At 25.8% G+C, this 144179-nt stretch overlaps 9 protein-coding genes across 16 annotated transcripts in view; 3 read left to right on the forward strand and 6 right to left on the reverse strand.

Annotated features, from left to right (window-relative positions):
• Positions 1–629: 629 nt before the first annotated feature.
• Positions 630–13290, forward strand: LOC132929619 (multiple inositol polyphosphate phosphatase 1-like). The gene is made up of 7 exons (XM_060995100.1): positions 630–993; positions 3502–3794; positions 5454–5573; positions 6939–7083; positions 10809–10909; positions 11753–11862; positions 12659–13290. Exons 1-7 carry the CDS (start codon positions 732–734, stop codon positions 13089–13091), a joined length of 1464 nt encoding a protein of 487 aa, XP_060851083.1. The 5' UTR covers positions 630–731; the 3' UTR covers positions 13092–13290.
• Positions 13059–25069, reverse strand: LOC132929618 (non-lysosomal glucosylceramidase). The gene is made up of 16 exons (XM_060995099.1): positions 24676–25069; positions 21373–21461; positions 21106–21286; positions 20865–21027; positions 20661–20781; positions 20155–20273; positions 19968–20088; positions 19742–19877; positions 18588–18713; positions 16185–16552; positions 15954–16099; positions 15753–15865; positions 14644–14786; positions 13685–13791; positions 13420–13611; positions 13059–13339 (listed from the first exon to the last, which is right to left on the reverse strand). Exons 1-16 carry the CDS (start codon positions 24825–24827, stop codon positions 13154–13156), a joined length of 2463 nt encoding a protein of 820 aa, XP_060851082.1. The 5' UTR covers positions 24828–25069; the 3' UTR covers positions 13059–13153.
• A 1563-nt stretch (positions 25070–26632) lies between these two features.
• LOC132929617 (insulin-like receptor) lies at positions 26633–62972 on the reverse strand. Of its 6 annotated transcripts, XR_009662125.1 has the most exons (24): positions 42030–43830; positions 36954–37333; positions 36464–36885; positions 35840–35954; positions 35601–35767; positions 35345–35540; positions 35159–35272; positions 34730–34877; positions 34429–34655; positions 34174–34354; positions 33798–33970; positions 33566–33736; positions 33281–33470; positions 31695–31822; positions 31397–31594; positions 30606–30760; positions 30374–30535; positions 30143–30311; positions 29863–30064; positions 29589–29754; positions 29350–29524; positions 29154–29290; positions 27083–29091; positions 26633–26978 (listed from the first exon to the last, which is right to left on the reverse strand). XR_009662125.1 is itself a non-coding variant. In XM_060995097.1 (23 exons), the coding sequence occupies exons 2-23, from the start codon at positions 37303–37305 to the stop codon at positions 28570–28572; spliced, it is 4470 nt and encodes a 1489-aa protein (XP_060851080.1). In that variant the 5' UTR covers positions 37306–37333; positions 62909–62972; the 3' UTR covers positions 26633–28569. The 6 variants fall into 6 exon arrangements, 5 of the variants coding, with proteins under 5 accessions (XP_060851080.1, XP_060851081.1, XP_060851076.1 ...); XM_060995097.1 differs by lacking the exon at positions 42030–43830 and adding an exon at positions 62909–62972 and having other exon boundaries at positions 26633–29091; XM_060995098.1 differs by having other exon boundaries at positions 26633–29091; positions 30609–30760.
• A 13034-nt stretch (positions 62973–76006) lies between these two features.
• Positions 76007–80565, reverse strand: LOC132928477 (GPI ethanolamine phosphate transferase 3). The gene is made up of 6 exons (XM_060993170.1): positions 79430–80565; positions 79265–79341; positions 77565–79193; positions 77158–77375; positions 76704–76883; positions 76007–76615 (listed from the first exon to the last, which is right to left on the reverse strand). Exons 1-6 carry the CDS (start codon positions 80161–80163, stop codon positions 76415–76417), a joined length of 3039 nt encoding a protein of 1012 aa, XP_060849153.1. The 5' UTR covers positions 80164–80565; the 3' UTR covers positions 76007–76414.
• Positions 80566–82524: 1959 nt separating this feature from the next.
• On the forward strand, positions 82525–83309 carry LOC132928479 (dual specificity protein phosphatase 3). Its single transcript, XM_060993174.1, has 3 exons — positions 82525–82688; positions 82747–82970; positions 83053–83309. The coding sequence occupies exons 1-3, from the start codon at positions 82525–82527 to the stop codon at positions 83250–83252; spliced, it is 588 nt and encodes a 195-aa protein (XP_060849157.1). The 3' UTR covers positions 83253–83309.
• On the reverse strand, positions 83218–85006 carry LOC132928478 (putative phosphatidate phosphatase). Of its 2 annotated transcripts, none has more exons than XM_060993172.1 (6): positions 84875–85006; positions 84611–84759; positions 83849–84093; positions 83702–83759; positions 83456–83620; positions 83218–83360 (listed from the first exon to the last, which is right to left on the reverse strand). In XM_060993172.1, the coding sequence occupies exons 1-6, from the start codon at positions 84921–84923 to the stop codon at positions 83310–83312; spliced, it is 717 nt and encodes a 238-aa protein (XP_060849155.1). In that variant the 5' UTR covers positions 84924–85006; the 3' UTR covers positions 83218–83309. The 2 variants fall into 2 exon arrangements, with proteins under 2 accessions (XP_060849155.1, XP_060849156.1); XM_060993173.1 differs by having other exon boundaries at positions 84946–85001.
• A 5597-nt stretch (positions 85007–90603) lies between these two features.
• On the reverse strand, positions 90604–105719 carry LOC132929992 (putative phosphatidate phosphatase). Its single transcript, XM_060995650.1, has 5 exons — positions 105381–105719; positions 97982–98133; positions 95468–95821; positions 95213–95389; positions 90604–92004 (listed from the first exon to the last, which is right to left on the reverse strand). Exons 1-5 carry the CDS (start codon positions 105442–105444, stop codon positions 91891–91893), a joined length of 861 nt encoding a protein of 286 aa, XP_060851633.1. The 5' UTR covers positions 105445–105719; the 3' UTR covers positions 90604–91890.
• A 1084-nt stretch (positions 105720–106803) lies between these two features.
• LOC132928505 (serine/threonine-protein phosphatase 1 regulatory subunit 10-like) lies at positions 106804–138269 on the forward strand. Its single transcript, XM_060993220.1, has 11 exons — positions 106804–107815; positions 108870–108970; positions 118788–118874; positions 120839–121026; positions 121179–122144; positions 135526–135917; positions 135982–136063; positions 136134–136295; positions 136691–136774; positions 136857–137037; positions 137104–138269. Exons 1-11 carry the CDS (start codon positions 107813–107815, stop codon positions 137918–137920), a joined length of 3063 nt encoding a protein of 1020 aa, XP_060849203.1. The 5' UTR covers positions 106804–107812; the 3' UTR covers positions 137921–138269.
• A 426-nt stretch (positions 138270–138695) lies between these two features.
• Positions 138696–144179, reverse strand: part of LOC132928508 (serine/threonine-protein kinase pelle-like) — a 14476-nt gene continuing 8992 nt past the window's right edge. For both annotated transcript variants that reach the window (XM_060993223.1, XM_060993222.1), the window contains exons 12-13: positions 139829–140119; positions 138696–139052 (exon numbers count right to left, since the gene is read on the reverse strand). In XM_060993223.1, coding sequence (XP_060849206.1) covers positions 138963–139052; positions 139829–140119 — 381 coding nt within the window. In that variant the 3' untranslated portion in view covers positions 138696–138962. The remainder of the gene's footprint in view (positions 139053–139828; positions 140120–144179) is intronic.

Genomic DNA, 144179 nt, shown 5'->3' on the forward strand with positions numbered 1-144179 from the left:
TATTTTAATTTTAAATAAGCACTTTTCAACACGGTAAAAACGGCTGAAATGAACTAAATGTCTAAATCCGCCAATTTATACGTCTTATGGATTTGATGTGTGAAAAACAATTAAACGTTGAACTTATCGACAAGACGACAACATACTATAATATTATCGCTGTCATATATCGATAAAATGATTGTCACCTGTCGGCGAATCGGGAAAATTGAAACTATATCAATAAAACCGGTATAATTTGTCGACGACACGAGGCGTCGGAAAACTAGACTGTCGGCGAAATGAGAATGTTTTTAAAATATTTCTAAACTGGGATATTTTTTTCGGCGAACTGAGACATGGTTTATACTGTTTATTATAGAGTTTAATCTATAAATAGTATAAAACTTGGAACTGGGACAGTTTTCGGCGAATTGGGATTCGGCAAAGTAGGTTGGACCAAATCGACAATCGGTACCTAAATTCTGATAACAGTTTGAAGCACTGTAATTCTATAATCTATTGTAAATAGGTATATGCACTTTTTCGCTATTCTTTTTACTCGAAATCATTCATTTAATGTGAGCCATTTCTTTACATAGGAAATACATTAAACAGTACAAAAAAAAAGATTTACCCATCTGACTCGCTCCCTCTCGTCGCCTTCTCCCGCACCACCAATCATCACCATACAACGACCAGTGCAACAGTGGCGGTGTCGGCGGCAGCGGTTTCGACGATCACGAATCGCGATGTCTACGCGACAGCGTTCGCCGTTCAGTATCGCAACGATGTCGGTCACGGGATGTCTGTACACGATACCGCTGCTGTTAGGGGCGATGGTCGCGTCCACGGCCGGACTTGCCGATTGGCAAAACGTCCCGTCGTCGTCGTTCAGGCAACAGACGGACTACGGCCGCGTGTGCTACCGGACCGTCCAAAACCCGTACGTGTACTTCGGCACGAAGACTACTTACGGTGCGGTGGCCGGCAACGACTTACAGACTCCGCCAGGTGTGTGCGTATATATTATACGAAGGGTTTGACTCATTAAGTATTTACCGTTAAATTTAATATCAAAGACTGCTCAAAGACGATCACTTAACGTTATTCAGCTGATAGGCAAGTGGAGGAGAATGTTATTGTTTTAGACAATTTTCCACGGAAAGGAGAGATGGTTTTTAAATTTTTATTTTTTCAAAAGTTTCTTCTTTTCATTAATTGTATATATTTTAAAATTATTACAATCAAAATCGTTATGGTTGTAGTAATAAAATGTTAGTATTATAATACTTATATTACATTAAGTTATACGTTATCTTACCGTGAATGTAATGCATAAACTATTAAATTTATATTAATTACATGAATATCTACTCTTATGTTAATAACGCAATAAGAAAATTAGACGGTACAAATTTTCTCGTAGTCCAATTTCAAATTTATTAATTTATATTCAATTTTTCTTTTTTGTTAATTTAAATTAAAACTATATAATTTTTTTTCGAGAAAAGGGAGGCGTAACGTTTATCCAGATATCTTTATTATCTCTACCACTCTATACTAGAAATAACAGTGACAGTAGGTAGCAGTAATTATTTTTGAGGTCGAATGTTCCAGGGACTAAATCATTATTAATCATTATTTAGATATTTTACTTATAATATGGGAGTATAACATAATATGAGGAATATGATGTTTGAATTGAAAAACTTTATAGTTTATAAAATAAAATAATAAAAAAGTAATTAGACATATTTTTAGTATTTATATAACCGCTTATTATGCTAAATTAATATGTCAAAACAACGTTTGCCGGTCAGCTATTATTAATATTATAATGTAAAAAAAATTTCGGTTTTCATCTAATGTGACTTTTGCCCGGGCAACGCCAGGTGGAACAGCTAGTAGTTTATAAAAGTAACATACTATTTCTGTCACGAAAATCCTAAGTACTTACTACTTACTATAGTTATTATACATAGACACATCACATATATTATGAAAATGAAAGTATTATCATTAATAAAGAGCGAAACGAGGAATGTTTATTGGTTTAATAATAATGTATGTTTTTCTCACATCTTTGTTATCGAGTAATAAAATGCTTCAACTTTAAATGTTGTTTGCGATAGTAATAAATCATATAATAAATAGTATTGTGTTAGATAAACATTATATTATTATTTACCAGCTATAGAGAATTAAAATAAATAAAGATCAATTTAACATTTTTTGAATAAAAGTAATTATTGTTTTTTCTAAAATGAAAAAATACAAAAATCTCGTCAAATTGGAATTGATGATGCCTCACATCATTTGATTTGGAATTTTATCAATGAAATCTTGAAAATAATATTTTATTATTATTTTATAAGATCTCAAAATATGAATTATCTAGCTATTAAAAAAAATAACTAAAATTAATACATGTATACTGTATTTAATTCTAAAATTGTTACTTCTTCTGAATTTAAATCACAATATGTACTTTAATATTTTATCAAATTAAAGTTTTCATAATAATTATCTGTTAAAGTAGGATATTATTTATAATAATAATATGACTAATATTTTTCGTCTAATGTATTCATGTTCCATTACTTTCTACTATTTAGGTACCTACCCATGTTTTTCTAAGAAATTGACTAGAACAATTAGTTATTGTTGGCAAAAAAATATATGTACTCGTATATATGTTGACTCTATACTCTATAGGTACACTGCACCTTTATGAAAGACTGATAATTAGTTAGGTATTGGAAATATAATGAAAAGCATGTCTCCCAATTTGTATTCAAACCAAACATTAGGCATTAACAGCATAAATTCATCACTCATAAATTATTACTATTTTCTACTTATCTGTCTTCCTGATAAACAATGACTAAGCACATAAATCCATAAATAATGTGTTTCGATTGTGTATTTTACTGTTTTTATACAGCAAACAGTATGATTTTATGAAACTTTACTGGCGTCACTTATATTTGCATACATTTCTGGCCAAAGAGTCTTCGACCCTCGTATAAATATCATGATTTATGATCACCACCTGTTACACGTGTACAGTAATTCAGTATACAGTATCTTCCTAGTCTCTGCTTATTTTATATTACAATATAGCTTAAGGTTGGATTTATTTCGAAGTTAGTATATCAAAATTTAGGTTTTATCTTCAATAATCTATTATAGTTTGTGTTTCATAATTTAGTTTTTCGAAAACACTTAAGAAATTATTTTATTGCGTTCGGTGATTTGTTTTGCTATCATATTTAACAAACCTTTGATTTTTGAACTGAATGATTACTATCAACATTTCACAAGATAGTATTCAATATAATTGTCATCATCCACTTAAAGTTGGCAGTTCTACTCGATAAAGCTAATGTCTTTATAAAATTAAAAGATTAATCATTTAAAAAAATTACATCTAATTTGATTAGATATTCATCAGAATAGACACCCGAAAGTATTGTCAATAGGTATATTATTTTATGGCTGTCATAAATATGATTACAGACTGCCGACCGTTACAAGTATGGCTGGTATCCAGGCACGGTACGCGTTATCCGTCAAAAAAAAAGATTGAGGAACTTAAGAAGTTAAATGAACTTAAGACAATGATAACAGCCGAATCGACAATGTGTCCAGAGGATATCGTGGCCATCAAGAACTGGAATACCAATCTGACCAAGGACGACCATTACATGCTACAGAGACAGGGTGTAGAGGAACTCAAGTCACTGGCCGTGCGGCTCAAAAGACAATTCCCACAGATATTCAACAACCCGTTCACCGAAGCCAACTTCAAAGTAAGTACTACAATCCATATAAATAATATATTTAATTTAACGTATATAATATGCATTCACTCTCCATAGATTAAGAAACCTTCTAACGTCAAAAATCTAAATTGTAAATAAGTTTTAAAATCCTAATTTATTTATTAATAAATAATAAGATGAGACGTCCATTATGTATAGCATTCAACTCTAAGGTACGAACAAAAAGTCAAATATAATTATATAAATATACGTAGGCACTTTAATCTTGCCAATCAATAAATATATCTAAGCAAAGTGACCTACTAAATTAATTCTAGAAAAAAAATTATACCTAAATGAGTGTTGGTTTTGAGGTCACTGGACACTCGTTATAATAAGCATTCGTGTCTCCCTTTTATTCTAACAAAAGCTTTTATTACTTATTGCAATATTAAAACACTGTATGTATATAAATTAAAATAATATTCTCTTAGAGTAAAAAAAAGTTAGTTTATATATGATATTTAAGTATCTATGTACAATATTCCAATATAGTTTAGTTTCCTCTTAATAGTGCAGTTACTCTAACTTTCATAATTAATTATAAATATGTATGTGAGATAACATGGTGTTGACTCTTTTATCAGGCATAGTTATCAAAACTATATTAATTTCTTTTTAAATTAATAGAATTTTAATCACAACTCAGCCCATTTAATAGTTAATTATTTTATAAAATATCTAAAGTTAACTGTTTTTTTTTTTTAAGTAAGTATTTGTAAATAATTTAACAAGTATAGTGCGAAATAAATACGTTAAATATTAAAATAGGTTGTAAATCTATAATCATAAGTATTAAAACATATACCTTATAAAAATTAAAAATTAATAATAATAGGGGTACCTAAATACTTAAATAGAATAAGTACCTACAGATTTACAATAAAAAAAAATCATGGTAGGTTTTATTACACTGTTATTATATATTCCGTATATTATTGTTTTTGAATATGGGCCACGGTGTTCAGAATTTACTTATTATTTACAGTATTTAAAATTAAATAATATTCTTTGGGTAAAACATTTTCACTGATCATTAATAACCATAACTAATCATACGTTGAAGACAGGCGCGTATCCAGGGGGGGGGGGTGTTACAGGTGTAAAAACACCCCCGCCCCCTCAGCTGTGGTATACTCATAGATTTACTTTTTTTTTATTGATGATAATAATAATATTTAAATTTTTTCTCATAAACCATTATCTGTTCACTTGTAATGCATTTGTACAATACGTATCTAAATTTATTAATTTTATGTGAATAATTTAAAATTTTGTCAATTAATTTTGAATAACACCCCAACTTGAAGTAATTAAGTATTTTCGACTATTTGATAAATTGTGGTAACGAGTTAACCACGCAGTTTACGCAGAATGCAGTAACAATTCAATATAGGACAGGTACCCTCACTCTATATGTTTATACTTATATAATGTATTATAATTACATATAGTGTATAAATCAACACGAACCCTATATGTATAGTGATTCAATTAAAGTGTTTCATTCTGATATGTACCTAATATGTAAACAATTATAGATGTCAGTATATCACATTTTCACAATGAGAGAGCTTTACAGTTTTACGTTAAACTAATTATTATATAATAACATATAAAAATAGTTCGATTGGTTTTTTTTTACAGTTTCTGACTTCACATAAACAACGCGCCAAAGACAGCGCTACCGTCTTTTATCAAACAGTTTTCAACCAAAACCCTGAAAATGAATTACCGATCGTCCAAACATCTGATGAGAGATTCTACGTAAGTATTGAAGACGCCCGATAATAATTATAAAACTTTACTGTTAGTACTACCGCATTCACTAGTAATACAGTATAACATATATAAGCAGTGGTTTCCATCATAACACATCATTGTTAGTTATCGTAAGTCGCACATTTTAGATAAATATTGTTTATCTATTTGCTAAAACAATCACTTAAAAACTTAATCAAAAAAAATATGTTTATACATTACAACGCACCCTTTGGGAAACACTGGTATAGAGAAAATGGATTAATATACCTAATACAGAATAATCCGTAGTGTACGCGTAACTAAAACAGTTTTTTGGGCCTGTATTTACCTCAACCAAAATAGGTGGTTGGTTATGGAGTGGTCGGAAGCATACGAATGTAAGACTGTAGATTAGTTAGTTAGAGATAATTTAACTAATATCGAAATTTTTTTATGTTTGAATTTTATGCAATTTTTGCAATCTGAATGAGAGCCCTTGAGTGCAAAAGCCGCAACGGAATATTAAAACAAGCAATAGAAAATAATATATTTGTAACATAATAAATATGTTATTGTAAATGGTACAGAGTACAGTTATATTATAGTATTATTAATATAGAGTTTAATGGCGTAATATGATATATGAATATCATTACATATTTTGTAAGCGCGTAAGTTCACCAATATTTTCAAGTATTTACAAACCAGTGTTTTTAGCCTATCTTTTTAGTAAGAGGGCATCTTCACTCAGATCTGAGCCCTCCCCCTCTTAAAGCTGTTTGAATATCTCTAAAGCCTTAATATTTTTCGAATAATTTGCAAATCATTTTAAAGGAGCTTTTAGAATTTTGAAATTCTTATCGAAGTTTATAAACAAAAAAGTCCTTCAATCATTATCGACTTTATGGCTGACACGACCACGCATTATCATAATTTATACTTCTGTATAATTTCCAAATCATTATACCTACCTAGTTATTATACCCCACGCCTTTAACCTCTTAACTCAGTGACTCTTCACACTCAAAAGGTACACCACTGCTGTCGTTATTCTTATAGACTTATAATAAACGTTCATGTCATGTAATGGTTGTAGATAAGTGATGGTCAGTGTATATCCACTCGTGTTTTATTATAATATGTATGGAATATAGATACAAATATTTGTTATTTCATTAACTTGAACTTGACTTCGACGGTATGTAGCCGTGTAGCGTATGTCGAATATAATTCTAAATTATTAATGGTTAACAATTTAAAAACGTTGACGTGGAAATGGCTATTATATCATTTATATCTGATTATAATATTTAGTTTCGGCACGCAACAGTGCCGCTAATAACGATGACTTATAGATAGGTATATTAAATAATAATATTGTGTTAATAGCTGTACAAGTGCAAGCAGGGTGAAGACGATGATGACGACACAAAGGGACAAGGGGAAGTGAAAAAGTTCGAGGACGGCCCACTCGTGCGGTCCGTTGTGTCCAGGGTATCTATGGCGATGGGCCTTAAACAAAACCTCAGTTATGGTGAGTTTGTCCACGAGAAGTCAATATTTCACACGTGTGTAAAAATAATAATAAGGCATTACGCTTTTTTTAATATTTTTTTACGATTATTATTACTACACTCAGCTGAAAACCCATCCAACCGTATAAATATATTTTATAAAATGTATCTATGCTCTATGCATAAGTATATAACATTTTAAGTACCTATAATAGTACCCGATATCCATTAAACCTATTATTTATAGCTTTTGCGTTGTCTTTTATTCATTGTTAATGACGACAAAAAATAATAATAATAATTACTATTATAAATAACTAATTATTGGATTAATAATATTATGCGGTAGGTACGTATTGTATTTTAAAAATTGTATACTAATACATATACACAACTGATGATATTTATACCTATGAAAGGGCTACTGACCCTAATGCAGCGTTTTCGTAAATCGTTCAACAGTGTATTGTATTTATAATGTGTACATGAAATTCGATTTCCATCTCTAACAGCACATTATTGAAAATATGTATATAATATAATAATATGATATCACATGTTTCCAATTTTTAGTTATAGGTACCTAACCTGCCAACTGTTACTGTACTCGCCACCCACTAGCCATCGAATAATCACCGTAATTATCTATATTTCCGCAACCCGAGGTCATTGGATTAATTAAACGAATATAATTAAACAGATTCGTTCCATTAATTATTTGATTAACAATAACAGTTTTAATATATTAACCTCCTTCCCCGGACATGCAGATCCATACAAGCACAGTATTGTTTTTAATAACCGTTTATTAAGAGTACCTATATTCTACTCTATTTGTCAGATGTCATCATTTATATACGCATAATGTATAATAAGAAACAATGCACACTAGTTCAAAGAAACGTTTTTCAATTAGTATAATCTAACTCGATCGTTCATTATATTAATAGCGACTCGCTGACTTGTCAAAATTGTGTAGTTGTAAAACACATAAAACACATTAATCATATGATTATATGAACAGTTGATTCAAAGGAAAGGGCTCATAGTCCGTAAACATTACAAAAGTCCCGATAAAATAATTACTTATAGATTTAAAGAAATATTTACGTTTCTAATAAATACATTGAATTAAATTACCTTAATTGTATTACATTTTATGAAAATTAATTAAGAATTAATTGAATATCTACTTGCTTACAAGATTTTCAACCAAAATTGTAACTAAGTTTTAATTTAAATGATATATTCATACTGAAAGAGAACTTTTATAGAACAATATTCAAAGATAAATAAAAAAATATATAAATATTATTCGATTCTAAGCTTGTAAAGCTTCTCTCTACTTTTTGTTCTTGCGTGCTATACATTATCTGTGATTTATATTATTTACAAACATAAACAATATTAAAAATAAATACATACATACAAATATTATATTCAATATTCAAGTAGATACGTGTTAGATGAGTAATTGTAATTATTAACTATTACTTTTAGTTAGGTATTACTATATTATTAACAAGGAAAATGCATCATGCACACATAACACATCATCTAAAATTATTAGATCGAATTATTTTCCTTACCGTTTTTAATAGTTATAAAAACAATTAAATTAGAGGATATATATACATTTAAGATATTGAATTTATTTCTCAAGTGTGTAAATAAAAAATATAGGTAAGAAGATACAATAAAAAAAAAAATAATCTGTCCGAAAACCAACTGTAGTTTATAGCAGTCATTGTCCATCGAGATCGTCTCTCCAAAACGCTAAAACCTCTTGAAAACTAAAATCTATTTTTTTTTTTTACATTTTTAAACAATACAGATTTATTATAGTAGTTTGGCCAGCACAATATTAGGTATATCAACAAATACCTGTCTATAATGGGTCAACTGCTGACAACGCGTATTAAAGACAAAATTACTATTGTTTGTGTATTTTGTAGGGCGTTGAACCTTTCAATAGCTATAGAAAGGGACAAGTGTTAACTGTTAGGAACTAAAATATATAGCACTCTATGATTTGTATACAGACTAATATGATGATTGATGCGATTTATTAGGATGCACTACTGCATTAGTATGCAAAAAAGTAGAACAGCTTTAACATATACCATATTGTTCTTACAACTAATTAATACTTTCATTGTTAAGGATTAAAATACAAACAATATTAAATACCAGTAATCATATTTTACTTTGTTACCCAATTCTATAAATGATTACAATAATACGATTCCAATAATGATACAACGTTGCCATAAGCGCAATTTAGGGTGACACGACATGAGTTATAAATAAAACCATTGTTTATTGGCATAATAAATATTAATAATTATTTAAAACATGGTGTCACAGAATGTATGACATATTTTAGGATTTAGCCCATCTAGACCTAAACGATTAAGAAAAGAGCCCTATTATTTAAATATTTATTTTTTAACTACTATACCACTAGTGCAGAGACTAAACAAATTTCAACTTTTGATAATGGCATTACAAATTTAAAAATATTTGGAAGGTTAAATAAATATCTAGGATGCTATAATAATAAATAAGAAAAAATGATTTTCTTCTGAAAGTTTACAAATGGCAAAAGCTATTGACAGTTTCACAAAACTGAACTTTGATGAAGGTTCGTTTTTCGTAGACAATTACAGGGTAACAATTAAAATATTTAAAAAATATAATAATATAGTATATTATAAAAAAAATATTATTTTATTTTTCCATTTTGTAAAAACTCTGTAATGTTGATATTGTAACGCTGAAATCGAAAATTTTAGTAGCAAAGAACTGTATTATTCGCGAGTTGGAAGATTTGAAGAAACTATTATTAGATAAATCTGCCTATTCCAGTGTATACTCACTTTTACAAGTGGCGTTATATATTCTTGTCAGTTCGGCTACACGCGAAAGGTCATTCTCGGGAATGAGGAGAATAAAACATGGCTTAGAACTTCTATGCACAAAGAAAGATTTACAATTATATCTTTAATACACGTAGACAGAGACACAGAGACATTGCAAATTTATACAGAGAATATTCTAAAAAAGACCGTAAATTCTCTTTTTAATAATAAAATTCAATATTAATATTCAAATGTTTTAATTTTTGTTTTAACTATTGTTTAAAACATTTGATAGTGTATTTTGTGTTTTTGGATGGGCGTATGGAGTGAGAATTCCTGTACCTTTCATTCGGAAAAGTTTAAGTAAATAAATTACTAATAATCGTAGTGTCAATGAAACATCCAGTAAGATTTAGAAGAAAAATAATGGTACAAGAAACATATACAAAACATTATTGATGTTTCCCAATTTCCCAATTTTATCCTAATGAAATTGTAAAACCAATAGGCTGTTTTAGGAGCTACTAGTAATTTTACTCCTCATCCATCTATCTAGAATAATGTATATAGCTACAAACAGAAAGTTATATTTTTAAGCATCTATTAGGTATTTAGGTCCTTGGCTAAATGGGCCCTATAATATTTGCTTGCACACCCACCAATATATTATACCAAGTTGCGGCACTGGTATTCGAATTTATAATAAATATTTATTGGAGCTTACTCTTGAATCTATAATTTTGAGCGGAGAAAATGTTCTGTGTCGACTTAAATTAATGGAAATTTGGTTTTCTGAAAAATGAATAGATTTATTCTATTAGAAAAAATTATTTCAATTCGTCAAGCGTATATACAAGTATATATTTTATTTTGCTATTTTTTAGAAAATGTTTCACTTATGTTGGAATCTTGCAAATATGAAAAAGCTTGGTATATACAATCGCGACCAGCATGGTGTGCCGTATTCACGCAGTACGATTTAGAAGTACGTATAATGTAAAATTTATGTGGTATAACTGTGTAAGTGTAATCTGTTTAGTTACTAGTGTATGCACAATGCATTGGGTAGTGGTCTACACGATCTATTCTATTATTTACTATTTAGCATATGACCTATTTGTATTATTTAATTTAAATTCGTTGTGTCACTGATAGGCACTATTAGGTACTTATTCATATTTTTTAACACAATGCACCCTTCATATCTGCATAGAATTAGAAAAATATGGTTTTTTTGTTTGATTAATTGCGTGTATTGGTCTCCACTATTCTATGTTTTTCGTAAAATAATTGAGAGGTTCGGTTGTTTTTATATTTACCTATTATTATTTAAAATTATATTTACATGTTTTTGCATATTTATATTAGTCAGTCAAAAAAATAGCTAAGTTTTTATGACTATTATTTATATTACAAACGAATGATCACCAACCATACATATATTATAACATTTATAACTAAAATACATATAAATTTAGGACGGCGCTTTATATAGGCAATCTAGGGCCATCACATTGTATTATACAATAATCGCTCACTAATCAGTTATCAGTTTATAACTCATTAGTCATTTACTCTTCACAAATTGTATTATTGTAATTTGTAAATGCTCTAGAAACTTGGGTTAAAATTGTTAATTCTCATTTATTTAATTAATAATTTATACTGAATTTTAATGAATTTCTGCTAATTGTCCTTACAAGCAGTACTTCATTCATTCCAGTACTCTACAATATTACATTATAGAATAACATCAATATTATAATACCACCTGTCACCATTACCAATGATATTAATATTTTTTACAATAATGTTTGTTGTTTTTTAGATCCTTGAATACATAGAAGATCTCAAATATTACTATGACAATGGGTACGGAAATCCCATTGGAGAGAGCATGGGGTGCCCTATTGTGAAGGACTTGATAGATAATTTCAAGTATGAACACAACTCAGATCAAAATTTGATAATAACAGATTAGGTTAGGATATGTTCCTATTTATCTCAATGCCAAAACATTATTAAAATTAAAAACTGTTAAGAAAAAATGTATGTAATATATAACAAAATATATAATTAAGTCTATACTCGATACTCTGTTCTAAAAGAGAATATACCAGTTCTGCACACTTTTTTCCTCTTCTACCAGTCACTCTACATATACTGTTATGTGGGATATAAACGCCGCCGGACAGAAACTGGTTGCCACCTGGTGTATTCTCTTTTAGAACGTAGTATAGTCAATATAACTAATTGTAAATTTATAAATTATAGTAGACTAAAAATAATTATGTAGCAATATCAAAAATCAGTAAGCTTTGATATATAAAAGATAAGAGTGGATCAAAGTAAGTATACAATAAAGTATAATAATAAAATATAACACTTAATAGTTAATTACTATTTTATTTAAGTAACTTCATAAAGCTATCACCAATGAAGAACTCTCTTTTTGTCTACTCCTATTAGTTATAAATTGCTTAATCTAGTTTTCTATATTGATACATAATTATTTATAGTCTACTGTATGTTATTGACTACTATTTATTTATTTTGTTACATATTACATAATAATTTTCTTAACCTAGTTTTTTATTTTAATAATGTTTATGTATTGAAACAAGTAGCTTCATACTTATACCCTAACTTGTATAAATTATTGTATGCTAAATACAATACAACATTCACATTAGAAACAATAATATAATTACAGTATAGTTTGTTAATTTTATAGGAATCTTGCCCGAGGGAAACATGGACCATTAGGAATATTTTACTTTGGACACTCACCTAATGTTTTGAGCGTGGTGGCCAGGTTGGGTATCGGAAAAGATAGTACTCCATTACTGAGTACAAACTTTGAACAGATGAAAACTAGAAAATGGAGAACATCATTCATAGACCCGTTTGCATCAAACGTAATAGCAGTGTTCTACAAATGTAGGGATGGAAATAAAGCCATGATTTTCCTCAATGAACACGGTATACCAATGGGTAAAGATGACTGCCGATCATGTCCATGGGAACCAATCGAAGCACAATTCAATGCAATAACCACTAATAACCAAACATGTAATTTAAATATGTGTAGAAACTCTGCAGCATTATCCTCAATAAATTTAGTTATAGTCATATTTACATATGTGATACACGTGCTATGTATTTAAAAATATTTTTACATTTAGCGCATCATATAAAATTGAACATAAATGTAATACTATCTTAATAATTAGTCTTTGTTTAAATTATCCAATGCAATTTGAATAGACCATATACTCAGAGGTCTCATGTAACCAACAGAACGATATGCATTTTTAGAATAAATAGCTTCTGGTGTCTGGTATGCCATTCCTATATTATTATAAATAGTATTATAAATACCCTTTGCTGTGTTAAAACCTTCTTCACGCAAGCCCTAAGAACAAATATTGATCATTAACATAATAATATACTTCATTATATTTATAATACTAAAATTCACAATAGAAAACTTACATGAGAGATCATTAAAGATGACAAAGCGTAAGTAACTCCTGTCCAAACTTCTTCACTTTGAATAGTATACATGTCTACATTTCCATCAGGCATCATACCATTCACAGCTCCCATTTTTCCACCATTGAAGCCAAGCACATTCATCTTGTAAATTGTCTGAAGAGCTTTTTTGACTCTGTCAACTGGGAGCACCTAAAATAAAATCATTTAATTATTCATTTCAAAAATCACATATTTAACTGATACAGTTTGTATGATCCGGTACCTCTTCGTTTACACCACAACATTTTAAATACCATTCCCCACATAATTGATCAGCCATAATTGATTTTGAATGATACTGACCAGACGAATCAAAATCAAAATATTCACCTGAAAATATATAAGTAGTAACATTCTAATTTTGTTCAATATTCTTAGGAAAAATGCTAAGTATATTTATAAGTATTTTAGTTTTAAAATATTTCATTTATATATTTGTGACAAACAAATAATATTCAGATTATTGAAGTATTGTACTAATAATTGTGACAAATAAATATTAACCATTTTTTAATTTAATATTATATTGAAGATACAACATTTATTTTTAATTTTTTATATAGAAAGTAGAAAATACATAGAAACATGTTTATTTATTGTTATAATAAAATATTACAATTCAAAATAATATACTATAGTAATTGTTTTAACACTTATTTAATAAACACATCAATTTTTTAAATATTCATTTACTCTAATATTATATTTAAATTAAATCATAAACTAATCTTTTTTTTTCTTTCTATTTTTAAATGAAGACAAAAAAGACTCTATTTAATTTTTACATAATATATTATACACTTATCACCATTGTTTATTTAATAAATCATAGGCTATCTTTCTTGTTTGAAAATGAAAATAACAAAGGATCATGAATATGTATTTTTAATTGCATGAAAATTATTATATTATATTATTAATGTATTCATCATAACGATTTTTTTCAAACCAGAGACTAATATATAGAACTCATCATGATTAGGTATACCGTATGGCAGTATATAATATATACATACAGTTTATCTTTTAGGTCTCACATTGTATACATTAGAGTACATTTATTTGTGTATATGCCTTGTACTTTACACATTAATTAATATTAATCATAAATTGCAAAATTATTTGACCACTATAAAATCCAATGCTTTAGCAATTAATAAAATAACAATTAAAACCAAATACCATTCCATAAAGCAGCATTAAATGATTCCTTGGCTTTATTTAATATAGATGAATATTTTTCACTGATATCTTCTTGTTTAAGAATTTTTGATATTTGAATAGTGCAATAAAGAGCAGCTAACCATAAACCTCCACAATACGCACTAAAAACATAAATATTACAAAATATCTATAACTTAAAAATCAGAACATTTTGTATCAAAAATAAATAATCATAAATACTTGAAATTTTATAATACTCTATACTTCTGTAGTATTTTCTATAAAATATACAATTTATTTTGACACTTTTTGTGCTGTTATTTATTGGTGTTTTAATTAGTATTTTTGTTATTTTTTTCCTTGATTGATATAGATAACTTTTTTTTCTTAGTCAAATGTAAACAATGGAATTTTTAAATTATTTAGTTTTATTTTAAGCTATTCATATTATTCTAAGATATGTCAATATATTAACTTTTACTTAATAACAATAGTTTATATTTTAATATTATAAATTATAATAATTGTTATATAATATTAAATATAATGTTATTTGCAAAAATTAGTTCAACATACACGCATAGTATTACTAATAGTAAAATAAATTATAAAGTATCCTTAAATAATAAATGCTGATACACAATTTTCACTCAGAACTATTTTAATTTTTAAGTATGCAATGTTTTGTCATTATTGAATTCAACTTTCATATATCCATAATAGTGACCTAAACAATAACGAAGCATACTTGACATCTACTATATACTAAAGCTACTTCACCAAATCTTTATATTTAATAGTAATAAATTTTAAAAATTTAAAACTGCTTTAGTAAACCTATTTTAAGAAATTATTATTTTAGCTTTTAAAATTTTTATGAATTCCCATTTATATTATTAATTTGTTACTTAAATTTAATTTAGTTTAAAACAAAAAATTTTCTCCTTAAAAATGTCCAATCACACTTCTAGATAAGTGGGTACATATGAATCTTTAACCCAAATCGCTAACATTAAAAATGCTCTCACTAAGACAATAGTTTAATTTAGTTTCGAACTTGTTTTAAGATAATGTTTTTTTTTCAAATTACTTTTAATCAACCAAAATCACTATAAAATAATTACTACCTTATGCCAGTCATTATCCACGTATCAAAAGTTTGATCGGCTGTTCCAGAATTCTCAATCATTCCATCACCATTAGTATCCCAAGTCAATGATTTTTCCATCACATTTTTTATCTAAATATAAGTATATTATTATTTGAAAACATTTTTTCCTCTTATCAATAAAAATAAACGGTTAAAATAAATATTTAAAATTAGTTACTTGAGGGTACATATCAGCTAAATACTTTATATCACCAAACAATATGTAATCTCTGTAGCATTGTAAGACAAACTTTAAATTAAGGTCGCGCCACTCTGATACATCGTGAACTAAATAAGCATTCACTAAGTTAAAAGGATCTTCCTCTAATAAAAAAAAAAAAAACAAAATAATAATTAGTGTACTTAATTACCTTTTAATAAAAAATTATTAATTAATTAAAACACAAACCTGGATCACCAAGATCATGCGGTACACTATGTTTATATTTTCGTAAACCTTTAGTACCACAGGATAAGTGTTTTCTTGTAATATTCAATGAATTATCAATTGTATCTCTAAACATGTATTGTATACTTGCCTGGAGTTTAGGCCACAGTTTTGCTAATGTGAAAGATGCATAAAAATGTACATCATATGTATTGTACATTCGATATTCATGGCCTTCCAAGTACCCAAAATATCCATATTGATATCTTGGATCTGTAACATCTAACCGTTCAGAATCTTCCTTGAGAGGTAACAACCAAACAGTTCCGCCATCAGCTACAAAATAAACTTCATTGAATATAGCACTTTTATACCAGTCAGGTAACAATCTAAAATCAAAATTACAATGAACAAAATTGTTAATAAATAATTAAATACTCAATATAGATTACAGTACATTCTCAATAATCTGGTCAAATAATAGTCCAACACACCCATCAAATTTAGTCTTTATTTATGAGCAATTAATTAAGCTTGAAATGTAACTTTAATAATGAACTCAAATTATTATACTGATTGTTATTTAAATGTGTATAATTTTATTAATTTTATATGTTGTATTTGGTCTGTTGCAACTGTCAGATACAAATGATAGATTATCTCAGAAGTTAAATAAAATTATATATCATTTTATAACAACTATTATTTCCCATCTCTTCCTACCAAATGCAACACTAGAAAATCAAATCCAAATTAAAATAATGAGCAATAAATTATTGCATTGGCATTACTTGTCTGTAATATATTTAATCTATAGTATCATAAACCATAGGTGAATAATATTTTTTCTCAGTTTAATATACTTTATCATAACACAAATTAAGTAAACATATAGGTAGTCCTGCAAGGATTTACCCATTTCAATATCCCCTGAAATAGTGGATATATCATAATTATGTTTTTTTAAATATATTATTATACTACTAAATTATACATTTTTTACACGGGTACAAGCTTGCGGGCCACGTGTTTGATAACAAGTGTATTACTACACTAATATGGTATTAAATAATTCACAATTTTTCTTGAAACTAGAAAAATATTAAAAATCATGAGATTAATGAAAATAAAATGTTGAAATGCTAAAATTTCAGAAAAATAAACTCTACAAAATGGCTATCTTCGATTTTATTGAAAATAATTAAATAAAAAATTATTTTCTTAACTTTTTATCCAAAACATTAAATTAAATTAAAATATGCATACTTGTAGTCTTTGTTCCTGTGAGTCTCATAAAAAAATAAAATTATGATATCTCCATTATTTCAAGAGATATCGCAATGAGTAAATTCTCACAGAGCACCCTGTATAATGTACTACTCCTTAATAGGCTTAATACCATCAGTGCTCGAATTGGGGGGGGGAACGCAGGCGGACGGAGTCCGCTTTCATTTTTTCATAGATTTCAGCGTCCCCCTTCATTTAATTAAGCGAGGATAAATACTACCTTACTATATGTACAGGGGGTGTGGGGGACAAAGTCTACAACGGGTTATTTTACAATTTATTTGTTATGGAACGGTGTTTTCTGAACTAAAACCAGCGTCCGTCCTCAATTTTTTTTCCAATTCGAGCACTGAATACCATTAACATTAATATTTTAAGTAATGAGTTTATTATTTAATATTATAACTTATAAATAACAATATTGTGTACTTTTGTTATTAAGTACTTATATCAATAATAAAAATAATCAAAATTTTAATTTTAAATCAACTGTGAGTAAATTTTATTGTCATAACATTATATTAACTGCATAATAGTCATAACATAACTATTAATGTGCATAGATTGTACTTTTAATAAATTAATGTAATATTTAAGTATAAATAATTTACTTAAGGGGATTGGAAGCGTTAATTTCCTGTCTTTATCTAACACACGCAATATAGGATTATAGACGTGTTCTATTTCCAACGTACCGATTGATATAATAAAGTGATAAGAATTCTGAATACAGATTTGAATTTGTCATAAAGTCTACTTGAAATCGACTGTCTCACATTTTTGAATTTATCCTCCCAAATTTCGAAAAAACGTTTTATTAAAAAAGAGTAATTAAAAAAAAATTTTCATATTTCAATTTTTGGAGTAGGTAGTAAAAATCAAAAAATCAAAAATGTGGGAAAGTCAATCTCAAGAAGACTTGATGTCGAATTTACATCTATATTCAAAATTCATATCGCTCCTTTATATCAATCAGTACGTTGGAAATAGAACACGTCTATAATCCTATGTTGCGTGTGTGTTAGACAAAAACAGAAAATTTTTTCCAATCCTCTTAATTGATAAAAAACATATAATATGTATGTTAACTTAATAAACAAATTATAAAATAATAAAGTTTTTATATTATGTACTTACGGATTATTTAAAATAGGATTTTGCCAATTTTCAATTTCTTGTTCCCAGTTTTTAAAGTTTTGCATTGAGTAATGCATTATTTTAGGACCAGCTGTTCCATTATTGTCAAAATACTTTGTATAATACCTTAAAAAAATATGTTATGTTTTAAATATTCTAAAATTTACAAGGTTCTCTAACACTCATTCTTTCAAAATCTATTAATATTTTTGAAAATATTTTTTTTTACATAATTTCCAATTGAAATAAAACAACATTTTTTTTTTTTTTATATTTTATCATTATAATTTTTCAAGTTTACATTTTCTGATGCAGAATATCATTTTTTATTCAATAAAATATATAGATTAATTGTTATGCACCAGTTAGTACTGCATCAAAAAGTGCACCTTCAGTAAATTGAAAATTGTTTACGTTCAACGATGGGAGCAGATAGCTTAAAAAAGTGAATGATGTTAAATTGTTATAAAGATTCAACTGATACAATTTACATTCATCTTTTGATGAAACATTGGGCTCTTCTTATAGAAAGACAATTAATATTATAAAAATTGTAATTTATTTTTAAAATAAATATGGTTTTTAGAAGCACAGTGATCTAAAGATTCCGCTAACTTGCATTAATTTATTTAGTAACTTTTTTTTAATTATTATTTTAATTTTAATAGCTTCCAAAATATGTAAAATAAGTTATTTAACCTCATGAACAAGTTAGATGCAGTTATTAATAATATGACAAGAAGTAAGTAAATTGCGTAAGTAATTGAATATGTTACAATATTTTTGGGAATCTCTTAATTATTAGTCTTAAAATTATAATGATTAAACCCCTCTTCCTAAAAAAATTATTGTGCCGAGCATGGGGTTACCTTACAAAATGTTGGTTTACTAATCCGCTCACCTAAAATTTAAAAACTTATAAACTTATAACTTATAATTATAACTCATAATCCCCTCATAAATAACTTGTTTGAATTTCGATTTTTATGTATTGAAGTACTCTAAAACATATTCTACTTCAGAATATGAAATTAAAAATATATATTGTCATACAAAAAAATACAAACATTTAAAATTTTTAATAGATTTTGAAATAATAAGTGTTGTTTGGTAAAGAATCACCTAGTATATTATAATAATATTATCTCATTTACCTGAAATATTCTGTATTTGATTTAGGAAACTTAATTTTAGGCATATCTATAAATAATCCAAATTCATAAGTCATTGATCTGTTAGGGAGTAAACATTGTTTTAAACAAACTGCACTAGCAACTTCTTCATCTTTCACTAAAATAATATATATAATTTTAGTATTTATTTATTTATTCATATAATGTCTATTCATGACATTGTGATAATTATATATGTATTGCTCACTGTATATATTACTATGTCCTAATTGCATATCTCTCAATTCTCCAAATAAATTTAAACTTTTCGATATAGTCATACCATTACTTTTTGGATCAAAATTTAATTGACTAAAAGTTGCACCTTCCTTTCTCAAAAATATTTATTAATTTCAAAATTAAATATTAAATACTAAAAAATGTAATTTTATTACTTTTATTAATCCTCCAATAACATAAGTACACTTCATTTCTTTAAAAAAATTGTGTATCAATGAACCAGCAACCTCAATACCATCTTTGTTTAAGTTAAATGGTTCACAGCTAGCTTGGTCTAAAGTATTAAAACAAAAAATAAGTGATTTTAAAATGAGCATTAATAATTTTTTAACCAATAACTATGACTTATATAATTATACTACAGTAAAACAAAATAATCATAGGAAAAAACTATTTTGTATGATTTTCCAAGTAATAGTTATATGATCTCCAAATAATTTTCACTATTTACAATTCAGGAATATCTAAATACATGGGTGAAATAAAAGTATTATATACTCCAGAAACAATTTTAAATAAAAGCATTTTTATAATTTATAAAAGCTGTGAATTAAAAAAAAATAACAAAACATTTTTTTTTGTATTTATTACAAACCAATTTGTAAGACTTTGATGTTAGATATTTGATATTTATTTTCAAATTATAAAATATTGTATTCACCTGTATTATATGCTGAAATGCCGTTCCCACTTGCAAATGTAAACGTTAGGCTAACTGAATATTGTTTATTGCTATTATTTTCTACTGTCCATATAAAAACACCACCTGGGATACAACTATCCTATAATATTAGATTATACCAACAATTAAAATACAAAGTAAATATCTTTACATATCTAAATAAAATATAATGGTATTTCATACTTTATAGTTATGTGGAATAATGGGTGAAATTTGCTTGCAAATTAGTTTGATATTTAATTCTGGAATCAAATACTCGGTCCATGATCTTGGATAAAGGCCGGTGTACTTGCATTGATTTGATGGAAAATCCCATTTCCAATTGTACAATGTTTTATTGTTACACCTAAAATGGAAAAGATTAAATGGTTAAAACATTATATACATAAATCTATACATTTAAATTGTACAGATTTTTTCTTACTTCAAACATGACAAAACATTATTGTATACAGTAATATTTTCACTATTTTGAATATTAACTATAAACTGATTTGCTTGAACAGTTTCATATTCATACATGCCAGGTACAACTTGATAGCGACAAAACTCTCCTTTAAAGCCACGGCCTATGGTTCCACCTCCAATACCACCCAAAGGTACACCTAAAAATAAAAAATAAATTGTTATATTATTATCATATAAGTTTAAACCAAACTGTATATTTAACAATAAAAACTAAAATTCTTACCATACATGTGCTTAGACTTAATTGGAAATAAAAAATCCATTATCGGTTTCTGGCCTTTTAAATAACATAACAGCATGTAAAATAAAAACCTAGAAAAAATATTAATAATAAAAAGAATAAATATGACTTAAACAATTAATAATATTACAGTCTTTAAAATTGAATCTTTGGTTACTTAAAATTTGTTTATGCAATAAAAAAGTATTGTCTACAACAACAAACTGGCAAAATACAATATAATTTTGATTTGTTTTGACATAAATTATTTCAGTTTCCACTTCTCAATATTGATCACTAATTAGTAATTATATTATTATTGATAACTTAGGTAATGATATCAAGATTCATGTAATTCATATAGCTGTATTGATAGTTTATTTAAAACAATATGATATAAATCCCAAAATTCTAGTTATTTTAGATTCTGATCGCTACGACAAATGATTTAATTTTACAATGTTTTTTTTCGTGTCATCACAATACCATAAATAATTAATTGTCAACTTTGAAGAGGAGAGAGTTTTTGAAGAAAAATTTGATCTTGTTGGCTTTTTAGATTATTGGTCTCAACCTTTTTTTAAAGATAGTTCAAATCTGAGATACACTTTGGCATGGTAGGCCAATATTTTTTTTAAATTTTTTAGTGAAAAACTTCTTCTTTTTTGCGGGTTTATTGGACCTATGGACCAGTGTTTCCCAACTTCTATTACTCGCCGAACCTTTGCAGAAGCTTAAACATTTTGTGAAACCCCCATATAATTTTTGGAGCTATTCTGTGTTAGAATCATAATTCAAATCAAAAATATTATTAATTAATTTATATTTTCCCAAACTTCTCACGGAACTCTTGGCACAGGCTGACGGAATCCTTAGGTTCCGCGGAACACCAGTTGGGAAACACTGCTATAGACCATTTCATCTCACAAACAAATCTCTATCCTTCTCTGTCCAACACTAGATTTCTCCAATTGGAACCACTTCCTATCTGTTCCACATCTAAAGGTCTTTTCCCTACAGAATTCTGTTTTATCACTGTACATAGCAATGGATTTTAGTTCCTCCAAGCATGGCCACCTAACCTTATTATTGTTTGTAAAAAGAAAATTAATTTCAAAAATTAAATCTTATAATATCATAGTAACTGTTTACTTTTTTAAAATAAATTTTCTTATTACAAATAATAACAATTTTAGTTATTTTGTAGTAATTCAAAAAAATTCGCGGGAATTTGACACTTTTACAAATATTATTTAATTTATAAACACAATTAAGTAATATATTCAAATTAATTTTAATTTATTGCCTATTTATACCATGATCCATGCTTTATTCATGCTGTTAAACAGTAACAAATAAGTAAAACCTATTTACACATTTTTATAAAATCAATAAATTCATCTCTCCACTCAAAATCTATAATTTAAATATTAGTAACTAAATAATAGAGTTAAACCAGTAAACACCTATCCATACTTGATTAATTTATTTTATTTTATAAATAAGCATTATTAATTATTTCAATAACATTTTAGAAAATTTACCTACAATTTATATAATAATTCATTAATTATATTATGAAAGTCAATTAGATAATCAATTAACCAATATACTTGTAACCATCTTGTATCTAAAATATAAATAATTAAGTACTCTTGTACCAAGTAGGTATCTATTCTGGCATAATTAACTAAAAAGTAAAAACTAATAGGCATAACTTCAAACTAAAACTATATTAACTAATTAGTAAAATTCCTACTAATTTAATTATTTAACGTTTCAAATAAACAGCAATAAACCTAATACATATAAAAAATAAAAAATATGTATAAATAAATAAAGTAAGAAAAAATCTTGCCAAAAAATAAAATAAATACCAAAACTATTACATAAATAATGTAACTACTTTACGCACTAATATATATATATATATATATATTGTGTATTTATTTAAAAACAATTAATAATCAGTAATCACTAATGAGTAATAGTTGTATAAATATTGGTAAATCTACTGTTAGAGATTCATCTAAATTGTTATATAAATACTTCATATTATACATTACTATTTTTTATAAATGCTATAAGAAACACTATTTTATAAGGTGATATAAATATCAATAATAATCATTTTTTTGTAATTGAAAAAGAGATAAAGTATCTAATATTCAAATACATTACATTTTTTTTATTATCTTTGAATATAAAAATAAAATGAATAAAATGCCGATATAAAAAAAATTAATTGATTAATAAGAATATTACTTTTTTTGTTAATTGATTCTTATTATAATTCTTAACTAATAATAATATTACACTGTTAATAAACAAAAAAATAAATCATACTGCTATAATAACTTTATTAGTCTTATTTTTTATCCCCAGATTTATTTTAAGTTCAACTTACTTAATAATTTGAAATATTTCTTAATAAATATTATAGTCTATTAATTTTAACATAGCTACAAATAATGAAAAATTTAGATATTTCATGTTCGTCTATAAAAACAACAGATAAAAAATAATCTTTGAATTTTCATTGCATGACTTGATTTTTTCTGAGAGATCTGAGGAATGCTTGGATTGGGCCGCTCAAAATATGGGCTGGTTATATTTGATTGCAATTTTATTTTTTTTTGATAATGATAAATTAGTAAAAACATTGGTAAAAAATATTATTGAATCGAATTATTAAACCGTACAGCTGCAATCATTAGAAATCCTAAAACTTAATCGACCTACCCAGAGCTGATCTGGGAACAGATGTAAGATTAATTTGATTAAGTCTAGATTAAAATATATAAAGGCTTGAGTTAAGAGTAAAAAAAATAAATAACTTTAAAATATAATAATAATCTATGTTTTTATGAAAAATATCAACATACTTAATTATTGATTCTTAAAAAAAAAGATTAAGTATAAAATAAAATATTAAATAATTTTTAAATACTTAATTATCAAACATATACTTATACAAAAAGTTCATGAAATTTTTATTTCGCTTTAGTTGATATATAATTGATTTTAAATGCTAATATTGTTTCATTTTCAATATTAAATAATCACTTTTTATCCGTTCAGATATTATTCTTGACTTATAGGTACTGTAATGAATACATTTTTTGTCAGTTTTAGGAGTGTAAATAATTATTCACCACTGCAACTAGTTAGTGAATAAGACACACCCATTAATCTATATTCAAAAATTGTTTTAAAGACAATAAAAAATAACATCACAAAGCCTAAGAGTTATTCTATGCATAGATTTTCCGATCTGACTTATGAAACACTCAAATGCTATTTTACCTAACGATCAGTGGTAGCAACTGCAAGATCTGCTTGACTCTCGGCATGTAAGACGGCGTTCTAGGGTCGGGGAACTGGTGATCAAAATCCACCTTCCAACCGTACTTGGGCACGTCACTTCTATCGTCGTCGAAATCACCGTCAACCGACATGTTGTTGGTTCAGTGTAAGTGTGCAATGTATTACCGTGGACGAAGTATATGAACCGATATTGTAGACTGTATTTTAGCCAATGGCCATGGTATAATTGATTTATTCAGCTTATTGTATAATTATTTTTTTATCGGTGTTCTCTGTAAACGTTACAATTTACGATATATATTTTTATAGGTTTTTTTTATAGAGCCTGACGTCTGCCTGAGACCGACTCGATAATCGATATCAATTTTCAATAAGAATTATTGATAAGACTGAAGACTCCCGTCTCCCACCATTATACTATTATAGACCACGACGTAACACAGACAATAATATAATTAGAACTTAAGAAGTGAATAAATGATTAATGAAGTATTATTTTTTACACAGTTGTCGTTACAACGTTATTGCACATTGGTCTTCCACCAGTACTTATTCAAGTCTCAAATATTAATGTATTATACTATTATTATTATATTCGTCTCTTGTAAGTTGAAAGTCGTAACACAACACGCAGGTCATTAGACATCACCACCCTTCATAAACATAAAACATATAATGTATGTCTATGGTCGTCATGAACGACATGAACTATTAAATATTTTAGAAGCAACCAAATCGCGTGCATTGAAACATAGAGGGGATACCCTTATAGGTCATAGATTAAGAATATTCAAGGTATCTCATATGCATATATCTAAATACTTATATTTTACTTGTTAATTATTTAAAATGATCGAAATACACTAGCGGTGAAATAGGAATAATAGGATAAAAAAAACTTTGGGGAGGAGAGATAATACATCTTTATTCTATATATATATCTATATAATTATTTATTTTTACACAAACTTAAAAACTCATTAGGTTTGTTCGTTTTAAAAACTTATGTTAACACTTTATAGAATGATGGAAGTGTTGGGTGTGGACGGTATCATTTTATGGCTTAGAAACAAATTGTAGGTAGAACGGTAGGTATCTGCCATCTGGTAATATTAAGCAAAGGTGGGTAAGTTAATGAAAAAAAATTATAGTTAAGACAGTTAAGTTAATATTAATGTTTAAGTTTAGCTATAAGTTAATTGTTAAAGTTCAAAATATTTTTAACAATAAAAGTGTAGCTTCAATTTTTAAAAATATCCAATTAAATATTTTGTTAAAAATGTATTTCTATACTATTAATTTATGTTTATAACATACTAACTACAATGCTATAGGAAATTAAAAATAATAATTAATCTGTTTTAACTATAGATAGATGTAAATACCAATATATAAACATGAAAAATATTTTTATCTTATAAATACCTATTTATTGATAAATGTATTGCATTCATTCTTAATTTTAAAAGTTGTATAGATTTGTAGTACTGTCAAAATACCTGAAGGGGTAAAATGATACATTTACCTATAACAATAAATTACAACACAAAGGGAAGGGATGTTATAATATAACCTTCCTTGCACTAGGGTTAAAATGTAAAAAAAAATATTTTTTAGTGATTAACAACTGCTATTACCAGAACAGCAAAACGAGATAAAATTAACTAAATAGTTTCATAATATGTATTATAAAAGTACAAAACAGTAACATCACAGGTATCTATAGTGGTTTTGGAGACAGATCCTTAAATTTGTGATAAATATATATATACATATATATACATATAATATGAATTATGACTATTGCATATTAATCGCACAAAAATATAAGGAATAATTTTTTAATTTTTATCAAATACTACAAAATACAAATCATTTGTTACTAGGAATGAAAAATATTTGAAAGGATATAGACAATAAAAAGTACATACTAATATACTAGGTACAAAAACATGATATAATACACCAAAAAATATAGATTAGAATAATAAAATTATACTATGAATAGGTTATCAACATCAAAATTAATTGTGACAAGATTTTGTTTTGTGTTAAAATTTTAGCAACGGTTTTTTGATCAACAAAAATTAAAACCAAAACATGATTTCATACAATGAAAAAGTTTATCGCATTTAATAAAATATATCACAAATTCAAGAATCAGGTGTTCCATTCCAGATACGTTAGGTAAATGACACCAGACTCCAGATAAATAACACACGTTAAAAAACACATATCCATTAAAAATAATTTCTTAAACTGAATAGTGGTTTCATAAAAATCTGAAAAATAATATTGAACAAAACAAAATTATACCTATTTACATAGATAAGGTATTTTCAGAATTGTTTTTAATATACATTTTTTTCTTTAAATTAATACTTACAAGAACATTACAATTATCTTGAATCATGTATTTGTTTAGAATCTACAAATTGTAATTAGGAACAATTATAATTATACATTTATTACTGAACTTATGACAAAACATTTAGTCAAGACTCATGATTGCTACTTGTCACATATATATAATATACATATTATATAACACATATAAGTATAAATATATAGTTACAAAAAAAATGTTAGTTTACACAATTTATCAAATTAAAACATATTATTTACACCACTTTTATGAAATAATAAAATAAAAGTATAAAAACACTTTTAACTAAAATTAATGAATACATATAACCATTATCTATGTGTTTGTTTTCTCCTTTTTCTTTCTTTTGCATATTGGAACTGAACCAGAATCATGTCTTATAATGATATATATATATATATATATATATCATTTATATATACATATATTATGTTATATATGTTTAAACTTAAATCTAAGCTTCAGGTAACAAAGGTTCAACTTTAAATATTTGTGTACTATGGAAACTACATAAGTAGTTTTATTTATAAAAGACAGTCTTATAGGAATATGATTTATAAAATAATAATAATAATAAAAATAATAATAATAAAAAACTATAGACTATTTAATTGCACACCTGTGGAAAGAAAAGAAAAAAAGGAACTAAACCTATATTGAAAAAATACACTGGCTTTGGCATTGAGCAAGTTCAATCTGATTTTACCCATGTGACGGGTAATTCACAGGAAGTTAAAAAAAAATGTTCAATTAATATTGCAAAGATGGGTAAAATATTATATATATTTTTTATATATTAAAAATAATAATAACTATTTTATATCTAAAATATAAAAAATTGTGTACATAAACACAAGCAAATTATTGATTTTTTTTAAGATTTTTAACAAAAGTATGAAAACGATTATTTATAGTTAAATATTTTTGGGAAATGTACTATAAAATAAAAGTGTTAATATTATACTTGAACAACTTGTCATGGTTTAATTCAAAAATAAAAAATAAAACTATTGTTTTTTTTAATCAATTTTTTGTCTAATAATATAACTAGTAAATTTAATTTGTTTGAAGTTTTTTTTCACACAATTAAAAAATTAAAAATGTATTCATTATTTATAACTACCATAAAGGTCAATAATTATTTAAGTTAATACTAAAACAAAATATGGTTTAAAAAATAAAAATAATGAACTGTTTAGTGTATACTTAAAGAAAATCACACACATTTTAATATTATTGGTAAAACATATTTAAATGTGTATATGTATGTATATATTATATACAAAATATTAATTATGTGATTTATCTATAAAATAAATTTCTATACACATAACATAGACCCATCTCTGCATATTTGACACAACAATTAGGAACTATATAAATATAAAAACAAAATATACCATATAAAAGAGAAAAAAAGTTTGATCTAAAAAATTACTTCTATTAAAAAAAAAAATATATATATAATAATAATAATAAAATTACGGTCAGCATATAGTGGTATTTATACCATTACCATTATGTATGGACATATATCCATTGGGTGGCCTTTTACATACAAAGTTTTCGATATGTAACCGTTGCAACTCATTATCTGAATCTTCTTCATCATCATCATCTTCTTCCAGATCTGCTTTTGGTGCTAACCGTTCACCAGGCAATGACCCGCCCCAATAATGTGCTTGATTTTCTAATGCTGTTGTAATCTGGTCTCGTTCAATTTGCTTGCGCTCTCTTTCCAAAGACTCTGTTTCTGTGATACCATTTTCAGATAGATCAAGTCGTTGTGTTTCAGACTGTAATTCATTATGAAAAAAGGATGTTTGTGCAAAATCTGAACGAGCACATGGCAAAAACATTTTCACTATTTCTGCAAATGTAGGGCGTTCTGAAGCTTTAAAACGCCAACAAAGTTTCATACAATCATATATAATATCAGGACAGTTGTCTGGTTTTTCCATAATACCACCACTACTAACATAAGTTATGACATTCTTGTCCATCTCACCCTAAAACATTATCAAACCATTAATAATTGTAAAATAAGAAAATTATACTTTAGTATATTTACTCTATATGGTTGAGCTGCTAATGTCACCATTTCCCATAACACTATGCCATAACTCCAGACATCAGAAAAACAAGTGAAAAGACCAGACTGGAGACTTTCTGGAGCCATCCAACGAATTGGCATCATACCTTCAGAATCTGAAATTCAATTAACATTAAAATATATAGAAAATTAACCAATTAGAATAAAAATTTACCTTTTCTGTAATAATCTGTCTGATAAATATCTCTTGTAAGACCAAAGTCCCCAATTTTAACTATGTTGTTATCACTAACCATACAATTTCGAGCTGCTAAATCTCTATGGACATATTTTTTAAATGATAGGTAAGACATTCCATCAGCAATTTCAATAGCCATACGTAAATTATCCTATGAAAAAAAATATATACATTATTTATAGACAATTTACAATACATTTTAAAAGATTATATACCCTTAATGTTGGAGGTTTAAGAGAAGGATCTGTTGCCATATCTGGACGATGTTTAAGCAAATATGACTTGAGATCACCTTGAGGCATAAGTTCCATTAGAACAAATGCTGGTTGACCTTGTGATACAACACCATATAGGCGTACAACGTGAGCTGAACAAAATTCTCTGTAAACAAATATATTGCAATAATAATAGATTAAAAAATATAATGTATAATATTACTTTATCTTGCACAAATAATTTTAAAATATTTTAGTTTATGTTCAAACTTACTTCATAACATTAGCTTCTGAAAGAAAATCATGTCGAACCATCATATTGTTATTTTCAGTAACAGTCTTGATTGCACATGGTACAATTTCATTTTCTTTTTTTTTCCAATTACCACGGTACACCATTCCAAAAGAACCTCGACCTAATGGCTCTAAAACTTCCACATCATCACGGGGAATTTCCCATTCATCAGTTTGATATTCTACAAAACAAATATCAGTAATTAAAATTATAGTAAGCATGTAATATTAAATAATTCATTATTAATAATTAAACTCACCACAACTAACGTAATCCGGATTACATGTGACAAATAATCTTGTTGAAGCTAATTTATTTTTATAATAACGATGTAAAACAAAGAATATCAACATAATCACAGCACCAATCATTCCAGTAACCATGAATATAATAAACATCAATTGAGGAGTAGTAATTGAAAGCGCCTCCTTAAAAATTAAAAGAAATTATATATAACCATAGATTATAAAGAATTCAAATAAACACTTACGGGAATTAAAAAATAGCTATATTGTGTAAATTCCCCATAATCAGCTAATGACCTTGCACGTAATCGAAAGCTATAATTTCCAGGTGCTACATTTGATAAAGTATGCGAGAAGTCAGATTGCTGATACTGCTGTCTGGTTATACAAACAACAGGTGAATTAAGCTATTTAAATACCAAAAATAAATTAATACATTTATACTTTGATTTAAAGTTAATAAATTTTAATTATTACTACATGATCTCCGACTTTTTTGTATTCTAACTGATAGCTAACAATAGGTCCATTTGAAACATCAGGTTCTTTCCAGAATATCTTTATTGAACCAGGGCTGGTAGTATTTGTATTAACAGCTTTAACAGTTGAGGGATCAATTCTATCAGCAGACTCTAAAATTTAAAAAAAACAATTTAAATTAGTTTTGTAATGAGAAAATTAAGTAAAACATGTATATCGTGATTATACGTATACGTGTGTATACGTTTTTATATTTTTATAGGTACATTATTACTTTACCGGATAGTAACGTTTTGATAATTTTTTATATGCTAATAATGATAGAGGAGTTAGAATTATTTTCAAAGTTATGGCCAATTGAAGTGTTGCTGTTTTTGTGTTACTGCTTAAAATTAAGTAATCTCACTTGTAAAAAGTTCAAACATTGCATAGTTCAATAAAAACTTGATTTATTTTGTAGTTTGATTTATCAAATTAATTTTTTAAGTTAAAGTTGGTTGCTCTGAAAGTTTAAATTCTAAAACATCTATCAGTTTGCTATGCAAAACTGCATTAGATAGGTCACGGATAAAAAACCAGTTTTTATGAATTTGAAACAGTTTCTATTTCTATAGATATTTTATAAAATTTAAATAAGTCCTAAAACATAATTTAGTTTCTAGCCCTGACTAATTTAAATAATTTGAATTGCCCGACAAAGATTTTTAAGAATCAATACAACAAAAAATAACAGTTAATAAGTTTCAATACAAAGATATGAAATAAAATCTAAAACATAATTAGTTTACCTTTTTTGCTTGTTTGAGCTGTGGTCATTGCTTTTTGAATGCTACAATTACTAATGTTTTGATTTGACTCTTTGTTTTCATTTTTGAGCCATTCTCTACACACATATAATTCAATATTATAACTAGTAAAATGAGTTAAATTTTCATGCAATGTATAAGTCAACTGATTACTAGGAACTACTATTTTCTTATTTTCATCTAAAAAAAAAAAAAATTGAATATTAATTGACATAAAATAAATTAAAATATTAATGCACCTCAATAATCAATAAATCCTAATAAAATATAAATTACATACTTTCCAAATTTTTATCTGCTTCAGATATATACATTCTTGAAATGGTACTATTTGGAAATTCTATTGGTTCAAAATTGGATAAATCACGTTTTTTCTTCGGTAAAGTATCACTTTTAGGAGGATTATTACTTGAAAAAATAAATAATTAAAGCATTAAATTACATTCAAATGAAAATTAGGGAGGAAAATAGGTAACCACTCCACTTTGCAGTAGAATTTGAGTTTACCTCGTGTCATTAAGTAAATCAATTTAATGGAGATTTTAAACTTGAATTCAATAATAATTAATAACATACAAAAAAAAAATACTGATTAGCCTATATTACTAAATATAAATTATCATACATTTCTATTGATATTAATTATTACAAAAGTATATTTTTTAATAGTAATACACGGGTTGGTTGAGTTAATTTTATTTTAGTTTTTTTATGAGCAATAAATACAAAATAATTTAAAACTAACCTAAATATTTTGAAAATTGCATTACAAGATAACGTCATATTACAATATAATAATGTGCATAAACATTTGAAGTTCCACAAAATAAAACAAAATAACTAAAATTGTAAATCTTTGTTTAAATATTAATTTCATAAAAATTTGAAATTTAAATATTTAAAGAAAAAATTGTGTTTTATATATTTATTAGATGTTTGGTTTTTATTAAAAGCTTCGTAATAGGAACATTTTATTAAATTTTCAAGCTTTATCAATAATAATTGAATATTTAATGCAATGCACTAACCACAAAATAATTTTTAAAAAATTTTAACTTTAACATTTTAACACTCAACGCCGCTCATGATTTTGTAAGTTATACCGCGACGCGATGATTGGATAACGCGAATCTAAAAATAACAAAAACTCAAACCAATTATAGATTTAAATTTAGAGTTTATTGTCTACAGCCGGTGTACATTTCAGAGTTTATTAAAATAAAATCAATAACATTATGGCGGATACAAACGTACATGTTACTGACGCATAAACGCGTCACTGACCCAATGGAATAAACTCCGTTGAAGCGTATGCGCATCATCGGCGTTGAAAGTGTTAATAAGAAATTATAGTTTTATACTAACTTTTTTTTTAATTCCAATTATTATTATTTTTAAGGAACCTTAAATTAAATTTTCAAGCTTTTAACCTAGTGACAGTTTTTAATAACATTTGTAGAAAAAAAATTTCAAATTTCAAATGCCTTTAAATAGCTCATAAAAAAAAACATTGTATAGAAAATGCTAATATAAACATTTGATGAACATTTCAAGTATCAAAGGTTATTTTATTTAAATAATAACAAAATAGAAAATTTAATTTTGTTGAAATCTAGTTTTACATAAAAATTCACATTTTTCTCGTATTAATTTCCATAGTGAAAACTACTTGAAATTTTATACCTTTCAAAAATAATAATATCAACTAGATTTTTTTTTCTGCCAGTAAAAGTATTTAACTTAAAAATTTAAGTACTTTTACTGTCTAAAAGATAATAATAGACAAAAAATAAAATAAAACGGTTTAAAAAAATTCATCTAAAGTGGCGTAAGCTAATTTGCTAATATAAAGTTAGTTTTACATACGTCTTAACATATAAAATGTTCTGCAAGTTATTTTCAAATTCTATCATTATTTGGATTTGTTGTTCATCTTTAAGTTTAGATTGTTTTTTTTCTGGTTGATCAGTACAATTACAATTTTCTTTTTGATCATTATTAACCATTTCAGGTCTAGCACCAGGATAACTATCAGCAAATTCATTCACATTTGGGCCTAATTATCAAGTTATAAAAATATAAACGTTATTAATAAAACATAATTTTAAATTCAGAAAATTTAAATATTTATATATTTATTTAAATACATACTATTTTGACAATAATCCCTTTTCAGTAACGAATCCCCAGATATGTTAATTGATGTATATTTAATAATGTAATGTTTAAGTAAACCATTTGGTTCAGCAGGAGGCATCCATTCAATGCTTATACTATCAGCAGTTACAGATTTAACACGAAGATTTTGTGGAGGACTTGGAGCTGTAAAATGTAAATTTTATTGATTAATTTTTATCAAAATAAATTATATAAAAAAACCTACTTCCTGGCATTGTGCGAAAGTAATTTATATCACTTTGTGCACCATTGGATTCTGAAGCCATTGTATATGTCTTTACATAATATGCATATTGTGTATAAGGTTTCAGTCCTGTTATAAGAGCAACTAAATCATCAGTAGTTATTTCTGTTGATTCCACATCATCAGTTTTCCACCTAAATATTAAATTAATTGAGGATTTAAATTTTATATTTATTTCAAATATGAAAATTTAAAATTTGTACAAAATATACAATGCATGCAAAAAGTAAATTTAATGAAAGAAAGAATTAGGAGGCGTTAGTCACTCTGTGGCGATATCCAAGTATTTTAAACAATTTAGCTTCTATTTATATTCTATTTAATGTTTCATATTTACCCATCTCCACCACAAGCATCTCGACCATCATACAAAGAAACATTTTTATATGGTGCTTCTAAATAATAAACTACATATCCTAACAACGTACGAGTATCATAATGTTCAAAAGGTCGCCATTTCAATAGAACTGAATTTGAAAGTACAACTTCTGTTGATACATTCAGTTTTTTAACTGTACCTGGAAATAAAAATTTAATTTTAAAGAGAAGTATTTATAATAAATTTTAAAAATGTATAAAATTTAATTTTTACAAGCCATTTTATCTCCATTTGAATTTGGTGCTACTTCCAAATCATCTACATTTTTAAATCTGTCACCTAAATTAGCTTGTAATTGCTTTATTCTATATATACAAAGCTTTGGATTAAAGTGGAAAAATATTTGTCCACGTTCAATTCGTAATTCACCATCAGGTTTTCGAGTACTCCAATCCCACAATTCAACTAAATTTTGATTGTCCAAAACAACTAATGCATACCTTAGATTTGAAAAAAAATATACAGGTTTGATTTAAAACTTAAAAATATATAGTCAATTTTATTAAATATTTACTTTGAACTTTCCAATATTTCTCCTCTAATGACATGTAATTTTCTTAAAAAAGTTAATGATACTAATGGAAATGATCTAACCACTTTTAAGTAACCAGTAATTTCTTCAATCATACTTAAGCTTTCTTCTAATTCTTTTACAATGTTCACTAAAATATTCATACATATAATTAAATAATTAATAATTACTTAAGGAATATAGTTTACATTAACTTATTTAAATGTTTTAGATAATCAGTATAGTAAATTAAAATATTATTTATTTATTTGTATGATTATTATGATTTATAATTAAATTTCACATTTTGAAAAGGAATTTGTTTCAAAATTAAAATTTAGAAAAATAATAGTAAGTATTTCTATACATAACACTTGAAATTTTAAGAAGTTAAGTTAAGGAGTTTATCTAATATCATTAATTTATACTTACTACCACCACGTATTTGTATTTCTAATGATCCGTTTATAATAACACATCCTTTTAGTTTTTGGGCAGACTGGATACTTTCTACATTAGCTGCAATGCAAACTTTACGACATGGTCCTATAATAATACCAATCATTAAGTATTAGTCAATTAATCAATGATTTAAATTCATAATGAATCAAACTTTACCAGAACATTTTTGACATTTAAATACTTTTCCATAAATGTTTTCAGTAGGAACTTCCTCAAATCCAGGAGGACATTCCATTACACAAGATTTATTATTAAAAGGTTTCCATGATTGTAAATGTAACCCATTTTGTAAATCTCTTGAACGTGGCATACGATAACAATCACGTTCCACAATACAACGCCGATTTTGATACTATAAAATAAAAAATATGAATTAAAAATGATTTTTTTGGTTAGAATTAACATTACTTACTGTTAATGTGTCAACTGGACATTCCTTCACACAATCCCGTTCATCTGCTAAATATTTACATGCAAAACAATCATCATGTTTAGGACCAGTACAACCTCCTAGACATTGTTCATGGCAACACGTGCCATCTTCAGTACAACTAAGATTACCACATTCCGGTGGACAAACTAAAAAAACAATTATAATTATTATCTACAAAAATAATAAAAAATTATACTTTTATTATAATAAAACTTTACTTTTTTGACAATGCTCAGTATTCCAACATAAAGGTTCATTAGTATAATTAGAAACAGAACAACTTATGTCATTTGTCCATGGACATACAGGACATGCATTAACAGGACGATTATCCTAGAAATATTTAAAATGTTTAGTATTGCATTTTTATAAGGTGTTTAATCAGTGGCGCTGAACTACTTTATTTTTAAGTATGGCTAAAAACAATCATTTATACTCATCAACCCTATTAAACCTAAGTCATGGAAACCAAAGCTAGCATTTCCCACCAGTTTCTTTAACTAAAAACTATTATTTTTACAAATTATATTATTTATTGCATAATATTTACATTTTAGTATTATTTAATATTGTAATACATACCAAATTAATACATAAATAGATACTATACGTTTTAATTAGCATAGAAATAATTTAAATAATTATCTAAAAACCAAATTTTATATATTATACTGCTTTTTCTTACATTTATATAATTTAAAAATATTTTATACTTATAAATTATACTTTATTTAAATTATTACAAGTTTTAGGATTATCTAGCATAGGCTGGGGGAATACTTATATTTAAGATATAGGTTCAGCGCCACTCAGTTAGGTATTTTTATAATTTATAAACTTACATATATATCATGTGATTCTTTTCCAGACGGTGCAATTCTTATCCAGTCAATAGTTTGTGTAAAACAAAGCATTGGGTTTTTAGTAATGTAAACAGCTCCTCTAACAACATCCCTTAAGTTGTACAAACCCAACTCTTGCAAATGAACCATTTCATAAATTGCAATAGCATACGACATAAATAAGTCTTGTCCTCGGATTACAGATAGATTAGGGAAGAGTTTAGCAAGTGATTTTAAACCATTTACGCGATATAATAATAAATAACCAGTAATTTCTCGTAACTCGGGGAATGATAAAGATTCATAACTTGTTTCATTTGCATTATCGATTAAAACTATTTGAAGGAACCCTTCAATAACTCTACAACCACGGAGAGCATTCAGATTTTCAGCTTTATTTCTAATATCTTTACTTGGACATACTAAAAAAATATATATATATATATATTAATAAATATTTATAATTTAAAGTAATAATTACAAAACTTACTTCTTCCAGCTGAGAAGTGTACTCCACTATTATTTGTAGGTTGAGTAGCTATTGGAGGTAAACTTGTAATTTGTGTCTGGTGTTCAGCAGATGTTTGACTAACACTAAGTATAGCAACGCACCATAGGGCTATACATAGAAAGTCAGACTTCCATACAGATTTTGATGCTATCAACCATGGTTTTCGATAATGATTTGGATTAATTTTGGAAAATTTGGTTGGTGTTGAAGGTCTTAAAATATTGTAATGTTCATAGTAAATATTGCAAGAAAAATTCCCACATAATCGACATCCGCCCAAGCCAGGGCAGCTGTCACGTAAACAGCGTATTTTGTCACACTCTTCACACATTATAACAAAATGTTTTTACATAGTTAATCTGAAAAATATTGCATAAAAAAAATTAAAAATAAACTATATACATGATAGGTAGGTAACATAATTTTTGTTTTTGACTAAATGGAACAAGCTTGATAGGTAGGTACTATGTAAAAAAAAAAAATAATAATATGTTAATGGTTAAAATATTCTCAGTGGAATGTGATAAGATAAAAAAACAAGTTTCTGTAATAAATAAACAGGATATTTTATATTTTATCATTTTTATTGGTAATGAACTCAGAATAATAATAAATACCATTATTAATGTTGCTACTTGCTTTTAGTATTCTATGATAATTTTTTTTGTTACCTACTCATTTAATTAAACACACTAAATACAGATATAAATATATATATATATATTTAAGGTAATTGTTTTTTAAATAGTAATATGTACTAGGTTTGAATAGTGATAACTGATATTTATTCATGTTTGAATGATTTTATTTTTCAGATTATTTAATTTATAAGTATAATCTCAATAATAATAAAGAACATAGAAACATTTAATTTCTAATATTTGATGATATTAGATAGATACCTACTATTATTTTCATTATTGGCTTATTGCTTTTTTTAAATATTCCATATAAATTATAATGTAATCTGCTTAACATCTAATCTAAATTTTAAATTCTATTATTAATTTAATTTCAACTAATAATTTAATGATTTACTTATTTACTTTTTATAAAACAAATATTTTGGTACTAAATTTGAAACTAAAAAATATATAACATGTAATAAATATGTGATGAACTAATGAATCATTACTTAGAACATAAGTCAAAACGATATTTAGTAGGTACCTCTGGCTATTAGTCATAAATATATAAATAAAAAAAAAGATGAGTGTCAGTTTCTTCAAGTTGGTGTTTTTAAGATAGGTACTAGACAAAAGTAATTATACACTTATCAAAAATGCAATGATAATATTCCAAAGTCAACTAGTGACAATAATTATAAATAAATAATCAACAAATTATATTAATGTACCTATTGTGTCTATTATAATCACATATATTTTAACTTAATATAATTAAATTAAATACAATGATTCATCTGTCAATATAAAATTAGAACTATTTACATGGCCTGCCATGACATACTAATAAATTTAAACAGTAGCAACGAATCTTTGCCACACATACACTTACGTGTTTAAATAAACCTATCCAACATAAAAACCTACAGTACTCTACCCCACAATTCCACAGGCTAATGACCTGAGTTGTCAAAGCCTTAACCCCCCCCCCCCCCCAAAAAAAAAAAAAAAAAATTTTAGTCATAAATTATGTATTCTAGTATTTTAGGCTTAAATATTTTAAAATGGAAATTATTTAACTTTAATAAAAGTAATTATAAATTGTGCAATTAAAAATTTAATTAAACATATTTGCTGAAAAAGTGTGTCTATTTACTTTGGATTTATGCTGGTTATTACCAATTATAGTAGTAGTTCTCATACTGCAAGACGTACGTTTTAAAGGAGGTGTGAGGCAAATATTGATATTGTATACAACATAATTAAATAGTAAACATTAATAAAAATGCTGTTTCATTTATGCAAGAGTGACGTCATGATAAAATTTTTTTGTTTTTGGAGGATACGTGTTTTTGGAAACCGCTGAATTATAGGCTATAGGTAAATGTTTAAGATAAAACCTATGTAATTAATATTGATAAATACATATTTTAGACAAATATAAAGTATCTATCAAGATACTAACCCCGATGAACACTAAGAGTTACTGTTTAAAATTTAAAAAAAATAATAAAGGTAGAAATAAAATATTATATAGACACTCACATCATAAAGGTTCAGAAATAATTACTATTATATTGTATGAACAAGATATAAGCTGATATTTCTATTTTATTTTTTAGAGCTGACATATCATAATTGTATACCTAAAAAAACCTTTAAAAAGATTATATACTTAGGTAATATAGACTTCCACATTACTAAGTGCTATTATAGTATAAAAACCTCATAGTTTGATTTCAATCCCTTACTCAGAATTTGTTAAAATAATTGATGGCTTAATTATAGGATTCTATCTCAATTTGTCACTTAATACAGAACTATTTCCCAAACCAATCCAACTATTACTATTGTTTAATAACCTTAATCTCCCAATAAAATACATAACTTCCTTCCCTTATGTCTGATTTAACTATGCCTTTCTTCTCACTAATACCTGTGAAATTGCATTGAATGACTATCCCTTTACACACTCTGTAAATTCATCATAAATTGTCAAATTCCACCATCTTCTCTCCAACTACCATACATTGTCGCAACAAAGTGTCACCTATTATCTCTTTTTAAATCTTCAAACACCTTTTTCAAAATTAGGTAATGAAAATTAGAAGGGAAGAATAGTGAACAAAACTTTTCTTTGGAATAGAATATCTATGTTCTAAACATAAAAATAATATTTCTCAAAATAATCTGAATGTTAATTATTTATTATTTATTGAGTTTTAATTTTTACATATTCGTAATATATGGAATATGTCAGAAAATATGTAGTTAAAAAAATTGTTGTATGATTGTATCAATCATCAGTGGTATATTTATGGGGAGGATTAAAAAGATATATTTCCTCCCTTGGCATCCCTTTTTTATTTGCTTATATTTATTAAGTTATAGTCATGTTTTTTATCAGTAGGCAATAAAATGCTGGGACATTTGGCATCGACAAATTTAGTCATATTTCCCCCTCAAATATATCCTATACACATTACTGGTTAATAATTAATAAAAAATTCTTGAATTGTGAACCTCCTAAATTAATACCTACGATATTACTAGGTAACATACATATTAATCGATAAAACATTTTGCTGCATTATTAAAATTAAATTTCTTATGTTGAAATGCATGTAAGTTAAGTTATTTAACAGTTAAATTATATTTTAGAGGTGTGTACTTTATTAAACCTGAGATTAAACTCTTTTAAACAATCCATAAACAAATACTTTAGTCTTACCTACATGTCAAAATAGTAAGATTACTGAATGAAAAAGTAAAATTAACCTAGCTGCACATAAAATTGAACAAATATAGGTAAATAAATAGTTTCCAATTATAAAGTACTTAGTTTACATTTTTTAATAACTGATAACATAGTATTTTTTGATAAACATTTTTATAAAAATATAGCCAATATAAATATTATATCTTATGTGTATTCTTATTAATTTAATCTAAAAACAAGAAGTGAATATTGTAATATACCTATTAAATGTTTTATTTTTTTTATCAAATTAATATCTATGCATTACAGACAATCATGAAATAATATATTTTTTATATACCTACCTATTTTTGTCAATGTTAAAAACACATAACAATCTTAAGACATTATAGCAGACTACACAAATAAGGAAAAATTGTTATTCACAAAATTAATATCTACTTATTTTATTTAATGTTTTAAATAGAATTAAAACCAAGCAAACATTGCAAACACTATAAAACTAATATTGAATACACAGGAAAATATGAAATGACTAATGAGAGATAACTCTAGAGATAATCAATTCAATAATAAACTGTACTTATTAATATGGCTTAATAGTGATAAACAAATTAAAATGTTCTTAAAATATGAATCTAGTTTTTCTATATATTGACTTACTGTCGGTAACTAAAAATATACAATAGGTGTTATGTATAAATACAAAAATGTTGATGATGAAATATATGATGTAGGTACACACCTATCTGAGCTGATTAAAAATTAGACAATTTATAACACCTATACCTAATTAATTAACAGAAAAGCACTGCAGTCCTCAGCAGGATCATATCGGCTATCGTCCAAATATTAACAATCACTTACGTGTACATTGGCCAAAAGGTATGTTCGGTGATATAGGTACTGCACGCTTATGCAAATTGAGTAAGTACCTACTTATACAAACAACGAAAACGATGTTGGATAATTAATAATTTGTAAATAAAAACAATCTGTATGTAAAAAACGATCGAAAAATAGTTTTCACACCCGATTCATAATTATTAAAACACTTGCGAGAGCAATGGTTAATAGTAATAGTAGTTGGTTGTGAGTAGTAGTAGTAACTAGTAGTAAATATATAATAAATTTCTTATCAGTGCTGATAATTTTGCACTGACTTCTTATCACGACGAACCACCGTTCACGGAGAAAAAAAATATTTCCGATAGAACCTATTTCATTTTTTCGACCCAACAACGCCACAATTTGTTTTGTTTAAATGCAATTTTCTTCCTATTATACTCCTAAATAGAATTATAATATTAGTTAATCTCAACAACCGTAACACCTACATTTTTGTTTTCCCGCGTTAAACAGACGTACAACGCCTAACATACCTAACAACTAGACATCGATGTGACAAATGCACAAAACAACAATTATTTCGAGCATCTAACCAATATTGTCGGTCATTCATTCATAACAGCAATAGGTTGTTCTTAATGTTACATTGTTTTTTTTTATTATAGATTTCGACAACAGACTATTCACACAACAGTCGATACCTACGTGTGACCTATACGCCCGTCTTACATAATATTATTATTTACTAAACTAATAATTAGGTATTGTTGAATCTATTGCCATATATAACTGCTAAAAATTGTGTACACGTACTAGGTAGATGGTTTATGATAGTATATAATGTGCGTGTGTAGTACCTACCTCCTAAATCCGTGTTGGTGTGACGCATTATCCGTAATTCGAATCTTGGGAATACGGCGGCGGCGGGGTGCGAGTACACACTTGTTTTTTTCGTTTCGATCAGAAAAACACTCGACTCGGCGAAGAACAACGACAACGAATTACAATAACATTATAAAATATTATATTATTATTATTGAAATCACGATAAGTAAAATATTTATTACACTGTTGCGCACACAAATCGTAATTTTATGTTGTTGTAATATATATTTTTTAACCACTCGTAGTCGTTACACTGCAGATACTGTAATAAACGCACGATAATAATATTATTATTTATTACTATAAAGTATATCGAATGTACAACACAACTGCAATACGGTCGACCGCGTACGTATATCTTCCGGCGACGCGATCGTTGCGTATATTATAATAATATTATTAACACAGAGCGAACGATACTGCGTTGTTAAAACGATCGCGAAAACTGAGCAACGTTAAACTATTGCCCTCAGCGGAGGACGTTTTTAACAGAAAAATGCGCACAGCAAGCGCGTCGCTCCGCCATTGTCAACACAACACGCACCGCGGAGAAAAGGTCAATGACACCGGAGCCCGATGCGATCAAAACAACGCGAAATAATATCATAACGGAAAAACCCGGATTCGTCAACACGGTCGCACGCGAACGCGATTTTATAATATATTATTAAATGTTATTTAATTTATTACGAACGGATAATTAATATGACAAAATAATAATTAATAATAATACAATACTTTATAATACACTGCGTACGATATATTATTATTGTGATGTCGGTGGTTTTTCGTAATTACCTATTAAACTATCAATGGCGTTCACGTTGTTTGGTCGTATACGATGAGTAATAAAAAAATAATAAAATATTATTATTGTATATTATGGTATACGGGTAAAACGCGACTACGGAGTAGTGAGTACGACGGACTTATAGTACGGCAACGACGGCGGCGGCAGCAGTGGCGACGATGACGACGGCGGCGACGTGACACGACCGACCGTCCACGAAATCGATGTTTATTTTATTATTATTATTATTATTATTATTATATGCACTCGGCTGTTTTAATGAATGAGAATATTATATCAGATATTATACGTCGCGATGTAGGTGATTTTCTCGCAACGATTATATACCATTACCATACACCATGCGTATGTCACGTTTTTTTCTCCTCTTTATTATTATTACTGCCCTTATATATTTGCACACACAATTTCAATAATATTTTTTTATAATAACGTATTGGTATTAATCTGCGGATTACAGTACTAAAGTCTGTGCCGTCTGCTACAGTTATACATATAATTTGTATAGCATACAAAATATATGATAATACGTATTATTATTTTATATGAACAACTGTTATTATAAAAATATCTATCAGATGTAACGTAAAATGTATATTATAATATAATGTCGACTGTCGATGACATCGTACGCGAAATCGCACACTTTCGCAATACGACAAAATAACAGCAATAACGAAATACGGACGTGCGGACGGATTTTGCGGTACACTCTCGGACGCGGTTTCGGAGAATGTAAATAATTATTATTAATTTCAACGACTACAATTTTGTACAGTACAGTTATATTTTAATAACAATGTTTTATGTATCGTACGATGTGTTGTTACAACGCATTTACGACAACGACAATAACAATATTTGATCGTACAACTATTACAGCAATACAATATAGCACGCCGCACGGTGTATAGATACGTCGCAGACAAGTGCGATGTGCTTCGCGCGCGTACACGTACAACTATAAAATAGTAAAATACAACGCAGTCGACTCCTCAGCAAATGCGCAATAAACACTCGCTCACGCAAACGCGCGCACACGCACACGCACACTACGACGACCTATGGTCGGCGGTGGTGGTGGCGGCGGCGTCGGCGTCGACACGGACGTCAGACCAGACAAAACAACGCACACCGGCCTGCCCCTCACTCCCCGACCATCGTCATTCGCCGCAGTCCCCACCATCGTTGCCGGGGCAGTGTTGTTGTTATTTACATCCTCGGCGGCGGCGTCGGAAATCGGACACGGAATGGGGTTATGGGGAAAATATGTGAAACCGTGATCTAGATTACGGGGCGACGGGCGTGCTGCAAGTAGTAGTCGTAGCAGCGGCCCACGCTGCCGCCGCGCTCGGTATATAATACGAGTATACGACCCATACGCGTTTTTACAGCAGCTGCCCGCGGATCCGCGTACTGGCCCAGACAGGCTCGATTATATAATAATAATGCATAATATTAAATATGAGAGGAGTTAGGCGAATACTGTTTTTTTTTTTTAACGGATCGGTCGAGACTAAAAGTAATAAACAGTACTCAAAGTCGCTACAGAGTATTTGAAAATGTTTAAATTGCAGGTTCTTTTATTAACAGCTTAGTTTATTAGGTATTAAACAGCTGTGGGGAAAAAATTGAACATTGACAAAATATTGGATTTCAAGATATTAGTTGTTGATTTATTTTTTCAACAGTCAAGTATAACAGTCCATATAAGTCTAGTAAATTTGAGTATTTATTTTGATTCATGCGTCATATAATCAATTTAATTCGAACAAACCGAATATTTACGAATATAAATTAAATAGGTATGTAATAAAGTCGAGTACTTGACTCGAGATTTTTTTTCAAAATTTAAGTAGTAAACAAAAAATGAAAAACACTAAGTTTATGTCACGGACAAATGCCAATTTACAATTCTATAAAATATTATTAGATGATGGTTTGAAAATGCGATTATAAATTTATTAAATAATAATATGATACAAATTACATATCATTTTAAAGATTATTATGTAGAGGGTTTCCATAGTATAAAATATATTATTATAGCTTTATTTACATCACCCATAGTTAGTGGTGGATCCAAAATTGTTTCACGGGGAAGCGGGGCATATGTAATTTGCGCCACTTTTTTAATGTTGTAGTTTACGCCACATTAAACTAAATAAAAGGGCATTATATGTAATCTGCGCCGTATTGTGCCTTCAAAAATTGTAATTTTTGCCACTTTTAAATAATTACCTAAACAATTTTTTTCTTCAGATTAACTTATTGTATTTTTAATCATCGATCAATCAAGTTTATTTTAATAGTTATACATTTCTAGAAAATTATTTAAAAATACAATAGATAAGTATAATTCCAAAGTATAATTTGTATATAATTTTTTTTTTTGTAAAAAACAAAGTCAGTCATATTATAATTATAAATAAATGTATGTATGTATACTTAAATTCCAACAGTTTAAGTTAAAAGTATGGCGCAGATTACGTATTCCATTTCGTTTTTTGTCGTGGCACAAATTACCAAAATTAATTTTTAGATATAGCACAAAATACATGTTATATTCCTATATTTTGGCGCAAATTACATACTTAAATTTACCTATTGGTGGATTGGTGGTGCAAATTACAGGTATAATAAAATTAGCGCAAAATACCATCTCCCGGTAGCGGAGTGCAAAATTATATTTTTGCACACAATTAAGTTGCCTAAGTCGTAACGTAATACTTAAAAGCACTAAAAGCCTGTGGCGTAGCTAAAGGAGCTATAGCCTCCTCCATTGGCCGTATATTTTAAATTGTTTTGAAATATTTAAATTTAAATATGGAAATTGTCTTACAAATTTTAATTATTTGAAATAGTAAATACGTTAACGACAAATCAACGTCAATAATTGAAGTTAAAAGTATTTAGCCCCCCGCCCCCCCACCCCCTATAAAAAAACCTGGATACGCCTTTGGTAAAAGCAACAAAAGTATAAAGGCTTCCAGGAATATAAAAAAAATTCGATCAAATAAACATTCTAAAATATTATTTTTAATTACTTGAAAATAAAATTGAGATCATATGACTCATATGAGTATTTAAAAAAAAATAAGCAACAATATTTTACAAAACAAAAGATCATTTCATAAATTGAATACTTAATTGGTAATACAAATAAAAAGTAGCTACACTTTTATAATACAAAATCGAGTTTTCTTTGTTTTTCTTTAGAAAATCTGTTAATATATTTTGAAAATTATTTTCACTGTATATAAACATCTTTATAAAAATATTACATAAGATCTAACCCAGTTAATCTTCGCTCATCTCAGCCCTTACCCAGTTTTAAGTAGCAGTTAAGAAGAAAAACTTTTTCTACTGTTTCGATAGAAATCGGCGATGTAACTAATATTTTAATAAATGATGTAAATATTTTATAGTCTTAAGTCATTATAATCGAAATCGGAAATGATTTAATATTTCATATAAGCAAAATGGCCAGAATGTATATTTTTAAACTCAAGATTTAATAATAAAGAACTTCATATAAGTCTAAGCTCTTCTAACTCCTTCTAACTTTATGATACAAGAAGAACTATTTAATAAGCTGCTGTATTGGTTTGTAATTATCTTAATTCTTAATTGTATTATGAATAATATTTATATTTTTTTCCTGTTTTTGTCTATTTTTAGCGAATTCATATGGTTTTTTTCCGCAGGAAATAATAATTTAAATAACTTTTAATCAAAAATAAAAAATTTAACAATATCATAAAACCTATGTTTAGGGATTTTTGGGGAGCCCCCCGTCTGACTAAAGTGCTCAATTAAGATTGTATATAATATACTATTTAGTATATTAGATAAACTAAACAACACTACCTATATTATTTATTTTGAATTATGATACCGAAGCCGTTTTCTGTACAAAAAATGATAATAGTTAAGTTAGAATTTGTACAATGTTAGAACTTAAAAGACTATTCATGATGAACTAAGTGAACATGATGAGTATATATGTATAACTATTTGCTTATATACAAGATAGTATTATATAAAACTAATAATAATGAAGACATGATGAAGTTAAAACAATTCAAAATTTTTTATATTGAACTATCAAAACCTTTTACAAACAAACGGTGATATACATTATACCTAATGATACGATTAATTTAACAAAATAATAAAAAAATATATAATAAATACATTTAATGACTAAGTTTGAAAAATTAATTCTAAATATGGTAAAAAATTATTAGTTTTATTATTAGATGATAAAATATAAATCAATTTTACCAGATAAATAAAGTAAATTATAGATTAAAATAAATTGTATGTTTATAGCTTATAAATTATAATATTATGTCATTAACTTAACGCACGCGCAATCAGTGGGGTGGGACTTGAAGAGATAAGCCCTACCACTACTCATGTGATTTTAGCCTCAGTAAATATTTAAGCTGTTATTTTTTTAAACTCGAAGTAAGCGTTATACAGACTATAGGACCAGTACACTAGCACATCCCTTATAATTTTTGTATTTGTGTCTTTATGTAAGCTATTCTTTGTTTATTTCTACACATTTTTTTACTGGGATTTTCTATGTACATAAACCGGATATTATAAATATATTTTTTTTTTTAATGACAAGTGGTGTTAACTGTTAAGAAAGAGAAGTATTGTAAATCTACCTATATCTCGTATTCAACTTTGATTTCACGGGGTGTTGCCAATTTCCGTCAAAATTGAACTTTCCGTTCCCCGCCTGCAGTTATAAACTATAGAATTTTAAAGTTTAAGAACCCTTGCGTAAAAATTTAATAATATTATAATTTTTAGTAACTATAATATCTGTATAGGTACACACTACACAGCTACACAGTTAAATAATTACTGTACACTTACAACTATTTAAATCATTACGCACAATTTTTTTCAAATAGGCATCATCCCAGTAAATTCAAAATGTATTGCTACAGCTACACCAAGCTTTAATATTAAATACATATTTAATATTTTAAATATTAAAACAAAATGTCTTACTATTATATAATGAAAAAGAAAATATAATTATTTTTTCATGTTACACTAATTTAAAATGTTTAATACTTCTATAGATATTGTATATTGATGGAACATTTAATTAGAGTATTACTCGAAATTTTCCTTTTGTTTTGTTTCAATATTTAAAACATTTAAAGCCTGGTGTACTTCAGCAACAGATTTTAGAAGTGATTTAGAGGGGAACTCTCCAGCGCTTATTTTGAATTTTGTTTTCTTCTACATAGCCTCTGCTATAACTTCTAACTACTAAGTACCTACTAAGTTAAAATTATGCTCTTATGTATATACTTACATAGACTTTCATCCAGGCAAGTCAAACGAGTTTTCAAACGGTATATATTCGATTGGTTCCTTAATTTTAAAATCCATTTCAATTTTTTTTTTATCATTTTTTACAGATTATAATTATATTAATATCTATTATAATATTATAATAGTATAATACGTCATAGTATTATGTAGTAAGAACTATCTACATTTAGTAAGTAGGTATAGGTTTAAATAGTATAATACATTTTTATAATTTCTATTAATTACACATCATCAAATAACCTGAATTATAAAGTTGCGTGATTTGCTTCTTTTACAAAAGTTGAATTAATAAATGTTAAAAATTGTAATTTATTACATTTATAAATTTGGAAACAATTTAGATTTATGACGTATAAAATATTAATAACCATTTCGAATGTCACTTAGGTATGGGAATCAGTTTAGTCGGATGCATAATAATAAATTCATCCAGGGTATTTGAGTATTTCAAAGCCTCCCTTGATCAAAATCATATTCACTTTATTAAGTTTGATTGGTAATTCAATCCGTTTTTGATTTAGGTTTAGTTACCATAAGTCCGCAAAAAAAAATATTTCTTAACAATACAAATGTTCTATATCAACTAATTATATTATATAAATTTAATATAATCTATTTAATTTTTTCAATAAATAATGTACTGAACTCAATTAAATTGGATTAAAGACCCTTTGAAACAACACTAAAACAACCATGACTTTAGTTAGCATGCAAATCGAGGATAAGTACTTTTCCCACTTTATAACTATTGTATTTAATATTCTGAATTTTATTTATAGTTTATTTCTTTATGATTAAAGTCATATTTTGGAGTTATCATAAGAACAGATTTTGTAGAAAAATACATATCAAGTTTTAATTTGATATCAAAACATCGTGTTTTTTACTTCTTTCACACGACAGCAGTATTATCAATTGTCAAAAACCGATAAATTAAATTTTTTAGATAAAGTATAAGATAAATGAAAATTACGTCATACAAAATATATTCCTGTATAACTAAAAAGTATAAAAATAGGTAAGCGCACTGCTGTACAGTAGGTTAGGTGGTCGAGGTGTCGATTGACCTCATCGTTGAGAAGTAAGTCATTGTAATGTATATGTATTAAATTTGAATTCAGTGATAAATTATTGCAGACGAAAAACCATTCTGATCGAAGATGGTCTATCAAACTATAAATTACCTATACTAAAAGTATATTTTATGATGTAATTATATTTTATATTGCTATTAAAGTAATTTGAGGTTCTGTTACTGAATATATTAATCATATTAATATTCGTGTCAATTTATATATCATATTTATATTGCTTATTAAACAATTTTAATAAAAATAAAAATGTAATTTATTCTCCGATTAAGTTGAATTAATTTTTTCAGAAAAACATTGCATTTGAAAATGTCATTGTATGTATAAAGTATACATGACAAATGACAATGTATTTTCAATATTTTTTAATTGGTGTGTGAACAACATTATAATACATTATTTAATACCATTACATTTTCAAGCTTTTTAACTGAACCTGCAAACAGTTTCTATCGCATTTATAGAAAAAATAAAAACTAATCAAAATTTGTCTATAAATTGCTCAAAAAGAGATTAACTACCTATTTTAAAACATCATCATATAATACATAGAAAATGTTAATGTTTTTTTTATTTTCTTGTTTAAATTTAACACCCCAAAAGAATTATGAGTATACGAGTACAAATGTCATGCAAACTTAAATCTAATAAATAATAATATGAAAATAAGAAAATTCATAGTAAGAAATATAATAGATAATTCTAGTACTAACAACTAGAGGAATAGTTATGAGGAACTTATGTCTTATTGTATTCAATGTTCAAGCTTTTTGACCAAACGAAACAGTTTTAATAAAAAACAACTAAATTTTCGTAAAAATGCCCATATTTTCTAGATTTTTTTGTATGTTTTTTACTATTATTTTGAAAAATAAAGGGAATTTTCCATTTTTACCTATTCAAGATAGGTAGGATAGGTTAGGATACTTAGGGCACAATCTATATAGATCTAATTCACTATCAAAAACTATTCTTAAATTGAAGAGTAATGTATTTTTTTTTTACTTTATCACGTGTGTTACGCATCATAAACAAAAAATAAACACTGTAAATGTCCTCCATTCAGAATCTAAAAAATATCACAATTTTCTACTGGACAACGGTAAAATAATTATTTACGTGTACCTATAGCCTATAGGTGAAAAAGTGTTTAATTTGTGTCATTTGTGACACTGTCAAGTTCTTTCTAAAAATATGATTTGTTCAAGTAGGTATTAGATATATGATTAATTAGTTCTGATATTTACGTATTAATATGTTATAATTATAAATTATAATAATAGGTAACGTCGTATTGAGAGAAAACGATTGTTATGGCATTATGGCAACGTTGCTTTTAAAATCATCACTCACGAATCATGAGTAATCAGTTATAGATTTATAAGGAATTTTCGGAATCGTGTTTGTATACAAATGGTTAAAATTTACAATCTAATGATTCTAATGTGCGGATAATAAAGACTCTAACCAGTTGAAGGTTTATTGACTTTATTGTCAAATCTTGATGCCAGTTCAACATTTCAGATAATAATAGTAAAAATGACAAGTCCCCCTCTCACGTCTCACATACACATTCAACCAAATATCCATCACCATTGGCGAAACTAGGGGGGCTTAGGGGGCTTAGCCCCCTAAAAATATATTTTAGCCCTTCACTTTTTTTTTTGATTATTTAAGATTTAATAATAATTTAAGCATAAGATAGTGAGAATGCGAGATACATCCTATGCAATATGACGTAGTAGAGAATTATTGTTACAGAATTATTCAAAAGTAAATTGTTAAAATATTAAATATTAAAGTTTATTTTGCAATATATATTTTAATAACATTATTTTTATCTAAAAAATATTATGCGGACATGTGTCAACGGCCAGCGACATTACGAAGGTCACCGTCCAATGTTTTTGTTTTATTTTGGTGATTAAAAATGGAAAAAAAAATGATTATTGAGTAAGATGTTTACAAATGATATGATCACTGTAAAAATATATTATAATATAATATTTTTATCACTATATAAAATGCTATTCTGAGAACTTCAATTTTTAAAACTAAACCTTTAGTTATAACGCCTTATAAGCATCTAGCTGAAATATAGCAAGTAGAAGTGACCAAAGTTATTGCTAAGATTAAAAAAGACCAAAATCATTTTGGTTATAACAGAGTAATATTAATTTTTATTTTTAATTTTTTTTATTGTATTAATGAAATAATACAACATTGTTTATTTTCAATTTACCCCCCACCCCCATGAAACGGAACTAATGTCCAAGATTTGGTCTAAAAACATTATGGTAACCCTATCTATGTAACACTTTTTTAAGATATTTATAAGTATAGCTGCAATCTGCGTTCAACATTGTCAATAATTTTCATTTGTCATTTGTATTATATAATTAAAAAAATGTTACTTAAATAAATTATTTAAATTATATACAAATGACAATAAATTTATATTTTTTAATTATTTTAAATGTTTGCCCTTAAATTGAAAATTTCAAGTATCTACAATTAGTCGTTTTTAAATTACATTAAAAAATAATCAATTTTCAAAAACAGAATTTGCGTAAAAATTTCTGTTTTTCTTAAATGTTGTATTTGTTTTTCTGATTATTTTGATAAATACTCATTTTTAAATATCTACAGTCTAATTTTCTATCTGAAATCACCCTCAAATAAGTTAATATTTGAAGCATTTTTTTTCAACTTCTTAACGTGTATACAGACAAAAAAGACTGATCATTATAGAATAAATACATTATTCATTACTTCGCTCTGAATCTAAATATTTTAAATAAACCTAAAAAGTTAAAGAGACTTTAAATACTTATACAAGATTACAAATTACAATATATTGTTACAAACAAATATAAAACCAAACATGCTAATATTTTAATATTCCGCCTAAATACGCCTCCGCGGGTCTCTCTAGTTCGTGGATTCATGTATATAATACTGATATAATGTGACTTTATTTAAGTACCTACGTTCAACAGTTCAACACATTGTTATGCATAAATTATAGATTTATTTTAAAGTATTATTTGGCTTTTACAATCGTTTATTCGTATATATAATAATATATAATATCATATTATACAAACAACTGAAACAACTTCAACATGGCGTACACAAAAATTGTGATTTATTCAAAAAATATGTTTTACACAAATATTTTCATGTATTTATATATAGAAACAAAATCCAATGGAAGGTAAACACCCAAACGTGTGTACATTATTACAAACATACCATACAAATTACAAATAATAATATGTGCAACAAAAATAAATTGTAAATAATGATCGTATAATGGAGTCCTACAGTACTAGGAATTTGTGATTATAATGTACATTATACATATTATTTTATATATTATGACTAATCGTGCGTCATACCTTGACACACTGCCTTCGGAAATTCCTCAGGAAACGGTAGACGTAGATCGAAACTAGGAAGTGATGAGATTCACAAACAAGCGTATAGAATTCTATAGAATAATCTAGATTTCGCCCTCGGTTCATCAAAATATCGGGCAGTCTGTATTTGGGCGAATTGCCTTTTTACCCGCATAATAAAAGTAATGTGTTAGGCAGTGGCGCATTTAAGGGGGGGCGAAAGGGGCAAACTTCCCAAGCAGTAAATTTTTGGGAGCGGCAAAATATTTTAACTTTTATTATTGACATTGCTCTAAAAATGCTCTTATGATGTACACCTTTAAGTAATTGTTCAACGGAAAGATAATTTTCTACATTAGGGTCAAGACTTTTTTAAGATGAACAATGGGAGAAAATCGTCTTAATTCATTAGCAATCCTCAACATTGAAGTTGATTTAACAAAAACTATTAATTTTAATGATATTATTGACTTGCTTCTCAAAAGTCAAGAAAAAAATTATAAGCTATCGATTATTTTATTATATATAATTAATAATAAATATTATCTATTTAATCTAATATATGCCATGTTAATCATTGTGCATATAATAAGTGTTGATTCCGTTTTCTATATTTTATATATAATAAAGAAAGGAATATTCACTTTGAATAAAAAAGATTAGGTTAACGTTAGGATATGTATTACTATAAAATTATCTAATACAATATCGCAAAACAACTGATTTATGATTTGTTTCAAAAGTTATTTTTTTTATTGTTTAACTTTAAATTTATTTTTATATATTTTTTTTTTTGGGGGGAATGGCGAAAAAATTATTTTGCCCCGGGGCGCATATATATAAATGCGCCACTGGTGTTAAGGCAAGTTTCTTATTTACAATGTGTTTGAAAATTGTTGCATGAGACAAACTGAACTTGTATATTATCGTGTTGGATGAGCTTAATATGTTAAATATGGATCTTTATTTTCATAATAATATTATATACAATCTGTACAATTGGTGCACAATAAGCATAGCCGCATAGGTTTATGATAAGGGCTATAAATAACATGAGTACTTGATAAGAAGCCACCCACTAGTGGCACTTGACGGTCTCGGAATCCCCGGGAAAAAAATCGCTACACTTCAATTTTTTAAAAGCTAATTACAATATTATTTCTAATTAAATAACTCAAAACTTTAGATCGTGAATCGTGATCGCAATCAGTATGAGACATAAGTTTGGTGACAGTAGAGCATAACCTATATACTCTGAAATACACTATAAACTAAAACCAAACTACTAAACTAAATCCAAAAATGATTAAATATGGTTATGATTATACCATTACCATTTTGAGAATAAATAAATCAAATATTCGTTGCAGGAAGTGTTCAAAAGTGACTTGTACGGGTAAAGTTACTACAAACCTTTATGAACCGGAGAGTTATAAGTTATAATAAATCATTATTTTTATATTATAATATAACATTAGAATATTAAATTATTAAATCTAACTACCTATGTTTTTTAATAACAAATTACGTGATATGTATACATTTTATTACTATACCTGAAATAGTACAAATTGTCCGTGGTATTAATTTTTTCTGGGTGACCGTACAAAGTGTCCAACAACTTGCGATTCTAGGTTGTTTTGTACCTGTCATTTTGTCCCCGTAAATTATTAAGATAGGACATTTAGTTTCTATAGGAGTTATTAAAATAGGACTTTGGTACCTAGCGTATTTTGATTATAGGTGAACATAAGGTTTTAAAATTTTTTTTATCTTTATTTGTATACATTTCTTTAGTAATATATATTTTTTATTATTATTTATTTATATAATTGCCAATATAAAAACGTCCTATAATTAAAATACGCTAAAGACTAAACGTCTAAACGTCTTAAGGCTAATAACTTCAGTAGACCAAATGTCCTATCTTAATAACTGACTGGTACGCGCGAAACGTCCGCCAACTTAATTTTTTGTCAAAGACGAAACAACCATTTACCCTATGGTGGACCTGAAGAAAAAAAACCAACGACGAACGACGAACTTACTAGAATCAACGACGCGGAAATTGTTGCGGTAACCGCTCACGAATAATATGTCAAGGTGGAAGGAGAGGAAATATTTGTTTCAAATTGTCTCAAAAGAATCGTTGAGAATCGAATAACTTGTCGGACAGGTTAGGTTAGGTTAAGTACTTAAAACATAATATAATATGGACGCGATAGTCACCTCGACCGTGGTATACGTATACCTGTAAATCGCAATATATATACTCCTTAGTCTTGTCTAACTCATGTCTCCTACAAAAATAGGTGACACTACTGACTGTTAGTTTTGATTACCTCATAGAAGTTAAAATAACAAAAAAATATAATTTAATGTAATTTCTATTAATGAGAAGATAATAAAAATATTATAAATTTAAATAAATACAATAAATTAGCACTGATCCTACACAGACAATATTAACTAATTTACTATACGTTGATTTTCTCTTGATCTTATTAGTCAGAGGTTTGATAATTAAATTATGACGTAGGAGATAAATTAATTAATAATATAGTTTTTAATTTGTAAAAGTTATTTTATCAATTAGTAAAAATATAAGATTAAGTATGTTTTTTTTCTTTGTAGGCCCCTATTTCTCGTAGGCCCGGAGACCATGGCCTCCCTGCCCACTCTTTAATCTAAGCCTGTATGCATATTACATATACAAAACCGTATTAAATGTGGACAAGTGGTACTAATCATTAAGTTTGTGTGTAATCAATTTTCAGTTATCAGCATCTATGTTAATCTGTATAAAACGCTTATAAATATAGCATGGACTAAGATATTATAATATCTTTATATCTACATTAAAAAAAAAATTAATACAAAACAAATATGTTTATATGCACATACATTTACCCAACAATTCAGGGAGTGGGGCTGAAGCCCACCCAAGCTCCCCCCTAGTTACGCCTATAAGTCAGTTATAAACTTATATCCTAATCCGTGGTTATAAGCTAAAAGCTATTAATTTATTAACAATTTTGACCCCTAAAACCCTTTTATATTTATGTCTTTGCACGGACTTACAAACACAATTCACTAAAATGTATTATAACTTATAACATCACTTGTCGTTGAAAATTTCTGAATACGTCATTGGTATAAACCATTGTTATATAGTAATATTTCTATAAATTTTAGAGTAATGTAGAATTTACCCGGGTAATATAATCCATAAGACTTTAACACATATACGAGTATATGGTTTGAATATTTACAATTTAATAATACCTTTAAGTTTTAATTCATACCACTAAAGTATGCGAGTATGTGTTTTATGTTATATCAAGTGAATTAAAATTTTAAATTACTTAATAACGCACCAGTTAATATTTTAAATAAGTATACAAAAAAATATTAAAAAATGGATTTTTATGTTACTTTATTACTTTAATAAGTTCAATAAATTACATACATGTAATAAGTTATTGAAGGCTTACATAAAAATGCCTGCATGTTTATAAGAATAATATATTTATAAAATTAATCTCAAATGTATACATAATTTTGATTTTTTTCTTTTAGTTTATTTTATATATAGGTACATTATTAGTTTAAGATAAAAATATACTTGCCAAGAATTCTGATTAGTTTCTCATCTATCACCAATAAGAGGTCTTCCTCACAGGGCCAAAATTATCATTCTATTATATAAGTCAACAATTTTTATAATACAGTAAAATCCCATTACAACGAACTCCAGAGGACCGAATTTTTTTTTTGTTATAACGGAAATTTCGTTGTAACGAAAATTCGAATAAGCTCTTTATAAGCCCTGCTTTTCGGTAGGGGAATTCTATGACTTTCGGTATAACGGGATTTTTCGTTGTATTGGTATTCGTTGTAACGGGAATTTACTGTACTACCTTAAACAACATAGGCGTACTTTGGGGAAGCTTGTGGGGGCTTAGCCCCTTAGTTCGAAAAATAGCCTCCTAAAAAATGTTGGGCCATCTAAATTTTAAAAATATTAAAATCAGTAATTTTTATGATATTTAAGATTAATAATTATTGTTGTTAATAGTGCGTTATTTTCGTCCGTCAATATTATATAATTTGGGTTAAATTGTGCTTATTTTAAATGTTAAGAGGACGTCGCGCGTCGCACCCGCGAGCAGACTGTTTGGGCGAGGATTATTCAACTAAAAATATCGTTTGAGTGGTATGAAAATAAATAATAATGCTCACTATATACACTCAACAATTAATTAAACAAATTCATATAAAATATAAATATTTAATAATAAGTCCTATTTAAAAAAAGTATTGGTATAAATATATATTAATAATATTATTATATAGGTAGGTAGTAATCTACAGTCAAAAATTATAAATTAAATTAGTATATTTTAAAGTAATCTATCGGCTTTGTATGAAAATTCTCAAAATATACATTCAACAATTAATTATTTAAATTTTCGATAAGCAGTGATTAGCAATAATATCATCAGTATCTGTCACCAGGTTTTTACCTCACATGTAGATAAAATAATTTCACTCGCCCAAACGATCACCGCCCGCACCCGCGTATGTTTTCTCCGTCTTACACACGTACCTACGACATAAACAAAACGCGTTTACGCAGTCTGAGTAGAACTCACTCAATTTTGATTCTAGAATAAAATAAAATAAAAAATAATATACCTATTATAAAATTAAAAGATGACAATATTTGGGGGGGAGGTAAGACGAAAAGTTTTGTAAAAAAAAATTGAAAGTTTGAAATTTTCGTTATTTTTAAACAATATAAATATATAATGAACATTATATTGGAATAATGGAAAAAACTCATCGCGTGTCTTGTCTTCCAAAATATTGTCATCAAATTTATCAGCACTTTAGGGAATATTTTAAGTTTAACGATTCTTTGATGCATAAGTTATTACTTATGATTTAATTTAATACCTATTTATAATTAAATACCTAGAATCTATACCTAGATACACTATAATATTGCTATTATTTAAAGTAAGAGTGCTATTTAGTTTGGAGAACTAAAATAAAAAAATAATAAAATGTTCACAAGTTATTTATTTTTTATGATGTATACTTGCAGATGTACACTGGTTTGGTGGTGTGAGGGTTGAAGCCCCGCACGAGTCGGTACATGTCTATCTCTTGGAGGGCTATAGTCCCCACTCCCAAAAAAAAAATTTACTACCCTACGCTTATGTTGGACAAAATAAATTATTATTATTGTTATATAATATGACTATTATTTCTAATAGAAATAAAACTGTTGACGAAAAACATTTGTTAGGCTAATTTTCAACAATAAGGCTAACCTAGTATCAGTGCAACAAGTAACAACCTATATTTCAAAGGTGCTATTTAGGTGTTAGCAGTGTACACTCGCTACCCCTATGCAATTTGTATCCATACATAACCTTATAGTTATACTTTGGAATTGGTATTCAATCGTTAAATATTTAATATAATATTATACACAGTACACACTATGTTTATTGTGTATCAGTATAATACATTAATTATTTACTAGATATAACTAATCCAGCTTTATCCTACTAATGAATTTGTTTTTCGTTCTGATTATAATATTCAATAATATTCATAATAATTATATATAGTTTCCAGCTTCCATGCGTTCCTGTTTCACTTTTTGGTACACCATGCAGGTATATATTATTATATTATATATATAATAAAGTTAAATTAATTTCAAGTAAAAATGATTTAATAAAGATATAAGAATTGTTTTAATAATATAACATAAATTATTGTTCTGGCAGCGGATCGGCTTCAATAAATTTTACCAATTCACCCTCTAAGTAAAATGAAACAATGCTTCGCGCCCGTTTATCTACGGGGTGAAGATCTCTAAAAAAATTTCTACTGTCTCAAAAATAAATATTTTAAAATATAGACGATTTCATATATATTATATTATTTAACAGACTTAAATTTGTATTTTGGACTGTTCTATTATGTATACACTATAACTATTATAATTTATAATAGCCATCGATGTATATTTCTCACATGATACATCAGTACATCACATAATTCACACGTGATACCTATACAATAGTTACAACCTACGTGTATATTAGACGAGCGATAAGGTTACTGTGACACGCATGGAATACTACAATTTAATAAAGTGTTGACGAGATGAATCCGTGTTTTTTTATTCTCGACCATGAATTATATTAATATTATTATTTTAATTTTTAATAGGTATCAATACAATTATTTTATTTTATCGATTGTTGATCTGTTTTTTAATTTTTAAATATTGCAAGTATTTAAAAACATGTTTAAAAATATATAAGTATTATTAAATATATTTATATATTTTTAAATAGGAAAAAATTATATTTTGTTCAAAAATTGTTTCAATGTTTTTTATAATTGCACGAAAGTCAAGAAAACAAAAAAAAATGTATATAGGTATATTATAAAATATAAACTGCAATGTTATTACAAGAATATAAAATTGTATTGTCTATAGTTAATTGATTACCAAAGAAATTTTTATGAATGATTTTTCCATATTGTGAAGTTTAAAGTAGAATGTTGACATCTGATGACTGATATACTCTGATTATCTAGGTAATTTGAATCAATACATTTATTTTATTATTAATTTGATAGTTTTTGATATTAGAGAATGGTATATTGTATATTATTAGATTTTCTATATATTTTCTCGAATAATATCATTGATTAAATATACGTATAATAAGTATATTTAATCAATATTCAATGATAATATAATATGTATTTTTTTTCTACATTTTCTTAGTGTATGCTAATGCATATACAGTGCTATATAGCTAATAGTATTTATTTTGCTAGCTGATATAAGGTTTTTGCTTATTATTTATTAAGCAACACATTTGGTCATTGCGCATTGCCAATTGGCATACTAAAATTTAAATTATGAATTATAATACGAATCATTATTATATTGACTTGCTCGAAATAGCAAACGATCTTCGCTTCTGATTTTGTATATTATATATTATTTTAAAATATATACATGATTACATAAGTATCATATTGTAAATACCTATATCTACGATATTTATTGGTTTTAAATAGATTTTTATTGATGTCGACGAATTGCGCCGAACACCGGCATATCTGAAATGCGCACTTGGCTAATTCAAATCATTTAATAGAACCGACACTTGGTAATTAACCGACAGACAAAGGTCGCTTAAAAGACAGACCTAAAAATCGTACTTAACCTATATGCTATTGCCGTGTACTCATGTATATATTATTAATATTAATTATAGTTTTAATGGATTATTACTTATTAGGTATAGACCGAATACATATTATACAATTATGTAATGTGACTTTCATACCTATATAAAACTATAATGTATAATTAGTAAATATATCCAAATAAAAACATATTGGTACCTACATAAAACGTTATAGTTATTATTTATTAATTATAATCTACAATGTTTAAAACTATTTACCTACTCTAATTACGATTATATATATTTAATTAATTTTTCAAACTTGATAAATAGTATGACGTGACTGAAATAGAAAATGCTGAAGCAGATTACCTCAGAAATTTTAATGTGTTAATGCTTCAAAATTTTGAGGAGTGGGTAATGCTTACTATATGCAGTTTGCAATATTAAACTCATTTTATATTTATAATCATATTAAATTTAATAAGACAAACATTAAATTTAAGTAATAAAATACTATAATTTTAACTTCAATTAAAAAATAATTTAATACAACTATGGTAAGTACCAATATAATAGTAAATAGACATTATTGATTATGAACCGCATATAAATTAGGTACGATAATTTAACACTTTTATTAGTTAAAAATATAACTGTGGGTTCGGAAGTTATTGCATTTGCATGTTTTTTGTGGGTTATTTAAATAATTGCTTAGTAAGCTAAAAATTATTAGATTCAATATACTAACAAAAAAAAATATTAATTTTTGTTGCATATTTTGTAGTTATTAAGTTATTTCTTAATTTTACAATTTCTTAGTGTAAATTTGATGATTAATACAATTAAAAAAATCGTAAATTAAAATACATATATACGTTTATATTGAGAGTTCTTAGTTTTCATTTTAATTGTATCGTATTTTTCGAATACATATATATTATATATCATGGTTTATCTTCAATTAGTAACTATATATGTATACGACATATGTGTATATAATTATAATAAATAGAACATGGAAAATGTTTAAAGCTATATTAATTTATTATTAAAATTATTTTAGAAATTATGTTTTAAAAATTACAAAGTTTGAAATTTATGTATTTTTAAAAGTTTATAATATAGCTGTAAAGGCATATCATATTAATATAACTTTTCTATAAAAATATTACCTCTGGGGTTAACTGTTTATAATCTTATAAAGTTATAAAATATTTGTACTTAAATAAAAAAAAAAATAAATGCATATTTATTTTAATACTTTTTAAGAACATTAATGTTCAAACCCTATTAGGGCTTGTAGTATAAGTTGTTCTATTTTCAAGTTTTTTGTGAGCCATTAAATTTATTGCCACCTAAGCTAGGAATTAGTTTCAACTGTTTCAAGACATTACGAAAAAATGTAAAAGTTTATGGTAGATATTTTTGCATATTTTGTGGTTTTTTTTTAGTGTTAAATGTTAATGGTATGTTTTTTAAAGTATTTTTTAATGATTAATAATAAATAATAATACGATTTAAAAACTCTTAATTTAAAATAAATATACATTAATTTGATAAGGTTTTATTCTCACTAAATAATTGATATATTGTAATATCATGTTTATCAATGTGTTTAGTAAATACCTAATAAAAAAACACCATTTACACCTATATTATACGCTTTATGCTTTATGGTTTTCCGTCTCCAATTTATAACTATGTAGTATGTATATATATTTTATGTGTATTATTATAATATGAATATGAATAAAATAGAAATAAGTAAAATGTGTTTAATGATACTTATTTATTATCAAAGTTATTTTAGAAATTATGTTTTTTAAATCTACAAATATTGAGGTATATATTTAATAATTTATGTAGTTTTAAGAGTATAACTTACTATTATAAAGGCTTATCCAATAATGATGGCCCACAAAAATAAATATTTAAGTATAAAATAGCAGCAACTATTAATTATATTATTGTTGATCAATTTCCAAATGATGATAATATAATATAGATTCTGCGATAGTTATTGAATATCATTATTAGAATTTGTGAAAGTCAGATGTCTTTTATTGGTATATATGTCATGATGAAGTTTACTCGTTATTGAAAAAACATACCTAGCTATATTCGGTATTTTTTTTCTTTTAAAATTCACTAGATATTGATAATTTTGTAGGCACCTTTCCGCTGCCTATTGTATTTTATTTTGATTTTTAACTAAGAATTTAACACAATTTATAAATTATCTTTATAGTTTTATACCTATTAAAGCTATGTCTTGAAAAATATATAAAAATATAATTCACTACAATTTGACATATTTATACTTTTGTTCGAACAAAAATTTTAATTTATCAAAAAAATAATATGACGTAAAAATTCAAAACAATAATAATCATTACTTTATTAGTATTAATTTTGAATATAATATAATTTATAAATTGTGTTAAATTGTTAGTTAAAAATCAAAATAAAAGACAACAAGCCAGGTGCCTACAAAATTATCAATATCTAGTGATATTTAAAATAAGTAATAAAAGTAATTTATTATTGTTTTGAATTTTTCCGTGGTATTGTTTTTATGATAAATAAAAATTGTTGTTCAAACAAAAGTAATTAAATGTGAAATTGTAACAAACTATATTTTTTTCAAGACACAGCTTTAGCCTTTAATAGGTATAAAACTATAAAAGTAATTATGTTATACTAAATACTTAAATAGATATTTCTAATTAATTGTAAACTTTGTAAGTTTAGCTGTCTAGGCATCATAAAATTTAAAAAAGTTTTGGTATAATATCCGTTTTTTAAATACGCTATTATATCATAATATTGTTTTTAAGTAGGTACGTAGTATAGAACAATTTGATAACACAAAAATCTCTTAATGATAATTGATAGTTTCTTAAATAAATATTAAATAACCTTGTGTTCGATTTAAAAATTGACGTGTTACCTTTATATTTACCGACGATATTGTTTTTATCTGTCATATACTCATATGTGATACACGAACTGTAATTTGTGTGAAATAAATTTAGTTTGTTTTCTGTAATAATATTGTTTAAAAGTATACATTAATAAAAAGAAAGAACACTTCACATAATCACCTAATAACCATTGAATTTCGAATGAATGTGAGACTTCTGGACTCTGGTAATACTCAATTATCTATAATGCAGTAGATATTCTTAAAAATTATTTCACTACAACTACGTAATTTATTGTACTTATATGTATATATTTATTTGGTGAATAACATGTTGACAAAATTGCAGTACCATCTAGTGTCTTACACCGTGAGATAACACCGAACACAAACGTATAATACTGTATATTATTTAATAGATATAGGTATTATATAGGTTCACTATACGGCAGGTTATTTATTCGTTATTCAGACATCAGCACATTGGTCAGTAGTGGTCAGTGATGACGTGTTTTACGCATTTGCGATGTTCGTATAACTGATATAACAATAACAAAAATATAATCCATGGATGATTTGAAATATTGAAATATTAAGTAGGTAATAAACTAATAAATATTGATAACTTTGAATTTATCCTAGTATATCCCTACTTCAATATTTTAGAATATTACCTGCCATTCATGACCATGAATAAAGCGTTAAATATAATATGTTGATGCAATTTTATATATAACTACAATTCTTTATAGAAATTACATAGTAAATATTGTAAATAAATAGTTATCAATTCATTTCATATCATTTCTGACGTATAATAATGAGCGATGAAAAACCAACTTGGAATAAACCTATTTTTATAAATTTTAGCCTGAAAAAGTATTTTTGATAGGTAATATTTATAAATGTGGTTATAAGAATTCATATTACATGCAATTATTTAATTATTATTAATTTACTAAATTACCACCAAACTCAAATCACTCACGTAGTAACGAATCATCAATATAGAATAACATATCCAGTATAGCCAATTTAGGTATAATAGGTTGTTATTATTTTTTTTCCGATAGCAAATTGAATTTAGTTACTTTAGATGGTTAAAGCTGATTTCACACGATGCGAACTGTTCGCAACGTCCGCAATGTAAATAAACTATAAAGCGTTGAAATTTAACACACTTAATTTTCAGCGAACGTTCATGTCGTGTGAAACCGGCTTAAAAATAAAAAAATTCTAATATTTTTCAAAGTAGGTAATCGAAAATAAACAGAAATATTTATGCAATACCAATTATATTATTTTGGTGCAATTTGATACGCATAATTGATACTATTATAATAGATTAGTTTCTGTATTTTCAACATTTATACTCTATTTTAGTAGACAAGATATAATATTCAATTATTTTTTATGTTTTAATTAAATGTATAGTTAAGTAGCTTTTTCTTATTTATTTATAAATTATTCAATTCAATAAATTGTTGTTTATTAATGAATTTAAAATCTACAAGTTAATTTATATAATCTACTCGTAGTTACAATGGAAGAAAAACAAGATAAGAATACAAATAAAGAACAACAGAGAAAATAAAAAATGTACATTAAAATAAATTGTAATATTATATTATATTAAGTATATTTAAGAGTGTGTGATTACAATTTACAATGATTCAGATAATGATAATTGATAATATTTTAGTAATTTAAAATTAAGATGCACGAGTGATGAAAAATATTCCAGAAAATATTTTTTAACAAACAAAAGTCCTCAATTATTGATTATTGGTGAAATTTTAAAGTATTTTATTAGAATAATGCAGTAAAAACGGGAACGTTGAAGATAATTTACTTATTTTTATTTAATTATATAAATATGTAAAATGTATTATGTCTAAAAATATTTTTCTTCGATCTATGTATAGTATATAAAAGTATATTATAAACATATTTTAATGGAACATTATACATGCAATACATATATTGTATAGCATATTATAAGACAAAATAGTATAATACTAAAAATCAAAATATTTTAATTAATTTATTGTATTGTATATTATAATATATATTATGTCAAATTCTTGCAGAGTAATGTTTGTATATTTTTATTCTCAAGTTATAATTTATAAAAATGTGTATAGTGTTTAATTTTTACAAATTTAACTATACATTACATAATAAGTTATAATATAAAATAAGAGAAAAATAGTTTACATACGTAAACTTATAAACGGGATCTAATATTATTGATCATAAATTTTAGTATTTATAATTAATGCTAATATTTTGTTGTGTAGGTTTAGATAGGAATAATTTTATTTTCAACGCCAAGTGTGCCGATTGTGTCACGCACATGAAGGGGACGTATTTTTCCCATTTATTTGCAGCTGCAGAGGAGGATAATTGGAATTTTATACAATATTAACGACATGATAAACATAGATATAAATAGGTAGGCATAATAATAATATTAATGTACATAATTTATGATTGTTATAGTTTCCTCCTTAACATGAGAACACTAAACACCCAAGTATTATACTATTATGAGTTTTAACCATATAGGTATAATATAATAAGTATACATAAAATTATTATATTGTCCATTTTCCTAAAATTCTTTACTTTAGATTAGAGTAGGACGTGTAATGTGTAGGTACATGCTATTATTTATAAAAAAATTAATGGTTAAATTACTTAAATTAGATATTTCTATATTCTATGTAGGGCACTTGCTTTGAATCTCACGGGTTATATCGTTTTATATTTTTATCGCTTCGATTACCTTGACGCAAGATATTAATTTTATAGTAATATACGTATTACGTACCTATATATATATATATATTGATATCATAGATATGATATATAATATATAATATTTATATAGGTACAAGATACAAGATACATGATACACTAAATAAAGTATAAATGCTAGAATGCTAGAAAAATATTATGAATAGCTAAGTGTTTTATATAAACGATAAACATAATAACAATATATTACATAGATATAATATAGTATAATATATAAATGTCTAATTAAACTTATAATTTATATACTACGTTTACATACAGAGTTTAAACCAGTTTAAAAGTTCTGCAAATTTAAATTGCGTTCAAGTTCTTATCAAGTCTAAAAAGGTGATGTGTAAACTGCACCCAGGTAAAATTAAAAAAATTGATAGCTTTATTTTTTGTAAAATCAAACAGAATTACAATATATAATTTATAATTAATTCGTTAAAGTCATATAATATGAATATGAATAATTAATTGAATAAACATAAAAAAAAATAAATAACTATAACTTTTTAATTTTTTTTTTTTGTTTTAGAATTTTGATTTTAAAAGTTTCATTTAAACTATTTAATTTAATATATTTATATATGTTTCTATTTGATTCATCTAAATAATCTGAAAATTGTGTTACTCTTTAGTAGCCAAACTTTTATTTCATTACATTTCAAAAATTCAATAGTTTGGACTATATTGGAATTACAAAAAGCAAATAAAAGAGGTAGGAAATCTAATTCTGTGGACTAAAAAATACCACAAAAAAAAAGGAAACATAAGAAGTCTATTCTACCAGAAATTATAGATGACAAATATTGATCATTATTCATTAAAAATAGTAACTGCAGGCCAAGCTTCTCGCTGCTGTGCTGTGATGAAAACTGTACATCCAGAACAAGATACACATGTGGAAAATGTGAATGTGCTGTATGCTCTGAGCGTTAGGTATATCACACAGTATAGTAAAAGTATTATTATTATATTATCCAATATACAATTTTGCACAAGTAGTGCATAATTTCGACTGTTTCTATAAAAAAAGTTTGTTTTGTTTTATTTGTATTTCAATTTGTTATTTTATTATATATTATATACTGTGTAACTGGATATAGGCAATCCACAATTTTTACTAATGTTCCTAATTGAAAGTTTTATTATGTACAAGTAGTGCACAATTCCGACTGTTTCTATCAAAAAAGTTTGTTTTGTTTATTTTTATTTTAACTTGTTATTATTATATATTATATTATTATATACTGTGTAACTGTAGACAGGGGTAGTCTACAATTTTTACTTATTGTTCTAATAAATTGAAGAAATATGTTTTTTTTGTCTTTCATTATTTTATGATCTATAGTTTTATTATGCACAAGTAGTTCATACTTGTGATCAGTAAAAAACTATTCAGATTCTGTATTATTTTTAAAAATATTTTTAACGGATTTTATACTTTAAAAACTTAAACAATGTTAACTAATGTTATAAGAGTTATGTTTGAATATTAAATATACAAGTTTATAATTTTTTTTTTTTAAATATAAATAATTTAAAAAAATTTTTTTATTATTTTTCCCAACATTCTAGATGTTAGCAACAAGCTAAATGATTATGAATTTTAATATTTCATTTAAAAAAAAAAAATCTCGTGCATGAAGAGGTTAAATAATTTACAAAATACTTAGATACATTTTCTGTGCTTACTGATGCTTAGAAATGGTATACCGTAGTATTGAAGGGCGCAGTTTATATTTATCTTTTTGATATAGATAAATATTCGAGCGCAGTTCATAAAAAAAAAAGGTTTTTTGGCCGCAGTAGCGCAGTTAACTCGGTTAAATACGTATAGTACTATAGTAGATATCATGCGAATGGCAAAAATCGATCTGAACCGTTTTTCAATTTAGATTAGGACAAAACTATATAAAGTATTGTTTTGAATTTGAACGTGAAAATTATGGCGTTCGAAAATGACGCCACAGATTTCGATTAATCTAAAATTGCGGGAGTGGTAAACTAAGTCCCAAATAATTGGGTGGATATTGGTGCTAGGTAAATTGAGTTCGGAAAACTTTAACGTGCTAGCTAAACTGAGTCCCGAGTAATAATATTTTTCGAAAGAATAATTTATAAATAATGACAATGTACCTACTTAAAAATAAAAAGTCTCTTCAATGAGTATTGTATAGTGACTATAGTCACCAATTAGTGATTATCGATTACCGATTTGCTTACTTAAATACATTCAAATATATATATATGTATACATATATAAATACGTAGCAAAGAGGTAGGTAATTAAAATGAAAAAATAACAATAGAAAACAATTTTTTTGAGACAAGAAATGTTGAAATATGAAAATAAAAATATTTCAAGATTTGAATTAGTTAAGAATATCTGAATATATCAAATAAATTTTTACCATGTACATAAATAACAATAAATAGTAATAAATAAAAATAATAATTTGACTTAAATTTGAATATTATACATTTAATTAATTGTGATTTTTATGTACAACGTAGTGAATTATATTAGATATTAAAAGCAAAAAAAGCACATTTTTAACCACGCCAGTTATGTTAACAATAGATGTACTATCTATTGTTAACATAACTGCCGTGTAAGCCTGTAAAAGTGAGAAGGAAAATGTGCTGTTTTAGAAACTAAACCTATTATAACCAGGGACTCAGTTTACCATAAAAACGGTATTTCGGACTCAATTTACCTAGCCTCCTAAAAGTGTAATGATTTTGTTAAAACCAGGCGGTTATCTAGATTTTATTGTCGTTATTTATTCCCATTTTCGCGATTTTATCCAAAATTATTGTCTACCTATTTCATGGAAACAGTTATCGTGATGTTCAATTTTCAGTCCAGATGACCAGATATTGAGATACTATTATACAGATAGAGATGTGAAGACGTGTGTTGTAGCGTAAATATTATTATTTATTTGGAATTTTGTAGGGTTAACAGTGGTGAGAAAAAAAAATAATATTATAATAAAAAAAAAGGACACGTAATGAAAAACCAATAAAGTTTCAGGGTGGAAGAAGTGCATTCGATGACCGTTCCCATCAATATTTAATACGGGCAATTTAATATGTAGAGCACAAAAACCATAGTATTACATCTTTATTGTTTTCCCGTTATAGTAATATAAAATAAGGAGATGGAATAAAACACAGTGGCTTATCCTATCATTCCTATCATGTTTATTATATAAATATTGTGGATAGGTAATAGGTATATTATTATATTGCTCCTCGTGTTTGTCCTTCTATATATGTATCTATACAGAATCTTCCAAATTTAATGTGACAAAAGTGGTGGGGGTGATATCAATTTTACACGATCCTATATATGTATAAACCATATATATAACTATATATGTTCATACATTAATTTTGCTGTATAATTTTATGAATAATACTCCTATAACCCCCACCCCCACGAAATCATATCGAAACTTTAAAACATTTCTAACGGTATTTGAAATTTTAATAAAAATCAGTTATTCCACTTTTAGAAGAATAAATAAATAAATCTTAATAAAATATAGATTACATACTTTTAAAATTTTTATCTTCATCAGATAAAAGATTGATTCTTGACATTGTGCTATTTGGAAACTCTTGTGATTAAAAATTCGATAAATAACGTTTTTGCTTCAGTAAAGTATCATTTTTAGGAGGGTTATTACTTAAAAAACAAATGTTAAACATATTCAAATATATTCAAATTTCAAATAAAAAATAGTAAAGTAGGTAACCGCTCTGCTTTACATTAAGTGTCATGTATATACTTATACTTCGTCATCAAATAAGTCGCTAATATATGTGTTAAATTTAAGTTCAATAATAAATCATTACGTACGGAAATCGATTCAGAGCAAAGACAATTTGTCAGCCTATATTATACTAAGTAAATTACTGTAAGTAATAAGTGTATATATATACTAGCTGATTCTGAGTATGGCGTTGACTATGGAAAATTAAATAATGCCAGTGGATTTACCCTATCTAAGTTTAAATAAATTAAAACTACACATATTCCTATTTTTAAAATAGTTTAATTTGGGTGGTTTTTATCTAATATAAATTACAAGAGTAAGATTATATATACAATTCCAATAACTATTTTATTTCTATAACTAGTGGCACATTGGCACTGTATAACAAACAAACAAACTATTTGTTTTTCATGAGTCAATAAATACTTGAGCCTTCTTTAAAATGCAAAATATTCCCATTTTTCTGTATTCCTCCCCCTCAATTATCTTGAAAGTACCGTGCATTTTTGGCTTCAAAGTAAAAGGTAGATTCAAATTTTTACCAGAAATTACGCACAAAGTTAAAGACTGAATCATTTGTACTGCACCTAAAATGGATAAAATTGACTGAATTTGATACGAAAAAAAAAATTCAAAACATAATTTAAATAATAAATATAATTATATAATAATATATTATAATTTATAATTTAAGTACGTTAATTATCGTTCAACTCGATTCATAAAATGAACAAAAAAAAAAAATGAACACTTTTATTGTTTTATGTGGTTTTTTATTTTTCAAGTTTAATATTTGTATATTTACCTAATATAACATAATTAAGTATGGTTGTTTAAATAAATGTAAAAAAAAATCAACGAATACATCCAGCCATCCAGGAAAAAGTTCTAACTCTGAATATTAGGCAAGTAGTTAATCTTTTATTACTATAGGTACCTATATTTATTGATGAAATTTTGATCGTTTTTGAAGTTTCTTGAAAATATGTTATTGATAAACGTAAGAGCAAAAATACATTGTACAGAGTGCAATTATTCATGATGTGATATTAAAGATATTGATCAAAATAAATATTATATAATGATTAATGACCAACTGCAATTAGTAGTCAAATAAATGATTATCTAAAATACAAACTAATTCCAGTTTGCTACAATAGACCTCCCGGGGTTAGACCTCGCCACCATGGCACCATTAATATTAAAGATTGAAGCATTTTTTAACTATAAAAACACGAAAATAAGTATAAAAAGCACATATCTTTGTAAAATTAATACATTTATTGCTCAGAAATTGAATTTAAGAATGATATAAATAGGTACCTATATACAATTTACTACATACATCAGATATATTAAATATAGAAATATGTACGTATTAGGTATGTGTATATATGATACCTACCAATCTATAGCCATTGCATTTGTTTATATTTGCATGACAGTTTTTTCGTCTCCAATAAATTTTTCATTAAATTTTATATTTTTAAATAATATCAATAATACTATTTACTGTGGTATTAATTCTCTGTTGATAAAATTAAATTTTAAATTTCAAACATATAACTTTAAAGTCATACATAGCTGATAATGTTCAGTAAAATTAAATATTAACACATATAGTGTATACCTAACGTATTAATATAACTAAAGTCTAAAATAACTATTATATTTTATTCTTTCGTAACCTTAGAGTTAGAGAGCAGGTTATTTTAAGAAGGTTAAACATCCAATTATATTAAAAAATAAATACAAGCAGCACACTGCATGTCTGCATAGTAACTAGAAGTTACTAAGTAAGGTATACTAGTGTTAACTCACTCACCTCGGTGGATTTGTACAAGTCAGTTTGTAAAGTGTGATTATTTTTAATTTAAAAACAATATGATTAATCAATAATCAATGCATTCATAAAATATTATGAACGGAACTAAGTGTCTGGATTTACTATATATAACTATAGGTGCTCCTTAAAAATATAAGTGCAATAATATTTTATTTTTTATTTATTTTATTTAATTTCATATACATATGAATACTGGGCTCCACTGAGATGACTCGTGTGGGGGCCATATTATACGAGTATATTGTATTAATAGATTAATATTAGTGTCTATTATTTTAAAATGTTCATATTCATAGTATAATATGGTCTTTACAAAGATTATCATGTAGGTTAGACGTTCTCAGTAAGTGAGTAGACTGAGATAGGTTTATTATAGATAGGTACATTACCTATAGGTACCTATAAAAGTACATATATCAATAACTTAGAAATGTTTGTTTCTAATTTTGATTTAAACAAAGTATATAGGTACTTAAATTCCATCTCAAGATGTTTAAAAAGATCATTTGCTTAACAATTTAAAGTAAAAATGTATAGGCAAGTGGAGACCGCTCTGCTGTACAGTGTATATTAGGTGTCATAAATGAGTCACTATATATGGGTGTATTAAATTTGAATTCAAATATATTTCAATACTTCATTGTATACAAAAAACAATTTAGAGCGGAGACGGTCTCGTCGGTCTCAATCACTAACTATACTTCGTGCAGATATGTTTTTTTTTTGTAGGTATAGCTATTAAAGCCATTTAATTTAATTTTAGTATTACCATAAGTTAATGTAATTTTGGCTTGAATAATTTAGTAGGTATTTAATTATTATAAATTATAACAATATACCTACATTTTTTATACATTATTAATTTATATAACTCGAAATTTAATTGTATCTTTCTCTATAAATATCGAAAAACAGTAAAAATAAAAACATAGTATAAATAGATAATATTTTAAAATAAATCAAAAATGTAATTTCGTATAGTTAAATATATAATAATAAATAATAATAATATGCACAGGTTTTAAGTTTCCATATCCCATGAATAATGTTTTTAAACTAAAACAAGATAATTAACATTGTTTAGAATTTAAGATGAGTAATTTGTCCAAATTTGAATTTAAAAATGTCTATCAAAAAAAAATAATTGTCATGTATATTTATTAGATTTTATTGTTTCATTATAATACTTATGAACAATTTTGTTTTAAAATTTCAAAACTTAGATATAAAAATAAAATTTTTTATGAATTTATAGCTATAAATAAAATGGTTAGCAATTATTGCAATTTTTACGAATTTCGTAAAATTCTAACTTAAAATGATTTTACAAAAGAATCGTGACTATAAAATGTCGATATTTTTGACTGAAAAACATAAAACTTATAAAGAGCTTTGCATAAATATTTCAAGCATTTTTACTAAGTGAATAATTTGTAATCGACATTTATAAAAAAAATCAAAAATTTCAAAATAATATTATAAATATTTGGTTCTACGTTCTACTTATGGTTATTATTCTTGAGTTACACAAAAAAAAAAACAAAATCAATTTTGTAGAAATTGAATTTGCGTAAAAATCAACATTTTCCCTAATATTTTTATTCTATCCTCTTTAAAGTACAAACTTGATCCAATGTAAAAAATTACTCTTAAAATTTAAAATCGAAGTATTTTATCAACCTCTTATGGTGTATACAAATACTTTTAAAATACACACACATCATTGTAAAATAAATACATTCATCTCTGCGCTCAGATTTAAAAAGATGATTTAGATGTGATTCTTAAAATGGAAAAAAATGTATTAAACATTTTAGTAGTCCATTTAAGTTTACCCAAACAATGTATTAGACTTATAAAGTGGATTTTCATATAAATTTCGTTTAAATTTTATGTAATTCATCCAAACGATATGTGTGATTTTGGATCATTCGCTTAAACAAAAACTTCTCCATAAGGTACTATTTAAATGGCGTAAAATTCTAAGTATATTAAAATATGGTTTTTAGACTTCAATTAGGTAAGTATTTGATAAATAGGTAAATAGTACCTACTTAAAATTTTAGAAAACAGAAGGATAAAAAGGTATGAAATATGTATATATTATGTAGGTAACAGATTCTAGAGGTAATTATCAGTTTATAGAGTCTCACAGGGAGGTGGACAATTCTCAATTTTAAAACTAATAAACTCTTCCAATTTGTTATAAATTTGTGTTTTTATATTATTATAAAATTTAATTTAAATGTATATTTGATTTAACATCTGTTATTTTATTTTATTATTATAACTATCTAGGCTATATTTACAGTTTACAGCTAAATAAATAAATTTATATAATTTATATTAGGTATTTGGTGCTTTAATTCATATTATATCCATCACTTGAGGTTTTTTTTAAAATTAGTATGTATATTTATATTATTATAAATATCAGTGCTGTAATCAGGATTTTTTTTTTTTGGGGGGGGGATTAATTTTTAATGGCCAATTATGACAATAAATTAAGTTTGCACTGCATTTCTGACAATAATATAATTCATATAATTATACATATTATCAAATCAAGATCAAGTGTGACAAGAGCGGCGTTGCTTTATCATCACAAACGGTAATTAAATTAATACACTTGTTGTCTGACATTTTTTTTTGGGGGGGGGGCTAAAATATATCCCCTAAGTCCCCCTTAGTTGAGCCAATGAATGTAGTACTAAGTTATTACACTTAGAAATCAGGAGTATTTGCTTATATCCTTTAGGTTTAGGTAGAGCCGTGCCGTGGCGGGGCCTAGTGGGCAGGCGCCCAAAAAAATTGAAATGCTTAATGATAAATAAAATAGGGGGTGAATATTTTTAATTTTGCCCTGGGCGCCAAATCTTAACGGCACGGCTCTGGGTACTGAAGTAGACCCAAGCGAGTTTTCACTGTTCACAGGTTAGATATCTATTAAAACAAAAGTTGACAGTTGCGTGTTACCTGTAGTTAGATACATAATTCTTATCTATTAGATACATTTACATGACATGCATATTGCATATATTTATATCAGTACCTAGATATCTACATAGCTACATGATACAAGATAATTAGTAGGTATCTAATGAATCATAAGCCAATATATTGAATATATATTTTTTAAATATCTTCTCAAATTGTATTATCATTCTATACTTTTGTATGCGTAGTAGATTAGTAGATATCCATTATCCATAGGTATCAGACTTTTTGGTACTTACCTAAATAGTAAATACCTAATAAAATCTTTGTCAGTTATTATTGTATTTTTAAAAATATTTAATTTATTAATGTCAGTCACAGCCATGATTCAAAATATAAGATTGCTTTATATTTGAAAACCATTCAGCTCACAGGAGAGAAAGATTCTTACTAGGTACCTACTTATTACCCATATAGTAGTATAGACAGTATAGTACCTATGTATAGTATTACAAAAAAAAAGCACCTTAAAAAGTTTATATAGATATGTATAAATTAATTAGTACAATATATTAATGAAAATAATTAAACAAAATATAACAATTGGGTAGGTGTCTACCTATCTCTGCAGAGCATTAAAAAAAATGTAATAAAATTCACCAAATACCAATCCGATATCTCATATTTATTTTACTCAAATGTATATAATTGACCTTTATAAATTGAAATCAATTGAAACTGATTTATTTTCTTTGATTATTAGACAATTATAAATTTGTAAACCTATGTGTCAATGTTAAAATAATTTGTAGTTTTTTTTATTATACTTTGGTTAATTTGTATAAATAATAAATGTCAAGGTTAGATTAGCACCTAGACATTGAATAAACAATTTAAAGAACAGCAACAAAATTCTAAATAAGCAAAAACTTAGCAATAAATATAACTTAATATGTATTATATTATATATTTATCATTTAATTTAAATAGATTCAAGAAAATAGTTGTTAGGCACAAGGAAACTCTTCATTTATCTTGGATAATAGTACATCAATATATCATTACCATTTTGAAATCAATACATTTTTAGAACTTTTAGAAAACGCTATTTTTAATTAAAAGTTCTTAAAGAGATTCATGATGTATCCACAGAAAAATAAATAAAAAATGTATATATTTTAATTTGATCTGTTATTATATAATATTTATAAAATAATTATTTATTACCAACTAAAGTATTGTTTTTTTAAATTATATAATATTTAGTATATTATCACAAGCCAGACTATATTTTTTATTAATTTTAAATAATATATTGGAATGCAAAATTGTATGTAAAATATAATAGTTCATTTTCAAACATACCTACTAGTTTTTGTTTAATAAATATAAAATATAATGCTATGTAAATGTGGTAAAGATGGAAAAGAACACAGATAAATTGTGCAACAAGAAAAACTAATAAACTTTTTAACAAAAAAAAATTAGATATTATCAAAACTATAAACTAAAGAAAATCAAGATTACTTGGATATTTGTTAAGAAATAACAAATTTTTAAATGTTATTTTAGAAGAAAAAGATAGTTGATTATCAGTCACTCAAAGAAGCTGATACACAGATACATTTAGTGGTAATGAGTAAGAATTGCATGTAGTAAGAGAGAGGTATATATTGAATTCAATTATACTACAGTACAAATTTACTGTCAATGGTTAATCTTATATGATTAAAAAAAACAATGCATATGTAACTACTCAAAGAATGATTTTAATTTTATCTACTTACAATCAGTCATGGCTTATATATTAAAACTATATAAAAAAAAACAAAATTAATTAAAAACATCAACACAAAATTAACATGTGAAAAGTGATCAACTGTCAAGCTTTATAAATATATGGTACCTACTATGAAATGTAATACTAAGTTATTAGAAAAGGTTTTGATATTTCTAAATTACAAATAAAATTACTTTTTAGTATATTTGTAGTCTAAGATTTATATATAAATGTGAATGAATCTAGAATTATTAAAGAATATTACTTAAATTATTTGAGAAGTAATTTTAACTTTAAATTAAAGTTAAAACATTATTTGAATTTTTTTTAAAAAAAAAACTAGATATTTAAACAGTCATAGAATGTACAACAAAAAATTAATTTGAATGTTGTGACATAATTCTTTCAAATAACACATTTATGTGTTGAGTTACACGGTACATAAGAATAAATCCAAAAAAGGAAAAAGGCAATGTTATAAATAGTGCTATTCCTTCAAATATCAATTTTGGAGCAAAAATTTTCCACATCATCAAATGACGTGAATGAATAGTAGCTGCTGCCATGACCATAGCCACCTAATATTAAATATAAAAAAAAAATAACAATTATATCTTGTAATCAATCAAACATTAAAAATGTAAGCAGATAATATTTAATACTTACCCTAAAACAATTGGCCAGAATATATTTAGCAGTTAAATCAAATGCGCCATGTATCATCTGTCTTGATTTTTCAGCTAATAATAATTCACCTCTAGCCATTGTTTGTTCATCTTCATCTTTGGGAGGCAAAGATTTTCCTGACCAAGCACCATGAATAGAAAATGGACAAATTAATAGAAGCTATAATAAAACATTATAAAAATCAAATTTAATATAATAGTGAATACATATTTAAAATAATAATTTTAAGCTCAAAATTATAAATTTATGAAAATTGTGTTTAACATTAAGGTATTGTAAAGAAAATTCATAGGAAAATTCATAAATATATTATTATTTATGTATTTAATGATGATAATTTTATTAAAAAATATAATAACACTAAGTAAAAAAAAACTAACATGCTTTAAAAATTAAACTGAACAAAATAAAAAATTATTTTTCTATAAATTACCGGCAATAAAAATGCATGAACAGCATGTGAAAAAAATGTGTTTGCTAAAATAAAAAATCCAGGAAGCAATGTATTGTTTTCTATATCTGATTGTAACACAAATGCAGCATTCCAATGTATTGCAGGGAATGAAGGATTATGTCCAGTACCATAGAACCAGTATGACGACGATAAAGTCCACAGCAAAATATACAACCAGCTCACAGTATATAATTCATCTAAAACAATAATTTTTAATCTTTTGTATACAGTTATATATCAAGTATCATATACCTACAAAATGTTCATATGCATATTATGTAGTAAGTAAATTTAATTTTAAATGTGAATTTACTAACTTAAAAAGATATTATATACATCCATAATGATAATGAACAATCTGTATAAAATTATTCATAAATACTAACTGATTTTGGTACACTGATTATGCCTTATGACTGAAACAATCATGGCCATTATCCAGATTGAAATAATCATGATAACTACTGACACTGCATATACATATCCAAATAGCAATCCTCCAAAAATACATAACAATATTGAAAATATCAGAAATGTTGCACTGTAAACTGTAGCAAGTCCATATACTATTGGATAACCTTGAATATGTGGACCTAGCTGCATTTTCACAATATTTTTTGCTATTCTGAGAACCAGTTGATAAAAATTCTCTGATTGATTATTAGCTTTTCCTTCTTGTAAGTCTACATAATGTACAAGCAATGGGCTTACAAATAATGTCATCATTAGTAATGCAGTTAATAATATAATAACATTTGGTATGTACGCCACATAAGGTATGGTATGCTTGACACGTTGAAATGAAGATTCAAATATCCAATGAACAGATAACAGTACAGTAAATATTCTTGGTAAAATCGAAGACAGATAAACATTTAGAGAACACCCAGTTAGATTTCCAGAACATTTCAATGACTTATGTACAACAGTAACAGAAATTACTATAAAAATTATGGAAATTATTGAATTTCCAGTTTTGGTTTGAGCTCCATCTTCAAAACACCATCCTTGTTCTTCACGGCATTTCCAAAATGAATGAGAGTAACGCAATATAATGCATAACAAAATTGAACACCATACAACCTTGCAGTTTAATGATGTGATCCAGTGTTTAAGTGAAAAGTTTTTAGGTTTTATTTTATTGCGAAACCATGTTTTTCTGTTTTCTAATTTAAATCTCACAACAAGATACCATAGTAGGAGAACAAATGATGTATGTAATACATATGATTCCTCGATGATGTAACTATTAGAAAAAAATCCAAGAGTAGTTAATACAGTAAATATGCGTATTAATATTTTATCAGGTTTGTTTGTATTAAGAAAATCTTGTGTTAATGTCGACCAACAAACTACACAAAATAAGGCAAGAAAAATGGTACCTATTAATCCAGTAACAAAAAATACGACAGTTATATGAATTATCTTATAAAAATAAAATAGAAATGCAATTAAATTCAATGGAACAACTATAGAAAACATAATGAGCACTTGTGTGCCAGTTATTTTATCATAATGATCTAAAGCAGATGAGCCAACAAGTAAGAAACTAAAGTATAATGATACAAACATTAGGACTAAACCTTTATAAATAGAACTTTCATCAAAACGTATCCAAACTTCTTCACATGCTCTTCTACTTAGTTGCATAAAGTTTTCACAACTTTTCACAAATGTATTATGCTGAATATCTAACATTTTGAATGAATCTTTAATAAAATGAATATGCTTATCATTAAGTTCATCATTTTTTAATGAGTATGTTGTAAGATAATCATTGATTTGTTTAGCATTTCTCCAAATACTACTGACTAAATGAAAGTTCTGAGGTAAAGCTGATTTTATAAGAGAGCCAATATTTGAGAATGGAATAGGAACACCCATTAATGTTGATATAGTTGGTACTAAGTCAACTTGTTTTATATCACTTTCTGTTTTTGGTTGTAATTCTTGAGATGATGACAATACAAAAAGAGCAGATGTTAATTCATTTTCAGATTCTCCCCCATGGTCACCTGAAAACAAAGTAATTTTTATAAATATTAAATAATACTTACGTTGATGTAAATAATGTATATTCACATACCATTTGATGTCATTCCGTGATCACCAAATACAAAAAGCATGATATTTTCACGTCCAAGAATTTCTTTTAATATGTCTCTGAAATTTAAATTAATATATTAATATATACAATCTATATGAATAGTGATAAACTGAATAATAAATTTAAATTTAAAAAACTTCTCACCTCAAAACTACATTTATTTCACTAAGCTTCCTTTCCATTTCTTTGTGATTTGGTCCATATCTATGACCACAATGGTCAACTCCTAAAAAATGAGCAATCAACACATCCCAATCATCCTTCACAATTTCAGGATATAAGTTTTTCTTGATTCCTTCATCAACAGTATCCAAATCCCAAACATTAAAACTTGGATATGTATAATTTCTGTGAAATCTTTTTGGAAATAAATTTGCCCATGTATCATCTCCCATAAACACAACTTTTTTTCCATTATTCACTAATTGATCTATAACATTATCTTCCAATAATTCTTCAGTTGCGAAATTTGAACCAACATCTATAAAAGTAGGCAAACTTCCAGTAGTAAGAGCAGTTAATCTTTGCATAGTAGTGGTCGGAGGATCAGCAATGAATTTGTATAATCTTGACTGTTTCGGATAACTGGCCAATATGTCTCTGAACACTGTGATCTTGTTCGTATATGGCATGTCCTGATCAGAATGAATGACAAAATCATGGCGCAAGGCGTCAATAATTATCATCACCACCTTTGTATTGGTTTTTGTACAATTCTGTGTCAACTCTCGGAGAGAATCAACATCGGTTTCACAGATAGACTTATTAGGTAACACATCTCTGTGCAGTAATAGTCCCTTGCCGAATAGAAGTATAATTGAGGCGAAAGTGTATATAAGCCATAATAGTATAAATACGTACTTGAGCACCAAACACATCGTGTCGTTTTTTTTTCCTTTAATATGATAAAAAACTATAAAATATCATTATTACTACGATTGTAATTGTATCACTGCAGTCATGACTAGAATTATTACACTCATAATCCTGTGATTAAATACTACCTAACATTATAAATATTATTTATTTTTTTTTTTTTATTACTAATAAAATAATAAAACTGTATGTACTTCACATTTTGTACTAGATATCTCGGTGTATACGTCCTACAATAATTTTTTACAAACATCATCCGTAGGACGGCATATCATCGTCACTCGTTGCCGTATCGGTAAAACGTCCTCATGTGTCATGTTCTCTTAAACACACATTAGTACATTACAGTCATTACACACACCTACACACATCTTACTATCTTAGTCATCGTACATGCGTATCGCGTATGCTAAATGTATATACTATATATATATATTATTTGTGTTTGTGTGTATGCACGTCGTCGTGTATAGCCGTGTAGAAATGGTCAACCAATTCAACTTACCATAACCGTGGTAAATGGTTGTAGATAAAAAAGCAATCTATTTCCATGCTCGAACCGTCGCCACCAACCAATCATAATGCATTAAATTCTGTCTTATCCATAAAAATATAAATATATTATCATATCATGATTTTTTTTAGTTTTTTAATTTTTTATCAACCACGAACTCGCGGGCTGACTGCTGGTTGTAGATGTAGAAGACTAGAATGTAGATTGCAGAAGTGCAAACTACATAGTGGCATAGTGCAGGGCTACGACTGTCGCTGCTGTTTTGTGCCTATTCACTTTTTAGTTTTTATTTTATCGCTATTTTTTACGAACAATGTTTATGTCTTTACGACAAATTAATTTTAATATTAGATAATGTTCATTAAACGTGCGTGATAATTTGTGGCCGAGGGCTCTCATAGCATTCTGTGGTTTTACGTATCGCTTAAAATTTACGATAATTGAAAACAAAAAAAAACTTTATTTTCTGTGTATCTTATTATAGGTTTATATTATATATTAAGTAATAACCAACTATGTAATCCATTATTATCAATAATCTCTGCTACCCAGTTTGCTGCAGTAATTAAATTTCCTGTACCAGTTGTACATGGGATTATATGTTGTAAAGAATGCCCATAATAATTATCATAAATAGTTCTAATTAAAACGATTGCATGTTATTTTATACAAAGGAATATTTTTGTACAAGAAAAAAAACTTTATTCAATATGATGTTGTCACCAATCATATACATACAACTTACAGAGTATGTATCTTCAATTTTGTTTATAATACCTATCATTTTAAATAAAATAATAGTTCTTAACAGAAGAAACTTGTCTTAAATTATGTTACTATACTGTTTATACTATTATTATAATGCTTAATTTGTAATAATTATCTAAAAAAGGTATTAAGTTTTTTTTTATCACATATATTAAGTACCTATATAATTGAGTAATCAGTAATGCATACATTTATGTGGTTAAGACAAATTAAATATAAGTAAATGAATAATAATTGTCAATAATTTAGATCATTATTTTACAAGCTTTTCATAGATTAAAAAATCTAAAATCTATGTACATTTAATTAATGATTTTATTTTAACTTATTCACAAAGCTGTTGAAAAATCCATAATTTGCAGGCTCTAAGAGAGAAATGTAACTACATCTTTGATTTTGTATCATCTTTAAAATAGGCAATTTTTTTAATAATAAATTATTTTAATTATTATTTTGTTCTGCCATTCAAAATAATATATTTTTCACCACTCGGATAATCTTACATATATTATAATTTATAAATGTTATTTAAAATTAAAAAATAGATTTTGATAATAGTAAAAATAAATATAGCAAATTAAAAATAATAAGCTGTTAGTTGTTACATTTACTTATTAACTATAATTTTTCAATTTCTATGTTGTATGAATCAATTTTTGGTTCAGACTAAAATTCAAAATCAAATCAATCACTACTTTCAAAAAAATTATCAACAGGTAACAATGTTTTTTTTTTTTTTAGTTTTGATTGTATAATTTATAAGTTATAATACATTTTTATAACGTAGAGTAGTAGCACATTAGGTATCTCAAAAAATCATCAGGATTAAGGTTGTCCAACTTGTTGAAAAGCAAGTTATTAAATTTATCAAAGAATACCTATTAATCTATCTATATTTATTTCAAAATAAAATGTATTTTGTGATTAAAATATTTTCCAATTAATTCTTGTCTTCTTGATGTAAAAATATACACAAATATATAATTATATACATATACATAAAAATAATCATTTTTATTTTATTTTATAGGTAATTTTCTATTAACAATTGATTAAAACGTAAAATATTTTGTTGTCAAAAATGGACTATTTATTAGCAAAGTTTCGTAAAAAAGAACCAAAAAAAGAAGTTACTTTCGAGGATCTGCAAGCTGTTCTTTTACGTACACAACCTCCTCCTAAAAAAAAAAATCTATCAACATGTGACTATAATGAAATTTGTCCAAAAGTTTATGTTGGAGATTGGTAAGTGTAGATAAGTTTAATGAAGTATTTGTTGTGAAAATGCCTTGAATTTTTTTAGGAATACCGCAAAAAATCTTAATTTATTGTTGTCACTGGGTATCACACATGTAGTAAATGCTGCCCAAGGTATTGGATTTGGCATGGTTGATACAAATGAACAGTTTTATCGTCCATTTAATATTCAATACATGGGTTTGGCTTTGTGTGATGATCCTAATGTTGCAATAAATGAATATTTTGATAGCGTATCAAATTTCATAGATGACGCACTATCACAAAAAGGTAAATTCTAAGTAAAAATTACTAAAGTGTAGACTAAGATATTAGATAAACTTAAACCCATACATCAACTTAATATTTGTAGGTAAGGTTTTGGTTCATTGCATAATGGGTATTTCAAGATCCGCAACAATTACAATTGCTTATTTAATGATAAAAAAAGGATTAAGAGCTAAGGAAGCAGTGGAAAAGGTAAAAAAAGCAAGAGATATAAGACCTAACAATGGATTTCTTAAACAACTAGCTCAACTTGACAACGACAGAGTACATAATAATAATATTTAACATTGGTGCTGTAAACATGTAATAATAAAAAAGAAATTATATTGAATTATTTTCATATTAGACCGCATTTATGTTTTCTAGAGATATCCGTATCTTCACTTCATACATCTATTTAAAATAAAACTTGATTGATTAATTGTTTACTTAATGTAAATACTTTTAAAATTAATAATAATAATATAATATATAGACAAGTTATTTACCATTAAAATAGCAAATGATGTACCAATAATTGAACCAGCTATTACATCAGTACAATGATGCATGTTATCGGTGACTCTAGTTAAAGCTGTATACCACGCAGATATAAATATTGCAAATTGAATAATAACCCATCCTACATTCTTTTTATAATTGTGTAGGTACAACTTTTAAACATAGCAAATAATACATTTATTTGTTATAAGTATAAAGTTATTTAACCATTATATGCCTTTTAACACACTTACAATTGTGTATACTGTTGAATAGAATGCTAAACATGCATGACCTGATGGAAAAGAAGCTCTGAAATAATTGTATATGTGGTTTAATACATTTTTATTTTGTATACAATGTGAAATAATTAATTTGTTCGATTAGTTCAAATAATTTACCTTGAATCATTTGATATAGATACTTCTGGATTTGTGCATGTGTATTCTGTAATATATTGATTTTGTGATGTACATTCAATACTTGGTTTACACGCATAAAAAAAGTGAGGTCTTAAACGTCCAGAGTAATATTTTCCCAAATTTACTGTAATTTGGGCTAATCCAGAACCCAGCCAGAAATAAATTATATTTACATATACGATTTTTATGTTTTTATGCATATTCCAGTAATACTTCAAACTTATCTAAAATTCAAAATTATTCATTAATAATTATGTTTAAGTACTTAATTAATTCAGTATAAACTAATAACTATAAGTCTATACACATTAAACATTTAACATATTATAATATTACATATTAATATTAATAATATTGAACGTGATTATTAAAATAGATTTGAAATTAATCTTATATTTTACTCTAATATTATTTAATGGAAAAATAAAATAGCTAAATTTTTTAATTTAATTAAATCATAGAACTAAAAATAAGAAATACATAAAACTTGTGTCATGTAATATAATCTATAATGTATAACCATAATATAATAAAAAATATTTCATTAAGTAAAAATAAATAGTTCTATTGACTTATATTTTGTAAAATTGAATGTGAATTGTTAATTAATTAAATTATAATTATTATTTATGATTAATATTATTTTAAGGTTAAATGAACATTTAATAATTTTAAAAATAATAAATTAATATAAAAAAATTAAATTGTATAGCATAATGACTAAATATATAAAGTATTTACCGAAACATTTGGTAGAAGAAGATAAAACAAGCATAAGAATGTTTTTCCAACTGTTGATGTTTTGTATGGATATTTAATTGTCTCGTCATCACAAAAGAAACCTTTTGAAATAGGTTCAAGAGATGATGTTACCATGACTAATAACCCAACTATTAAAAGAAAAAAATTGAACTTAATTTTACTTAAGTCATTAACTGTATTATTAAAAGTCATCATAGTTAAAATTGGTAAATTAATTTGAAAATTAATAAATTTATATCTTACTCAATGAGACTAATAATACTTCAAAAACTATATCTTTATACAATTCCATAATGTAATAGGATAATAATTACTTTAATTAGTCTAGTGATTACTGCTATTGCATATAGTGTTTACTGAAAAACCTCACCAAATGAACCCTTTTTATATATAAATATAATAATCCATATTAATATGGCCCTGATAAATTTAATTAAATTAATATGTCTCTATCCCTTCCTTTCTTTTATCATTATACACATGTTGGTTTTGATCTAATAATTCTAATAAATATTAAAATAACATGGAAATATTAGGATATCTATTTCATGATTGTATTTACCATAAATTAAACATAGTAATATATTAAATATGTAATATTATATAGATAGGTATAGACTACCTTCAGTTTATTTCCCTTTATAAAATTTACTTAAACTTGTATTATGTTAATGCTTAAAAAATAAAATAAAAACTAGTAATATTACATTAAAAATGAAATTATGGTCTATAAAAGTCCACTAAAAACCGGATGTTGTGTCCGCACTCCACATGTGTTACATCAAAAAAATATATATGTGTCGTAGCCACATTGTGAAATTGATCCTTTCGTGAAATTCGAAAATATTTCACGAAATGGTCATTTTTTCATGAAATGGTTACTCCAATTTTACATCGTGTAATTTTTTCACAATGTGGTCGTTCACTTTATGTACTGAAATACAACATTTATGGAAACGTTAAGTTTAATTAGATTCATTATTGGTTATTTCAAGTATACTCATATTTATTAAGTATTTACTCATTTATAATACAATATAATATTATAGCAGTGGATATTTTAGGGAATTTTTACTGGGTGACATTAAAAAAATAAATTCACTCTACATGTCATAATCAAAAATTAAAATCAACAAATATTATTTTGATAACAAAATAATGTTGTTATAATAAATGATAAATTATTCAAGTTGACTACTTGATTAACTGTTTATCATAGACAGTCTACGTCTACTTTAAGATTATTTTTCTGGCACGGTGATGACAACATGACAACAATATTGTTGACAAATACGCCGTTTAATGTTTTTCCGTTGACCGTTCACTCACTTTTTGATATCACTAATTTATAATGTTGTCGGTTAGGAGGTACCCATGCATTCAACATTCAACTCATATACAGTAAAATCTCATTAATCCGGACTGATTGCAGGGGCTTTAGGTTGTCCGAATTAAACAAAATAACCAAAAATCGTAAATTATAAATTTAAAAAATTTTATTGGATATAATATTATACAAATATTAATCTAATATTAATACATATCGAACAATATTAAACCTAAAAAATATCGCAATAACCCGCATTTATGGAAAATGTATAGAACTCGTTTTCTTGTTTATTCCAATCTACGGCATAAACTAGCGTAATTGACGTATTATAAATTTATTAACTGCTGTACGGATTAAGCGAAGTCCGGATTAATGAGATTTTACTGTAGTTAGTTTTCCGATTATTATGATAAGAAATAAAACATTTTTACTTTTGATTCCCTAAAGTACAAACTAGATACAGTTTCCTAGCAGAAACCACACATAAAAATGAAAATGAAAGTATTTTTTAGCTCCGAAAAATAATGACTGACAAAAGAAAAACACCAAACATTGTAGAATCAATATCTTAACATTCATCGCTACGCTCAGAATATAAAATTCCAAATATTGTAAAAAATAATCAAGCTATTTACATATAGGTAATTATTTTGAAATATCAAGTTTTCTATAATTTTTTTGATTTATGTATATTGACTAGATGTTTATTTTTTAGCCAGTTTGAATATCTAATAAGGTTAGGTAGGTACTACTATAAGTTGAAATTTAGGTACAATTTAAAAATATGTAACTAATGTATTGCCTGTATTGGGCATTTTTGCTTAAAATTTTAACAAAATTAAATATTTTAATAAAAAATGAAAATTTTATAGTAGGTATCTGCCTATTGTATTGAACTTGCTGCACCCACCACAAGCTATGCTTTTGGGGCGGCGCCATTTATTATTTTATTTTTAGTTTTATTACCTTTCAGGATAAAAATAATAAACATATTTGAATACCTATAATACCTATAGATACAACGTGTTATATTATAATATATAAAAAAAGATATCGCAACCAAAATACAAAACAAACTATATGAGGCATCGTCTAGAAACAAACAAATCCGCTCATGTGGATTCCCGGCCATACGGGCATTCCAGGGAACGAGTTAGCCGACCAACAAGCTAAAATTGCCACCTTAAATGAGGAAGTACCAATATTACCAACACTAACATAATATGATGACATAAAAACCCTGATTAGTCAGATGTCCAACGACAAATGGCTTCGGATATGGAAGCATCAAACAACTAAACTAAACACAATCAAAAGTTCCACCAACCGATGGGCTAACAGCTCCCTTAAAAGGAAAGAAGAAATAGTACTAAACCGCATGCGTATAGGTCATACGAGAATAACACACGGATACCTAATGGCAAAGGAAGAAGGTCCCATATGTGACGTTTGCGGTGTCAGGCTGACTGTAAAACACATATTATCAGAATGTCTCAAATATGAACAGGATAGACAAAGGATCGGAATCGACACGTCACTCGACACCGCTCTAGGACCAGAAACAGAGGACAACATCAAGATGTTAGATTTCTTAAAATCAACTAATTTATTCAACTCCATCTAAAAATTTTCTGTAATTAACTAATGTCTGCAATTAACTAATTTCTGTAACTAATGGCCATAGATGCCGGGTTGTAAATATATTTTTGGATCAATAAAAAAAAAAAAAAAAGATATATTATTAATGAAAATTAAATTGCACATAATATCTTTTTTTTCAATTTGCAAATTAATTATACTTAAAACTTCAAATTTTTTCTTCTACTTTTTTCCTCATCAAATGTATCAATTAAATAATCACAATTTAAAGTAGACAGTAAATTCGATATTCATTATTACCAAAATATTGAGTTTTTCAGTAGGTATACCCTTAGGCCATAATCAATCTTAAATATTTTTTAATTCGTTTAAGACATGATAAAGAACGTTCAGTAGTACTACAGTTAGAAACTGGGGTACACACATATAAGTATTCTAAGTGCTATATCTATATTAGGATTAGGATATACGATACACGTCCGTAAGAGAATCTTCTCGTAATAATTTATACATCTGTAGAGAAGAAATGCAATTCATTTGTTTATTTTAAGATTTAAAATGTATACATTCTGTTGAAAATGCTTTTCCAGTATCATTTGGGTAACTTTCTTGTACCTTATTGCCTATTATCATATTCTATTATTTCCTAAACACTTATAGAAATAAGCTTGTGGAGTACCTACGATAAATTTAGTGTAGTAGAAATACTAGAAATCAAAAGCCTGTCGTCTGTCTCCGTTCTTATATAATTCACTTGCTATTCAATTAATAACCACATAAAGTGTAAATATTTTAAATTTTTCACAACAATTCATTGATGTATCAGTATCGTTATTTTCATCATAACATAACACACCTATAATTGGTATAAAAATAATTTTTCTACTCAACAATTAGTACAATTTGAAATGAAAAATACTTTTTGTAATTTTGTAACAAAAAAATTCGTTGAAATTTGTCACCCTCCAAATGTCACCATTCTAGGCCCGGGTCTATAGCCGGGCATCGCCCATTTGCGCCAAAAAAAATTAATTCGTTTTGGGTATAGACTATTTGCGCAAAATTCAGCTGGTATAATTATAATAAAATAATATATTTTTTTCTCAAATAATAAACAATAGTTAGCATTTTATTTAAATCAGTCAATTTTAAAAATAATAATCAATAATAATTTATAATTTTCTATTGCTTTTAAAGTAGTTTTTAATCTTTTTTTAACTTGTGAATTTTTTTTGGGGGTTAGGTATATTTTTAAGGGCGTCACCGTTTTCAGCCAAAATGTACCCTTCCCTTTTCGGCCAACACTTACAGTTCCCTTTTCGGTCACTGTCACTTTTCGGCCAAAACTTACCGTTTATTTTTCCGTCAGAGCACAGTTTTCTTTTAACAACTTATGAATTATGATTATATCCAAAAATGTGATTTTTTTTTTAATTATTACCTACCTAATACTTTATGAAAACATGATAAAATAAAATAATATAAAATAACGAAATGTTATAATATAATACATTATTCGAATAAAAATTAATAAAGTATTAATTATAATTCTTTATTAATTGATATAACTAATAACTTTACTATATAGGTATTAACCTAAAATCAACGAAATGAAGCTTACATTGAAGACTATAAAAATAATAAAATATGTCGTTACAAAATTTTCAAACAAATATCATATAATTATAAAAAATAAAACTTCTGAATGCATATTTTATTATTATTATATTTGTATTCGACTAATGTATTATATTACCTATAACATTTTATTGTATTGCCAATTATTTTATTTTATTATTATAATTATTTTTGTAAAGGTATTATAATACTATATTAATTTTTATTCGAATAATGTATTATATTATAACATTTTATTGTAACATTTTGTTATTTTATATTATTTTTTTATAAAGTATTAGGTAGGTAATAATTTTTTTTTAAAAAAATCATAGTTTTGGATACAATCATAACTCATAAGTTGTTAAAACTGTGCTGGCCGAAAAGGACCAGTGGCCGAAAAGGGAACTGTAAGTGTTGGTCGAAAAGTGACACTGGCCGAAAAGGGAAGGGTATATTTTGGCCGAATAGGGGGCCGCCCTTTTTTAATACTACTATTGACAGACTTATAAAAATAACTTTATTATACGTTACAGAAACGACGTCTTTTAAATTACGAATTAACCAATTATTTAATGTAAAATGTTTAAACAGGTAAATTTGGCGCAAATGGGTGGTCGAAAAAAACATACCTTTTTTATTTTGGCGCAAATGGGCTATACCCAAAATGAAATAATTTTTTTTGGCGCAAATGAGTAACTCCCCTATAGCCTATAGGCCTGTGTCTAAATACACCTTTGATCATTATGTGTATTTTTTTTTAGTACAATGCAATATTGCATTTTACAAGATATTTAGATTATATTTTTACCATGCGCCTAATAATATATTCAGATCATCCTAGGTTGGTTGTCACTTGTTTATGTTAACTTATGTCTTATAAGTTATAAGTTAAGTAATAACAATAATAATATATAGGCTTAGGCTATAATATTATAATAATTAAATAATAATTACCTGTTGAATTATATGAAATAATAGATGCTAACATTCTCGTATACAATGATTTATCATTAAATTTAAACAAACTAAACACATTCACGATTACAGAGACTTATACTATAAATTACGAAGTGGATACACGTAGGCGTAAACTCGAAACTATATTTCAAAACTAATGCCTAATTCTCTGTTTATTACTCTTTTATTAATACTCATTTAAAAAGTTAGGTGTCCTCTACAGTTGTTGCCTTATTTGGCTATACTCTTCTTTAACTCCTTGTAGGCGCATATGCAGAATAAATTAGAGGTGTTTATATTTTACAGGATTTATAGTCAGCTGGAAATTAATAGTTTTAATTAATTAAAACTACATATATAGTTGAATCATAGAATAGACGATACTGTCTTAATCTATTCTGTGATTATATTTATTTGAAATATACTTATTGTTACTTGACGATTTAAAAAAAAATATAATATAATATATTAATTCTCACTATAATTTTTAATTTTATTAATTTGCATTAGAAAACAAAAATAACAATTTTAATTATCAGATCGATAAATGTGTAAAGCGACAATATAAACAAATGTTAAAATGTTCATAATCTATGTTAAACTAAAATAGATTTATAAATTATGTTTTATAATATGCAGCCAAATAGTATAAAACATTAATATTAAAAAACAACGCATAATACTTATTATGTAAACATAAAAATAAATAAAAGATTACATATAACGCATAAAATGCATAATATTAATATAAAAATTTATTTATTTTGTTATTTAATACTAAAATATTAATCTTAATAATAATAATAATAGTAATAAATAAAATTTAAATTGATTATATTATTATAGGTTTTTTTTTAAATGTGAACAGGTAACAACAATTACAGATCTGATTTTTTTTAGTAAAATAATTAATAAATTATACTTATGGCGTTATAACAAACAAAAAGTATACATTTATATGGAAGGAACATATTATTATAGTTATGTTGGAGATATATATTATACAAAATATATAGAATATATAATATTAAATGTGCTTTTATTTAATTACAGCGTAAAAATAAATAAATTGAATTTTTTTAGTCTTATATAATAAAATGTGATGATGGCCTAAAATGTAATGTAAAAAAATAAGTTTAATCAGTTTAAAATAAATACCCAAAACCATATAAATTCATATAAAAACGTTTAGTATTATTATAATGTTCAATGAAAAATAGCACCTAGGTATATATAATAGCTACACAAAATCGCGAGGACTCCATTTATGAATAAAATAAATATAGTTTGTACCTACTTACGTTAATAATTGATCACAATATATAATTATAATTGTATGTAATTTGTATATTATATTCTAATCATACCAATAGTTGAAAAATGTATAAACAATATCATTTATATTAATTGTAAATTTGTAATATTGGATTTATATTATTATTTTAAATAACTATACATTTTTTATACTCATTGTTACAAACAATGTATAGTTGATAAAAAAAAAATAATAAAAATACGATTAAAAAATGTTTTCTTCATTCCAATTTTAATACATATTACTAAAAAAATGAATACCTTTAATTAACATAAATAATACTCTACTGACCAAACATATATCATTATAATTTGTTCTTTAAACTATAATGAAGAAAACAAATTTAATTTTAGTAAATTATTCTTTGTAATCAATATATTAACGAAATATAAAAATATTCATATTATTTAAATGCAGTTTGGAAGCATTAGTGCATATTTATTTGAGTTCGGTTGTTTGTAAATTATTTGTAGTTTCGATGTCATCTGCTGAAGAATTACGTTTTCGGAGGGATTTATATTTTGACGCAAATAATTCCGATACGAATAATGCCTAAAACATCAAGTTTAATTCTAATATATAAGTACACAAAGTAAATACATAATTAACATCTGCATGTATAGGTAGGTATTTCACTATGTTTAGATTTTTTTTATTTTAATTATTCAGTCTTATTAAGTTTTAAAAATGTTCAAAAGTACAAACATTAGTGAGATACACTACATACTACATTCATAAATATAGAAGTACACATACAGGACAGGTCCTTCCAAATTTATTTTACAGAAATTGCTGACATGTACATTTATATACATCTAAACTTTTAACGTTTGTAATGTATACAATTATGTAGGCAACCTTGTATGTGTACATATATATTTGAAAGTAAATATAAAAATAAAAGGATTATATTTTATATTATACATTAGTAATACCAATAATTGTTCTTTATTCAATGTATATTAAAATATAGTTTAATACAATTACCGATTATGATATTTTGAGAGTTAATTTTGATTTTGATAAAATGATATTAGTTATATTGTTAAACTTTTATTATTATTTACTAATAAATAATATGAATATAATGTTTTTGATTTATTAATTGTTTTAATTGGAAATATAACGGAAAGGGCAAAATCTAATTGAAAAGACTTAAAAATATATTTTTAACTCGTTTTATACGGTAGTTAGATATTCCCACCATTTAAATTGAAAAACCCATTCGCATAAAAATATAAACTAAATAAATAAATAAAAGTAATAGATAGCCAGTGAATGTGTGTTATTGTTTATCTATCAGTGTTATCAATTACTCAGTAAAAATATAATGTAAATACGTAATAATTATTGATATTTTATCATAATAATATAATAATATGAAATATTTAGTAATATATTTCACAGATTATTGTAGAAACAATATAAAATCTAAAACTAATTTATTTTTCAATAAATAAATAAATTTTAAAAATGAACATAAAAATTTTTTTTTTCACACTGTTTTCACTGATTTCAGCATTTTATTATTATACAAACGCGGGAAGTACATACGCTTATAAATGAATAAAAAAAGGAAATCTCTGATTCATCTCTAGTTTGGTTATAGAATCAATATTATGAATTATAAAACTGAAAAATTCTTATAATAATTAAGTTCAGTGGTTTTGAATGTATAAGTATATAAATTTATATATTTATATATTAATCAAGATCTTTCTCTTAAATAATAACAGTTATTTAAAATTTGATTTTTGGAATTTTTAAATATGCTTTAAGACTATTCAAGATTTGTTGTACTGCTTGAGCTGCTTTAAGAGTGTTCTGTGAAGATACAAGCATACATTTTTCAAATAAGACTAACATTTTTACTATATATTAAGGGATAATTTTTTTTCAACATTTTTATGAACTTAATACAAAACTATTTATAGTTTATTCTAAGGATAGAGTAAAAAGTTGGAATAATATTGAATCTAATACTCTATACTATACTCGGTTCATTTTTAAATTATAAATGTCGATTAATAATATTAATTACATTTTAAGTTTTAAAATTATTATATAGCCCATATCTTCCAAACCTATTATCATTGACCAATTATCCTATTATATTTATTTAATTTTAATTTCATATAATGAAATACTGGGCCCCACTGAGAAGACTCGTGAGCCTCGATCGCCATTTATTATAAATACAATAGTTACCGCTTATTGAACTTACACCAAAGTATTTGAATCCATTATTAACTAAACGAGTCAATAAAGAAAAAGCCCAAGAATAAAAAGATAATATATATGAGTACATATTTAAATGTTATTATAAAAAAAATTAAATTTGGCTATCTAATAATAAATATTTATTATAATGTATTTATTTATGTATCTTAAATGTATGTATTATTATTCATAAAGCATAAAAATGCTAATAAAAGCAATTAAAATAGACATTTTGTTAAACAATATTGTTTTGTAATTGCTTTAATAAATAATGTAAAAAAATATTTTCAAACATTTTTGATGCGATAAGTCGAAGTAATAATATTGATTTTCAATATATATGCGATAAAATTGAGTAAATGGACTAAAAGTGGAAATATCCCCTTAAAAATATATATTGCCCCCATTAACTAATGCAGTAAGAGAGTGAGACTCGTAGACTTTATACTACGAGTATAGTTGAGTGAATCCGTTAGACGAATTTTTCCTATGTGTTGGTATACGTGTAAATGAAGACCAGCCTTTTGGCTGTTGAGTCCATAAATCATCCAATAAGCGGCGACTATAATGGATAATTACAACAAAACATAATCTAAAAAAATGATATTTTATAAGAGGTCAACAGTTTGTTTTAAAATTATTCTGATTTAATGGAAAGATAATTTTGTAAATGAATTATTTTTTAAGTACTTGCCTTTTTATTGTAAATGTTATATAATTAATAGGTAATGGTATTACCTACCTATTTTATATACGGAGTATGTTTGTTAAAAACAAATTAAACATAAATTAATATTGGGTATGATATTATATATCTTAGTTGAAACAGTAGCCTATATAGTATATACCATATTGGTTCATATCTAGTTTATAAATTAACTTTTTAGACATTTATTTCCTTAAAAGCAATACGAAAATAATTTAGTAAAATTAAAAAATTCATATTTTTTTATACGTTTTGTAGTTATATCAGAATTAAATTAGCGCCCATAATTAATAATTATTCACTCAATTATATGATAACAAACTTTCGAGTTTAATTATTACTACATCATAAGTATAGGTAATTAGTTATTAGTAATAATTAGTTTAAGTAAAATAAAATCATTATATCGTGGTAAAAGACTATAGCTATTTCATTCGACTTGGAATTTAAAAGTGTGTAGATTTGTTATGAATTATGATCTTGCAAAACATAAAAAAAAAAATTCACCAATTTGAAAATATTTATTTTCTTATTACCATGAACATCTTCATCATTTCATATACGTATACATATTGTAAACAAATCTAACAAGTATATAATCTAAGTTAATAGTAAATTAATCAAATTCATTATTTTAATTTTAATCATAAGACATAGAAGAATATTATCAATTAAATTTATATATTTTGAAAGACCACAGCGTTTTTATTTAAAAATTAAGTATTTATACACAAAAACATTAAGTGGTTTATATGAAGAATTTCTACATCAGTCTTTACATTTTAGCCTTTTGAAAATTTTTTTTTTATTATAACAATTGATCATTTGGCTTACAGTTATAGTAGCAGTAGTAATTCCCAAAATTGTTCCTGCCAATACATCACTCCAATGGTGTTTATAATCACTGACTCGTGATAAAGCACAAAACACTGCCATCACAATAACCACAAATTGAGCTAAGCTTCTTGCCATTCCATATTTAGATGTTTTAACTCGGGCTTGTAAGTATAACTAATATATGCATATAAAACAATTATTAAATTTAAATATATAAAATACAATGTGTTAAACAGAGAAATTTACACTTACCGCTAAGTACACCATACAATAAAACGATAATGAAGAATGCCCAGAAGGAAATGATAATCTACTATCGGTAAATTTGCTGGGCCTTTCTCCGTTACATGTAAAATCTTCAATGTATCTCGTTTTATTGATGTCGGAATTACAGTCCACATTAGGCTTACAAATGTCTAAAAAATGAGGTCTCAATCTTCCTATTGTATATTTACCAATATCTGTAGTTAGTTGTGAACAAGCTGCTCCAAATAAAAACCATAATATATTGTTGTACACGGAATACAACCAATTAGGAATAGGTGTTCCCAATAACGAATAACGCGATTGTTCATTGTTTCGCATTGAATATTCAATAAATAAAATCTGTAAATATTTTTAAAGTAGGTATTACAGTAATTATTTAATAAGAAGAAAAAATAAGAACTTATATAGTTTCAAAATGTTTGGTCCATTTTTTTTTTTTATATAAAATGTCCATAAGTCTTGATTGATAAATTATATAGTCAATAAAGTTCTATTATTATTTATAAATGTAGTATATATTATGTATTATGTGAACATTTATTATTATCTACCAGCTAATAGTACGTGTATCCTAATAATATCTTAAGTCAAAAATTCGAAATTACACTTAAACAAAAAAAATGTAACATTTTTAATATTTTTAATTATAATTTATTATCTTTAAATTGAATGGTTACTATGAAAATTTCATATAATGAATAGATACTAATAATTAATTTAACTAGTATAATTCTAGTCGCTAATGATTAATGAAGCAATAAATTATAGGTGTTGATAAAAGTCCATGTTGTTTCAAATGTTTAAAGTAAACTACTAAATAATCTAAATTAATTTAATTAGTTTAATTTGAATTAAAAAGTACGAAAAAATGTTTGAAACAGTGATATTGGGAATGTTGAGTAATTTTATGTTTAAGAGGACGTAATACCCGTATAATATATCTTCATCTTACACACGTACTGCATGGCAAATTTTCGTTCACCAGTTTCAATAGTGTATTGTTAGTTTTGATATTAGAGTAAATTGACCTATTATAAAATTTAAAAGTAAGATTATTATCTGGGACCCCACGTAGGCTTTTACTGGTGTTATTATTTTTTAAGTAATCTATGATGTTTTTGAAACTATAGTATTACGTATTTACGCATTCTTAATGCAGATTCACCAAAAATGAGTAAAACATTCAAGATGACTATAATGTACACACATTAATCGAAAATCGAAATAGTTGTGCCACACGTAGGATTGAAAATTGTGATTGGTATTGGCGCTGTAATATATACGATTAATAACAACTTCCAAGGTCTAACCACATAATATACAAATATATGAAATAACGATAGTTAATATTTCTATACAGAGTGATTCAACAATAAACAATATACTTACACCAATTTTATTCTGTATGCGTTTATTCAAATTATGATTTTTAGAATTTTTAAGCAATTAGATTTTATCAGTAGAGGAATGTCCTATGACGGTACAAACTTTATTTTTAATAATGAGGACCACTCATGTAAATTGTTATTTGTATGAATTTTTTAAAATGTTCACGCATTCGAATCGAAAATCAAATAGTTAATTTCCTAGTGATTAAACTTTATATCATAGGATAATAATCTTCAATAGTATAGTTTTACATAAATAATATAGGTAATATAAAAATTTAGTTTTTAATACACTAAAAAATATTAACAAATTAATATTAATTACTATGATTTTTAAATCATATAGCAATTATGAATTATGATAGCTTCTAACAATCCAACATTCTAAACTTTTTAGAGGCTTTTATCATCATAGACAGTTTTTATTATTAGTAGGCCTACTAACTAGGTTTACTTAACAAAAAAACTACTCGTTAAAATTTCCTTTTACATACATAAAAAGTTTTCCAAAAAATAATATTCTTAACGATCTACAGTAAAAAAGGTTGGTTCTTGTTAAAAAGTAGTTAAATTTGCCACTGAAGACTCCTTAAATTACATGAAAATCCAAGAATTTAAAAATATTGTTCTTAAATAGATTATAGATGTAATAAAAATGTATTAATTAAAGCAAAAAAATTAAGTGATAAATAGTGTTTATTTTGATAAATAATTCGGTGTATAAGGAAAAAATAAATAAACATGGCTACTAATTAAATTTGAAGGAAAATAAAACCTAAATAAAATAATATTGTGATATGCATACAACACCTTGGCTAGGTTATTGATGAACGTTGATTGATGGGTACAGGCCACGGGGAGTAAAATATAAATGAACAAACCTTAGAATTTGTTATCAAAAATTAATAATTAATTATATACTATATTTAAATATTTATTGTTTTGAAAAATGTGTAAAATAAATGGAAAAATGATTTTATTGTTTTTAATTTATTTGATCGTCGTACATAAATGTATTAATTAATAATATAATAATTCATTTTATACGAACATAGACAAAACGTCTTGAGACTTTTCCGATAGATTATTAGTTATTAGTGTTATTACTTACTACTAATGTGGGCAATCCTAATCCAACTGTATATAATATACTTGATGTAACTGTTGATTCTTTAAATGGATATCGAATAGATTCATCATTACAAAAGAATCCTCTTTGGTATGGAAAACCAAACATATAAAACATCAATACTGGAAACCCAACTAGAAAAAAATAAATATATTTGTATGCATATAATATCATGTAATGTATAAATATAAAATGTATATCACAGTTTTAATTTATTTTCTTTGTCTCAGTTTTGTATTTATTATTAATTATCATAATAATTATAATTTTTTAATTTCTTATCATATTCGTATTTTAGAGTTGTTTATACAACATTTTATATCCAAAGCTATTTATTTTTCTAACATTTTAGATTTATTATGTTTTAAAACAAAATACATACAAGCTTTGTCAGTGTTTCTTTTAAAGTTTTATATATTATAAATTATTGAAAGATATTATTTCTTGTCCAGAATTATTAGATAGTAATAAGCTAATACCAATTCATCATGTTCAAATATTTCTCACGTTTATCCCCAATGTTTTCGATAATTTTTCATAGAATCATTATAGGACTTCATATTCTTTAAACATTTCATTAAATATAATTTTTTTCGATTGTAATAAATTAATATTTATTTTGATTTTTTTCAAACCAGATAATCCGCCAGTTGTAAGACTGAGTATATTAAAATGTCTATAATTAATTATAGTTTTTTCTTAAACGCTAATTTAATTATATATAAACTCTTTATTTTATAATGTTTCTTACTATTATTTATATGTATACTTAAAATAATGCACTCAAGCCTCGTTAACTTAATAAACAAATAGAAATAAAAGAAAAAGTTATCATAGATACTTTGCGACTCGCGTTAAATTGTAACAATGGTATTAATAGATATAATACGTAAATGTAATTTAAACAATCATTTTATGGATTAAATTGCAGTAAATAATTGTAATAAAGAAGCGTAATTTTAAAATTATATGCATAATTCAAAATATAATCAGAGTTACTTTCTTCGCAGCATAATGAACTTACAGTATACAACATACATTCATTCAAACTGCATAATGACATTTAAAAATTAATAATAATTTTGTTTTTAATACACAAATGAAAATAAGTAGGTTTAAGTACAAAAATGCATAATGCAAAAATTATAATAGGAAAAAATAGTGAAAAATAAAATACACTCAAAAAAGAAGTATCCAAGAAAAAAGTATTAATTAATTTTGAGGAGAGGTTTAGTTACTTGGATTTTTTTTTAACAATATAAATGTCTGTATAGTATAACTTTGTAGGAAATAGCCTTAGGAAATAAAATATATTAAGTTTGTACATAAATACACAGTAAGTATAAGATATTGTTTGTGTACTGTTTGCGGGGGGGGGGGGGTACTCCCTCTCCCTATTTCCACGATTAAGCACTTATCAACAAAAATGTGTGCGAAATTAAAACCTAGACAATATGTCTTTTGTGCTAGATTGAATCTGTTATAAATTATAATAAATAAATAAATACATATAAATAAATATTTTTTGTTTATATAACTTATATATTATAATACTACGTAAGTCAGTTTTGAACATAATAACCTTTTTTAAGCAAAAAGTAATGATACATTTTATTAAATTGTTAAGTTTAACTGCATTATATATAAAAATGTATTTCATCATGATAAAAATATTTACCTTAGTGCCTTATGAAAGTTATTTAGATGCTAATACCAGAAAATAACATATATACACATAGTATTTATAATAGACTTGATTGTAAGTCATAAAAATCAAAATCCTGGTAATAGTGAGGTTTATCCTCCTATAACTTTTTCTTACAATACTTATGTAATTTAGAATTATTCAATTATTTTAAATTTAAATTTATAGAAATATTCTATTTTACAAATATTTTATACTATAATTTTTTATAATAAAATAACATGTTCAAAATATAGTTGTATAGTACCTATGTAAGCCATTAATAATAAAGACTATACGGTTGAAGGTATGAATGAAAATAAATGTTAAGAATTATTTAAGAAATGTATTCGTAAATTGTAAGTACCTACCTACAATAGTAAATTATATGAAATTATTTATACATACATTATGATTATACAATTATAAATTTAAGAATTTGACTAATTAGTTATAGAACCTATAATAATTAAAAAATTATTATTATCATGTAATAGTAATTTGGCATTTAGCTAGCATATTTAATATGGTACATAGTATTTCAATTTAATTAAAAGTGTCAATTATAATTTAAATTCTTGAGAGTGAGACCTCGTGTTACTTTAAAACACTACACTATATTTTATACACATAGCATGCACACACCCACGTGCAATTTGCATCATGCAAGTTATTAGTCGCAAATCATAATTTAACAATCACATCCACATATAGGTACCTTTTAATAGTACGAGTCGACGTATCGAGGGGCTATTTTTGTGCATAACTACCACTACTTCACTGTGGGCGAAAACAAAATAAAATATGAAATATGTTTAGTACGAAAGTACGGTAATACTGGTGTTATAAAGATTTTAGAAACTATAACAATACCAATTTTTGATTTACGGTAATTTGACTTTCTCTGATGGGAACTAGTATATTTAATAAATTAATTTTATTTATATAACAATTAACAATTAAATTTAATACAAGCGTAAGTCACTAGTTAGTAAATACCTATTCTGTATAGGTAAATAACAATATGTGTAAGTGAAAACTGGGCAGTATAATGTAAGAAGGTGGGGTGTAATATATTATAAGCAACCACGGTAAATGTACAAAAAAAAATACGATAAGCAAATGCTTATTTATTTCAACGACTTAAATTAATAAGATGATTAATGAAGGAGTATAAAAAAACTATTTGAATATTTGCTAGGTAGCCAATTATATATGCGATAATACATTCAGAATCAACTTGCAAATTAAAATGTAATTATATAAGCATATATTGATTTATATATATGTATTATGATTTTTTTTTTTGACATCTTTCTTATATAATATATAAAACAATTAGATGTACCTACAAATTTACAGTTATTGGAGATGGAACACATTCGATATATTTTGTACTTATGAGTTATGTTTTATAGCAGGGGTGGCCAACCAGTCGATCGTGGTCTTAGATCCTTTTAAAGTGATACGAAGTATAGACATAGGTATTACACATTTAACGGAAACGATTTCTAACGAAATTGATAACATAAATAACAGTAGGTACAATGAATTTTTTGGGAGAGTGGTAGTGAGAGACAGTAACCAAGTGACATCACCGTATCACGCTAGTTCAAAACTCCAATAATAATCATTATCGTCCGTAACAGAATTATGTTAAATTGTATTACATAATTATAAAATATATTTCTTTTTTTGGTGGGAGTGAGGATGAAGGATTTACCCCCCCTAAAATTAATTAAAAAAATAACTGTACTATTTTCTTTTGTAAAAATTTAATGTAGTTCAAAAAACTTTAAATTATATAATAAATGATAATTTTATTGCGAAAAAAGGATTCTCTGTAAAGAAGACATATAATCTGAATTTTAAACGCTTTTATTCATTTATTTAATTAAACTGTGCGTACATACGTCTTTTCAATATATTTTTAAATTGTTTTAAGAACAACTAATAAGTAATAATGTTAATATATCATACCTATAATTAGTATAACTTATAAGCATAAATGTCAGGAAAAACCAAATAAATTCAAAAATGTTATGTATTTATAAATCGCTTAAAATTATAATTTAAAATTTAAAATTATTCAAAATAAAAATATACAATTTTTAGATAAGAGCTGATGGAAAGTTTTAAGATTTGTGATTTAAAAAAATCTTAAGATCTTTATAGAATTATTAATAATATTACAATATTGTAACAATGTTTCACTCAAAATATTTTTCTATGGTAATTATTGAATGTTTTCTCCACCATCGTAAATCATGAGTTTTTTCTGATTAGTTTATATATTTGGGAAAATTGCATCTAATACAGGATACAAATACAATTTAATTATCACTGGTGTAAACACTTTATATTATGTTAAAATAATTTCTATAAATGTTTGGAGAAAATTACAAGAGTATACTGTTTATTCTATTTTGGACAACAACTAAAAAACAAAACAAATTTGTTAAAAAACGGTGTTGTATAAATATTTCAGTATTCTCTCTATTAAATTTAACTTAAATAAAAAATTATTTATATTTCGATTTTAATAGTTACATCAACATTTTCTAAAAAACATAGTTTATTCAAATTTATTTAAAGGAAACACGAGAAATTGTGAAGCGTTATGCATTAGAACATTATAATTTATAACATATAAGCTATAGCGGAAAAAAAATATTTGAATCAAATGAATATGAATATAAACAAAATAAATTTGGGGGTCCCTAATTGTTATATTATAATGTTTTATTTGTATTAAGTTTATTACAATAGATATTTCTACCAATATTAAATTGAAATAAATTCGTAAACTTAATGTAATAATCGAAAATCGAATAATTGCGGGGCAGTGAATTTATTAAATTGCCACAATTAAATATTAAATATATCGTATAAAAGTATACAAAAATATGATTAATAAATATTTTACGTTATTCATTAATATGTTGTTATTAGTTATATATAAAGATAGTTAGTAATCTAATGATGTAGGGCAAGGATGGAAAATGTTATTAACATTACATGCTAAATAAATTATAGATACCTGATTTTTTTTCTTGCGTGCTTAATGAAAAATATTATATATATAAATAATAAATATTTATAGAATCAATTTCAACTATTTGTCATGGCATTGTTTTAGGTATCGTAGGGTTATAAATGTTTTTAACAAATTTGCAAATTAATTTTCTGAAAGGCGTCAACGATAATGAAAAAGAGCTTACAATATATTGATCTTCTTATTATTTATTGTTATTTAAAATAAAATAAATTAAAAATAATGAGTATTTTAATTTTTTGGTGTCATGAATTTGGTATCTCTGATGTAGGGTAATATAGGTATAATTAATACCTATATATATTAATTACTAATTGCCTATATTCATAATTATTCTTTACATACATTTTTGTCAAACGTTATTGCTATACCTTAACAATAACCATTTTATACAAGATAATATACAACGAAAAAATAATTTTTTCGGGAATAAATCTAAAATATAATATATTGGAGTTAACGTTCACAAAAGAAAATAATAATACGGAAGATAATTGTAAACGTAATAGAAAATTGTTTATTATTATTCAAACTAATTTTTTACAATTTGATGATTTTCATTGTATATTATACTTGCTTGGCATCAATATGAACGAAACGACTAAACGAGACGAGCATCTAAATATATAAATGTGGAAATGGAAATCTTTGTCATGTGTGTTCCCTGAAACTAGTTATTTGACTACCTTGATTTTTTTTTTTAATTAAAGAGTAAATCGTGGAGTAGAGGTTTTAAGCCTATTTATGATTCTATAAATTAATGAAAAATAAAGTTATTAATTTTTTAAATAATTAGCAAATACTCACATTAAGATATTTTTCTTTATCTGTGTTACCAATTATTGGTTATTATTTTATTAATTATTATTTTGGTGAGTGTTGATGTACTATAACAGAACACAACTTATTCGTAGTTTTTAGTTCACACACTTGAAACTTTATGAGTTGTTTGTTTTTGGTCCAGAATGAAAAAGGAAATAAAGTTTAAGTGGTTCAACAAAAGAAAAAGAAAAAAAATGCTGCTGTTAAATGATCAAAAAAAAAAGCAACGCTGGGTGGTACAGCTATGTAAAAGTTAATACGTCGGAAATATCATCTAAACACTAAACCAGAAAACTAAAAATATTATTTATCCACACGTGTTATGCTAAAATGTTAGCATTCGGCAACCAACTTTTATACGTGCAATGAAGTGCGCGGGGATAGCTAGTCAAACGTTCTGACGGTTCTGTATTCGTTATGTTTACATTAATCTTTAAACATCGTTGTTAGTAGCTATAGTGGGCATGCCCGTCATAGTCATACCTTATGGATTAAAATAAATGCAAATATCTATGTATAATAATCAAATGATGCAATCAAAATAACATAAGAAGAACATCATTTTAATCCAAAGAAATTGTTATAGACATACCTATAATATGTATTCTTTGTACTATATTACCTATATTATTATAGCTCAGTAGTTATCAATTTTTTTTTGTCATAATTTAATATTTCACATCTAATTACATAAACACAATTGTAATTATAATACTTTAACATTAATAAATTGATATTTTATTATTATTATTATAATAAACAGTTTAAAAGCTCAGGGTACAACTATAGAGAAAGAGAATGCTCCGTGCCGCCAGTTAAAACCACTGTTATAAATGTTATAATTGTAAATAATATTAAATAAGTACCCCAATATCTGTCTATTTAAATTCTAGGTTCAACTTTCAAAACCAATGAATTACCAAGATTGCATGTAATACGTGTGAAAATTCCAAAATTTAAATAGACTTGGAAAAAATATATTTTTATTGCATTATGGTAGTGGTATGGGTTTAGGTGATTTTTTTTTTTTTTTGGTATGAGTGCACGACTAAATGCCGTATAGAGTATTTCATTTACAATTTAATAATGGAGAATGTTGATAGATATGATAAATAGTAATTTTATAAAATTTAAAATGGTATGTTACTATGAATATAAATATGATACATTATAATTAATAATGTTTTAAGTTGTGTAGATATTTTAATCAGACTCGTTGACCTGAAATTGACAACGACTTCAATATATGAATGTTGGTAACTATTTAGGTATCATTTAAAAATTATTTTAACGATCCAAATTATAATTTAAAAAAATTATGTTTCTTTTTTGTTATTGCCATAATAAATATTTAATTACCTAGGTATAACTACGACGTAACGTGTGAACTTTTAATACCTATATCTATTTAAAAATATATATTAGTATATTATTCATCTAAAAAACAGTACCAACATTTAGGGAATTGAGGTCATCCAAAGCGGGTAATATACTAATATTATATTTTCAGAACATTCAACATACATATCTTTATAAGCGTTATTTTAGCCATAATAATATTTTTTAACTAATGTATACATTTTCTAACCGTTTCTCATTCATTTTAAAATTTTCATAAAATCAAGTTAAAGTTTCAAGAAGCTACCTGTATAATTTGTGTTCAACTTACGATCTAGAACATTTGTTATAAACAGTTAAAAATAAAATAATCATACTGTTCTGTAATTATGTGAACTATAAAATATAAGGTGGAATTTGAATATAAGCCTAATATATTTCTTAAAAAAATATTAGACATGTTAAGTAAGACAAGTTCTTACCTGAACCTAAGCATAATAAGTCGACGATAACTTTATGGAATAATTTTTTTGAATCCCTGTCCATGGTCGATTTTTACCAGCAATATGTTCTCAAAATACGTGGTAATATTAATTATTGACTAATAGATTTGTAATCAACAACCTTCCTGTACTGATGTCGGGCGTGAACTAAATCGAGTAAATCGACTAAATACTAAAATCGACGATAGATAACCGTAACTGATCGGCATAAATGTTATAGTTAATTTTTTATAATCTTTAACCGAACACGATTGGAAGTAGGACGATATTACGTCATAAATGCCGTACGACCAATGTTATTGTTACATTTTATATTTTAAGCGATTACGTTATCGTCTTCAGCCAACGTCACGAATTATATATTATCGCCAATGTCTTGCTATTGATAAGTACAGGATGGCCAGTGTGACCAATGTGATAGAAATGTGTTCCTCACTTGTTTTTTAGCCGTACGTTTTCTGGGGAATACGTGTGTATACTCGTAGCATATTTATTCTAATATTTACATTCATAAGTAATAACTCAAATAAATATGCGACGTGTATACTCGCGCATGTGTAGATAATTAATATCAAATTCTCAAAAAGAGACGTCGCTAATATTGGCTTCTAATTGTTTACACAGCGAGAATGTAGGCTATGGCTCCATCAACGGTATATGTCGATTTAAGGTTGAAAGATGCTTGTTATATCCGAATTTGGGTGTTATCGCTAAGTGAACAGCCCATGAAACAGAATAGATATTGAGATATATATATATATATTTATACATATCTGTGGCTTATAATTATTTATCAATGAATCAATTATAAATTATAATGAATCCGATACGGATCGTACGGTTCCTTGGTATATCACATTATTACCTATGTATTTATTGAACATACGATATTGAATTAAAAATATCGATACACTATTTCTATCCTTGAAAATGTAGTATCTCTACGTTCTGAATTCTGATTGGGCCGTATACTCGTGCCAGTCGAGCCATGTCGATGGTGATCAGCCGTCGGTCGTCACTCACCTGGCCACGCTGAACGCCTCGTCTTTCGATCTCCTCCCATATTATCCACCAACCTTTAACTTATCAACAGCCTGATCAGCTGCTGCTGCTGTGTGCATGAAGCATGAATTAGATTAACCTTAGTTCGTGGCATTAAGTGTAGTGGAGCCACGCCCCTGCGCAATGCGCATAAGTCGGCCGACTCTTCAACGGCAAAGAAAATAATGCGTAGTGACAGGCGACAGCGCCCTACTATTTTACTTTTAAAATCTATCGATAAACCATTACCAACATGAACGCACGAGTTTCGTATATAGTTCAGTTTTTAGTGGTTGGCATCGTTGGAAGTTTCTTTGCTTGCTCGATGCCTATTGGCTATCGCCTAGTATTCAGTAATAAGTTGCCATAGTACAGTACTTTACAGAGGTACAGTCTATTCAGTATTCAGTATTTCAGTCTACACTTGTCAGTTACGGTAGTACACCAGTACGCTACTACACTTTAGTTACGTCGTTGTGTGTACGTTGCAGCCGCTGTTTATCGAGTGTCGCAGCCATATTGGAATTAGGACGTACGAGATTAATTGATCACCATAAGTCTTAACGGTGACGACGACGAGAAAAATTAATTTCAACAATTTTGCTGTGTAGATTGCAACCGACAGGAACGAGCCTACAACGACAAATTATTTTGTTATTGCCGAAATTGCTCTACGTGCGCACAGTTAAAACAATATTATTGCCATCATCACGACAGGTTAAGTCTGATACTGTTGTTACGTCGAGCCGCCGCTCGAAATTGTCGTCGTTTATATTTCGACAACAGTTTTCTATTTTATTTTTATTGATTTCCGTTTTTACATAATATATAACTATCAAATCTTCATCTAGCCATCTGTGCCATTAAGATTGTTTTTTGTCTGGAATATTGTACAGAAGAAAAATCCTAAAACCGTTTCAAATGAAGGCCATAGGTGCCGATACATACTCAAAGAGTGTTACGATGACTGAACTGTTTTATTATTTCCACGGCGGCAACGCGCCAGCTAATCGATATCGTCAATAGACGACCGAGTCCGCCATTTTGAACTGTTTATCAACGAAATTTAAACACAGATTTATGTTCACGTGGAGAAGCGTTAGAACAATCACTCAAGCGCCAAAGTTCACCACGTACGCCGCTAACATTGCACGCCAAACATCCATTCGCTGTCGGGACGATCGATTTTAAATTAATTTTATTTCTATTTTTACTGCCTTCCTATAGACAGGAAAACAAAAAAAAAACAACTTCGATGTTTTATAGTATTTTTAAATTACGATATTTATTTTTGTGAAAGAAAGAAACAATTAGTGCCAAACCATTGTATAAATCGTATTTTTACGTTCAGGACGCACAACAAAAACGCCATGGTAAGTTCATGGGCCTTATATTGACCTGCCCTATAAAATTATTTGACCTCGGGTGGAAGTGACTATGTGTTAAAGTTTGAATGAAACACCTACTAGTCCGACCCGTTTAAGAAAGTTAAGATATTATTTAACGTTGAACAAAAATGGTATTACAGTGATAGGTAGTTTTAATTGTGTTTTTATTTATTTGCTAATATATTCCTTTGTATCCTTTCTCAAAAAAACTGAGCTAAAATACCCGAAACGGGTTAGCCATTCCTTGAACGAAAAAAATAATTAAGATGTGATATTCATGTTCCACTTTTTATTTTTAAACTTCAATATTAGCCGAGTGCCGACGCCCGACAATATTTTTTACGTCATTTGAAGTCTTCACATGTATTTGCGATCTTTATTAATGCTAGAGACGCACTCCCATTTTTATTTCATCATATTCATGAAGAATTTTTATTCTTCAGTCCTTACTTTTTGTATTTGTCTATACACCGATCATTCTTTTTCTCTATCACTGTATTACTATAAAGGGTGGACTTCATTGCGGAATAAACATTGTAGCTACATAGTTTTATTGAATTTTTTTTTAATTACGTGGATAATTTTGTGAAGTACATCATGAATTTTATTATAATGAAAAATGACAAAAAAAAACTAATTCAATCTGCTACTTATATTGACTTGTAGAGTTTTCAAGGTAGTTAATATAATATTTTGTCACTACTCTTCCTCGTCCTAGTTATATTTACTTAAGGGTGCGAGTTTTTATTGAAATGTACAACTGTTACTAATAAACGCTTTAAATCACAAATATAACTGGCTGATTTGGTAAGATCTCGATTAATAAATTCAAAATTAAGTATTTATTTAATCATTCCGTTGCCATATAAATAGGTTTCATATGTTTATTAAAAGTTCAATTCTTTTCTTATTAATTAACGTATTCATTGGTCCTTTATGACCCTATTGTTAATTATTTCAACTAAAATTTATGTAAAGTACTTTTATAAATTAATATGCTTTCACAACAAATTATTTAATCAAATATTTCTAATTTCAGCCACCAATTGATCCCATGCAGTTATTAAACTGCTTAAAAGTTTTGCTAGATGAAGATACTGGCGGTCTCAAAGGGCCTCCTGAAGCAATGCAAATATCCAGGTAAGCAATATTATAAAAAACACAATATGTATAATGTATTCAAGGCCGTAACTGGTGGAAAGTCTCCCCCCCCCCCCGAAATTTTTAAAAGCAGAAATATTTTAGTGGTGATATAGTTTATGACTATACATTTTCAACGTTTATATTTAAAAAAAATGTTGGACCCTCCCCCTCCACGAATTTGTTTTCAGTTACGGCCTTGAATGTATTGGAATTTTAAATTATTATGTCTGTGGCATAATTAATATTTATTTTAAAATAGATAACTGACTAGTATTTACTGAACCTTTTTATAATCTGAGTTTACAATATAAATAAATAAAATTGTTTCGAAATTAAAGGATAATAAAAAAAAAAAATTAGGGCAATAAATTAGAAATACAAATCATCAATGTAAGCATTTGAAATAGATTTAATTAAAAAATTGAATTCACTTGGAATTAAAGTATGTAATTACTATGATTATTACAAATATTCATTGATTTTAGTACGAGGTAGGTACGTCAAGTGAGCTGAAAAACAAGCTATTGGCCAAGTCTTGATAATTAATGTAGTATTCTGTATGTTATGTATTCTTGTATGAATTAACATTTAAATGTTAATTAAAATTGTTATTCTTTTACATAATTATTCTTGTTATAATTTAAAAGAAAACCTTATTGTTTAACCTAATTCACTGAATAGTATAAGTGAAAACTATCCAATTATTTTAGATCTTGAGTTAAGTGTGGAGTTTAATTTACTTATGGTCTTTTACTTAACAAATGTTGCTACAATTTCAATTATTTCAGTAATATAATTTGTGTTATTATTATTTTTAATATTATTAACTTCCAAGGCTGGGCATTAACGAGTTAATAAGTTAATTTTAACTTGTTAACTTAACTAGTTATGTTTGGATTTTCATTAACTTAACTATTAACTTACTAAATTTATTTTTAACTAACGTGAAATTAACAAATTTATTTTTCATTTTAAGAAACAAGTTAAGCTAATTTTTTTTTTTACATTCACTATTTCAGTCGTTTTCACGTCAAAAAAAATTAAATAAAACACATACTATATAGAAATACTGTATGTTGTATGAAGTATAAGCATTATAATCTATAATTTAGTTGTGTGTTGATAAGAATAAAGTACGCTAACAAATAAAAAAAAAATAACTATTTTTTAACTTCATAAAAAGTTTAAAAAAATGTGTATTAACTTTTAACTTTTTCTTATTGATGCAGATTAACTTAACTTAACTGAGTTAAAAAAAATCATTAACTGGCCCAGCCTTGATAACTTCTACAGTTGGTACTGTAACAACAATAAAAGTTCTTGGCTGCTTAATTAATTAATCATTTCAAATGTACAGTAAATTATAATTTAAGAAAATTTGTTAATATTGATTGTATTATCAACTTGTGCTGCTGGTCAGTAGTCAGTAGTGTCATGATTTGGGTTTGCGTTAGGTTATAAAACTTTCATTTGCCCCTCTAAAAAGCTCGTTTAGGAATATAATTTAAAACATTACATGTAACATATTTATTCCTTGCTTTGCATACAATTTTAAACTCAATTAAATAATTTACTCGTTACTCATACATTATCAACCTCACATCTGGCGATTTAGTTTGCTATCTAGAAACTATAGGTATTTACCAATATCTATCCATTTAACCGTAAATTGATCTTTGTAAAAAGATCAAGATATTGACAAATTTTCTGGTAAATATCAAAAATAGGATGAAAATGGTGCAAATTTTTTTCTTGTATGTGTAACCCTTAGTTTAAAGACTATATAACAAATTTATTTTTATCTAAATGGATTCAGTGTCAAATATTAATTAAAATATAAAATAAAAATTTTATTTTATTCTATCGTGTTCAATATAACAAAACTACATTGAATTCCTTTTTATCTTAATAAACTATTTGAATTGGTAAATTTAACGTCTTATAATAATTAGCTTGTAAAAAATATTAATCTAATATCTTTATAAAAACATTTTTATATATAAGTTTCATAAAAATGATAAATTATTAATTTTTACTATAGCTAGTAGATTATAATCAGGCAAATACATATTTTTTTTGGTCAGTCATAGAACAATGAAAGTAAGATACAAATTTCCTTCACTCATTCCTGATTTTGTATAAGAAATTTTATTTTGCTAATTTATAGACATATTTTTATATAATAAAGGAAATAAACAATATATAACTCAAGTAAAATTACAAATTATAAATATGAGAACAAAAACATGTATTTTTATCTTCAAATTGTAGATACATTGTTATCACCAGTGATATTAGACAATTTATTCTATTCATTTTCAACAATTTGGTTAGTTTTAAAAATGTTCAGTCAGATATACTATTCTGCAATTATTGGATTTGTTTTATTTACATTCCAGAGTTGACCAATAGTTCCTAAATACCTTCTAGCATATTCTATAAAAAATATAAAGTTTTGTTGACAATTTTATTTTGCACATTAAAGCATATTTGACTTCTGAGTCATGATTATAACTATTAAAATATTGATAAAAACAATTTTAAACGCTAGAATATCACCTCTTTAGTAGCTATTGTAATTTTTAATAGACAATTTTCATGTTAAAAATATTTAATTTTCAAAATGATAAACATGAAAATTGTTCTGTAGCTTTTTTCTACATTATGTTTGGTTTTCTAAATTTTACATGACAGATGTTGGGGATCATATTGGTTCTTACTTGATCCCAAATATTTATTTCACACAACATTTGTTAGAGTTGATTTGATTGTTAGTTTTTAAATAAACTGATTATAATTATTATAGCATGGAAAGAAAACAATTTCTCGAGTAAAAAAATAATAACTGAAATTACACTTTGTTATGAATAGAACTCAACAAAACAACTTTTATTTTTACAAAAAAAAAAGTAGGCGTTAAAAAATATTTGGCTAATAGGTAATTTGATTATAATATCAAGTATTTCAGAAAATAATATAAACTAAATTCAAAATAGGGATAAAAGATCCTTTAATTTCTTGGTATAGGTATTTTTTTAATTTCTTGTATTAAAACATTGATTATTAAGTTAATTTTGCCTAATTTATGTTCTAACTGAGATTCCCAACCAGGATGCCGCAAAATTATTTGAAATATATTTTTAATCTATAGGGCATGGGTGCCTCCGGATTTTTAGAAAATGACTAAAGGGTGCCATGAGTCAAAAAAGGTTGGGAGCCTAGCTATATTTCATAGTATGAATAAAATTATAATAATAACAAATTATACATTTTTATATTGCATACAATTATTTATTTTATGAATCAGTTTCTTAAAAAAAAAAATTACTCTTTACATTTAATTAATAAACATATTTTATAATACTAACAGTAAATACCTAATAATCAGGGCTTGAGACTCTTAGCATTTAAGTATTTGTTTGCAGTACATTAAAAGATAGCAGAGTAAGCTATAAATCCGTTTCATACTGAAATGAATGCAACTTAAAAAGTTTTTAGTGTATATTTTCCTATTTTTATAATACGAGTAATAGTTCATAATTATTATTTATAGCAGGGGTGGGCAACTGGCGGTCACGGACCTCATTCGGCCCGCAAATCTTTTTTATCTGGCCCGCGCTACATTTTCAAATTATATCATACAATTTCAAAGTCAATCGTCTACTCTATGCTACGTCTAAGCTAAATTAAAATGCATATTTTGAATGATTTTTTTTTTTGCTTTATATAAGTAATTTTAATATATATGTATAGTAATAGCTGTTTATTAGCAACACAGATAATTAATACAATTACATTATTGAAACAAAATATTTAGGGACGGACCAGCAATATATTAAAACATTGAAAATCAAATAGATTAGTGAAACAATACATTGTATTATATATATGTACAATATTCGTAGAAAGCATAGTTATTAAGTTGTTAGACACAAAAAGTCAGACATTGATAGATACATATTTTAAATTATAGATAAAATAATTATTTTTTTTTTCATAATAAATAAAACAAATTACTTATTAGAAACGATTGGTTAATTGACACATTTCATCTAAAAGTGTTCCTAATAAACAGCTTCTACTGTATATAAATTAATTGGCAATAATTACTATTATAAATACATTTATCTCGTAATTATTGGGCTTTTCAAATATTTATTTACAAACTTTAAAAAAATTTTCTTATTATTATTATACTTTTATTTTTCCATTTTCTGTAAATTAATTGATAGCAGTTTTAGTTATATATTACTGCTATTGTCTTTAATAGTTTGTATATAGTGGAAATATTCAAATAATAGATTGTTTGATTCTAATTATTTCAAAATTTATATTAAGCTCTTTCTTAACAAGAATTACTATTTTAAAAATTTGTTTTCTATAACTTGTATTCTTGTATTTATGCTAAGACATTTTTATAATAAAAATATTATACTTTACTATTGTAAATGTATTCATATATATAAATTTAATTGTTTTAGAAGATTTTAGTGAGAGTTAGATTTTTGATATTTTCATGGTAATTGCTGATGATACCAAATGGTATCAATTAAGATAGTCTACAATACCAAATAAAGTCAATTTACCTTGTAATTTAATGTACTACAATTTGGTTTAAACTATTAGTTTTTTGTTAACATCTCCTATAGGTATTATTTCAATTGTGTATACAATTAGTTCATTGTATCTTAGTTTTTAAATTTTTAAGATTTTTTTTTTAATCTTAAAAATAAGTAATAACTAATAAGTAAAGTTATCACATAATAAACAAGCTAAGTGCTACTGATGGGTGGCTTCTTATTCACGTAACCCTATAATGTTTTGTTACCCTAATCTCACATATACTTATTGTGCTTAATTGTATAGATTATATGCAAATATATGTTAAACAATTTCAAATATATTATAGAATAAATATAAATATGTATTGGTATAATTGTTATTGCTCTAAAAAATATGTTCAGTAATAAACATTTGTGCTCTAGTAAAAACCAATGTTGGTATTGGTAAAAATTGTAATTGTTTGAATCTGTAAAAGTGCCAAAAGCATATTTAAGTTTTTAATATTTTAATATTAAGGACATTATTTTAAAAAGCTGGAAAATTTTACTTATTTATGTAAGTTTAAATACTTCTGAAATTTTGCTCTGATATACCTTTAAGAGGACGTTATATCCACATGTGTTGTCTCTGTCTTACTAATGTACATCATAGCAGATTTGTATTCAGCAGAACACATTTTGTGATGTTAGCTTTAATATTAGAGTACATTTACCTATTATCAAATTTAAAGATAAGAATATTATCTAGAAAATTTCATATGTTTTTATTGATATTATGATTTTAAAGTGAGTTATGAACATTTTAAAGTTGTAGTTTTTTACATACCTTTAACCATTGAGTATATATAGTATACTATATATACTCAATGCTATAACTTACTTACTTACTTACTTTAAAAGCAATATGACATTTTCTAGATGATATTCTTACTTTTAAATTTGATAATAGGTAAATTTACCTATGTGTAACTATACTTAAAAGTAATAGTGGAGCGCTTCAGCTCTTACATACAAATCATCATTGCAATATCACAATTGTGAACCTTAATGATAAATGTATGCTTATTTGCTTAATTGTATAAATATTTTTAAAGTAGATTAATAGATATAATAACAAATTTAAAAGTATAGTTGCATTAGTAAGTTTTATAATTCTCTGTTTTCAAACTTCTTAAATCATATGTAAATCTTTACACTATGCAACATACACTCCAACTGTCAGTCATAGGGAATGCTACTATAGAATTTTATAAAGCACAATTATTTACTCTATTCTCTGAATTAATTGTTCTATAACCATAAATGTCATAATGTTTTTACAATTATTTAATGTAGGTTTAAATTATGATTTAATATTTAGCTGTTATGTGTATAATAATTTTTTTTTTACTTTTAAGTCGCCAAAACATTTTAAATAAAAAAAAATTTTAGTGGAAATGAGTATAATGTAGTTAAAATTTAATTAGATAACTTCAATAAATACCTATTATGTAATAAAGTTTGATTAATTATTTGGTTTAATTCATAAATATAACTTTTTTTTTAGCTTAGTTAATTGTAATTTTACTAATACATTTCAGTATTATGTTGATTGTATACAACTTTTTTATGTACATTCTAATCCATATAATTTAATTTTGTAATAATTTATGCATGTTTATAATTATTTTTTTTTCGTTACATTTTTTGTAAATAGGTATCTATCTTAAAATATTCACCATCCCTAACATTTACTAAGTCAATTTTTTTATTCTAACTGTATTATGAATAATTATAAAAAATTGTGTATTTTTACAATGTAAATTATTGCTCTTTTTATGAAGATTTATATTATAATAAATTTATAATAATTTGCTTATATATAATAATTTTTTTTTTATCAAAGGACCATTTAATATTAGTTTCTTAAGAATTAATGATTTCATTATTTTGTAAATTATAATTTTTTTAGTTTCCAATTAGGTATTATTATACATTAACATTTAGAATATATCTCAATTCTTGCTAATTTATGTCTATTCTAGTCTACTGTCATTTGGTATGCTAGGTAATTAGCCTACCCATAAAAAGCACTAGAATATTGCACTTTTTACTTTCCTACCAACATGCATCAAATTATTATTTCTTGGATACTTTTTTTTTCATCATATCATCTGACGTCTTATCTTATAGATAGATGTCTTATCTAAATCATGTCTTGCAATACTTTTAGGTATTTAAGAGTAGTATTATTATATAACACTGTTTTTACTATGATATTATATTATTCTATCAAACAATTTACTAGTCAAACCAGTTTAGATTTCCCCTTGAAAAGTAAATGTATTTAATTTAAAGAAATTTGCTGCTTAACAGAATTATAAATAAAATATACCAGTTTATATTTTTCTATCACGATAACAAGGTGATCAAAGAATACCAATAATAGTTTATTCCAACCATAAAATTGATGATTCTCCTTTTTAAAATTTGTATCATATTAATATTATTATAAATTATAATTAATGGATAAACTGCCTAATCCTTAAATATCTATCTAAATCAGTTAAAAACAATTTTGGCTCTATTGACGAGAATTAATAAATTTTTACAACTTTTGTGCACCTGTGGTACACTTAGTCAATTTTTATAACTGTATAAAATTTATTTTTGAATGTCTATGTCATGTTTTAATGTATTTTGATCATTTTTGTTGTTTATTATGCCATATTATATGTTATCATTAAAGCTTTGATATTTTTATATTCAAAAAATTTAAATGCCTACTTCCATAATATATTATAAAATAAAAATGTTAAATTAAAACAAAAAAAAATAATTTAAATTTATTTATTTATTACAAAATATACGGGTTTCCCCTATAAATTGATTTTAAAAATATATGTGTAGCATGGAAAGCCGCATATCAACAATTTCCCTCCTTCTTGCCCTTAGAGTGGGTTATTAAAATATGAAAATCCATTTAAATTTAAGCTCAAGTTATCATCCTTTATAATGCATGTAATTTGTGCATAATTTTATTACACATTTGTAATGTTGTTATTAAATCTTAGAATTGTACACATAATATATTTTATAAATAACCTAAGTTAATGATTTTAGATTCTGAACGTATAGCGAAGAATGTATTGATTTACAATGATGTATATTTTTTTTTGTGATTATCATCACAAAGTAGAAATAATGTTTTGATTTTTGACTTTATGCCCTTTTTGAAAAGGAAAATTCATCTAGTTGGTACTTTTTTTTGGGGGGGGAGGTCAAAAGTAAAAAATTTCTAGTAGTATTCAAAAGCGTCATGAAAAACCCTGAAAAAATAACAGAAAAACGGGAATTTTCACGCATAACCAATTTTTGACAAAATCAATTTGTTGATTTTACTGTAACTCAAAAACGAACCATTGTAAATACTTGAAACTTTCACCAAATGTTTATATTAGAGTTATCTATTTACGATTAAAGTTTCAAAATATTTAGAATTTTTATTCTTGAAATGCCGATAAAAAAAATTTTACTTTCCAAAAAATCTTTAAAATTTAATACAAGGTTCTTTATAAGTTGTTCTTATTGTAGTAAACAAAAAACCAAAATAGTTATTAAAATTTTTGTCTATAAGCATTAAAAGTTCAAATGTTTACCTACGAAATTTGTCTAAATCACGAAAATTTGCAAGGAATTTTGAAGTAAAAATTTATAACATTTTTGTGATTTATACCTAAGGTTTTTATTCCAAAACAAGGTTCTCCATAACTTTTTCTTCTATTAACTGTAAAAAAATATTCTAGTGTCAATATAGAAACAATTTTAAGAGCGTATAAAATTTAATTTTTTACGAAATCGCGTAAAATAACGATAATACAGAGTGATTATTTTATCATAAAACACACGTTATTTCAAAAACTATTCATGTTTTTGTAAATATTTTTTTACATAGTTTCAAGTTGTTATAAAAACAACCTTTTTATTAAAAAATTATATTTTTTTAGGTTTTTTTACTTTGTTGAATGACAACATAGTTTTAATTTCATATTCCGAAGCAGAAAAATTTTTTTTTTTGTATTTTGATACGAATATATATACGATTTATTCGAATTTAGGACGAGTAGTTAATGAGTTATACGTATTTAAAGTTTAGACAAGCGGTGTAGTGGACAAACAATTTACGGGGTAACCCCATACCACACCACTCCGCGCATATAAACTTTAAATACATATAACTCATAAACTACTTGCCCTGAATTCGATTTTTATGTATAAAAATACTCAGCAAATTATTCTACTTTGGAATATGAAATTAAAACTATGTCGTCATTCAAAAAAGTTAAAAACCTAAAAAAAACTATAAGGATAAAAAATATTTTAAAATGTAATTTTTTAATAAAAACGTTGTTTTTTTAACAACTTGAAACTATGTAAAAAAATGTTTTCAAAAACATGAATACTTTTTGAAATAATGAGTGTACAATGATAAAAGAATCGCCCTGTGTATTACAATTTAAATATAGTTGATCATATAATATATCTAATTATCCTAGACTGACAAATCATCTTCCTCCGTTCAGAATCATTTTTCGTGTACTACGAATGATACCTGTCCTTGCATTCAAATTTAACACACCCGTTATAGTATAGCTGAGTGATACCCACTTGCCCACCCTTATATTTTTACTTGAATTTATTTATATTACCAAATGGCTACTACTATTTTTATTTCAAGTTAAAAAGATGATTATGAAAAGTATCAATCATTATAAATAGCTAAATATGTTTAGGTTTATTTAAATACAAATGTAATCAATAGGTTTTTTTTTTTTTTAATGATATCTATAACAATTTATATTTAAATATCTATTCACATACCTACTAGTTTATTAGGTTTAATTGATAATTTAATTAATTAGCCAAGTGTGCAACATTTTTTTTAATTTTATGGTTTATAATGCAACTTAAAAAAATATACTTAATATTTTAAATATATCAACTACAAGTAACAGATAATAGAATTATTCTGTTTAATATCTGTCATTGTAATATTTACATCAATGTACATAAATGGGTCCATTAATTCTATGTAGTCAGTTATCTTAACAAATATTTCATGGCAGTTAAATTACCTGAAATATTATTCATGCTTGAAGAGTATAATTTTATTATTAACCTATAATATAAAAAAAAAAAATATTATTAAGTTAATATTTTCATATTTTAATTTTGTAAGCAATAAATAATTATAGTTGCAATTTTTTTTTCAGGTTAATGGCAAAATTTTCAAAAAAAATTGTTAGTAAAAGCTTATATGTTTTTATTTTAAAAGAATCCACTCCACATTTATTAAATATGTAAGTAAATACTAATATTTTCCATATTAATATTTTAGTATTTTTTTTCTAAATTAAGTTAATAAATAAATATTTTAATTTAATTATTTTAAATTATATACCTATAAAATATAGATAGTATTTTAATGCAGTTATTATTATTAAAAATATGTAGCTCTTATAACACCATATTTATATTCTGGTATTATAAATCTATTATTATTTCCAATAACATTGTTGAAATTTTTAGCAAAACTGTTCTTAAACTAAATCAATTTTGATATCTTGTTGTAATTGTAAAACAGACTGTGTTATTTTACATTTTTTTAGAAATATCAAAACAAATGTTGAGCTATGCTAGACAAATAAATTTCTACTTTTTAGTTTTATTTTTTATAAATGTCAAAAAAAAAAAAATACAGATCACTTGAAAATCTAATTCAAGGTCTTTCATAAGTCATAAATTGTTAATACTTGAATTAACATAATATATACATTGAGCTAATCTATAATAATTTTTATATGAGCATTCTTATTAAATCTCGATGAATTTATTATTTTTATCTTTAATAGCCAAAAATGTATAAAATGTTCAATTTGTGTAGCTGAAGATTTATAATGTACTATTAGATTTCTTATAAGCAGTCAGTGGCGGCTCGTGCCTAGGTGTGCGCACACCACATAGATTAATATAGATATAATAGTAAAAATGTATAATAATAATGTATACTAATTTATTAATTTTAATACAATATCTGTTAAACTTAAGGTATTTATTATATAAAAAAAATTAAATTTTAAAAACAAAAACAACAATTTATTATTATTATACTCCTAAAATTTAATTGAGTTATGTAACAAATACACATCAATTGGTGTGCAGCTCAATCTGAACACCGCCCGGCCGTGTAAAATACGTTTAGTTATCGAGTGGGGGAATCGGCAATTATATGTGACTTTGGTGTGCAGCTCCTACTGCACACTCGTCAAGTGGTCGCACGCGATAAACACATACACGGTGAAAGATATCACCGCAACGCATCCAGCGATTTTGTAAACCACCGTTTTTATATTTTGAACTGATTATTTTTTTTGTTTAATCAACTTTTGAAATAATTGCACACCACCTACTTTGAACACCACGAGCCACCACTGTAAGCAGTTCTTATTGAAATCTAATAATCCAAAAAATATAGCCACAATTTTAATTATATATATTTGAAGTTCAAATCTTGACAAATTATGACACTTAAAGAAAGAAAGACATTTTAGTTATTTTTATCTAATTAAAATAAATTTGTGAGGACTTAAAACTGTTGGATATATTATTATATTTTACTATATGAAATGATACTTTCATAATATCAAGATTAATTTTAAGCGCTATTGCCTATTTATACCGTATTACTAATAATAAAATAAATTTTTTTCATCAGTAATATAAATTATCAAATATACTTATTAATATAGGCTGGCATACTGTCTGTTCAGAATCAACTTTTATATGCAACGACTTTAATTTAATGATTATTTAATTCAAATTCAATATATCCATGGTGTATACATAATACCTAATATATTGCTAATACTTATTATAGGGTGTTCATTTAAACATAAACATTTTTAGAAATTTAATTAATAATAATAATGTTTAATTACACCCTAAATAAAATAAAATGTTTTTTACATATTTTTATGTATTTTTAAGTAAATCATTTTCTTAGTATTTTATCAATAAATATGTATTTTTGTTATTCATTGACATACAAATAATAATTCAATGAAAAATGTATTAATTTAGTTTTAATTCATAAGCAATTGTTATTATAAATTATAATAAAATACATTTTCATTTTTCAAATTTACATGTATGTTTAAAGTAACGTGTTATAGTCTAATTTATTGTAAAAAATCACTATTAATACATTTTTCAATTAAATAAATGTTAGGTATATGATAGTTAATTTGTTATTATTATTTTTTAGATTCATGGATGCCGGTGGTTGGAATTTAATTTATAATTGGTTAAAAGATGCTGTAGAAACAGATAATATTGTACTAATTCAGGATCTATTAACAATTTTTCATATTGTACCTGTAACAATGGAACGACTAAAAGCTAATGGAGGACCAAAGTTAGTCAAAAAGTTATCCAAAACTCATATTGATATAGGTAATTATTTTATAAAATATATTTTAATTTATTTGAGTCTTGACATTTGATATATTATTAATTAAAATACTTGCAATATTTAAAATTAAATTTATTTTATGCATTCAAATGATGAGTATTTCTAATGATTTTTTTTTCTATTAAAATTTCAGAAGTGAAATCACTCGCACAACAATTAGTTGAAAAATGGTTAAAGGTAGTTAAAACTGAACAATGGCATAGTATGATGAGTGATAAAGAAAGCTTAACAAAACTTGAAACGCTAGATAACTTAAAACCTGAAACTGGAGGAAATTTAATATTAAGTGTACCTAAAACAGATTCTGGGGTTTCTTCAGAACTGATGAGTGATTCTTCAGATTGTAAAACAAAAATTGACAAATCTAAGAATAAATGTGAAAATGAAAAAGTCAAAGATAGAATTAAGAAAGAAAAAATTAACTTAAATAATAAAACTGAGCTTGACAAAAATAAAGAAAAACCTAAAATTGAAAAAGAAAAGGTTAAAGATGATTCTGACGATGCCAAAGAGAAAAAACGACGTATAAAAGATAAAAATGGAAATCCATTTTTAAGAATAATTGGTGAAATGACTGATGAGAAATCTGATGAAGACAAACAAATAGAAAATGATAATTCAAATTTAACCAAACATTTGAATCGACGTAAACAAAATTTAAAAAATATTGCATCAGGAGAAAGATTTATGAAATTAAAATTATCCAATGATAGTAAAAAAAGCAGTGATTCCAATTCTAGTTCAGATATAAAAAAAGAATCACGACCATTACCACCACCAGCCCCAAAACCTAAATTGCCAGAATCTAAGACAATTTTAGAAAAAAAAAATTATTCTATTCATGTAGAAAAAAAAGATTATGTGGGTGATAAAAAACCAACTGTTAAAACGTTTAAGTCAAAATTCCGAAGTACTGGTTTAGAAGAACAAGCCCCACCTCCACCTCATCCTAAATCTAAAGCACAATCTAAAAAATCAACCAAGACTCTATCATCTTTACCTTTATCAAAAGCAGAAAAAAGAAGTTTGTCACCTCCATCCGATTCTCAAAGTGAAAAGAAACTTAAGAGCTCTCCTTCGGACAACAAGAAACTACCACGTAAGATTTTATATTTTTACTATTCATTTTTCTTCAATTTGATAAAATACTTGAGTGTCAGTGCTTAATGTAAATCTGAAATAGTGTTTTGACTTACAATAAATATTTTAAAAACTTTCTATTTCCAAGTGACAATTGATCAGTTAGTTGAAATATAGAATACATTGTAATTGTCACCAGGTATTATCTATCTCTAAATTATTATTTGTTCCTAAACTGATTAGTTATAGTATAAAATATTTACATAGGGCATATAAACAAGTAAAATACCAAAACAAATTTTAATTGTCTTGAATTATCTTAATTGGTAAATTAAATTTTTACAATTCTAATAATGTATATTGTCAAGTTGTTCTATAGCAAAGATGGGCAAACTCAATGCCACTAGAGGGCCAATTTTTTTAAAGTGAAAATCTAGCAGGCTTTTAACATAGAAAGAAAAAAAAAGCAATAAAATTTACAATTGACATTTATAGTTCAATACTAGAAAATAATTCATGTCTACATTAGAATAAAAATTATGTCGGTTTTATAAATATAATAAAATAAAATACAAAAAAATCCTAACATTTTATATTTTTATAAAGTAATTTTAAATGTAGCTCGGGCTACCAGGCCAGTTATAAATGGTACGTGGGCCGCCAGTTGCCCATCCCTGTACTATAGTATGAAGTAATTTTTTTCTATATAGTACCCAAGTTTATTAATGTTTATTGCTTAAGCACTGACACTGATTATTTTCTAGAAAATTTTTGGTTATAAAATATGTTTTAAACAATGAATGAATAATTGTTGTGACAAGTTACATTTCAGGATAAACTTCAGGTGTCTAATGGAACACCTACAGAAATGATCTCTCTAAACATATTGTACTTTTTGTATATCCATGTATGTACGCATGAATATATGAAAATGTTTCATACACGTGTATACACTTAAATCCATTTATAACACATGGTTGATTCGTAGTTAAACCCTCCCTATTTCAGACAACATGGAAATTGTATCTTAAATATACTTTCATAGTGATATTTGAAATATGTAATTGTATTAAACTGTCCACATTGATAAGGTAAGTGATAAAATTATGTGGTTTTTTTATATTTGTTAAATATGGAATTAAAATTAATATTAGATTATTTGTTATCTCAAACTTATTTTATAAGTATTGAATACATTAAACAAAAAAACAGGTAATATAGTTCAGGTTAAATATTTTTTGATTATTGTTTATGAATGATCAACATTTTCATTTAAGTTACATTATTGAAATTATTACCTAAACTACAGTTGATTAATTTGTGTTTCCTCGATTAAGTCAATTATTTTTGCGAGTATTTATATTTGATTGCAATATTGAGACAAATTAGGTATTAAATCATTATTTATAAATATATTACATACTTCTAATTTTAATAATATTTTCTGTTATATTAACATTTCTTATGTCCAAAATCAAATTTATAAAAGTTGTTACCAAATGTGCACAAATAATGTTCTGATTAAGAAGATGTCATATTCACACTTATTACATCTTACCACATCTCCAATGGTTTCTCCGTCATACAAACATACAACAGTGAATTTTCAGCAGAACTAATTTTGTTGTTTAATTTAATATTAGAGTTAATTGACTTATTATCAAACTATGATTTTGGATCATTTTTTGTGCTTATATGTTAATATTTTTGCAATACATATGAATTTTAAAATTGTAATATTTTGCATAGGTATAATCCATTAAGTTCATCTTTTCTATCAGTGACCGTTATGATAACTATCTTCTAATGTAAAATAATACCAACTGTGTTGGTAGTTTGTGACATCGGCAGATGGCCAAGATGAACTTTTTGAGTTATACTCATAGCTTATATGAAAATTTTACTATCATAGAAAATCCCACAAACAAGCACAATTAATGTGCCTAACTTTAAACATGATTATGGTTAATTCACTATGATATTAAAGGTAACTTAAAATTAATCCAATATTTCCTATTTTGTATGTTTGTAAAACAAAGCAATGCATATGGATAGCCTTAAATAAAATTGTTGTTAATTTTACAATGTTTGCTTGTTCAAACCAAATAAATTAACGTATTCATGTTTTAAATGCTTACATAGATTAAATTTATATTTATAAAATTTAATTAGGAATTTCCCGTTTTCCTTGTAGTTTTCAAAAACTAGAATATTTGTAAAATCGTTTTAATTTTGATTAAAGCATTATAAATATTATGTATTTTGTATTTGTCCAGGTAATAATAACTTGGAGAAGCATCATCTCACTGGATTGAAATAAATCAAATTTTTTGAACTATATGAATATAATATAATAGTTCATTTTCATAAATATACACAGAATGTGAAAACTGTGATATTAAATTAGTTTTTAAGTTTTATTAGCATGTCTGGCGCAACCTATGTTTGTGTCTCGTGCAAATAAACACATTACTAATTTCAGATACAAGATTTGTTTATTTTTTCATATTCCTATAAAGATGATAATATTTATTATATTATATAAATTTATCTTACAACGAGGATCATACATCTCTACATAAGACTCGTGGCTTATCAAAATGGACGAACAACTTGGAAGATGCTGCTTGCAATCATTGTTTTTTCATCGACACTACAAGTTACAACAGTAATCATTTGAAGTTTAGACGTTATAATAGCTGTTTTGTTTATGTTATTTTAGTTAATTTACAAACATTTTCAAGAACAGATAGAGATATATTTAATATTCCAAATTTGGATGAAAACCATGTGAATTGTAGTTATAGGGTATTTGAGGTAAAAACAATTTTAATTATTTCATTATACTCGCAAAAAGAAAAACAATAAACATTACATTAACATTAAGTGTTGACAATATTGCTAGCATACATTATATAATAATATAAGCTTTTTTGAATAAAGTAAATGTGCCAATGTTCATTTCAGTTAAAATATGTCATGGTCATTGTCTCTTAAAGCACAGTATACCAAATAAGAAATTGTAGCGAGTTGTGGTTCATATAGGAATTCTATAATCTATCTCAAAGTAGAATACACTATACACCATGCGGTGACCAATTTCTTAACCGGCAACACGCATCTCCCACATAACACCTTAGGTAGTGACCGGTTGAAGGTGTAAAAGTGCGCTGAATTGGTGTATTCTACTTTAAGACAGAGTTTATGGTACATTTACAGATTGTCAAGCGTGGTCAAGTTGCACAGTAGTTTACCAAGGGTGGGAAAATTACTAATGTGGATCAACATTTGTTGACACCGTATGCCATGTTTTTGTTTAATATAATAGAGAATCTGAATCTTCAGTTAATGTTTCAAAACAATTGTTAAGATACATACACATTGCTTTTACATTTTTCAATATTTAAATCACTATTATTTATCTAAACTTCAATTTTCAAATAACAACCTATACATATGAAATTTCCAAATAAAATACTCTGATTTAATTAATTTGAATATTATATAATAGATAAGAGATGTATATCACTCCCCCTATTCTTTCAAAAAAACTACATATTTTAATTAGAAAATTAAGCCTTTAAAGAAAAAAGAGAAGTAGGTACTTAATTTTTTATAACATTGATTAAATATTTGCATATTAAAAGTGGGTATAATGAAGATTAATTTTCTAGCTATTGACTGAAATGACATACTCATATTTACATATGGATTGTATTTTAAGGTATCTTTAAAATGTTTCTAAGCATAAAATGCATTTTTATTAAAAATATTTATAAATAATTAAATTAAAATCTATAAACCTAAGTATAATTTAAGTTGTTGGTTGGAAGAAAACTACAAGTGATATATATTTAATAATTGTTTTCATTGTTATCTGAAGAAGTTGTTTGATTAATAATAATAAGAATATAAGGTTATGATAAATAGGTATATATATATATATCATGGGTATTTTTTAAACTATTTATAAATAATTATTATTTTTTTTATTTTTTCGATTTACATTTTATTCGTAATCGTTTTAATTTCTCAGCAAAAAGTTTTGAACATTATGTACTAGAATTCACTTAATTTTTTTCTAATAAGAATAAAAAATATCAAAGATATAGTCACAATATTTTTTTGTAATTCATAAAATAATTACAATAGAATTGAGATTATTTAAAGACTAATTTTAAGTTATTTATACCACGAACTTATTTACACAAACTTGGTACGTCAATACTGATATATATGTAATTTTAGATACAAATTTAGAAATAATTAACAATAATATGATTAATTACAATGGTTTTTTCGTAACAATTATACACATTCATTATGACCCACCTACTAATGAAAAGTTACGCTCGAAACATACTATGCAACAGAATTTAATTCCCAGTTTTTTAAAAATTATAATCATATTATTTGTCATAAGTACAAATTTTACCCGAAAACATCAATATTATGACAATAGAATAGAATTAGTATATATTACAAAACAAAAATAGTATAAATGACAGCCATTTTGTGTGTTGTGGTACCTATTTAGTTAATTTAATTAGTTTGTTCCTAATTTATCAAAAATATAACATTTTTCAATTAGAATAATATACTGAATTTATATTCTAAATTCAAAAATTATCAATATTCCACAAAACGATAAACTAGTTTAGCATATTTTCTTGCTGGACAAAAAATTTAAATGTTGATAATATTTAAACTTGTTATTTAATCTTATTTTATATTATGGGTGGAATGATGAATACATTGGTTTTACAATGTTTTTTTTATGGCGTCACTTAGGTTAGTTTCACCTTTATAGCATTAATAATTCTTCAGTTTTCAACGTTTTAAGGTGATTTCTGGTAGGAAATTGGATCTAGCTCGTACTTTAAGTTGTCAAAAGAAAAAAAAAATTAGTTGATAAAAATTTGGAAAACAATTTAATTTGCCACAAATCTAGTATATTTATGCAAAACCAATTTTCGACAAAAACTATTTAATTTTTTTTTTTAATTTAATAATCATGTATAGCAGGTATTTGACATTTTCACTAAGTATTTAAATTATCATTTTTTTCATTTAATATATAATTTTAAAATCACTTGGCTCTTTTTCTATTTCTTATTATATACAAGGTGATTCTTTTATCATTGTACACTCATTATTTCAAAAAGTTTTCATGTTTTTGAAAACATTTTTTTACATAGTTTCAACTTGTTAAAAATCAACGTTTTTATTAAAAAATTATATTTTTAAGTTTTTTACTGTTTTAAATGATAACATAGTTTTAATTTCATATTACAATGTAGGATAATTTTCTGAGTATTCTGATACATTAAAATCGAATTTAGAGCGAGTAGTTTATGAGTTATACGTATTTAAAGTTTAGCCAAACGGAGTAGTGGACAAACATTTTGCAGGGTAACCCCGTACCACTCCACTCAACTTGTCTAACTTTAAATACGTATAACTCATAAACTACTCGCCTTAAATTACATGTTGTCATTCAAAAAAGTAAAAATATTTAAAAATATTTTTTTTTAATAAAAATGTTTTTTTAACAACTTGAAATTATGTAAAAAAATATTTTTAAAAACATGAATACTTTTTTAATTAATGAGTGTACAATGACAAAAGAATCCCCCTGTATACATTCAGCATTTTCTATTTTTATTGTTTAATGTATGATACAAATTTTATTTGTGAGTTAAAGCGCTTATTTACCCAGTACAACATTTCTCAAACCTACTGTCCCGTATTATGAGTAATATAAACAAATTATAAAACATCCTTTGAAGTAGAGGTTAACAGATGATCTCCAATAAGAATCGTTTTTCGTATTCAGTGATTTATATCATTGAATTAAAATGTAATATCCATTACAGTACCACCTACCTTACTCAATGACACGAGGTACACTCGAAACAGTAATACGCAGAAATGACTACCAAAGTTTTTTTCATATCAAGATGGTTTCTTTAAATATACTTACATAATTGATTAATAATTAAAAATCTATTTTTATTTGTTGACATTCTAAGAAAACATATTCTGTTTCAAAATATTAAATTAAAAATGATTTTTTTAAAGTACATTAAAATTTTAAAAAAAAACCGTTAATATTCCGGAATTAATTTTTAAATATAAAAAATTTATGATTTTTTTGATAATTGTCGATAAAATAATTTTTTCACTCAATTATAATACAAGGGTCCTAAGTGTGTTGTTCCTTGGTGAAATTTAGTTGAATGTAAATCTACGGTAATTTGTTATATGCACTTAAAGTTAAGATTTTAAAAATTTGCAAATTATTTTGTAAATTTATAAAAATATTGTTTTTGTATTCTATATTTAAACATTTTATGAAAGATGCTAGTAATAAAAAAAATATTACAAAAATTGAATAAGCATTTGAAGTTCAAATTTTTACTTTAGATATTTTTTAATCCATAAAATATCTATAATTACTTCTCAAACGATTTTCTTATTTTGACACAATTCCAAAACAAATAACCGTAAAAACTTAAAATTTTTACCAATTGTTCATAATAATAATCTATACCATATTATTCAAAATATTTTTGCTCTCTGTATGACCTATTTATAGATATTTCACATTTTATATTTTTAATTGTTGTTTCTTGCTGTAAATGTCAGCACCATGTATTTTCATTATTTCTTAATTATTAGTATGTCATGAATAACTTATGGGAACCTTGTATTCAATTTTAGTATTAATTAGTTCCAATTTGCCATCCAAAATCACCCTCAAAGTTGAAGATCGAATGTATTTTCTACCTAATATTTTCGTGTATACACAACAAAAAATATCTTGTAAAATCTATGTATCATTTATCTCTTTGCTCGGATTCTAAAATAAAACATTTTGTAAATATTCAGGTTTTTTCGAATTTCTTTTTTTAGTTTTTCTCGATTGAAAAGTACTGGGAGGAATTTTTTATTTTTGGCCCTTTAATAATAACTAAATATAGTTGGAACTAATATCTATACTCTACCATCATAAACATTACTTCGTTCAAAATCTAAAATATTATTTAAAAAATATATGTACAGTGATATAACATAAAAAAACTTCCATAAATACATATTGGCAAGTAGAATATTTAAGGCTTTCATAAAATTGAAACGTTTAATTTTTATATTTTTGCCGTTGTTATAAACTGTAAATATTACAAGAGAAAGAAATAACGCTAAAGACATACCCTAATAATTTTATCATATAAAGTTTTATAATCAAGTAAATTAATACTCACCATACATGAACTTAAATCCTTGTTGTCAAACAAATAACTTGTACATTTCTTGTATAATATTAGGCTAATAATTAATTAACACGCAAGAAGTTTTTCTTGAAAATGTACTTCTTATAAGGAAAAAGAACAGTGCCCATAATTAAGCATATATATAAATACCTTTTATGCCGTGTCAGATATATCGTATAAATATTTAATTTGATGAATTAAGTTTGATATAAAATATATGATATTGATTAAAATTTTATTAATCCTAAACTTCTTTTGACACATAATATAATTTCTTCTTGAAAAATAAATAATGTTATTAATTAAATGTTGAATTATAATACTGATATTTTCAATTTTTATATGTTCTTAATTTAGGTTTACAATTTTAAATAAAAATGTTCATATGATGCAAAATATAAATATAAAAATATGGAGTGTTTTCCATGCGGTCTACTATTTTAATGATATAATTTAGTACGATTGTTAAGTGACAATATATTAAAAAATGTCATTGATGTGTTTGTTCCCGCTTTAAATTTTTATTACCTACCATTTAATTAAAAATATTATGCATTTAAATTATTTTCATCTACATAAATAACTTGACACTATACTGTCATTCGTTATTTTTTTAGCCTAATGTGTAATTGCATTTTATATTTCAAACGAAAAATATTATTACTTTAATTTGTTAAATTATCACTTTCTAATATTTATGTTGCTATTAGAAATTTTTTATTTGCTTTTATTGTGAGGTGGAAGGGTAGTACTAGTGGGATATTTGTCCTTGGCCTTGCGCTCGATCCCAATTTTTTTGTTGTTTATTGAACTCATTATATAAAGCGTAATGAATAAACTCCAGAAATTTTATTATTTATTGTAAAATATTATTTTTGAGAAAAATGATGTACATTTTTACAAGGTTATTATTATTATAATACGTTTTTAAGTTTTTACTTTTTTGAATAACAACTGAACATACATTTTTAATTTTTTAATCTGAAGCAGAATATTTTTTTTTTACTTTAATATCGAATTTAAAAAAAAGCGGTTATAATTATAAAATATAGTGTGTTGTTTGTATAACTGACGTAGTATAAGTCGTTTTTATAGGGCTGTTTGTTCGTGGCTTATATAGGTAGTATTGAGATGATAATCTACGCATTTTTATTGCTGTGCGGGAACTTTAAATTAAATTCACTAATAACTATACTATGTTTATTGAATTATTTCCTAAAAATATTTTGCATAAGAATTTGAAATTAAAAATATATGTTATTCAAAAAATAAAAAAATGATGACGATTTAGAATTGTGTAAAACATATAATTTTATTTTCAATATGTTAAAACTTCGAAATAGTGTATATGTGGACACTTTCGTGAATCATCTTGTATGTGCAAGGATTTACTCATGATTTTTTGAAACTCAAAGGGACAAGGATTACAAATATTTCATATTTTAATTTAATGTTTTGAAGATATCATTTAGTTGAGTTTATTTTCATTATTCTTATGATTTTTAATATTTTTTCTAGTTTCGAGAAAAATTATATATGTGTTATCAAACTTATAGCCTGCGGGCTCGTGCCCGTATAATAATATAAAAATATTCTCAAAATTAAATTTTTTTTAAAAAAATCAAGATGTTGAAACGTTAACATTCTCAGAAAAATAAACAACAAAATGGTTCGATTTTTTTTAAATAAAAATTTATTTTTTTAAACTTTTTACAAAAAATGAAACATAATTATGATATCTCCATTATTTCAGCAGATATCGCAATGGGTAATAATAACGAGAATGTGTATGAATTAAAAAAATACTACTAATTTTATTTTTTATTACCTTCTTCAATGAAACCTACCTTAACGGACACCTCTAAATAGCGGACATTTTTTGGGGAACGGGAACATTTTCACTACTTTTCTATAGGAAAACCTCTAAATAACGGACACTGTTATGGCATTTTAACTTTTGATTTTAATCATTTCTATCGTAAATTTGTGGAATTAAAAAATACATTAACACACGAAATGACCGCGTAAATATACGAAACCATCTAAAATAACTGATTTTTTTTTAATATGATAGTTATTTTAATTTTTATATTATCATTTTTTTTTATCTTTTTATCATCGCATTAATACATAAAAATAAATTTATTATTTACCTATGTATATATGCATGAATAACTTTAAATCAATAAATCCATTTTTTATTTCTCCCTCTAAATATCGGACACCTCCAAATAGCGGACAAAATTTCAGCGACTGTGGTTGTCCGGTATTTAGAGGTTTCACTGTAGTTTGAATTTTTATTATTTCTTTAGGATTCTGAGTGGAACGGTAATCGTGTTTTGATTGTATATGCATTTTTTTTTTTATAATTAGTTATCATTACCTTTTGAAGCGGTACCTACACATTAATACTTAATTTTAAAGCTGGTATCTGGTAGTAAATTAGATAATTAATCTAGATAGTATTTTATGTCGAAAATCTTAGTAAATAACCGTCAGAAAATACAGTAATGAGTAATTACGCAAAATCAGTTATTGAAAAAATCTATTTTGTTTTTTGTTTTTATTAAAAAAAATAGATAACCGTAGAGTTCAATTTTTCATAAAATGTATTATCATTTATTAGATTTATCATTTTCATGTTACACACTTACACATATCTCTTCTTAATTTCTCTATTAGATATTTTATTATATTTATAGATATTTGAAATGTTAAATTTTAAGAGGAACGATGAATATATTAATTAATTTTATCATGATGATTTTTTTGTTGTGCATAAGTACATGATAGGTTGTGATTAAAATTCTTTGATTTTCAAAAAAATTTAAAAACGTGAATTTTCGACAAAATCAATTTTGTTTTTTTAGTGACTAAAACAAGAACAATCGCAGTAAATTTCAATATATATTATCGTTTTTTAGGATATAATTTTCAAAATATTTTTGAGCTATTTATTAGCACGAAAAATTTTCAATTGTTTTTATTTTTTTTTTTTATAAATGTTGATAAAAAATAATTCGCTGGGTTAGGTTAGGACAATATTTATTATAATTAAAGGAAATAGTTTGTTTCGTTAGAGTTTAATAAGAAATAAATGCTAAAAATTGAAATATTCACTCTATTATTCATATTAGCATTCTCTAGATATTTGTACATAACATTCAAAATATTTTGGCTTTTTTTAAGAAATATGACAATTTCTAATCATTTTACGATTAATATTGACAAATTTAAAAATATCAAAAATAATTAGAATCTCGATTCTGAGCGTTCTCACGCGACAACTTGCTATAGTGGGAATTATTGTAGTAATGTTCGAATGACGCTTAAAAAAACTTTCGGTTGCTTTCTTTCACTTGACAGATATAATAAGTCACCGTATTTTTTTATAAGTGTATTTGAAATTCAAAAATGTTAAGAAAATGTTCTAAATCGCGAACACTTAAATATTATTTTATAATTAAAAAATTATTTTCTTTTGATATCTAAGGCCTTGAATATGTAATACCTGAACTTACTATAATAATAATAATAAAAAAGTTAACATGAAGCCTGCATCATTTTTTTAGCGTTGCAATTTGATAAATTGATCAAATAATAATATTTAAGTGTAAAATAACGATTTGTGATACAATAATTAAGTCGATTTTTTTTTTATCTTATTTTTACTTATAAGTATTGGTGTTAATTGTGAATACTAGTTTAAAAAAAAAATGAAAATTAAGTGTTAATTTTAAATTAATTATTTTCGTATTTTGAAAAATAAATGAAAGGTAATAAATTATTTAGCAATGCGTTTGCATAAAAAACAAAATGTGATGAATAGTTGAATAGGATATTGAATAATTTGGGTTAAAAATATATTTTTCCGGTGAAATAAGTAATAATCTCAAACTGTATCAGCATCAGCATAAACCGGATGATACTAAAAGGGTCTTTCTTGGATTTCTCAGTTTGGAAACCCTTTTTGTGCGCATTTAAAATATGCATACTTATGAGTAATTTATTCATATAATATATTATTTGCACGTAATATGATGTCCCTCCCACATTAGTCGCCAAATATTTACCTCATATCAATTACAAACTTATTACTGTAATCATATTGAACCACTATAATAGAAAGGCTCAACTCTTTAGCCCATTATAGTTGGGTATGAAAACTTTCCCGGGGACTAAGCCCCAAATTATATACACATGTGTCAAAAGGTTAAGATATAGTCACTTAAAATTATGGATAATTATGTAGAATGTGAAAAATATCTGTACAATAGAAAGATCTCCATCATGTTCTTATAGGCCATGGGGGTACTACTGGTACTAGACAATAATTTAGACGGGAATAATCTTTTTGTACAAAACAATTCTTTTATTAGTTTTATTTTTACTACTCAGTACTCATCATAATAGTCTAAAACTAATAACATTTTTAGAAATATTTTTTTTTTTGTCTTATAACTACATTTTTTTTTCTTCTAAATAACAGCAAACATTTTTAATTTGTATTGATAGTCATCAGATACCTATCCCAAAAAATGTTGGTTTACTTATCCGCTCATCTAAATTTTACTTCTTATTAAGATCAGTTGAATGACGGTCGTTTGAAATATTATTATTTTTTTTTTATATAGTTGAAGTTTGCAGAAAAACATTATGCTTAGCCACTTAAGAATTGATAATTAAAAATGTATGTTGTTACCTATTCAAAAACTTAAACACAATTTTTGTTTTATAATTAACTCAAATCACGAAGAAAAATTTTCATCTCAATTTCCTTAAACTTCAATATCTTTTTTGAGATGATGAATGTTTACATGTTTGCCTGAATCGTGTATATTTTATCGGTCTGTTTTTTTTTTTTTAATTTTTGATTTTAATAGTTTTGTATATTTTTATCGTATATTAGAAATAAACAAAAAAAAAAATATGTAGGTAATTTGAAATTGGTAATAATTGGTAATTTGGTAATACGTTAAAAAATCAAATCCGGTTACCAATTAATGATCTATAATTTTATGTATTATTTAGATGTTGATAATTATTTTTAATAAATTACAAATTTGTCTTAATATATTTAACTCCGTTGATTTTGTATTATGTTATAAGTAGGTTCGTTAAATAATATGTTGGTATATCCTATTTTAACGATGGTTAAAAATAACATAATCATAATATATACTATTTAGTATTTAGGTACTTGTTAATTACCCATTTACAAATAGTTCATCGTCATAACAATTTATGGAAACGTATTTTAATTGTTATATAGCTATATCTAATATAAGTTCCCTATACTAATTTAATTTGTTTCATCACCGATGATTTAATCGTGGATAATGAAAACATTAAAAAATATATATATATATATGGTTATTTTAGTTTAAAAATATTATTTATATATTATTATACATTGCGTGAATAAAGAATCTTATACATAAATATTATATTTTGTCTTTTTTTTCCATCAACACATTTCTCCTATTCAATTTTGTTAGTGTATTGAATATGTATAATAGTAATTTTTTTTTATTTGAAAAGAAAATCCCAAACTTTACAACATATCAATACTAACATACTAATCGTCTATTTGAGACGGATCAATCAAGTGTCTTTTTGCATATAGTTATGCTCGGATTTTATTATTTTCACTGTACCTACTCAAAAACGATTACAAACTGTTATACTTACTCTTTGTTTTACATTTTTAATTAAAAACTAATTGAGAAGCAACGAACCATGATTTATAAATAGACTTATACTCTGTTCAAGCTAAGAAATATATTCAGCAGACAATGCACACGGGCGTGACTAAAATATACGGCAGGTATATAAATGGTGACTTGGGGATGATAAACAAGTGTTGCCTGAGGAAAACTGGTCGCCGTCGATTATGTTTCTTAACTTGAACAGAGTGTAGTTCTATTGTGGCTGCCAACGAATTTAACACTATATACTATACATATAAGAATATAACATCAGTTTAATTAATTATAAATATTATCCCATACTACGAATCAACCAATTTGTTATTTGATAATATGTAATATATGTATGTAATATGAATACGTCAGTAAGATTTTTTTTATAGTAATTAACTTATGATTTGTTTTATTTTATTTTTAGCTAAAATTAAAGAGAGCGGTTTGTTTATGGATGCAATGTTGAATGTCCTTAACTCTGCTCCAAAAATTACAAAAAAACGAAAACCTAAACCAGATGCTATTAAAAAAAACCAAGACTCTCCCCCATCGGCTATCCCGCTGTCGCCTGTGAAGTCTGACTTACCATCGCCACCAAGATCTCCAGTACACTCGCCATCAACGTTGGATTTGGATTCTTTAGTTTTACCACAACCCTTGACGAACGCCGACGAGTCTCTGTCATTTTCAGAGTCGATTACGCCTTCAGATTACGTACCGTTATCGGTAGAAAATAATACTTCTGATGATGTGACCCTCGATCCAGAACCAGAGTTAAATGTTGAACCGATAGTTGAAAAGCCACCACAACTTAAGGTATATAAGAATCAACAACTAATAATATATCTTCGATATTATAATTGTCAATCATTTTGTTTAGTTTTATCGAGACACTTTACTGGATTCTACAAACGAGTCACTCAATACTGATGAACCCGAAGAAAAAGTCCTAGTCAAAAGTCGTGAGTATTATTATTTATTATTTATTTAATAAATGTACATGTTATCATATAATATTTAATGTATTTAAAGCTATTGGCGAATCAACTACGAATAATTGCAACGACAAGAAAAGCGGTATGCGAAGTGTTCTGGTGTACGTCAGAAACAAATCGTCAAAGAAATCGGTTTCGTGGAAACAAGAAAGCGATTTGGTGAAAGTTTCTTATTTTGAACACGACGAAACCGAAAGAGGTAGCTATATAGAAATTATTTTATATTTGAATGTTATCATGTTCTTGTATAGTTCCATAAAATACTTCGTTAAGTTTTTACTTATTTACGAGTATTTGTATTGAATATTGATGCATATTGCACTTCTGTAATAAATCAAACCAAACCTTAAAATCGATACGTGTATACGGGTACCATTATCATTACCATTACCTGTATACGCATATTTACTATTTAGGTACAATTAATGATATCCATACCTTTGACTTCATTTTGAAGTAGATTTGTTTTATGTTCGCTTTCAATACCTGATGCTGGTTAAATTTAACCAAGTGTATTTCCCTCAAATATTCACCTAAATAATTATATATATATATATTTTAATAATTAATCTATTATACCTGTAATTTTTTTAGTAAATGTAACAAAAAACTTTAAAGCTATGGAAATGCATGAACGAGATATTGAAAGACAAAATTTCATTGCTGTCCGGAAATTAAGTAAGATAGTCAAATTAAAAAATAAATTATACCTTTTAAAATATAGAAACAGTAATACTAATTTATATGTATATATTTTTAGATGCTGCTGATAATATGGAATCAAAGACTCCTTGGCGGTATTTAGACAATAGCTTGTTAGTTGACTTACCAGAAGAGCCTGGTAAAGAAAAAATAGAACCTGGCAGTGGTAGTCAAGAAAAAAAGAAACAGACCCTTAGAGAACAATCAGTTTTGCAAGCTATTTACTTCACTAGAAATATGTAAGTGTAGTATGTCAATTTTAAATTACTATAATAATTTATTATTAACCTAATTGTATTATACAGGATACCGGATTCACCAGAAGAACCTGATCAAATGGAAATAATCGTACCATACTCTGAACCATTAAACATTCCTTTAGAAGATATGTCAGGGGATACTGCTCCTATATACAACTATGTAAGCATTTCTTGGCCAGAATCTAAAGGTGATCAACCTCCCGTTGTAGAATTTCCTATTGGAATGAACAATATGATGCCAATGCCCAATATGATGATGCCACAACCTCAGTTTCCAGTGTTTGGGGGTAATCAAATGAATTGGGGTATGCCACCTGAAAATATGATGGGAATGGGTCCTCCAGCAAACAATATGTACATTCCTCCTAACCAGATGATGATGAATAATCAGATGTTTATGGGCGATCAGATGCAACAACAGCCTCAGCCCTTACCACTGCAACAGCAACCACCACCACTACAACAACAACAACAGCAACAACAACAGCAACAGCAACAGCAACAACAACATCATCCACCACCTGTTCAAGAAGACCAATGGATGGGTCCACCTGGACCTCCAATGCAACATGATCAACATTGGGGCCAACAGCAACCTCCTCCTAACAACGGACCACCACATTTTGAAAGAGGTGGTGGCGGCCGTGGTCACACTAGATGGGACAACCCTAGGGGTGGTAACTATGACTCGTATCGAGGCAAAATGAACCGTAATAATCAAAGAGGTAATAGAGGAGGTCCTTACAATCGGAGAGGTGGTCATCCAGGCAACGGAAGAGTAGGTGGCCGCTTATGTAAATATTATGCGAAACAAGGTTTCTGTAAAACTTCGAACTGTGCCTTTCTACATTCAAAATGTTAATGTAATCAGTACATTTTATTATTATTATTATTTTTTTTTTGTCATGAAATAAGACTGAATAACATTTAAGATATGTAGTAGTAGTTCCCTCACCCTTTATTCTTGATACTTAATGACAAGCGATATTGTATATATAATTATGAATATTATGTATGATTGTACACATTTCGTTAAAACCAAATAATTGTTAAATACATTTTATTTCAAGATAAAATTATTATTAGTTGCTTGATTTTTTTATTGTAAAATATTATGGTTATACTAAAAAAGTAATAATTATTAAGATATTAGATTTTAGATGAATGGAATTAATCTAGTTATTATTAAAAACAAAATCTTAACATTATGACATTAACTAGTTCATCACTATTGCTTGTAAGTACATTTTATTTCTGTTTAATTGTAATCTCTAACACCCATTTAAATTTTGTATATTATGTCATTGATATCTAGTACAAAAGATAAAAATAATTTTATAATAATATAATTTTTTTTTATTCAATTGACCCAATTATTTAATAACTAAAACTGCATAGATCATAAAACCATTTATTTAAATAAACAAAGCCTGTATTATTAAGCAGTTCATATTTAGTAAAGTTTTAGTGAACTATTCTTTTAACAAATTGCAATATTTTACATTCTTGAACTTGTTTAAAAACTAAATGCAAACTTTAATAAATTTTAAATTTGCTATATTACATGCTTGTTGGATAGAAATAACATATGCTAGTGTAAAAAATATAATTATTGATTAAAAAAAAAACAACTGAAATAAGAACAAACATACTATATTCATTTAAAGAAAAACAAATTTTTTATTTAGTTTTTGTTAGAAATATATCAATATTTGTATAAAAATAGAATAAAAGTTGGTATAACAATTAACAATTACATATAATGGTAATAAAAATATTTAATTAATAATTACTTATTATTAAATATTGACTTAATAAAACTGTCTAATGTCTAAGATTATAAGAATTAAATATTAAAATTAAAAATCATAAAATTATAAATTAAACATTAAATGTATTATTTATCATACAGAGTTTTGATTAGATTGTAATCGCAGTTCTGATATCAATGGTAATTCATCACATTCCCCAGGAATCGAATTATTCCAAGCACTCTAGAACATAGATTTTTTAAATATATGTTTAAAGTAGTGATCTAATAATGCATCTATGTGGACAGTGGCGTCACAAACATTTTATTCATAAGGGTAAATATTGAAGCTATCCAATAACCTGAACATAATATATTATACATTGATGCTAATTTATCACATAGAATTAAATTCAACATGATACTTATTCAATAATGATAGTTAAATATGAAAATATTTACACCATCTAACAAAATTATTTACTCACCCATCCACCTAAAATTGTTTGGGCAATTCCCGCCACAAAAAAAAATTAGGTAGTGACAACTGTATGGAGACAGAGGACTATAGTGATTTAGATATGAATTAATCATTAAACAGGGGGGTAAGTGTAACTGTAGTCTCTATTGTGCCACTGGTTATAATTAATAAATAATAATCATTGTTCAGGTCTTTAAAGCTGCATAACAATTAGATAAATATATTTTACTGAACCAGCCAAACCAAGGAATGTTTAATTACATAATTTAACATTTATAAAAAAAAAAGTTAAGTGTATTGAAATAATATTAATCAAAATTGAAAAAAATATTTCCCTATAATATAATTATTAAAAATTATAATCAATAATAATGTAGGTATAAATCTAGTTTAACAGCCCCTCGAAATTTTAGATTTAATAACAATTATTTGTTATTTTAAAAATAAAAGTGAAGATTAATTATATTACCACGAATAGCAATAGATATAATGTTGGTATTCCAATATTTAAAACAATTCATAAATATTTTTATACTTACATTTTTTTTTTCAACACTAGTTTGAAGTTTAGATTCAACAAATTGAGGTGTACTAGTAGAATCCGGATTACTATTATTAGTCAACTGACTGTCAGAAAGTGATTCATTAATGGATGGCGAAGCATTAGTGGATCTTGTAGTAGTTGGATTACTTGTTACTTTTAAACAGTTGTTCTTTATTTCTATTTGAGGCACGACTATACCTTCGATTTGATCAGGAACAGTTAATGCTCCAAAATGAGGTACAGGTGATGTATTTGGTTTTAACAATTGATTACTTGGAACAGGACTCTAAAATAACCAACACAAATTATAATTATTTTAAATATATTAAAGAGGAGATTGGATGTTCCACATTGAATAGGATAACATTTATAGAGTAGGTAGATATAGCAAGTATATTTGAAAAACTATTGAAATGGGATAAGTAACGTTGCCATAGTGAGATGGAGTGACGAGTGACTTGTGAGTTATTAATAGGTAAAAGTCAACAGAATATAAAAACAAAATATTATTAATGGTTTACGATCTATTACGATAGTTAAATAGGTAATTAACATTTTCTAAATGACTATAAATGAGTCCCTGACCTCTGTATAGAATACCTATACCTACTCTGTAGACTATATTAATTAAATAATTAGTTTCCTACAAACTTTATTTAAGTATAATCTAGTATTATTTAGTATCTACTAATCGAGAATAAGTTTAATAGTATTAGTGTATTACAATTTATTCATTTCTAATTTTAATCCATGATGATGGAATTTAACTGAAAGGATATTCCATTTACGATGCGATAGATACAGAATGCAATTTGCGATTAGCATATTATTTTATTATTTTCTATGTAAGTAGATACCTATTTACCTACGTGTAGACTGTACTACTGTGGTGTCACACAAAACAAGAAGGGATATGTATCAAATCAAAAATATCGATTGACATTTGACACTCCTATAAAAAGAAGTTTTAACTGTGGTTGACTAATACATTTAGTATTTACTGGTAGTGGTAGATTATTTCATTATAAGATGTACCTACTAATAATTAATATAAATATTATTAATGTATAGGTAATTAAATAGGCACAATTAGGGGGGGCTGGAGGGGCTAAGCCCCCCAAAAACCACGCAGAACTTTATATTATTATATTGATAAATAAAAATACATTCATCACTCCATTCAGAATCTAAAAAAAATATGTGATTACTACTAAAAAATGAATAAAATAAATTTTTGTTATTTATTTTTAGTCACAATATTATAATCACGGTCTTAGATACGTCTATTACTCTAGACTGTGCTTATTATAGCGTTCCATGTAACCTGATGGCAGTAAGTTGGGCGCGGGAATTTCGGCGCAGCGAATTAGTCGTGGTGTAATATTGTCGTGCGTCATATAGTCGTTTTATATTAGATCGCATCAATTTAATGATATCGTCGGATATCTAAATTATGACGTTTTAAATTATCGTCGTCTATAATCTTAGGTACCTATCTAAATTATAGGTAAAACGATAGGCTCGTCGCGTCGCGATTTGTCAATAAAAATCCTATAATATGTTATGTTCACTTTTGAACTTTGTAATTTACCGTCAGTCTATCGTCAACGCTTGTACCGATTTGTTACGGTTTATACAATTATACAGTGCCGTGTATTTTAATTATTTATATAATAACAATTTTTTAAACAAAATAGTTTTAAATTATATTTTGAGGCAACCAAATCAAAAGTTATTGGTTCACAATAATTATATGCATAAAAAAGAAAGAGACGGCGACTATAAAATAATTTGGAAATGTAATGATTATAAACAATTCAGCTGTCGTGGTCGTGTTCACACACGAGATGAAACTGTGACAGGACCGGCTCAAGCAAAAATAATGCACTAGGCAAAATCAAATTTTGTCGTCTCTACAAAAAAAAAAATTAAGTTCTCATTTTAACTTAACCCTCCCCCCTTCATTTTTTTATTTTAAAAAATAACAAGTAGTGTCGGGACAAATATTGGGATATTTTTAATGTAATTTTTATATAGTTATAATAAAATATAATAAAAAATAAAACCATTAAAATCGTAACATAATTCGACATGTCAAAACTGGAAAGCAAGTGCGTCCGATATCGCATACTTGCCAGACAAATTTAGTTTGTAAACAAATAATTTTGTTTTTCATCGCACCGGTCATGTGAACATTGAAACGACGTTATAAATATATTATATATTTATAACTATTATTTAATTATAATTATTAGGTATATAATAATTGTTTAAGTATTATATTTTATTTAGTTACCTATATCATCATGGAGTTATTGATATTAGAGGTCCAAAAACGAAGCATTTTATTTTTATGAAATAAATGGCACCTTAAATATAGGGATAAGATAAAGAATGGAATGCAGTAACTAAGCAAACTAAAATGGGTAATAAGTGAATTCATTTTTTTCATTTATTGAGCACTGAAAATATTTGTAGTACGTTTATAGTTTGTCGTACGCATCGTATGCATTGGACGTAATTACAATGGACACACTTGCGATTTTCGGAAACGGCGTTGTTAAATCATTCACATTGGCTGAAATTTGGATTTACATTAGAAATTTAGACACAGTGTGAGGTAATAACTTTGGACAATATTATTTTATTTTATAGGTAAGTTGGGTTTCAGGGATGAATTTTTTAAAATATTTTTCTTATATAATACCAATAGAAATAAAAAAATCTATTAGTCAATTTTTAAAATACCGCCCTATAGCTCGCCTATACCTTAAGCTTAAGGCGGCCCTGAGGCCTGAACTGTGATTAAATATATGAATGATTTATATGAAAATAATATAAACCTTTTTAAAGTCGAATAGTTACTTTCTGGAATATCATTAACTAAAAAAAAAAAAATATAAAGATTCTGAAATTGAAATTCGTATTTGAAAATTAACCTCAAAATTTGACCCAAATATTACTAATATTCAAAATTATTTACGTGGGATGATAGCTGTTATAATTTCCAGTTGCAATTATAATTTAGAATTTTTTTTGTATTCATTTTTGTTTTTATTATTATTAGGATTAGCTATCTGTGGCACAATTTAATCTATAATATTTTAAAAATTTAAAACTATTATGACTTATTTGACTAATTACTAATTGACTAATTTGATTTAAATTATATTTTATACTTGCCAATAACTTATGCGTATTGTATTTAAACTAGGTATTTATTAATTATTATATTATTTTGACTATTGTATTATACTTTATACATATAACAATATTTATTGAGAATTTGATAAAGTATAAAATATTGTACATAAAGCATGTACGTCACTCGCCGAAATTACGTGCGACGATATTACACCGGCGCCCAACTTGCTGCACTCAAATTACCACGACAAATTTACCGATGTATTTACGTGATACCTTATTATAGCGCGTCACAGTTGTTTATTATTATCAAGTATCAATAAACAAAATATTATCCCTGAGAGGCAGTGATTGAAAAATATATGGAAGGGGCTGAAGCGGCGGGCCCCAAATTTTTTACTTTAATTGCGCGTATGGGTAAGTACCAAACAAAATTGATTAAAAAATGTTTCCTTACGTCATATACGCGACATTAACATTGATGTTTGTCGAAAAAAAACAACAAGATGTTATAGGATTCCTGGTTTAACCCGTGTGATTGTTAGCTAATAAAATTAATAATTGCTATATAAGAAAACCATTAGGCAGAGTCACGGGATAAAAAATAACAAGCCAATTAAATAAAAGAATGGGCCGCACGGAACGGTATTTGAGCGGTGGTGTTGGGGTTTTCAATCGGATGCAGTAACCAATCATAATAGTCAGGACAAGGTGACTAATAAGAAACAGGGTGGGCGGGAGCCTGCGCAACGATATCGGCGTAATAAACAAGACTTAAAATCTACATATTCAAATTCAACACTAATAAATACAGGTAAAGAATTTGGATTACAAATTCAATCAATACGTCACGATTTACGATCCTTAATTAATTAGGTTTAAGAGAAATCAGTATCGATACTTATTACTTTAACAGTTTTACTATTATCGGGCATCGGCACCGAATTGAAAATGAATTTCGACGGAAAATCGCGCGTCAGTCCTCTAAGCCCTAAGGGGATAAACACAAGAACGAGCTCCGCAACGAGACTATATATATATATATAATTTTGTATGTTATAATTTGTTGTTTTGAATTAATTATTAGTGTTAGATCACGGCCTAAGGGTTGCGACAGTGCACACCGAGGAGAAGAGTACCTACCCATGACAAAAGTCGCAAGAGACAATCAGTTAGATATTAACAGACATACGAACAGTTAA

The sequence above is a fragment of the Rhopalosiphum padi genome, chromosome 4 (genome assembly GCF_020882245.1).
Source record: "Rhopalosiphum padi isolate XX-2018 chromosome 4, ASM2088224v1, whole genome shotgun sequence".
Lineage (NCBI taxonomy): Eukaryota > Metazoa > Arthropoda > Insecta > Hemiptera > Aphididae > Rhopalosiphum > Rhopalosiphum padi.

What these genes read in the sequence shown, in the direction of transcription:
- LOC132929617 (XM_060995097.1), bottom strand. Translation starts at nt 37,305, where the DNA reads ATGTGTGAAGAGTGTGACAAAATACGCTGTTTACGTGACAGCTGCCCT. An exon ending in AGCTCAAACAAGCAAAAAAG is followed by an intron (nt 30,761 to 31,396) that starts GTAAACTAATTA and finishes TTTAAATTTTAG; the next exon opens with AGTCTGCTGATAGAATTGAT. An exon ending in TTAAACCTCCAACATTAAGG is followed by an intron (nt 29,525 to 29,588) that starts GTATATAATCTT and finishes TTTTTTTCATAG; the next exon opens with GATAATTTACGTATGGCTAT.
- LOC132928505 (XM_060993220.1), top strand. An exon ending in ACTCCACATTTATTAAATAT is followed by an intron (nt 118,875 to 120,838) that starts GTAAGTAAATAC and finishes ATTATTTTTTAG; the next exon opens with ATTCATGGATGCCGGTGGTT. An exon ending in GGACAACAAGAAACTACCAC is followed by an intron (nt 122,145 to 135,525) that starts GTAAGATTTTAT and finishes TTTTATTTTTAG; the next exon opens with CTAAAATTAAAGAGAGCGGT.
- LOC132928478 (XM_060993172.1), bottom strand. Translation starts at nt 84,923, where the DNA reads ATGGAATTGTATAAAGATATAGTTTTTGAAGTATTATTAGTCTCATTG. An exon ending in TTCTTCTACCAAATGTTTCG is followed by an intron (nt 84,094 to 84,610) that starts GTAAATACTTTA and finishes TTTGAATTTTAG; the next exon opens with ATAAGTTTGAAGTATTACTG. An exon ending in CATCATTTGCTATTTTAATG is followed by an intron (nt 83,361 to 83,455) that starts GTAAATAACTTG and finishes TATTTTAAATAG; the next exon opens with ATGTATGAAGTGAAGATACG.
- LOC132928479 (XM_060993174.1), top strand. Translation starts at nt 82,525, where the DNA reads ATGGACTATTTATTAGCAAAGTTTCGTAAAAAAGAACCAAAAAAAGAA. An exon ending in AAAGTTTATGTTGGAGATTG is followed by an intron (nt 82,689 to 82,746) that starts GTAAGTGTAGAT and finishes GAATTTTTTTAG; the next exon opens with GAATACCGCAAAAAATCTTA. An exon ending in TGACGCACTATCACAAAAAG is followed by an intron (nt 82,971 to 83,052) that starts GTAAATTCTAAG and finishes TAATATTTGTAG; the next exon opens with GTAAGGTTTTGGTTCATTGC.
- LOC132929992 (XM_060995650.1), bottom strand. Translation starts at nt 105,444, where the DNA reads ATGGACAGGGATTCAAAAAAATTATTCCATAAAGTTATCGTCGACTTA. An exon ending in CTTATTATGCTTAGGTTCAG is followed by an intron (nt 98,134 to 105,380) that starts GTAAGAACTTGT and finishes ATTTTTTTCTAG; the next exon opens with TTGGGTTTCCAGTATTGATG. An exon ending in ATTGTATGGTGTACTTAGCG is followed by an intron (nt 95,390 to 95,467) that starts GTAAGTGTAAAT and finishes TGCATATATTAG; the next exon opens with TTATACTTACAAGCCCGAGT.
- LOC132929618 (XM_060995099.1), bottom strand. Translation starts at nt 24,827, where the DNA reads ATGTCGGTTGACGGTGATTTCGACGACGATAGAAGTGACGTGCCCAAG. An exon ending in TTATTCCACATAACTATAAA is followed by an intron (nt 20,782 to 20,864) that starts GTATGAAATACC and finishes CTAATATTATAG; the next exon opens with GATAGTTGTATCCCAGGTGG. An exon ending in CATTTCAGCATATAATACAG is followed by an intron (nt 20,274 to 20,660) that starts GTGAATACAATA and finishes TTAATACTTTAG; the next exon opens with ACCAAGCTAGCTGTGAACCA.
- LOC132929619 (XM_060995100.1), top strand. Translation starts at nt 732, where the DNA reads ATGTCTACGCGACAGCGTTCGCCGTTCAGTATCGCAACGATGTCGGTC. An exon ending in CATCTGATGAGAGATTCTAC is followed by an intron (nt 5,574 to 6,938) that starts GTAAGTATTGAA and finishes TTGTGTTAATAG; the next exon opens with CTGTACAAGTGCAAGCAGGG. An exon ending in TAAACAAAACCTCAGTTATG is followed by an intron (nt 7,084 to 10,808) that starts GTGAGTTTGTCC and finishes GCTATTTTTTAG; the next exon opens with AAAATGTTTCACTTATGTTG.
- LOC132928477 (XM_060993170.1), bottom strand. Translation starts at nt 80,163, where the DNA reads ATGTGTTTGGTGCTCAAGTACGTATTTATACTATTATGGCTTATATAC. An exon ending in GAAATAAATGTAGTTTTGAG is followed by an intron (nt 79,342 to 79,429) that starts GTGAGAAGTTTT and finishes TTTAAATTTCAG; the next exon opens with AGACATATTAAAAGAAATTC. An exon ending in TAATCAGTGTACCAAAATCA is followed by an intron (nt 77,376 to 77,564) that starts GTTAGTATTTAT and finishes TTATTGTTTTAG; the next exon opens with ATGAATTATATACTGTGAGC.